The 141,613-nt window shown below is 34.8% G+C and overlaps 12 protein-coding genes, 6 long non-coding RNA genes and 3 pseudogenes across 29 annotated transcripts; 14 read left to right on the top strand and 7 right to left on the bottom strand.

Annotated features, from left to right (window-relative positions):
* Positions 1-3,315: 3,315 nt before the first annotated feature.
* On the top strand, positions 3,316-5,317 carry LOC18602147 (protein trichome birefringence-like 19). The gene is made up of 2 exons (XM_018120068.2): positions 3,316-4,014; positions 4,318-5,317. Exons 1-2 carry the CDS (start codon positions 3,547-3,549, stop codon positions 5,125-5,127), a joined length of 1,278 nt encoding a protein of 425 aa, XP_017975557.1. The 5' UTR covers positions 3,316-3,546; the 3' UTR covers positions 5,128-5,317.
* A 540-nt stretch (positions 5,318-5,857) lies between these two features.
* LOC18602146 (golgin family A protein) lies at positions 5,858-9,571 on the bottom strand. 2 transcript variants are annotated; one of them, XM_007033340.3, is made up of 7 exons: positions 9,205-9,571; positions 8,210-8,332; positions 7,714-7,902; positions 7,510-7,591; positions 6,614-6,678; positions 6,423-6,525; positions 6,137-6,277 (listed from the first exon to the last, which is right to left on the bottom strand). In XM_007033340.3, the coding sequence occupies exons 1-6, from the start codon at positions 9,493-9,495 to the stop codon at positions 6,433-6,435; spliced, it is 843 nt and encodes a 280-aa protein (XP_007033402.3). In that variant the 5' UTR covers positions 9,496-9,571; the 3' UTR covers positions 6,137-6,277; positions 6,423-6,432. The 2 variants fall into 2 exon arrangements, with proteins under 2 accessions (XP_017975558.2, XP_007033402.3); XM_018120069.2 differs by lacking the exon at positions 6,423-6,525 and having other exon boundaries at positions 5,858-6,277.
* A 1,528-nt stretch (positions 9,572-11,099) lies between these two features.
* Positions 11,100-13,699, top strand: LOC18602145 (glycosyl hydrolase family 81 protein). Its single transcript, XM_018120273.2, has one exon. The coding sequence runs from the start codon at positions 11,361-11,363 to the stop codon at positions 13,542-13,544; it is 2,184 nt and encodes a 727-aa protein (XP_017975762.1). The 5' UTR covers positions 11,100-11,360; the 3' UTR covers positions 13,545-13,699.
* Positions 13,700-15,298: 1,599 nt separating this feature from the next.
* Positions 15,299-17,989, bottom strand: LOC18602144 (uncharacterized). Of its 2 annotated transcripts, XR_001927338.2 has the most exons (3): positions 17,635-17,989; positions 17,263-17,299; positions 15,299-15,770 (listed from the first exon to the last, which is right to left on the bottom strand). It is a non-coding gene; the product is annotated as an uncharacterized LOC18602144 (long non-coding RNA). The 2 variants fall into 2 exon arrangements; XR_016025712.1 differs by lacking the exon at positions 17,635-17,989 and having other exon boundaries at positions 17,263-17,628.
* Positions 17,990-19,512: 1,523 nt separating this feature from the next.
* On the top strand, positions 19,513-26,221 carry PERK8 (Protein kinase superfamily protein). 2 transcript variants are annotated; one of them, XM_007033335.3, is made up of 9 exons: positions 19,513-19,683; positions 19,801-21,249; positions 23,005-23,412; positions 23,793-23,879; positions 24,119-24,189; positions 24,437-24,513; positions 24,846-24,993; positions 25,305-25,466; positions 25,549-26,221. In XM_007033335.3, exons 2-9 carry the CDS (start codon positions 20,232-20,234, stop codon positions 25,831-25,833), a joined length of 2,256 nt encoding a protein of 751 aa, XP_007033397.3. In that variant the 5' UTR covers positions 19,513-19,683; positions 19,801-20,231; the 3' UTR covers positions 25,834-26,221. The 2 variants fall into 2 exon arrangements, with proteins under 2 accessions (XP_007033397.3, XP_007033398.3); XM_007033336.3 differs by having other exon boundaries at positions 19,774-21,249.
* A 2,285-nt stretch (positions 26,222-28,506) lies between these two features.
* LOC18602142 (cinnamoyl-CoA reductase-like SNL6) lies at positions 28,507-31,578 on the top strand. Its single transcript, XM_018119724.2, has 5 exons — positions 28,507-28,837; positions 29,486-29,658; positions 30,185-30,370; positions 30,675-30,828; positions 30,968-31,578. Exons 1-5 carry the CDS (start codon positions 28,630-28,632, stop codon positions 31,279-31,281), a joined length of 1,035 nt encoding a protein of 344 aa, XP_017975213.2. The 5' UTR covers positions 28,507-28,629; the 3' UTR covers positions 31,282-31,578.
* Positions 31,579-32,816: 1,238 nt separating this feature from the next.
* Positions 32,817-33,566, bottom strand: LOC148763298 (secreted RxLR effector protein 161 pseudogene; annotated as a pseudogene).
* A 1,750-nt stretch (positions 33,567-35,316) lies between these two features.
* Positions 35,317-36,777, bottom strand: LOC108661606 (uncharacterized). Its single transcript, XM_018119065.2, has 2 exons — positions 36,285-36,777; positions 35,317-36,095 (listed from the first exon to the last, which is right to left on the bottom strand). Exons 1-2 carry the CDS (start codon positions 36,775-36,777, stop codon positions 35,317-35,319), a joined length of 1,272 nt encoding a protein of 423 aa, XP_017974554.2.
* A 1,639-nt stretch (positions 36,778-38,416) lies between these two features.
* LOC18602140 (dihydroflavonol 4-reductase/flavanone protein) lies at positions 38,417-45,021 on the top strand. Its single transcript, XM_007033330.3, has 9 exons — positions 38,417-38,713; positions 41,286-41,406; positions 41,555-41,655; positions 42,141-42,266; positions 42,351-42,471; positions 42,594-42,678; positions 43,463-43,576; positions 43,685-43,724; positions 44,578-45,021. The coding sequence occupies exons 1-9, from the start codon at positions 38,537-38,539 to the stop codon at positions 44,728-44,730; spliced, it is 1,038 nt and encodes a 345-aa protein (XP_007033392.3). The 5' UTR covers positions 38,417-38,536; the 3' UTR covers positions 44,731-45,021.
* Positions 45,022-48,953: 3,932 nt separating this feature from the next.
* LOC18602137 (isoprenylcysteine alpha-carbonyl methylesterase ICME) lies at positions 48,954-57,655 on the top strand. 6 transcript variants are annotated; one of them, XR_016025890.1, is made up of 12 exons: positions 48,954-49,382; positions 50,695-50,771; positions 52,508-52,577; positions 52,689-52,769; positions 53,528-53,602; positions 53,874-53,975; positions 54,061-54,198; positions 55,323-55,388; positions 55,504-55,647; positions 56,113-56,203; positions 56,880-57,060; positions 57,131-57,270. XR_016025890.1 is itself a non-coding variant. In XM_088805644.1 (12 exons), the coding sequence occupies exons 3-12, from the start codon at positions 50,753-50,755 to the stop codon at positions 57,290-57,292; spliced, it is 948 nt and encodes a 315-aa protein (XP_088661770.1). In that variant the 5' UTR covers positions 49,242-49,382; positions 49,909-50,013; positions 50,700-50,752; the 3' UTR covers positions 57,293-57,655. The 6 variants fall into 6 exon arrangements, 5 of the variants coding, with proteins under 5 accessions (XP_088661768.1, XP_088661767.1, XP_088661770.1 ...); XM_088805644.1 differs by lacking the exon at positions 56,880-57,060 and adding an exon at positions 49,909-50,013 and having other exon boundaries at positions 49,242-49,382; positions 50,700-50,771; positions 57,131-57,655; XM_088805643.1 differs by lacking the exon at positions 56,880-57,060 and adding an exon at positions 49,909-50,013 and having other exon boundaries at positions 49,242-49,382; positions 57,131-57,655.
* A 1,123-nt stretch (positions 57,656-58,778) lies between these two features.
* LOC148763297 (uncharacterized) lies at positions 58,779-59,483 on the top strand. The gene is made up of 2 exons (XR_016026024.1): positions 58,779-58,941; positions 59,146-59,483. It is a non-coding gene; the product is annotated as an uncharacterized LOC148763297 (long non-coding RNA).
* A 2,758-nt stretch (positions 59,484-62,241) lies between these two features.
* On the bottom strand, positions 62,242-64,906 carry LOC148763296 (uncharacterized). Its single transcript, XM_088805773.1, has 4 exons — positions 64,108-64,906; positions 63,947-64,008; positions 63,634-63,744; positions 62,242-62,910 (listed from the first exon to the last, which is right to left on the bottom strand). The coding sequence occupies exons 1-4, from the start codon at positions 64,904-64,906 to the stop codon at positions 62,242-62,244; spliced, it is 1,641 nt and encodes a 546-aa protein (XP_088661899.1).
* A 23-nt stretch (positions 64,907-64,929) lies between these two features.
* LOC148763295 (isoprenylcysteine alpha-carbonyl methylesterase ICME-like) lies at positions 64,930-71,815 on the top strand (annotated as a pseudogene). The gene is made up of 10 exons (XR_016025938.1): positions 64,930-64,934; positions 65,425-65,552; positions 67,286-67,355; positions 67,467-67,547; positions 68,307-68,381; positions 68,653-68,754; positions 68,840-69,110; positions 69,760-69,806; positions 70,272-70,362; positions 71,291-71,815. The product of XR_016025938.1 is annotated as an isoprenylcysteine alpha-carbonyl methylesterase ICME-like (transcript).
* Positions 71,816-72,938: 1,123 nt separating this feature from the next.
* On the top strand, positions 72,939-73,747 carry LOC148763294 (uncharacterized). The gene is made up of 2 exons (XR_016026011.1): positions 72,939-73,101; positions 73,306-73,747. It is a non-coding gene; the product is annotated as an uncharacterized LOC148763294 (long non-coding RNA).
* Positions 73,748-76,522: 2,775 nt separating this feature from the next.
* LOC148763293 (uncharacterized) lies at positions 76,523-79,078 on the bottom strand. Its single transcript, XM_088805772.1, has 4 exons — positions 78,280-79,078; positions 78,059-78,180; positions 77,773-77,917; positions 76,523-76,689 (listed from the first exon to the last, which is right to left on the bottom strand). The coding sequence occupies exons 1-4, from the start codon at positions 79,076-79,078 to the stop codon at positions 76,523-76,525; spliced, it is 1,233 nt and encodes a 410-aa protein (XP_088661898.1).
* A 6,322-nt stretch (positions 79,079-85,400) lies between these two features.
* Positions 85,401-86,132, top strand: LOC148763292 (uncharacterized). The gene is made up of 2 exons (XR_016025701.1): positions 85,401-85,563; positions 85,798-86,132. It is a non-coding gene; the product is annotated as an uncharacterized LOC148763292 (long non-coding RNA).
* Positions 86,133-88,965: 2,833 nt separating this feature from the next.
* Positions 88,966-92,039, bottom strand: LOC148763291 (uncharacterized). The gene is made up of 3 exons (XM_088805771.1): positions 91,298-92,039; positions 90,945-91,141; positions 88,966-89,526 (listed from the first exon to the last, which is right to left on the bottom strand). Exons 1-3 carry the CDS (start codon positions 92,037-92,039, stop codon positions 88,966-88,968), a joined length of 1,500 nt encoding a protein of 499 aa, XP_088661897.1.
* A 492-nt stretch (positions 92,040-92,531) lies between these two features.
* On the top strand, positions 92,532-94,687 carry LOC148763290 (uncharacterized). The gene is made up of 3 exons (XR_016026014.1): positions 92,532-92,685; positions 94,424-94,493; positions 94,605-94,687. It is a non-coding gene; the product is annotated as an uncharacterized LOC148763290 (long non-coding RNA).
* A 19,231-nt stretch (positions 94,688-113,918) lies between these two features.
* LOC148763289 (isoprenylcysteine alpha-carbonyl methylesterase ICME-like) lies at positions 113,919-118,108 on the top strand. Of its 3 annotated transcripts, XR_016026013.1 has the most exons (8): positions 113,919-114,052; positions 114,324-114,425; positions 114,511-114,648; positions 115,775-115,840; positions 115,956-116,099; positions 116,565-116,655; positions 117,333-117,513; positions 117,584-117,723. XR_016026013.1 is itself a non-coding variant. In XM_088805984.1 (7 exons), the coding sequence occupies exons 2-7, from the start codon at positions 114,352-114,354 to the stop codon at positions 117,743-117,745; spliced, it is 675 nt and encodes a 224-aa protein (XP_088662110.1). In that variant the 5' UTR covers positions 113,919-114,052; positions 114,324-114,351; the 3' UTR covers positions 117,746-118,108. The 3 variants fall into 3 exon arrangements, 2 of the variants coding, with proteins under 2 accessions (XP_088662110.1, XP_088662111.1); XM_088805984.1 differs by lacking the exon at positions 117,333-117,513 and having other exon boundaries at positions 117,584-118,108; XM_088805985.1 differs by having other exon boundaries at positions 117,333-117,728.
* Positions 118,109-119,231: 1,123 nt separating this feature from the next.
* LOC148763288 (uncharacterized) lies at positions 119,232-120,040 on the top strand. The gene is made up of 2 exons (XR_016026010.1): positions 119,232-119,394; positions 119,599-120,040. It is a non-coding gene; the product is annotated as an uncharacterized LOC148763288 (long non-coding RNA).
* A 5,354-nt stretch (positions 120,041-125,394) lies between these two features.
* LOC148763287 (putative isoprenylcysteine alpha-carbonyl methylesterase ICMEL2) overlaps positions 125,395-141,613 on the top strand; it is a 22,485-nt pseudogene continuing 6,266 nt past the window's right edge.

Below are 141,613 nucleotides of genomic sequence, written 5' to 3'. Positions count from 1 at the left end.
AATTTCAATTATAAATTCAATCATGTCTGACATTCCGTCACATATTCTTGCATACTAGTCATCAAAAAGTTATATGCTCGTTGCTAGGAAAACACTTAACTCTATATTTTCATCAACCTTAAGTTTATATTTCAATTTTTAATCATTTTAGATCCGTAAATTTAAACATATAAATAACGAATTAAGAGAAAACTGCTGTTATTAGATCTCCTTAATTACACTTGGAATGCCCAAATCTTGGAGATGGTGCCTGCCAATTTTTGGGGTTAGAGCTGCTCCTTAATTAACTTAATTGCATTCAAGAAGGTTCCTCAACCTGATTTCTTCTAAATACAACACCCAAACTATGTTCCATTAGAGCAGCACTGCCCTTATGAATTGTTATTTCATGCTTTTAAAATCAGTGTAGGCTTTACGAAAACTTGACTACCACTCAAGTCAGCTTTATAGGGCTAACTTGCAGTCCCCAACAAGTTTAAATAAAGGTATAAAAGTTTTGTAATTTATGTTAAATTTTTCTGTAAAATTAAAATGTAGATTTATATTTTTTTTATTTTATCAAAATTAATTAATTTTGATAAAAAATATAATATTTACGTTGAATTTAAAAAAAAACTACTGTGTTGAATTATTAAGTTATTTAGATACAGACAAAGATAGAAAGAAAAATGAATTAAAATTAAAAGTAGTTGACACAATTATTAATATCAATATATATATATATCATATTGATTGAAAAATGAAATTCTTTATTTAAAGAAATAAAAGATCATATGTATATAATAATGTTTAGATTTAAAAAGGTTAAAGAGAATCAAGTTAATATTGAGGTTTAAAACTAAAAACGTTGAACAATCTTATCATATTAATTTAAATATTTTATAAAAGGAGAAAATTAAAAAATTTGAGGGGCCAAAACAGAATTTTACCTTTTATTGTTGCTAAGAAAAGAGTGAACTCATGGGACCCGTCCCCCTTTTACACTTTACAATTTTTAGAGATTTGGGTAAAGAGATACAGAGAATAGAGAAATCAAATTATTCAACTCACTTTCTTGCCATCTGGCCTATTGCTTGTTGCTGCTTCTACTGGTACTTTCGTTAGAAATATGCTTTTAAAAATTAATTTTATTATTTATGTATTAAATAAATAAATAAATTAGTACTTTAACTATATATTTTTTTATATATTATATTTAAATAGGTATTTATTTATAACATATATTATAAGATTATAAATTAATTATTTGGTAATATTGTGAAAGAGTTATGCCAATAAGATTATAAATTAACTATTGACTAAAGAGTTATAGTTATTGACATATATAAGTTCACGATTTATTAGTGTCAATAATTAAAGAACAACTTTACTACAATTTATTTATTATTTTTAATTATTAATTGAAGAACCTGTTTCCGCACATAACCAGAGCAGGCTAAAGTAGGTCATATATAAAAGATTTTGCCTAATTTGCCTGCTGAAAATTGCACCCATAAAAAAATATATATTAATCAGGTTGTTCGAGTATCAATTTGGAATATAATTAAAATTCCAAGGCTTTGATAAGTTTGGTGGGCAGGGGGTCTAATCTTGGAAATTTGATGATGCAATGTCTAATCACTACAAGGCAAATTAATAGGATGATTCTCCAATATAGAAAGTAATCTGAGAATAAGACAATATGTTATTTTGCTTTTGGCATCCTTCATCTTAAAATGTTTAAAGAGATAATCGAATGCTAATTAATAATTAATTAAAAGATATCCAAAAAAATAAAAATCAAATCAATGGACTAATGAAGTACCGACCATCCATAAGTTCAGATTGACCTTTGATGGCAACAGGCAAACATCCTCCAGTAGAAATAATACCACGGAATTGGACGGCACTTATAAAATATATTTTTACAGTCAAAGAATCAGATGCATTTGGCCACCACCCCAATTTGGAATTGTTCCGTTTTCATGATATATATGTATATATAGATAGATTAATCTGTTCAAACTATTCTTTAAATAGCAAATCCACCGTAGTCGGTTGTTTGCTCTCTCAGTATCTCCAACAAAGATGATTAAATGATAGTGGTATAATTATTTATGGTTTGTTCCCTCAAACATTATCTAACAAGCATGAAGATCTTAAATAGATGCATCTCGAGTTCAATTGTTTATATACAAAAAAAATAATAACAATAATTAATTAACAAAGTAGAGAAGAGATTTGAATTTTAGAATTTAGCTTTTTAAATGAGATAATGGTCGTTAAATCAAATTTAAATCATTGTATATGAAAAGTTCAAATTAAGAACATGTTAAAAATTCAAATCTCTTGCAATAAGACGAGTAGTCTATACATAATTAAAGCAAGAGGGTGCTTTTTCCCATAAAAGGAAATCTTGTGAAAAATTGCTTGAGCAATCAAAAATTGCTTTGCTCCCAAGCCACGCCTGTCTAACTTAGCACTAGTAATACTTATTGTGATCAACGACCGATTTCACTTTGTGGTCAGGACACGTTTATAGTGTGGGCTAACACATGCCGTGGCTCCAAGGTTGTTATGAGCCTCATGATTGCTGCACATAGTATAGAATGAAATGATATTGACTGATGATTGAAGTTAAAACTCTGACAGGTTTTTCCCCTGGTGATCAGCTACCTGCAAAAGAAAAGAATCATGCACACTCTTGCGTATACCACAGAGCCAGAAGGAAATGCTTCCAATGGGTGAAAGGGCACAAAAAGAGATGCATCTCTTGGTAGGCTGTAATGTCAAAACCTGTCCTTTTCTGTTCACTCTTTATTAGATATGAGTTGGATGAAAAGAAATAATGGAATGTAATCCCAATAAATCAGAAATTTAGGCACATTATCGCATGCGCCGACAGCAAAGAAGCCCGGAGCAGGATGTAATTATCAACATAATTTAAGAGAACAGATGACTGATTTTGACTGTAAATCATGGAGCTGCTTTGATCTTTTCAACTCTCAACATATCAATATTGTATACTTCGATCATTTTTACTAGTTTTTATCTCCTTCAAAATCAGACTCTTTTTGGAACTTCTGAACGTTTGAAAGTTGAATTCAAAGCAAAGCTAATATCATTCCTTTCAAAGACAGTGGACATAAACAGATAAAGAGACTTGGTTTTGCTATACCAGAAGAGAATTATTCCCCTGTTCAGAATAGAAGTTTAACAATGTGCATAAATTGTAAAAGATAAGAATCCCATGTTTTCCTACTTTAAAGATAAATTAATTTTATTATTTCCTTTCTGATATATTAATTTTGTGTACAGAATTATACCAAACTTAATCTACTAAGCATTCTTTTGGCAAGAACAAAAAGAAAAAGCATTGAGTCTGTCTTTGTGATAAGTATTTAATTATTCATCATGATGTCTTGCCAAATTCATGTTTATATCATGATGGTCAATTAGTTGGTTTACACCAAGCCTTACCTCAAGGAGCTGTTTTAAAACTGTCAATTGTCCAATTCATGTAACTTGAACAGAGCACAGAAGTCTCTTGCTTCAGGCTTCTCCACTATGAAGTTCCATGTGATTGAGCTTCCCGATGGAAAGAACTCTCAACAAAACAGTTCCACTAAAGTTTTCCTGTTAACCCTCTTCCTGATTCTCATCAGTTCCATCCCTTTATGTCTCCTGAAAAGTTCACATTCGCCGTTGCCATCTCCCAAGATCAATATCAGTAGCCTGAGAAGTATAGAGTTGGAGAAGAAATGTGATGTATTTAATGGAAAATGGGTGCCTCATCCGCAGGGTCCCTACTACACTAACGAAACTTGCCGCCTGATTATTGATCAGCAAAACTGCATGAAGTTTGGGAGGCCTGACTCAGAGTTCATGAAATGGAGGTGGAAGCCAGATGACTGTGAGCTACCTCTCTTTGATGCAGTTCACTTCTTAGAGATTGTCAGAGGGAAGTCGATGGCCTTTGTTGGGGATTCAGTAGGAAGGAACCAAATGCAATCATTACTGTGCCTGTTAGCTGATGTAAGTGCTTAACCATTAATTGCAGCCATCTATTGCATAAAATTCTTCACATAATTATCTCCATAATCTATTGGTTGATATGTTTCAAGCCATGCGTAAAACAACTGTAACCACAGTTGGTTTACTAGGAATAAAAGGTGTATGTATTCATGACAAGAAGAGTAAAAGATTCAGAAAGCGCCCAAAACTGCAAGGAATAAGATCTAAACAATGTTAGCTGCTTCACATTTATGCATGTATTTACTTTCTGAAGTATGCTTTCGCATCTGATAAATTAATTAGCTCTAATCTGTGTTTTTTCAGGTAGCATATCCAGAAGATATTTCTCATAAATATTCATCAGACATAGATTATTTCAAGCGTTGGTTCTATGCTGATTACCAGTTCACCCTAGCAGCATTTTGGTCACCGTTCTTGGTTAAATCCAGAGATGCAGACCCTGATGGTCATACCTACAATAGCCTCATGAACGTTTACTTGGATGAAGTGGATGAAGCATGGGCAAACGAGATTGAAAATTTTGACTATGTGATCATATCAGCAGGGCAATGGTTCTTCCGTCCGCTGTTTTTCTATGAGAAGGGCGAACTTGTTGGATGTCACAAGTGCAATGAAAACAACATCACAAGCCTTACCAGGTACTATGGATACAAAATGGCCTTCAGAACAGCTTTCAGAACTCTTCTTGGCCTTAAAAATTACAAGGGTACTACATTTTTAAGGACATTCTCGGCGTCCCACTTTGAGAATGGAGATTGGGATAAGGGTGGAAATTGTGTTAGAACAAGACCCTTTACAAGCCAGGAAATGAAGTTAGAAGAGTATAACTTGGAGTTCTACCTGACACAAGCAGAGGAACTAAGAAAAGCAGAGGAAGAAGGGAAGAAAATCGGTTTAACATTTGGACTGCTAAACACTACTGAGATTATGTGGCTGAGACCAGATGGACATCCAAACAGTTATGGACACTCGATGAATAGGAATGCAACAGTAAATGACTGTGTTCACTGGTGCTTGCCAGGCCCCATTGACACATGGAATGAGTTTTTGCTCTATTTGATGAAGAGGGAATTTCTCATGCGGTTAAAAGGGAAGTTGATGAAGAATGCCTGATCAAACTTGCATTCAAATTGCTGCGAAGTATGCCCTCAGCTCTATTTATTGATTCTTTTTCTGTTGTAAAAAATACGTGGTTTCATCACCTCCTATACCTATACATTTCTGGATTTGAGACTATATTTGGAATCATATCTGTAAAAGTTTATTGTTTCATAGAACATATAAAAATGTATCTGGTTGAAAATTGGCTGTGTCAAAATGCATTATTAGTGCTCGTAACACTCAGAAAATCATTACAACTCCTCTTCCACCTCCGGAATTGTCAGTCCTCGGAAGGAAACAGAGTCAGAGATAGCAGGACATGGAGATGAGCCAATAAAAGATCAATCCTTTTTTGTCCTAACTGTCCCGTGAGATTTGGAAGTTTCTCAGGAACCTTTAATAATCCCCTGGGCCAAGGTGGTCTCATGAGTGCAACCAGGAAACCTGATGGGAGCAACGGATCCAATGCCACAGAAGAATCCCATTATTGTTGTATGTCTATGGTTTTAACTTTACCTTTTGTTATTTGTCTTTAACTTTTATTTAGTCTTGTTTATTCATTTTTTATCCAAAAAATAAAAAAATAAAAGTATCGTCCAAACAAATCCTCAGTGAATTTCAAGACGCTTTAACATCACAGTTTTTGTTGGAACTTTATAAAACATCATTCTTTACAGCTGTTAACGAGCAGATATACAGGTTAACAGAGCAAATGTGGGAGTAACTATAAACTTGGAAAAGATGCAATGCAAAACAATGTGTTATATACACAAATTGTAGGCTACAATTCAGTAATATTTATATTACAGTGGAAAGAATACACATTTTCCGGTATGCAAACGGCATCCTCAGATGTTCTTCAAAATGAAATCTTGACAAAGACCAGGATGTGCAAAGCTAAAATGTAGAGCACAAAAGCCGACCTGAGTAGCATGAGTCTCTGCTGATTCTCACTCCGGCCACCACTGTAATAAGGAAGCTTGTGATGAGCATCAACAGAAAAATCTGAGGAAGATCCCTTATCAGAACCACCTCTTCCAAATCGATTCCTAGCAGTATTGACCTCTGCATTATTAAGTTCCAGCTTTGTCCACAAGCCATTCAACCTCTCTAGTTCCTTCTCTTTCAAATGAATTTCACTGACAAGACCTTCTGCTTGTGCCTAAAAGAAAACATTCAAAATGTTCCTTCAGAAGATGACATCATAAAAGAAGCCTATACCAACACCAGGATGACATTTAAAACATTTTCTTTTTTTTGACAATGACTATGAAAAGGATAAATGGTTGATGTAGAACAGATATTACAGGGATACAGCTATGCAAACCCAAAAATCCAATGTCCAAGTGCCTCAGCTATGATCATGAATTGTGAGCAGCCCACTTGGGGTATATGATCAATGGCTGAAAGCTTGAGAGTGAATCTCAGGTCAGGAGTAAACGTTTTAAAGCATATAGTTGGATCCATTTTAAATAATAGGATAAGTTAAATAACTGACCTGTTTTGCAGCTAGTTGCTCAATAAGGCTGTGTAGTTGTTTGTCCAACGCCTTCTCTCTTTGTGCTGCAAAACAGAAATTGATTAGCGTAAGCAAAGTTTAACTCTGGGTTCATTTCTCCCCCAACCATCTTTTTTGTCTCTTCTTGGCATGAGCCGGAAAAAAGTAAAGTTTTAATAAAGAAAGAAACAAACAATAAAATGTATCTCTGCAGGCAGGAAGAATGCTTTAAAAGCAGGGAAGTCCTATGCTTCCATAATGCATACCATCAGAAGAAAGCTATTCAACAGATTTTTCTTCTTTTGCTGCTTCTTCTCTATTTACACATTAGAAGAATCACATTGACCAAAGTGACAATAAAAAATTGGGAGCATTTCAAATTCTGATAATGATTTAAAGTTTATACATTTTTTCTCTCAAAACCTTACTAACATCCCACTAAAACTTTAAATAAAGAATCAAAACGAACTTTCAACTACAGCACAGAAAACCAAACTCTGGTATCTCTTAGAAACAGTGGATTCTTACTTCCAATCTAGAAACAAATGAACAACAGGATACCAGAAATACAAGTTTTTGCAACTCCATTTATTACATCTTTCACCTAGTTGTTACTCTCTTTTTTTTTTTTTTGCTTAAATCCAACATCCAATAAAGGATCTAGTTTTAATTTTCAAAAGGAAATCCTTTAAAAACCAGAAATGAAAAGAAAGAAACAATAACAATAATGCAAGACTATATTTAACAAGAAATTTAATCACATACTGAAGAAGAGATAACTGAAAGAATATCATGATATAACCAAGGTAGAAGATTGTCTCATTGCCATTCATATAAAATGACTGTTTGGGAGCTAATAAAGCAAACACTAAAAGTAGGTCTATAATGTAAGGTACCTGGAGAAGGCTGCTTCAATGCTTTGTTCTGAATATTTTCCCATTTATTCTCTAAATCTTGAACTGTCTCTTCAATTGAGCTCTGAGAATATTATGGATCCTTTAATCAGCAAAAGCAGCAGTAACAACTCAACTAATGTAATAAGGGGGAAAATAGAAAAACAGAAAGCACAGTTTAAAATCAAAAGAGGAGATAAAATGCACCGATTCTTTTTTCTTCTTCTCTAACTTGTCTAGCATAGCAGATTTTGAAGCTTCTATGCTGGCCTCATTTTCAGCACCGACTGTGGATTCAACCACAGAGTCAGCAGATTTTCCAGAATGACTGACATCCAATGCAGCCTGTGCATTTTCCAGTTCAGCTTTTAGACTTTTCTCAATGTCGTCCATCTCCTATTAAAAATAGAAAAATGGAGTGAGTCTTCAAGCAATGCCAAGAAGATCCAAGAAAACATAAGTGATTACTCTCGCTTCCATTTTCAACTAGCATCACTTTAAAAAGTACTTGAATTAAAGTTTTAGAAACAGCATATCCACCCAGGTGAACTGTGAACATCCTTCCCAAAATACAGGTTCTTTAACATGAGCATGTATCATAAGAAATCCTATATGCATATATAAGCCTTAAGTGTAATTTGATGAATACTATAGAAGTCATGAAACCAGCATGTAGAACAAATTCTGGGACCTTCACCCTGACCTTTAACTTTGAACGAAGTGTATCTGCTTCCTGCACTTTCTCTTGCATCTTATTCTCACAATTTGATATAGCCTTTTCATATGCAGCGTTTTCTTGTTGCAGTGTCTCCTCTCTCGATTGGGCCTGGCCATAAGAAGTGGTGGCAACTATTAGTAGGGAAAAAATAAATATTTTCCATGGATATAGTGTTTTGTGAAGACAAAAACTCTTCCACATAGCAAAACATGCTCGGAAGCAAATAATTAATCTCAAAATCAGCACTAAAAAAATGCTATTGGATTAATAACTTTTTTCTTCACCGAATATGCATCATCCTCTGTCTGAGATAAGATCACAAACTAAGAAATGAAAATTTCAAAAACAGCCTGTCTTTTTAATTTTAAAGTGTCACAGCTCACAAGCTACAGCAATTGCCAGAAAACCTAAAGATTTAAGCCACAATTAGCATTTAGCTATAGACAAACTTCAAATTTAATGTTTCAAATGAAGATAGTTGTTTTACAAAAATAAAAGACTTGCGCCTGATAACATCCAAACTGATATTAATCACTTATTTCACCATACACTACACGAAAAATATCGTTATCTGCCTTAACAGCGTATCGCTTAGCCCACAGTATAGTATTTAACCACAAATCTTCACCTTACAAACTAAATTCTTCAAGAAAGAACAATTTCATGGACCAAAAGAAATGCTAGAAAACAGCATAAATTTTGCACAAAGAAATTCAAGCAAAATGGAAAGAGAGAATGCATTGCACATAATACGTAGAACCAAATTCCAAGAGCCACACCGAGAAAAGAAAGGAAAGTGCATTATACAGACGATGAAATGTAATATTTAAAAGACAACTTCAGAAATAGGATAAACTTTAAAAGGGAAAAAGCTGCATTACACCCACCAAATGAAAACCATGAAAAAATATTCACCATACATGTTATAAAGAACAGAGTACCCAGATGAGAAACAATGAAATAAGTATAGAAAGGAAAACCTGCTCACGAGTCGCGGAGTGAGAGTTGAGTTGGAGAGCGAGGGCGGCATTAGAAGCGAGGGAGTGGGCGTGGAGATGAGGGAGGCGTTGGGAGATGTCAGGAGGAGGTAGCCTGAGGCGTAGATCTTGGATCAGACGGGTAAGAGAGGAAGCCTTCCGCTCCAATTCTTGCACGTACTTCTGCTGGTCTGGAGAGAAAATTAGTGGGATGTTGTCTACGTCATCTTCTTGGCTGTTGTTTCCTCCATGGCCTCCTACTACGTCAGCTGCCCATGCTAACAACCCCGCCATATCTCTTTCTCTGTATCAATGTCTCAAAGCTTTGAATCTGCAAGCTTTGCGTTCTAGGATTGGGGATCTCATCAATTCTTCGGGCACTTTTTTTTTTAAAAAAAAAAAAAATGTTATTTGGTCAATATTTAGGCCCACGAACTAGCCCATTCAGCTAAATGAGCCTTCTTCATGAAAACAATTTGGGCCTGCCAACACAACTTGATGGGCTCCGTTCTTTGTCCAATTTGTGCTTTTAAGGCCTGTAAGCCTCTTTGGGTTGTCTCAATTGGGGGCTATCTTTACCCAAAAATGTTTTTTAGTGTATTTATTTGATTTCATTGATCTTTATTCTATTTAGCCGTAATATTTAAAAAATTTTTAAAAAAGTACTTATTTAATGAAATTTTTATATTTTTATTTTAAATCAAATAAATTTTTATAATTAATAATTATTAATCAAAATATTATTTGTTATTTTATATTACATAATGCTAATGTAATACGCTTATATGTCATAGTGGATAGTTACATATCATGTGGCATTTTTCAAATTCCATGTTAGCACCATTTGGTGATAAAAAAACAAATATCATTTTGATTAATGCTAGTTAATCAATCGTTAATTATAAAAGTCTATTTGATTCAAAAATAAAAATATAAAAACTTAATTGAATGTAATAGAAGAATAACTACTTATTTGAAATTTTTTGAATAATTTGAAAATTTTTTAAAATATTATACCTTCTGTCTATGAAATATTATTATTTGAGAAAAAAATTGGAATAATGTTTTATGAAAAATGCATGTATTTATTATTAAGTCAAATATTGAGATAACTCTTTGTACCATAAATAATGCCTACTATCAATACTAAATGACATGAATCAATTTACTTAAAAGACTCAAACTATAATATCTATGCCTTTTCATTGTTCAACAACTCTATTTATGCATATTACGAAGCGACATTTCATTAGAACGTATTACATTTTTCTTGTGGTCTAACTTGAAAGTGGAATGCTTTATCAAACCTGACCCAAAATTCCTGCATGTGAAAGCTAAGGAAAGCACCTGATTCCGCAGCTGGTGAAAGGTGAATTTCTATGAGTTCAAAAGATCAGGCACGTTTAATCAAATCGGATGTCTTCCCTGTATGATTCTCAATAATTGATAGGAAAATGAATAAATAAATGAGGTGTAAATCTTAAACAGAAACCATAGCATAACTTTTCATATTAAAAGAAAGAACTTAAATGCCTAAAGTCTGCTGATAAGAAAACTTAAAGCAAGCACTTCCCCCCCAACACCTTGCTTTCGAGTTCCACGTTTTAATGCAGTGTTAAATCCGCGTTGATTGAATATGTGATGGTGCAAATGGCAGAAAACTTCAACAGGATTATGTCTCCAATTTCTACCCATTTGCTTACCTCTTAAGCATTGAGGAATTATCCCTTCCTTTGATTGTTTACAGATTCTAAGATTCATAAAATCAAATATGTTTGCATAGCTTGCAATCTTCAACATGTACCCCCATATTCCCCAACTTCCCACATTCATCATCCTCCTCCCCCCACTGCTTAACTTCCAAGCTAACCCTTCCTCCTTCCTTATCTTCCTCTTCTCCCCCCATTTTGATTTTGCTATTCTTTCGACACAGCGTCCAGCCCAAGTTCCTCAGGAATCAGATCAGAAGGGGTTGTCTAGGGGCCCTCAATTTGGGTCAAATCTTTCACACCGGAAAAACAGTCAAAGAACCTCTATTTCCTTCTAGTTGCCATATACCAAATCCCAACAAAATCATTAATTTCTCTCTCCCCTATTTCTGTACTCGGTGATTCATCGGCCTATCAACCAAACAGTCCAACTGCATACAAACCAAAAAAATGTTAAAAAAGTTGGGGAGAAAAGTCAAGACCCTAATCACAAAGCCCTTTAAAAGGCCTAAAAAACCTTGTAAACCCCCAAAATCACCATCTCCCTCACCATCGCCATCTCCACCAATGTCGCCCCCAAAGCCCACAAAATACTGCCCTTTTCTCTTTCCCGGAGTACAATCCTCAGTTCTACCTGACCCTTCCGTGTTCTTCTCCCCAAAGCTCCTCTCAACTCCTCTTCCAACGAACTCTTTCTTCCAAAATTTTACTCTAAAAAATGGTGACCAACCTGAATACATCCATCCATATCTCATCAAATCAGCTGACTCTTCCCTTTCTATCTCCTACCCATCTCACTTCCACAACTCTTCTTTCTTATACCAAATTTTTATTTCTGATCTAACCATCTTTGCAACGGATAGAACCAACCCAACTTCACAAAAAAACCATATAATCTCGTCTTACAGTGATCTAAGTCTCACTTTAGATTTTCCCTGTTCAAACCTCCGTTTCTATCTTGTCCGAGGGAGTCCCTTTTTAACCTGTTTTGTAACAGGCAATACTCCAATATCAATCTCAACGATTCATGCAATTCTCTCATTTTCTTCCAATACTTCACTCACCAAGCATACCATTAAGCTTAACAACAATCAAACTTGGCTTATATATACATCTTCAGCCATCAGTTTGAATCATAGTCTTTCCTTGATCACTTCTGGCGGGTTTTCGGGTATTATTCGGATAGCTGTATTGCCAGATTCTGATCCAACGTATGAGTCAATTCTTGATCAGTACAGTTCATGCTATCCAATCTCAGGTGATGCGGTTTTAACTAAACCATTTTGTTTAGAATATAAATGGGAAAAGAAAGGTTGGGGGGATTTGCTTATGCTAGCACATCCACTTCATCTTAATATTTTATCTAGAGATGATAGTGAGGTTACGGTTTTAGAGAATTTTAAGTATAAAAGTATTGATGGGGAGCTTGTTGGTATTGTTGGTGATTCATGGGTGTTGAAACCACACCAGGTTTCAGTAACTTGGCATTCTATTAAAGGGGTGAAAGAGGAATCGTATCATGAGATTGTTACTGCACTTTCTAAGGATGTCGAGGCCTTGGATTCATCGGCTATAACAACAACATCATCTTACTTTTATGGGAAGTTGATAGCAAGAGCAGCAAGGTTGGCTTTGATTGCTGAAGAAGTGTGTTTTCTTGACGTGATTCCAGCGATAAGGAAGTTCTTGAAGGATACGATTGAACCATGGCTGGATGGGACTTTTAATGGGAATGGTTTTCTGTATGATTCAAAATGGGGTGGAATTGTAACAAAACAAGGGTCCACTGATTCAGGGGCAGATTTTGGATTTGGAATTTACAATGATCACCATTATCATATCGGTTACTTCCTTTATGCAATAGCTGTCTTGGCCAAAATTGACCCGGCATGGGGAAGGAGGTATAAGCCCCAAGCTTATACACTTGTGGCAGATTTTATGAACTTAGGCAGGCGATCAAATTCGAATTATCCGCGTTTGAGGTGTTTTGATTTGTATAAACTGCATTCTTGGGCTGGAGGGTTGACTGAATTTGCAGATGGACGGAATCAAGAAAGCACCAGTGAGGCAGTGAATGCATATTATTCTGCTGCATTGATGGGGTTAGCCTATGGAGACACTCATCTTGTTGCCACTGGATCAACACTGGCAGCAATGGAGATTCAAGCAGCACAAACATGGTGGCATGTAAAGGAGGGAGATAATCTGTACGAAGAAGAGTTCACCACAGAGAACAGAGTGGTGGGTGTTTTGTGGGCTAACAAGAGGGACAGTGGCCTTTGGTTTGCTCCTGCTGACTGGAGAGAGTGCAGGCTAGGAATTCAGTTGCTACCCATATTGCCTATCAGTGAGGTTCTGTTCTCAGATATTAGCTTTACTAGAGAGCTTGTGAACTGGACATTACCAGCACTGGGAAGGGAAGGAGTAGGAGAGGGATGGAAAGGGTTTGTCTATGCCTTGGAAGCAATCTATGACAAGGAGAGTGCTTTGGAAAAGATAAGAAACCTGAATGGTTATGATGATGGAAACTCACTTACTAATCTGTTGTGGTGGGTTCACAGTAGGGGTGATGAACATGAAGATAAATTTGGTACAGAAGGCAAATATTGCTGGTTTAGTCACTATTGTCATTGACTTTGTTTATCTTGTATTGGGTTGGGTTGAATAAACCATGAAATGTTGCTGGAACGAGGAACTTATGTAGTTCTGCCATTTTCATGGCTGTGTTGCTTGATGCTATGTCAGATACTTGCTAAAATTTATATAAATTTCCTAATTAAATGGATTTATATCTAATTCTTAATTTGATATATACTGCTGTATATCTAGCTGAACTTTCATTTCCTTCTGATCAATGACTTTCCTCAGTTCGAGAAAGAGAGAAAAAAAAATGGACATAATAAAGTTACTCCTTGATACATATAGCTGACAAGATACTAAAAAAGAGCCATTACATGAAAGAGACATTAGAAACCCCAGTAAGCCTGTAACTACGGGTAGGAGCAAGTTTTGCACATGGGTGGTTGCAAAAATTAGTGTTCAACTAAGCAGTTGCTGGTGGCATGGAGAAGAATTTGTTGTTCCAGATATTTTAAGAACACATTAAACAACTGTTATGCCTTCCAAACCAGAATATATGCTGGAACAAGAGTCATTACCAATATAATAGAAAGACAGAGGAACTTATCAAAATAGAAAAGTATAAAGGACCTAAGAAAACTCAACTTTGCAATTTGTTTGATCCCCTCGGAAACTCTAGCAATTCTTTGTTGATCCTCTGTTGTTTCTTTTTCATTGCAGTCATCTGTATTTAACTACCTTGAGGCGAAACAACAGACAAGAAGGAGCTTTTTTAGGCAGGCACTGGATTAGATTTTTTTAAGAAAAAGTATCAGAGGCTGAACCCAACAGAAAAAGAGGAGAAGGTAACCGTTAGGCTGAAATCACTTGCCGAAAAGAAATGTTTAAACAGTAGTTATATCTCATTTCATACCATAGCAGAGACGAGGGCTGCTATATTAGGCCAACTTTCAAGTAAATCTGCCATGAACTAAGTGGCAACCAATCATCAGAGAGATCATGTTGTAAAGCATGGGCACTGGCTTGTAAACAAAAATATGTATCAATGATAGCCATTTTGCAATTAACACGTTTAAACACAGTAGCAAATCCAAGATACAACACCCCTCAAGATCACAAAGCCAACTGCTAAGAATTTACATGCACCTTCTTGTTGATCTCTTTCACAAATATCAATTATAAAGAAAGTAATCTTATATTATTGGCATTGTATTTTAATTTTATAGATTTTGCTGTTGTACTTTATATTTTTTTATTTTCAGATAAAATAATGAAATTAATGAAAATTTACCATTTATGTTAACAGAATATTTCGTTTGTTATTATTATTATTATTATTTGTCTTTTTGTGATTAGTCAAGCATTGCTGGCAAAAGTGTTTGTCTTAGTCCTATGCCAAGTTGTAAGCTTCCAAGTTAAATGAACAATAAATCCCTTTCCAATTAGTAATATTTTTACTAATTATTAACCAAAACCAAGCACAAATGATAATAAGAGAGAGAGAGGGAGAGCATTCATATGTTTTTACTTATGATAGTGGAGAACGGCTTGAGCCACTGTGAGAGCACACAGCATTTGTTATTTAGGGGCAATTCCTGATAGGATAAACAATCTATGGTGTTTTCTCAGTAAGCAGGTTGCAATTTGTACATAAAGAGGTCTGCTTACAATTTCCAATCTCTTCTACCTTCCGAACCCATTTGCCGCTACTTGAATCCATAAGTTGAGAAAATAAAATGACAAGAAGCAGCACCTCATTTTTTTTTTTTTAAATGGAAACAAAGTGAAGATATGGAAGCCACAAAAGAAGCAAAAAAAGAAAAACACTATACATTATTCATACCCTCATAGGTAAAACAAAACCAGAAATGGTCAGTCAGCTATATTTACAAACATAGGCAAAAGAAGACCACAAATGGTCAGTAAGCTATACCTGTAAACATAAGAACAAACTAGGTGACATTCATAAGCAGACCACAAACCCTATAGTTGGGTATGCTCAGAGTAACTCCACAGATTTAAGCAATTTAAACAGACATAAAACTACCAGAATTGCACCAAAGAAACAGTTAATCTTGTTAATTAGTGCAATAACTTCTTCAAGGCCAGCAAGCGCTTCTTCCAGCTCATGCATGCACTCTTCAATCTCAACTAGAAGAGCAACTATCCTCCTTGTGAAGGCTTCAGAGTTTTGGTCCAAAGCCTTGCTTCCCAACAGGTCATCCTGAGCCTGATTACCACTACACATTCTTCTCAGTGGTTTATACAGCACAAATTAATCTATGAGAGAGTGCAAGAGAGAATTAGGATTTAACCATTGCAAGATAAAATAGCAGTATCTATATTTCATAAGTAGACTAGAATATAACTGTGCTATGAAAGTAGGAGCATTCATATAGAACAATTCAGATACCAGTAATTGACAACTAGCACATGTTTCAAATCTTTCAATTGATATAGAGCAACACTGGACAAGTTACTACTAGCATATAACCATTGACAAGCATTGCCCCTACCCATACTTCTTAGAAAAGCAAAACAGGTTTAAATTTTAAAGAAATATACTTGTACAATTGCAACCCTTAACTCATTGAGAGTAGTTTTACCGTCATCATGCTAAACACTTAACTTTACAGTGCTGAAACCATTTCTGGAGACTTTTACTGCTATTATAAGTACTTATGAGAGCCTTTTTGACCTGTAGGTCAATCATGCAAAACTTATGGAAGCCAGACTTATTTTTAAATAGGATCTAATCTAATAGATGAACCATTGTGCTCTACAACACGAAGTTCACAGCATGCATTTTTAACCTTTAAGTGTTTAATGTAATGTGCACCTATGCATTTAAGTATTTTGATCGACAAAGAAAAACCATCTAATGTATGCTAAATCCAATAAAACTTTCCTGACCTATACGAAAGTTCTACAAAATAAAAAATATTTGACAATAAGCATACATCCATCATCAAAATCGGAATCATCACAACAAAAAATTTTACTTTGTCTAGCCCAAACAAATATACTTCAAAATCATGAGCCAGCAGCAAACCACCAATCACCCAGGTTTCCAAATATAAAATATAAACTAGTTACACAGTTATTATCATCTGAACTGAAGGCAGTTCAGCACAAAATAATAATCAATATGCACAAAAGTCACAGCAAGTTCTATGTTTTCAAAAAGTACTAATGGCCATCACAACTGCCAAGCTAAAAACAAGGGCGAATAAAGGAAAATGACCTTACAGAAAAAAGAACAAAAACAATAACGACAAACATTCAAGCTAGAAGATGAAATATAACTGCATGTCTGTATCAAGAAAAAAAATTGCAATTGCTCAGAGCTTTCTGTTTTATGAATGGAATATTTAAGAAATTCCCATGAATAGGAACAAGCCTTATTCCAGGATATTTATATGAGCTTCCTCTTTCTTATTCTTAAGCAAGTCCCACTATATGAGGTCAGCTACATGAATCATGTTGCTATTGTACTCCATTTATGACATACCTAAAACAACAACAAAACTGAACACAGTTGCAACAAGACCTAGCGCTTGGATCCTAAAAATAGAGGGGAAATAGGAAAAAAGAAAACAGTTTTTTTTTTTGTATAATTGATGTTTAATGAAAAAAATTAAACACCCGACTCTGCTTTTGTTAAACCCATCATTCTATGTCATTTTCTTGGAAAACAAACTGCCCTATAACCAATACATATGAAATGAAAAGAAAATAAGCCTAAAAGTCGACCAAGTTAAAAGAAACTTACCTGATTCTTAATATTTGCTTACTCATTGCCACTGCAGCTACCAATCAAAGAATCATAACTTGAACTTAGTTTCAAATGCTTTAGAAAATGGTGAAAAGGCGAGGGGGGAGAAAAGAGAAAAAAGAAACTTTTTTTTCTTTTGCTGTTGGTCGTGTTTCATGAACAAAATTAAGAGCCCAATTCCATTACTCCAACTTTAGTTGAACTATCTAAGTCATTTTCTCAGGAAACAAACACGGTATATCACAAAAATTTGTAACAAAATTTATAATGGAAAAGAGCAGAAGAAGAATAGAAGATGGAAAAAGAGTGTAAAATCGAACAAAAGTAAGACAGAGGTAAGGGTAAGCAAGGGAAGGGAAGAGCGCGTACCAACACGCGAGTGAAGAGTTGAGGCTCGTGGCTCTGAGACACAAATGGGAAGGAAGAGTGAAAGGGAGGGAAAGGGGAGGGTCCCGACTCTTGAATAGATGGACCCATTGGGTTGAAAAGGTTCGGGTATAACCCGATTAGGAATAGTAGCCCATTGTTTTAGGTTCCTTGGGAGAACCCATTTTCAGTGGATAGGACCTATAGAGCTACCCCCAACAAACTGAAATCAACTGAAAGCTTCTTGTCAGAGGGAAAATATTATTTATATATTTTTTAAGAAAAGGAAAAGGAGAGGAAGGTTTCCTTGGCTTGAAGTCGAAGTTACAAGAAAGCCTTGTTCCATCATTAGCTCAACAAATCTCAAATCAAAAGGCTTTACGCACTGAAGGTCCACCTCACGCTCCATAAAGAAAATCATAAAAAAAATAAAACGACGTAGCCATGATCAAAGGATCGGCCCTAAATTTTTTTATAATTATTATTATGATTTTCCATTTTTTATTATCGTTTACTTAACCAAAAGCACAGCACACACCCAAACAACATGGCCGTTGAAGAAGTGAGAATGCGATCTCAAATATTATTTTATTTTTCTCAGCGCTGACTTATTATTTTGGGGATATAAATCCCCAACACGGCTTTGAAGTTTGTTCTTGGCTTCTCCTTTCTTTTCCTTTTTAAAAAAAAATATTTTCCAGCTAAATCATATCCTATCTTCTCTCCATTATTACCAGAGGATAATAAAGATTCACTTTTCCAAGGATAATCTTGTTATTTACACTTTATATTTTCCTTTTAGTTTTAGAATTCTTTCTTTATTTTCTCAATATTTCTTAGTTATTTATAACTAGCATGATTGTAAGAAGTTATAAATTTATAAATACAGTATCGATTTTGAAAAAAAATTAATTAACAAAAAAAGATAACTTTGTTTATTTAAATTATTTTGTTATATATTTTTATTTTAATCTCATTTATAAATATATGAGAATTCAAACTGCATCAAATAATTTTCATTAAAATGAATTTTTATTATAAAGTATTAATAAAATTTATTTAATTTATAAATAAAAATTCTAATAGTATTGAATGATTTTATACATGAATGTTTCAAAACTTTTAATGATGATTCAATAATTTGACTGTTCAACAGACAATTGATACTATGTTTAATTATTTTGGTTGCATTCAATGCACAAAACAAGGAAAATTGCAATCTAAAGGTTATAATAGAACTTTAAAAATGTATGAACTTAATTGGTGCATATGGTAAGATGTTTATCATAATTTCTTTCAAACTCAGCACCATCTTGTTATGTTGGTTGAACCCTTTTGTTATAGCCAATAGAACCTTAATTTATCTCATCTTTTTGTTTTTTTTTTAATATTTGAATTTCAAACTAACTTTTCATGGGAAAGAATCTCATACTAACCACTTTGATGGGATATATGCTTACCATTATACTACTTAGCTCGAATAGAATTTTTTAACAATATCTCGATAATTTTTGGTGTCTTTCTTATTTAATTAACACTTGAAAAAAATTTGAGTTTGACTTAATAATCGTTAAGTTTTATTAAGAATATCGAGGATTAAGACTTCAAAAGTGCTCACTTTTCTTAAACTTGTTCATTGAACTTAGTTTTCCAGGCAATTAAACAAGGTTTAAACCTCAAAATTTGCTTAGAATGCAAAAGAGAAAGTAGTTTAACTTGCTATCTTTGTTTAATGTTGTCTATTGCTACTACAATTTAAACCAAGAAAGGGGAAAAATAAAAAAACTTTTTTTTATTTTTTAGAAAACAGCTAAGAAAGTGACAATGCATGTTGGTTCCTACATGTGATGAGATGACTGATTGACTATATGCCCCAAGTTGCCCCCACGTTCCTTTGCACCATTTGTGGGCACGCTCTCTCTCTCTACCAATTTCCTCAAAAGAAAAGAAAGAAAGCTTTCCCCTTTTTCATTTTTACTTGCAAAATATCAACACCACCCTCTCTCAGTGGCTTTTCAGGATTCCGATTTTCTTCTGTTTCTGGAGGGATAGGTAAGCATTTCTTTCAGTTTTCAGCTTATTGGTTTGTTCTGTTTCCAAGTTTTGATCATCTAGATAATGCTGCATTTTGCTTATCAACAGTTGTTTTGTCATTCTGGATGTTGCTAGGAAGTTGGAACTCAGTCTTGTGATCTGAAATTGTTCAGTTTAGTGATCTGGGTTTTGCTTTTTGGAGAATTTCAAGAACTGGGTTTACCTCATTTCATGTAAAGGTTGGATTTTTAGAGGTTGTTGGACTGTAGAATCTTGGTGATACCAGGAAGGAAATTTAGTTGATTGGTTTTCATGCCTGAATTTTTGGAACATTTTCAATTGGTTTCTGGGGCTTGCTGTTGTCAATACTTTGGAATTCTCTTTGTACTTTAGTGAAGGAGCTGTGATACACGTTTGAAGGTTTGAATTTCGGCATTTTGTGCTGTGGAAACGATGTATAGATAGTTTTATGTTGCGTGGGAACAACTGGACATTTGTTTACTTAGAATTTTCCAAATTGGACATGAGACTGTAGGAATATAGTAGTGTTGATCATTTGGAGAAATATGACTTCAGTTTTACCTTCTGTCATTCCACCAACTTCTGGTGATGTCTCACCACCACCAGCACCTCCTACCTCTTCCTCCTCTAATTCCTCAACCACTTCGCCATCTCCCACATCGTCTCGTCCAAATCAAACTATTGATCCACCATCATCATCAGCACCATCAAATTCTTCAGCTCCACCTCCTCAATCCCCTCCTCCAGCTGTCCCTGCTGCCCCTCCTCCATCACCTTCTTTGTCACCACCACCGGCATTGACAACACCACCAGCGTCACCTCCACCATTAACCCCAGCTTCTCCTCCGCCATCCCCTCCAGCTTCTCCACCTCCGTCAGTGCCAACATCACCTCCACCTTCATCTCCTGCTGCCCCTCCACCCTCTCCAGTTTTATCTCCACCACCACCATCAGGTGGTTCTCCTCCTCCACAAGCTGCAACAGCACCTCCGGTCGCAACTTCACCTCCACCTCAGGTCAATTCACATTCTGCACCTCCTCCAGCTAATGTAGCAACACCGCCTTCCTCGAAGTCTCCACCTTCACCCCGAGCAACACCACCACCTGAAAGCTCTTCCTCACCTCCTACGCTTACACCTCCACCATCTAGGTCTAAGTCTGCTCCTCCTCCTTCCACAACTTCTCCCTCAACGCCTAAATTGGCATCACCACCTCCTTCAGTTCCCTCAACTTCCTCACCACCTACAATTTCACCCCCGGCAACTCCAAGTACTCCGTCAACAACTGGAAGTCCTAGTTCATTATCACCTTTGCCCTCAATTCCAACTGAAAAACCAACTGCCGAGTCAACTAATGGTAAAAGTGCATCTGCAAATGCAACATCCTCTGGTAAAAATGTTTTAGGAACTGGAGGTGCTGTGGCAATCGGTGCTGTTGTTGGGTTTATCGTGCTCAGTCTTCTTGTGATGGCTGTGTGGTTTGCACTGAAACGAAAAAGGAAGAGGGCTGGACCAAAAATTGGGTACACTATGCCTTCTCCATTTGCCTCCTCTCAAAATTCAGGTAAACGATTGTAACATTTCTTACCCTAAGCAGATTTTTATGTTTTTCTGTTGGTTGTGGATGCTCTGAATTTGATGTGACGACTATCTTTATTTCAGTCTTTTCAGGATTAGTTATGAAATCTTCAAAAATACTTATTCTTTTTGTTTGATTCCATTTTCTGGTTACAAACTCCAAAAGTTTTCATCTGTATTGAAATTTCCCCTGATAGTAAGCTAAAAGATTTTGGTTGAATAGAAACCTTTTTGAGTAATATATATAACAGTATGAACTTATAAGAAGAATAATATGAGAAAAGTTTATAATTGTCATCCAATGGGATCCACATTTGGTTGCAATGTGCATATTACATTTAAACATTCTATTTTATTGACAAGGGAAATTTAAAGACCTTTGACGCTTGTTAAGTGGCATTTTTTATCCTAGATTATCACTTAAAGGGAAATTTTAAGATCTTTCATTCTTATTAAATGATATTATATCCAATATTATCATTGTTTTATTTTTTATCCTTTTTTCTCCAACTCCAGATGGCTATTTGTTCCACAAAATCCAATTGAGAAAACTATTCTAGATTTTTGCATCAGCTTGATGCTCTGATTCTCAAACCCCTAGGACCTATCCTTTCTTTACTGTTTTTCTACAATTTCTCAATGTTATAGCTTCAATGCTTTCTACCTTTTATTGCAGCTGTCATATCTTTAGTGACAGCATAGACTGTGGTTCATTGATAGAATTCCAAATGGTTTGAGAATTAAGTTAAAGGAGTTTGGTAGAGGGGATCTTATTCACAGGCGTGTCTAATGATTGTTAATAATATTATTTGAAAATATATAGAATGACATAAATAATTATTTTTATCATAAATAGTCATCATGTCTAGCCAATATAGTATCTGTAAAGCTAAGAAACAATTAATTTAATTAGAATTTTATAAAACTGCAATAATTAAGGTGACTTTTGTACCATTTTCAAGAAAAACAGATATTGGTTTATTAAGTTTTTGCAGAAGCACTATAACATTTAATTTTTTCAAAGAGAAGCACTATAATGTTTTCGAATCTTAAAATCATGTGAGATTCAATCTCACGTCATGCGCAAAAACAATCTAAACCTTCCTTACTAAACATCTTAGAATGAGTGACATTGAGAATCTAATATCAAAACAGAGATTATTAGTAGGGTTTCAACTACGTTTTCTACATATCTCAGCAACTAAAAGGAAAAATTTGAAACCCACCCTAAGCCCCCATCATTATTTTTCTAGTTGTTTCTAATGTAAAAGGCAGAAGGATTGGTTCTGTTTTCTTATATGGGAAAACTGAGAAACCTAAAGAGTCAATAGAGCTATAGAAAGATATAAATGTGGATGTGTGCACAAGTCCTTTCGCAGGTATCATTTTTAATCCACAAAGTTCTTTGTAGATCTTGTAAATGACCTGAATAAGTGTTGTAGATCTTGTTTATATTAATCCACAAAGTTCTTCGTTATAGATCTTGTTAATGACCCGAATAAGTGTTGTAGATCTTGTTTATACTGTAGATTTAATTAGTATTTTTTCATATTCAATTGGGCTCGCCAAGGATTTGGAGTTAATAAAGGCTAAAATTATATTTCAGGTTAATTTGCTAGGGGATTCTGAAGTCATATAATACTTGAGCATTTCGATTCCTTCTTTTAATTTTTGTGGCTATAACTGAATATTACTTCAATAAATGCTGTATAGTAATATCTGAACTTGCATTGCTCTGCAGATTCAGTATTTTTAAGGCCTCAATCTCCACATCAACTAATGGGAAGTGGTTCTAACAGTGGTTTTTATTCACCGTCAGAGCCTGGTGGGGTCAATAATTCCAGGTCATGGTTCACATATGAAGAACTAGTCCGGGCAACAGATGGGTTTTCAGAACATAATCTATTGGGTGAAGGTGGATTTGGTTGTGTATACAAAGGTATCCTCACAGATGGTAGAGAAGTAGCTGTAAAGCAGCTAAAGATTGGTGGTGGGCAGGGGGAGCGGGAGTTCAGAGCAGAAGTTGAGATTATTAGCCGAGTACATCATCGCCATTTGGTTTCACTGGTGGGGTACTGTATATCAGACCATCAAAGACTGCTTGTCTATGATTATGTCCCAAACAACACCCTTCATTACCATCTCCATGGTAAGACATGTTCTGACTTCAAAGGAGGAATGATCTTAAACTCTTTAAGTACTTCTGTCCTCTAGAAGCATTCTCTGTTTATGATGAAGTCAGATATAATTTTAGTAGGTTGCACATGAGGTATATGTATGGTACAAAATCAACTGACATGATGGATATTTTTACCTACTTTCTAAGAGGATTCCTGTCCATTAACTTGTTTGGACCCACACGGCTTGACCATCTGTACTTCAGTTGGGAAGTTCCCTTGTCCTCTCCCAAGTCACATCACATACGCATGAGTATCCACCTATACCTTGAATAGAAGATGAGGGATAACAGAAACATGAAGGCTGTAATCGATTTGTTTTAATTTTATGCACTTTTATGGAATTTTGCAGGTAGAGGCAGGCCAGTAATGGATTGGGCTGTCCGAGTCAAGGTTGCTGCAGGTGCAGCTCGTGGGATAGCTTACCTCCATGAAGACTGTAATCTATTTGTTCTCTTTTCATTATTTTTTTTTCACTTTGAGAATTCGGCATATGCTGCATGGTGCAAACCCTTAAATTATCTGAATAAGGACAACAAAATAGAGTTTAAACAACACCTAAGTTTGCTATGCTATATAAAGTAACATATACTTGAAATCATACCTCTCCTAATCCTCACTTAGTTTCCATTCTAACTTCTAATGCAACATTTTTTATAAATATTTTGCTTCGATCAGGCCATCCTCGCATCATTCACAGGGATATCAAGTCATCAAACATTCTTCTTGACAGCAATTTTGAGGCTCGGGTATGCCATTTCTACAGTCTAAACATTAGTGTACACTGTTATATTGATCTTGAATTGCTTTGGGGTACTTTGACAATGCTTATGAATGTCTTATCATCTTTTGTGAACTATTAGAATTTCTGCTGTAATTTGTAGAATTATTAACATTTCTTACCATTATAATTTTACTAACTATATATATTTTTTATTTTAATTTCCCTTTCGCCGCTCTAACTTTCTGTCTAACAATTCATGTTGCTGCTTACAGGTTTCGGATTTTGGGCTTGCAAAGTTAGCTTTGGATTCAAATACCCATGTAACCACACGTGTGATGGGAACTTTTGGGTAAGATAACTTGATATGCTGGTTTGTGATATATCTAGTAGAATTAAGCTTTCATGTGCTTATGCATAATTCTGTTTCTTCTTTGGTGCATAAGCATAATAAAAGATTTTGTACTCTTTGTTGTAAGCTAGCAGTTGAGGTCTATATTATATATGCCTATTATTGCTTTGATCTATTAAAAGCACATAGTTGAGGTTTAAAGGCTTTTTATATCCTATAATTTTTAGATGTGTACTGCATTTTTTTCCCTTTTATTTGGTCTGCAAACATGTATGTGTGATAATCAAATATCATATTCAGGTATTCTGATAAATGAAATTGTTCTTTTATAGATATATGGCTCCAGAGTATGCAACAAGTGGCAAGTTAACTGAAAAATCTGATGTTTATTCCTTTGGTGTTGTGCTCTTGGAGTTAATTACTGGGCGCAAGCCTGTTGATGATTCTCAGCCCCTAGGTGATGAGAGCCTGGTTGAATGGGTAAGGTTATGCAGCTATGTCTTGTGTTGTCAACAATTTGTGCTTGCTTTAACATGCCTTTTGGTCTGACTTCTTCATAAGATTTGGCGTTGCCTTAAGTTTAAAATCTTATACTGGTCAAATCTTTAAGAATTTTGATTTTCTTCTGAATAAAACTCAAAAAACCCAAATCCATTGCAGTGTTGCACAAAGAATTCCAAAATATACTAAACCAAATTGTTACAATGTCAACCATTCATATCTTATGTAATGGAACCTGTGGCAAGGTTCCAATACCCAACAGTTTAATATGATTCAAACTTGTTACTCAGGCTCGGCCATTGCTTGCTGAAGCAATTGAACATCAAGAATTTGAAGAATTGGTGGATCCAAGGCTGGAAAAAAACTATGTGGCTCATGAAATGTTTCGAATGATTGAGGCAGCTGCGGCTTGTGTGCGACATTCAGCAGCTAAAAGGCCAAGAATGAGTCAGGTAAATATGTTTTGAGTAATTTGTAAATTTCTATACTAACATGTTTGGCTTACACATGGATTTTTTGACATTCAAATCTTAGGTGGTGAGAGCTCTAGACTCATTGGATGAGTCATCAGATCTCACAAATGGAATGAAACCTGGCCAAAGTGAAGTTTTTGATTCAGCACAACAATCTGCACAAATTAGAATGTTTCAGAGGTTAGCATTTGGCAGTCAAGAATATAGCTCTAGTTTCTTTAATCACAGCCAGAGCAGTTGGAGAAGTCAAGAAGATGGTAGTCAGGGTAGCTGGAGGAGTCGAGATCATGGGAATCAGAGTAGCTGGAGTCGAGAGCACAGGGAGCGTAGCACGCTAATGCCTTAAACGTATCTTGGATGTAAAGCAAAACGGATGAGTTCAATGCTTACAATTATAAGCAAATTGAACCCTATGACTCAAGAGTGTAACTGCATCAAAGTGTAAAGGGGATGCCTGTTCCTCTCAATTTTGGATGAGATTTAAGACCGAGATCATGGAATGGTCTTGCTGCTCACTTGATGTGTAAGATTGTGCATTTTGTTCCTTTTAACCCTTTTTTTACTACTAGCTCACGTGATTTTTGAAAAAAAAAAAGAAAAGAAAAGAAAAGAAGGTTACCTGATTTTCTTGTAAGAATGCCTGTGCTTGTATTTTCTATGATTTAGATTCATTCATACATCCTTTCTTTGTATTGATATTTATTAATTCAATGTAAGTTTCTTTTTCTCATTTATTACTCATGATTCATGAATTTTGTTCTGCACATGGAGAAATGAAAAGAAAAACTGTAAAAGGCTTTGTTTAATATGTAAGTTATTACTACCTTTTAATCCTAATTCCCAGCAAATCTTACTGCCCCACTATATATAGGATTGTAATAGGTGATGAGAACTGAACATTTAGATTCCCACTCATCAAATTATTGTAGACAAGAACCGTGATAAGAAACTGATTGTCCATGAATTTAGATGCGTTCATCCCATCTTTTGAAAAGCCATGCCTTTTAGGTCATGGGAAAACAACTTCTGTCTAGCCATGCCTATCTGGGATTGGACTTGTTGGGCTGCAACAGTAGCAACAGTCGCCAAGCTTGTAGCCGGAGGTCTTTATTCTCGCTCATAGGAGTTGGTTTAAGAAGCAAAAAGGAGAAAACAGCCCAGATGGTGACCTGTTCCTAAATTGGTTCTTAGATTAAAACCCAGATGGCGACCTGCCCCTGATTTTAGATGTGCGCTTGATTGTTATCTGATTTATGTAGCCCTGCCAGCCTACGGTTGACAGTGTTGATCTATTGGTTGCGAGCCTACGACTTGACTAAGTGCATGGCAGCCACAAGTTAACCTGTTAAAACCTTATCTTGATATTTAAATCAACCTCATTATTCTCTAATCTCATCAATTATCTCTTATCTGTCAACAACTCGGTGGAATAAAAACCTTGTCGCTGGAGTCCTGCACAAGGTCTATCATTACATTCTAGATATCTTGTCCTACGACAGCATGTGAATTAGCTTGGGAATTAATTCGTAGGCCGACTTGCATGGGGCCAAGTGTCACATCAATGAACTATACAATTTGCGAAAGATGAAAATGATGTATGTGTCTTTACTGTGTAGAGTAAGGGTGAGTAAATAGGTAAATTGAGTGATTTGGTTTATTATAGTTAAGGATCAAATAGATCAATTATTTATAAAAAATTTATTAAAATTGATCAAATTTAATGAAAGATCAAATTGATCAAGTATAGAATTAATTTGGTTAGTCCGATTTTGAATCAATGGGTTAAAATTTTATCATTTTTTTTATAAATTATAATATTAAAATTAATAAACTTCATCCATAATTATATATATAATTAATTATATAACTTATATGTTATAATGTTTTATATCAAAGTTTGTATAAATAATAACTAATTATAAATAATATGTTATAAAATCTAAGGTGAGAGCTAATAAACTTATTGAGCGTAATCATATAAATAAAGTTTATTATAAGTTATAGTAATGCTTATGTATAAATTAAATATATATATATATATAATATTATATTATTATATATATATATATAATTAATGATACAAATTATAAGTTAAAATGTTTTATATAATCATATAAATAAAGTCTATTATAAGTTATAATAATACTTATGTATAAATTAAATATATGTATATATAGTATATGACTTTATTATAATTTATAAACATATATATATATATATAATTAATGACATAACTTATACATTATAATGTTTTATATCAATGTTTGTATAAATAATAACTAATTATAAACAATATATTATAAAATTAAAGGTGATAACTAATAAAGTTATTAAATATAATCACATAAATAAAGTTTATTATAAATTATAATAATGTTTATATATATGTTTATATATAATATATTTATACAATTATATATATTCATACCATTTTATATTACAAAATATTATTAAGATGAAATAATTATAATATATTAATATGTAGGATATTTACTATCATATATTATAATATTAACATATAACTTATATCATTCAAAATATATAACTTGTAATTTTATATTAATATAGATTTATAAATAAATAAATATATATATATATAACTAATATTAAATTACTATGATTATGATTTATATATGTACGTATAATACTTTAATATATTTTAAATATATTATTAATTAAGTTTACTATCAGCACTCCGAGTATTTGATTCATTAGTTAGTATACGATCCTTCTATTTAAAGAGTAAGGTTCGAATTTCCTCTCCCCTAATTATAAAAAAAAAAGTTTATTATCAATTATTTTTAATAAATAAGAAAATATTATATATATAAATATATAAAAAATTAGTTTGATTTTTGGATAGATTGGTCTAAAATTTTAAAATCAAGAACTAATCAACAAATTAATTAGATCAAATATTTTAGACCAATTGATCTAATGGATCAATTAAATCAAATTATTTTATTTAAATTGTATTTGATTTAAGTAGATAATTGGTCTTGAATTAGTTTTGGTCATCCTAGAGTGGAGCCTCCACTTACCACCCTCGTGTCTTTCCATCTAATATTCTCCATCTACCCTGCAACAGGCCCCTCAGATATAAAGTTCAGACCTTGTTAGAGAGAGACAGAGAGACAGAGAGATGAAAGAAGTGGCGGTTCCAAAACCATTCTTGGTGCCTGTTTTAGGAAAGGAGCAAAAGTGTGTCGGGAATATTTTTAGTTCTAGTTTGAGTGCAAGAGAGAAGAAACTGATATGTGTGACTAGTGGGAACTCATACTTAGGTTCTTGCATTGTGAAGGAGCTATTGGCTCGTAGTTACCTTGTTCGAGTCACCATTCAACATGAAGGTAATTAGTCAAAGTATGTTAATTTTTTTTTCTGCAAGCAATAAAACACAGTTGCAGGAGGAAATGGATTTTATATAAGTTCTTTATACCAATTCTTCTTTTCCCTGTTTCCGAAATTGCAATTATGTTTAGGTTTTATTAGTCAATAGAGTGGCTCGCCAGTCCTGACTCCTGAAGCAGTCAGTAAACATCCATGGTTGCAGAAACTGTTGAATTTGTAACATTGGAAACCAGCCCTTGTTGAGCGGATTGATATGCGCTCAGAACAAAATAAATGGTTCAAGTTAATGCAATATTCAGTTTGTATCCCTGCAAAAGAATTTTCCCTTGTACCTTCCTAATATTGGTCTTTGAAAATAGATACCATGGTAGGGGTTTTCTGAATGCTTCTCTTCATTATGTTCCTTTCATATGTTCTGGTCGCCATTTAAGAGGACAAAAGAGAAGAAAAAAAGGAAAAGAAAACTCTGACATCCTTTACTCCAATGACCAGTTCAGCTTGAAACCGTCTCTTTACTCCAATGACCAACATCATGTCAATATTTTGGAGGACCCCTAGCTAATTTATGGCATCTTTATTTTCTTAGTTAAATATTGTTACAACTACGATGTTCTTCTGCAAACCAGCTTTGTTTTTCCATTGAACAGCGGAATTTGAAGATGTGAAAGATCTGATGGGGGTGGAAGAGTTAAATCTATTGGAAAGTGTGGTGGTAGCAAAGATAGAAGATTCAGAAAGTCTCTGTGATGCTTTTAGAGGCTGCCATGCTGTTTTTCATACGTCCTCCTTCATTGATCCACATGGGATCTCTGGTTATTCGGTACGTTTATTTTGTGTTTTCACTACTTAAAAACTGGACCACTATATTTCAGTTCATCTAGTCTTCTTACCACTAACTTGCCAAGAAGAATTTCTTGATTTATGCAGAACTAATGTCCAATTATGTTTAATCTGAAAATGAAGAACAAGTGGTTGACTTCTGATATTGATTCCTGAGAGTGGCCTTGAAATTCTTCTTAGCAAGTTAAGGCTGATATAGTGACATCAGCTTTCCATGCTTGGTGTTCCAAATTAATAGGCATAGCAATCTTCAGGAGAGGTTATGCTAGTAGGAAGATGGCAGCATTGTATTAGTATTATCGACAAGAACATATCGACTCCTCAATGCTAACTGAAAATGCACAACGAGAAAGGACTTTACCACATGCATAGATTAATTCTGGTTTTCCTTCACAATGGGATTGGAGCAGCAACATCTGCTGCATGTGATTTTCTAGCAAGTAGCTTTGTGACTTTCTCTGCTTTTGGTAATTGGTGCAACTGACAACTTTGCTTGATGATTTCAGGAACAAATGGCATTTCTTGAGACTGAAGGGGCAAGGAATGTCATGAAAGCTTGTGCTAAGGCAGCCTATATAAAGAGGTGTATCTTCACATCTTCTCTTCTAGCATCTATTTGGAGAAACGACAATATAGATAGGACCATTGATGAGAGCTGTTGGAGCAGTGAGGAATTTTGCAGAGAAAATAAGGTACTTCATGTCTCTGTCATTGGGACTACCACAAGAACTACGCTTAGCTGGTTACATCCTGAACCCTCTTATCTAAACATGTATTGGAACAGTATCTTTTTTTTCCTGGTTATATCTTATCTCACATTTATATCTGGTATTGCCTTTCTTCTTCCTAACATCTCTTTTTGGAGAATTCCCCCCCTTGAATTACAATTAAAGGAACCTTCACCCTCTTTATATTACCATTTTGCTTCTTGTCCTACAGTTCTAAATTTAGCCCTGAGCTCCAAATACTTACGGTATTCTTTGTTTTGGCTAACAGCTCTGGCTTGCTTTGGGTAACACCAAGGCTGAGAAAGTTGCTTGGATGAAGGCAGGAGAACTAAAAGTAAAACTTGTTACTTTATGCCCTGGTCTTCTCATGGCTCCCACATTTCCAACTGCTCACAAAGAAACTTCTATACCATACCTTAAAGGTACATACATTAATCGAACATTTACAACTACATAAAGCTCAAGATTGTGCAAAATATCGCATTTAATCATCTGCCTTGCTTTGAGTTTATATTTTTATTGTGTATTAATTAAGTTACCATGGCTATATTTGGTACACAGGAGGCCAGATCATGCTACAACAAGGCTACTTAGCAATTTCAGATGTGAAGAAAGTGGCTGAAGCACATGTCCATGTTTATGAAGCCATGGATTATGGGGCTTCTGGACGATATTTTTGCTTTGAAAGAGTAGTAAAAAGATTAAATGAGGCCATAGAGCTGGAAAATGGGCTGAAGATGCAGGGTTTGTTGTCAGGAGAAAGACATGGACTCTTATCGGAAGATGAAGGTGAAGAAATTCCAAGCAAAATTAGCAATTCAAAGCTCGCCACCCTCTTATTTCAGGCCTCTCAACGGTTGTCTTGTAAAAGTTGAAACCTCATTGTTGCAACATTTTGTTGGAATTTCTCTTTTACCACTAATTCAATTGGAGAGAGAGAGAGAGAGAGAGAGAGAGAGAGAGAGAGAACTTAAAGAGCCCGTGACCACTCTCCCAGCTCTCATTCAAAAGAACTTGGACGAGTCACTAGAATGCTTTGAGGCAAAAGCTATGATCATCAATGCAATATTGAAGAATATTTATTAAATAAACAGTGAAGAACGTCGTGTCATGACATTGTAAGCATGCTGCCAAGCATCGCTGTAATCGATCTGAATTATCTGTTCCTGGTATCACCGCCTTCCTATGTCAGGTCAATACTGTTTAGAAAAATATTAGAAACAAAAAAATATAAAATTATAAAATTAGTAAAAACAGTAATTGATATGAGGCGTAATATCATTGTCCTTAAAGATAATTTTCGCTCCTTCAGAGTATAAAACTCAGTGCAAAAGGACTGTAGCGGTTATCCTTCAGGATTCAACAGATCCTTCTTTATAATTTGCATAAACTATTAAGGGATGACAGGAACAAGAGAAAGGAAAAAAAGAAGAAAACCCAGCAGAGAAAGCTTAAGAGAAGAAAAGAGGCAGAGGGAAGTAACGGAGAAAGCTTTAGAAAAGAAAAGCTTTGGTGTGTCTTGTGAGTGAGGGTGTGACCAGATCAAGAAGTTGAGGAAAACCTGGTCAGTTATACCAAGTCAAACACACGTTGGAGCAAAACCAGGATAAACATTGAGGTAAGCACAGTAGAGTTGGACTTTAGGCACAGCCCACATGTATACTGGCGCGCACGGGGGAGGGGGAATCTGAAGTTTCTAAAGGTTTGGCCTAATTTTGTGTGCACGTGAGCCCACTCCATTTTCCTTGCTTGCAACAAACCCATAGTTGGTTTCCCAATATAAGGCATTCACCTTTTATATATTTTGGTAATGTGAGATGTTTGAACCTTATGAAATACATTATTTTCTAACAATCCCCCACATATTTCATAAGGTTTTATAAGAAGTTTTACTGGGTCAAATTTCATTTGAATGTAATGCATCGTGACTGGTGCCTTTTAAGCTATGAACCATCCCTAGAAAGAATGAAATATAAGTCACAGAATTTTGGTTAAGTTTGTAACTTATATGAACCAAAATTCTTTATATGAAATATAGTTTTCATCAATCACATTACACCCCCATAATTTCTGCTATTCAACGCGATTTTGCCCAAATAGGCCATGCGCGTGCCTGGTTATTCATAAGTGCTTTAGAGAATTTGTCATAATTCTCATAGGAGCGGCCCCACTCCACACTTATATAGGTTGATTCCATCAAGTGTATACTGCAGTATAATACACTACCCATAAAGAACATGGAATGTATTAAGAGTTTAACTCAACCTCTCTTACATTGTAGTTTTGCACTAGTTACACACCATAAGAGGGACAATAATTTCAACAGTGCATTAATTTATCAACAAATAACTTGTTATTACCCATATAAACCTAATTCATGGGATTTCCAATCACATAGGTTGGGTTACTATTATTTGTTGATTTCCTCATTTGGCTTAAGTCCCATTCTCCTCGATGTAGCATTAACTAATTTTCTTCCCAGGGGCTTAGTCAGAGGATCGACCAAATTCAACTCTGATTTCACATAATTAATGGATATAATTTCATCTCTAAGCAGCTGCTTTACTACATCATGTCTCAAACGAATGTGTCTATATTTACCGTTGAAAGTTTTATTTTTTCCAATGGCTATTGTCGCTTGGCAATCACAATGCATGGACACAAAAGGTGTTGGTTTCATTCCCAATAGAATATCTGCTAAGAGGTTTCTCAACCACTTAGCCTCATTACCAGCCAACTCTAAAGCTACAAATTCTGACTCAATTGTAGATTTAGCAATTATTATTTGTTTGGCTGATTTCCAAGTTATAGCACCCCCACCAAGGGTGAATACATAACCACTTGTAGATTTCGTCTCATCTGAATCTGAGATCCAGTTAGCATCACTGTATTCTTCTAATACAGCAAAAAATCCATTATATAAAATACCATAGTTTATGATACCTTTCAAATATTTCATCACCCTACTCAAGGCAATCCAATGATCTCTATTAGGACTTTGTGTATATCTGTTCAATCTACATACATCATAAGCTATATCTGGTCGAGTATAATTCATCAAATGCATCAAACTCCCAATAATCTGTGCATACTCAAACTGAGCTACACTATCACCTCTATTTTTCTTTAATTGGATATTACTATCATAAGGAGTACTCATAAGTGTGACATCAAAATGTTCAAACCTTTTAAGTAGTCTCTCAACATAATGCTCTTGTGTTAGCATTAAGCCACTATCACATCTTATGATTTTAATACCCAAAACAACTTTGGCTTCTCCCAAATCTTTTATGTTAAATTTAGAAGCCAAAAAACATTTTGTATTATTAACCACATCAATGCATGTACCAAAAATAAGCATATCGTCAACATATAAGCTAATAATCACACATCCACTATCAACAGTTTTGTGTACACACATTTATCAACTCCAACATTAGAAAATCCATTACTAACAAGAACTTAATCAAATTTCTCATGCCATTGTTTCGGTGCTTGTTTCAAACCATATATTGATTTAATTAATTTACAAACTTTGTTTTCTTGACCAGGAAGAATACATCCCTCGGGTTGTGCCATATAAATTTCTTCTTCTAAATCACCATTTAAAAATGCAGTTTTTACATTTATTTGATGAACAACAAGTTTATAAATTGAAGCTAAGGCAAATAAGACACGAATTGATGCAATTCTTGTTACTGGAGCAAAAGTATCAAAATAGTCAATGTTTGGTTTTTGAGTAAAACCCTTTGCAACTAATCTAGCTTTATATTTATTAATAGAACCATCAGGATTAAATTTCCTTTTAAAAATCCATTTGCAACCAATTGGTTTGGCTCCAAGTGGTAAATCAACTAATTCTCAAGTTTGATTTTGTAAAATCGAATCAATCTCATTTTGTATGGTTTCTTTCTAAAATAAACTTTCTTTAGAAGAAATTGCATCAACATAAGTCAAGGGAACATTATCTACAAGATAAGTATAAAAATCATTACCAAAAGAAATTTCCTTCCTTGGTCTTTTATTCCTTCTTAAATCATCATTTTGTATTTTAAAATCATTTTTTCTAAAGGGTGTATGAGAAATTGTATCAATTCTTAATGGAAAAATATGTTCAAAAAATTCGGCATTCTTTGTTTCAACAATTGTATTACAATCAAGAACATCACTTTTTAATACAAGAAACCTATATGCAGCACTATGTTTAGCATAACCAATAAACATGCAATCAGATGTCTTAGAACCAATTTTTCTCTTCTTAAATTCAGGAAGCATTACCTTAGCTAGACACCCTCATACTTTTAAATATTTTAAATTAGGAGAATAACATTTTCATAATTCATAAGGTGTCTTATCAGTTTTCTTATAAGGTATTCTATTTTGAATATAACATGCAGATAATAAAGCTTCACCCCACAAATTTTCATGTGTATTGGAACTAACAAGCATAGAGTTCATCATTTCTTTTAATGTTCTATTTTTTTTTCAGCTACACCATTTGATTCAGGAGAATATGGAGGAGTAATTTCATGAATTATTCCTTCTTTTTCACAAATATCATTAATCAGTATATATTCACCCCCTCTATCTGATCTAACTCTTTTTATCTTTTTATTCAGTTGATTTTCTACCTCAGTTTTATATTTAATAAACATGTCAAAAGCTTCATCTTTATGCTTAAGTAAATAAACTTTAGTAAATCTAGAATAATCGTCAATAAATGTAACATAGTATTGCTTACCTCCTCTAGTCACAGTTTGTTTTAGATCTTATAAGTCTGTATGAATTAAACTTAATAATTCAGATTCTCTATTTACTGAAATATAAGTTTTCTTAGTTGATTTCGTTTCAACACATATTTCGCATTTATTAAAGCATCCATTTTTAATATTAGAAATTAATTCTAGTGATTACATTTTCTTAATATAGGGAATGCTAACATGTCTTAGTCTACCATGCCATAAATCAACAGAGTCAATCATGTAAGTGAAAGAATTGCCATTTTCATTCAAAACATTGGAAATGTTAAGTACAAAGAGTCCTTGATTGCAATAACCCTTACCCACAAACACATTATTTTTTGCCATCACGATCTTGTCAGATTTGAATGATGCTTTCACCCCAACCTTGCCTAATAAGGCCACAAATACCAAGTTTGCCCTTATATTGGGTACATGAAGAACATAATTTAGAGTTAGGGTCTTGCTAGATGTGAGATTGAGAAGAACTTTCCCTTTACCAAAAACTTGAGCAGTTTGAGAATCACCGAGGTAAATTGTCTCTTCTCCTTCCCCTATAGGAGTATAGAAGGTAAAGGCATTTCTGTTTGCACAAATATGCCTAGTAGCACTTAAGTCTACCACCAATTCCTTCACACTGGCCACCATATTTTCTTGTGAAATGACCACAGCAATTACATCGTCAGATTCATCTACTTTGACCAAGTTGACTCTTGGATTAGCAGGTTTGTCATTTCCCTTTGCTCTTTTCCTACATTGTGCTGCATGATGCCCTGGCTTTCCATAGACAAAACAACTACCTTTCTTTTTGAAGGTGGGATGAGGAGCTTTGGGTTTATGATCAAGTTTGTAAGGGTACCTTTGTTGGCGTTGGGTTTTGCCTTGCACCAGATTGACTTTAGTTGCAATTTCTTTAGCTTTAGAGGCCTTAATCTCCCTGCGAATTGTGTCTTCAATGATGATGTGCACAATCAAATCTGCAAGTGACAACTGCTTTTCCTTGTGCTTCAATTGTTGCTTGTATCCATTTCAAGATTCTGGTAGCTTTTCAATCAGCAACCCAGCAACGAACTCTTTTTGCAAGTTGATTTTTTCAACCTTTAAATCATCCACCAACTTGTGGTGTTCATTAATCTAACTCTTGATGTCCTTGTCATCTGTCATCTTCCAGCGATAAAAGTTGCCAATCACGAACTTCTGTTTCCCAACATCTTCAGCAGTGTATTTGGCTATCATTGACTCCCATATTTGCTTTACTTTTTTGTAAGAGCTGTATACATCAAACAACTTATTAAAAAGTGTGCTAATGATTGTATGCCTACATGCCTTATTTGCATACATCCATGGTTCCAGCATCTTGATGTCATCTGGCTTGGAATCAATTAGTGCAAAAACAACCCCATGAACATCAAGGATTGAAAAAATCCTTTCTTGCCACCTTTTGAAGTTTCTGCCATCAAAGACTTCTATTTTGGAAATATCTGGAAATGGTTTGGCATGTGAAGCCGAGGGCAGAGGAGGAATGGTCATCGGAGTGGGAGCTATGGGGGAACCGTTGACAGTGATGGTGGCAGTAGGGACAGAGGCAGCATTAGGAACAGTGGCAGCAGCATTATCAACATGAGAATCCATTATCCTTAAGAATGTTAGAAAAATATTAGAAACAAAGGAATATAAAACTAGTAAAAATAGTAATTAGTCTGAGACGTGGTATCACTGTCCTTAAGGATAAGTTCTGCCCTTTCGGAGTATAAAACTCGGTGCAAAATGACTGTAGTTGTTATCCTTCAGGATTCAACAGACCATTCTTTATAGTTTGCACAAACTATTAAGGGATGATAGGAACAACAGAAAGGAAAAAAGAAGAAAACCCATCAGAGAAAGCTTAAGAGAAGAAAAGAGGCAAAGGGAAGTAGCGGAGAAAGCTTTAGAGAAGAAAAGCTTTGGTGTAGCTTGTGAGTGAGGGTGTGAGGCTGTATTTATAGGCATGGAGTGAAGTGAACGTTGCACCAGATCAGGGAGTTGAGGAAAACTTGGTTAGCATTTATACCAAGTCAGATACACGTTGAAGCAAAACCAAGAGAATTAGGTAAGTATGGTAGAGTTGGACTTTGATATGATCGAAAACTAAAAAAGCTTAAAAAAAGAAAGTCAATGTACAAAAAGTCACTTGGGCACAACCTACATGTATATTCGCGCGTTAGGGCGAAAATTTGAAATTTCTAAAGGTTTGGCCCAATCTTGTGTGCGTACAAGCCCACTCCGTTTTCCTTGCTAACAACAAACCCATAATTGGTTTCTCAATATAAAGCATTCACCTTTTATATATTTTGGTAATGTGGGATATTTGAACCTTATGAAATATATTATTTTTCAACAAATACAACCGAGGCAATGTAAGGGGCCATTAGAGGAGCTGCTTCCCACTACAAACTTAACATCCTTGGTTAAAAATGAACATACAACTTTGACAACTAATTACATCAATTCACCATTTGGTCAATGTACTAGCTGCTTCATTTGCAGCCTTAGGAAGGTTAATCAAACAAAATAGGCTTATGAATTGTCGCCAATAACATAAATATTACTAATTGTCATAACTTTGGTAATAATATGAAAATAGTGTTTTGAAAGATTGCATTGAATGACCAAAGTAGAAGGGCTGCTTTGAATATGACACAACCATCTTTTACTCTCAGCTAACAGTCAGATTTCCCTTATGGACCCCAAGAGATGATATTGTCTGAAAAGGGTATCACAAGGCCTCCGGCGGAAAAGCTAGAAGAAATACCTTCCCTAGGTAGTAAGACTACTGATGGAGAGCATGTTAGAATGAGATGCCCTCACTAGCGTGCTTCAAGATAATAAGACTTAACCTGTTGAGTTTGCAAAGGTAAACTTATACATACACATTTCAATAAGCTCAGCTAATTAAGCCAAGCAAACCCATAATTGCAAAGAGCGTGACATATGCATGGCTCTTTGTTTTCTTCATTTCATTACCTTTTTAATATATTTATCATCACAATTTATAAAACCCATAAATAATGAATCTGAAGCATGTAAATGATGATTAAAAGGTTGTACTATCAGGACAGCTGAATTCACCTATGGCACTCTTCAGTCACTTTTATTGATTAACGTTGTAATAAAGGGGCCGTATCATTTAGGGTTTTTAATGTAATTTAACAAAAGAATTTTAGACCACGCTTAAAACTAAGTCGTTTCGGCTTGCTCAAGGGGAAGGAAGACTCCGAGTGCAACCAAGGGAGCCAAGTTATAATTGCTTGTAAAGAGTGTATCTCTCTCTCTCTCTCTCTTCATCTGCTTTCTCAAGCGAGCCAGGGATAGAAACCTCTTTGTCTTTGGGAACAAAAGAAAAGAACAGAAAATGGGAGAAGAGAGAGAAGATCCGCAGAAACTGAAGAGAATAGGTGCGGCGGCATACGATTACGAGAACGATCCGAGATGGGCAGATTATTGGTCCAATATCTTGATTCCTCCTCACATGGCCTCTCGCTCTGATGTTATTGATCACTTCAAGCGCAAGTTCTACCAACGCTATATCGTGCGTTTCTTTTTTTTCTTTTAAAATAATTTTAACAAATCTGTGCTTTGGTAGCTTGACTATCCATCTGGGTTTTGCATCTCTAGGAATTTGATTCTGGGTTTTGTCTTTTATGTGTTTTTACGCTGATTAAGAGAGGAATATGTAATCTCATGTAGGGCTTTTTTTTCCTTATATGTTGGTTTGTTCGAGAATGTTGGGATTGGCAATTGGAATTCCCCGTCTGGGTTTTTTCATATCTTATTTGTTAACTTTTAATTTTGGGATTTTACGTATATTTGCCCATGTCTTCAAAAGCCCGCATGATTGTATGATAACCTTCTACTGACATAATGGGATTGCTTCAATAGCATTTTTTGCCTCCAAGGGAATCCAACCATCAATATCAGACACATCCCAATTTCCTTGCTCTTTCTTAATTAGTTTTACTACCTTTAGCAGTTGAGAGCTAGCTTGATCAGGTAAGACTAACTAACCTTTTTTCTTCATAATTTGGTATCGATTTATCTCACCATAATTTTATGTCCTTCCATCCATCACTTGCCTAATTAGCTTCTCCTTGGAAACATCTCTCCCTTCCGAAATGTTACTTGAAGCTGAAGATGCCCCTTTTGTTGCATCCTTTAGAGATTTTTGAGGAAAATAATTTCCTTTTAACATTTGAACCCAAAGAGCATTTGGATCGTTCAACATCCTCCAGCAATGATTAGCCAATATGGTGTTGTTAAAAAGAGCCAACTCTTTAAAGCCCATACCTGATACCCCCTTTACTATTTTCCATTTTTGCTTCTGCCAGCTTTGCCAGTGATTCTTCACTCTCTTTCTGACTCCATCAGGATTTGGCCATTGTTGAATTAATCTCATCAAAGAGTTTCTTTAGTAACTTGAACAAGCCATCTATAGGTAGGGATGGCAAGGCCACTGCTTTGATTACTACCTTCCTTTCTTGAGATAGTTTCTGCTGTTTAGAGCTTTGAAGCTTGCCTATCACTTTGTCCCTCAGAAAAGGCCTATGCTTCACACTTTGTTTTGCCCCCGAATGATGATTTGCTCAACTACTAGGATTTGGAACTACTTAACCTTAAGACATCCTCTGATCACTTTTTGAACTTGATCTGGATTGTTGGAGCTTAAGACAATGTCTGACTACTCCAAGTTCAAAATCTGCCCTGATACCTGACAATAATCTTGAATAACCTGACAATTTAAAGAGTTAGCATTAAGGAAAGAGAAAGAGTTATCAGCAAATAAAAGATGAGAAAGAGTAGGACAGTGTTCACTAATCTTTATATCACTAAGGTAATTTGATTTGTGTTTTAATTCTATTGTTTAAATTTTGTTTGTTTAATCTTATGTCTTATGTGTTCTATTTTCTAACATATGGCAGTCTATTTTTTTTTTATCTCATCCACTTTTATTATTGTTGTTTTGCTGACTTTGACTTTTTGTTACTGGAATCAGGATATATAGGCTTTCATCTGGGTTAGTGTAGTTTGCATTCTGTTTTCATCCCTTTTTAGGCACTGTAGCATTCTGGAATGTTTTTAATTTCGCATTTGATGGCTGTTATTAAATGCATTTGAATTGGTGCAAACTTCATTTAAGATGCATTTGCTTGTTTCTTCTGTTCAAGAAGCTCTAATAAGTTTAAAGAACGTTTGGCGTTACATTTTGTTTGTTTCCTTTGCTAGTTGCTTTTTGTTGTTTACCTTTTTTTTTTTCCTTAAAAGGTTGCTAAAAACAAACAATTGAGAAAAGTAGAACACCAATTCTAACATAATTATTCTGTATAGAAGTAAACTGTGCATTTTGTTTTTCAAAATTACAGTTTTAATTCTTTGTTATATTATTCGTTTTTGCTTCCTAGAGCACATTTGCCTTATTGTTCCAAAAGTAAAAAAGCAAGTAGTAGTAGCAACAAATGAACAATACCTAAAATTTGTTATAAATTAAAAGCAAATAGATAGAGGTGAAATCTTTTTTTTAAGAAAGAAAATGACTAAAAAAGTCAACCAATTCAAGCATAACGATTACATGTAACTGTAAAACTTATGTTTTCAATTATTGCTATTATTATTATTATTATTATTTTGGTATAGGAAGGAGCATGACGTACTTATCCAAAAAGAAAAAAAAAATAGAAAAAGAGGGAGCACAACTTCCTAAATCTAGGATCCCTATGCAACCACCACCCATTGTTACCACTTGAGCTAAGCCCAAGTGGCTCTATTTTTAATTCTTTATATTTATATACATTTGGTTTTTACATGAACACTCATTTTCTGCTTTTGGCTTTTCAAAACAGAAAGCAAGTCCTAAAAGCAATAAATGAATATAGTCTTGATTATTATATGTTAAAATGGTCTAGGTACTTTACAAAAAATCATATGGAAGGCAGGTGCTGTTTCTCTTGGATGGAACTTTTCTTATCTGTTAATGTTGCTTACATGCAATTTCTTGCAATTACGCAGACCTTTATAGCTACATGAATGCCTATCAAATTTTAGTACTTTGCTTTTTCAATAATTTTCTGGTATTGTTTGATGGTCAACTCAATATGTTTTGTGAACAGGATCCTGATCTTGTGGTAGAGGCTATGTCTTCAAGCTCACCATCTCAATCAGCAAAACCATCTGCTTCGTCCTCAGCCTCTTCAGCGGCAGCAAATGATCAAGCTCGACCACGCAATGCAGGTAAAAAGTTTTGCTTCTGCAACTGAGGTTAGACAAAGAAACTAAAACTTGCAATAAATAACATAAAGCTTATAAAATTTTGTGTATCTTTCCTTCCTTATTAAGGATTTCATTTCATTCATTGCACTCAATCCTAAATGTGGCGTAGGCTCAACTGCTAGAAGTTCAGGGACATCAGCTGCTGCAGGTTCAATTCCAACTTCTGTGCGCTGGGATCGGCAAACAATACAATTTTCTGTCAATGCTTGGGTATAGTCCCCTGCTCCCCTCTCCCACCCTCGCTTTTCTTTTGTATGTTAAAGTTCACGCATGTATTTGCACAGTAGAAACTGATGCTTATCTTATCTTGTTTTAAAAATGAGTAAGATGTGCATTTTGTTTCCTTCTATATTCTTGCACACTGCAAGAGACAGACCACAGAGTTGAAGAGCTGATTGACTGTTAATGTAATTATGATATGTAATCACGCATGTACTTGCATAGTAGAAACTGATGCTTATCTTATCTTGTTTTAAAAATGAGTAAGATGTGCATTTTGTTTCCTTCTATATTCTTGCACTCTGCAAGAGACAGACCACAGAGTTGAAGAGCTGATTGACTGTTAATGTAATTATGATATGTAATATTAAACCAGTGTGACATCTAGTAACTTCAGCTATCTTTCTTTTGCTGCCCATATTTCACTATTCAGTCCACAGTTTGTTTGGATATTTTGCTTACATTATTTCTTGCAGGTGTTTATTGTGGCTGTGCTTGCCATCTTTCCACTTGTGCCTAGAAGTCTCTCAAACAGGGCATATCGGCTGTCGTTCATGGGCACTGCTTGTTCCTCTCTATACTCTTTGTATGCACTATATGGGGTAAACCTTACTTCCACCAACTTCCATTCATTTGATTTAGTGTATTGTGGTTCTTCTGCTGAATCTTTTCTATATTTTGTGCAGAGACCAAGGGCATGGAATTTGCAGGCTGTTCAAGTGTATTTTCAGTCAATAATTGCAACCAAAGATTTTATCTACTTTATCTACTGTCTTACATTTGTCACTTCACATCTTTGCCTTAAATGTTAGCACTCCACTGCCCCTAAATTTTTTTTTACCTTTTCTGCTCCTCTCGTTATTCTTGATCTATGTTGCTGAATTCTCTTTGTTAAGTAGTATGAAAATTGACATGGATTTTCACTGCAGTTGCTTTGATTCCCATTTTATGCCGAGCACTTGAACATGTTGCAAAATTCTTGAGGCGTAATTTCAATCGTTCTACCTTGTACAGGTAGATCTTTACTCATATATATAGAGCATCAGCATTACTACAGTGTGCTGATATTTAGTTTTAAGTTTACTTGATTAGCATGATTGTTCCTAGTTTTTCACTTTTTTTAATTAATTATGTAATTTGACTATTAATGTTGACTAAAAGAAATTCAGTTACTTTAGCTGATGATGTTCTTCATATGGAAAGGCTTAACTTACAGATGGACGAAAATTTTGTTATTGCTGCTATTGCTATCGTTCTTGTTCTGTTTATGAGTATATTATATGTTATGATCGTTATTTTTATCATTTTCATTTTCCATTTTAATGTTAAACATACTCTTGCATTGAGAGGGTGGAGAGATTTGAATCTAGAACCTCTTAGGGCCTCAACTTGTCTTTCCACCCCTGGGTGTATAGACCTCGGTGGCTTATTATCCTTATTACTTAGTAATACACATTTATACTAGTTTTATAGTGCCACCTTAGTGTGAGGTGAGCAGTGAATCCCAACATCACATGCCTCAAGTAAGATGATGGTAAGAGGGTAGCATAAAGAGAGCTTACTTTCTCAGTGAATGTTAATGCTAAAAAGGAGGTAATAAACAGAGAAGTACTTATCCTGTTTTTCACCTTAACTAATTCCTCAGAAGTACAGTAGTTCAATTTGATCTATGACACTCTTTGATATCACCTTAAACATGGGTGAAATGAAAATCATGTCCGTGTATGCATGTGCATGTCTATACTCACAGGTCTCTTTATCTTTTCCTTTATTAATACTATCTTCTTTGTTTAAACAGGAAGTATTTGGAAGATCCTTGTGTGTGGGTAGAATCAAACACCACTACCCTGAGCATACTCTCTTCACATGCTGAGATTGGACTTGGCTTGCTTCTAATGATGTCCTTGTTCTCGTCAGTCACTAATATCTTTTCTTTTTTGGTTATATTCCCCTTCAAGCCAATACATTCCACCTTCTCCAGCTTTTCTAATTTGCTGAAATTGTATATTAAATTTTGTAGGTGGCAACGCAATATTATACAAACTTTCATGTACTGGCAGGTCTGTAATGCTTCTTTCATCTGTAACTTTATTTTTTGTTTTTAATGTATTGGCTTTCTGTTTATTGATAGTCTGAATGGTATGATAGTATGGTATAGGACCAAGTTCACATAGTATAAAAAAAAAAAAAACAAATGTTGGAATGGATGTCTTTAAACTAAGATATGTATTGATCCTATAGTCTTCTTTTATTTTTTAGTTAATGTTTTTTCCATCTATTATGGTTTTTATGCATTTTATTTGCTTTATTTTGGAAACTATAGTTTTATTATCTCATATGATTTTTTATTTTTAAAAAATTATTTGGAATCAAAAATACATGTTACTAATTTTTCTCTTGATTTTTCCATTTTCATTTAATACAATTTTGTATATAAATATTTTGGATTTATTTATTTATTTTGTTTTTATGTTTTTCTTTTAACTGCATGTCATGATATAAGGAATGGATATTTGATGTTTCTTCTTTGATTGATATTCAGAAATGTCCTATCCCTTCCTAGTCCCCTTGGTCCCTGTTGTTGTCCCTTGCCATTTTACTTTTCTTTCTTTTCCTTTTTCTTATTGTGACAAATGGACAATTTATATGTGTAATTTCGTGTCATGGAACTGTCACTTTATTGATAAGGACCATGTTCTTGACATTATTAGGAAGAAAATATTAAATATGAAATACTTGTGCATCCTTAAATCTCTATGAACCCTCGAAATGCATCTCTAACAGTGTATTTTGTGCAGCAAACACCCCATTTTCCACCTCTAAAAAAGAGTATGGGTCATTGGGTTAGATTGATTATTTGTTGACAAATGAATTAGTCTAAATGCTTTGTCCTTTTTTTTCCCTCAATCACAGCTATTGAAGCTTATGTACCATGCTCCGGTTACTGCTGGTTACCATCAGAGCGTGTGGGCAAAGATTGGGAGGATAGTCAATCCTCTTGTCCATCGTTATGCACCATTTTTGAACACGCCGGTGTCAGCTATTCAACGATGGTGGTTAAGATAGAAGTGAAAAGTGGAGGATTTATATAGGTGAAGATGAATAGTTCTACATGGGGTGTAGTTTGCATCTCCTTTTAGAAGAAAAACTGATATGAGATAAATGAAGCAGCCATCTTGGCTGTAGATGGTTAAATTGTTCAACTAATTACAGCCCTTTTTGTTTTTCTCTCATTCGTCTCCACCTTACTAGACTCGTGTTAATCGTTAATCTTTTTCTGTTGGATTATATGCTCTTAATAACGCTTTAAAGCTCTGAAGTAGTATACAATGGAATTTTACTTTCTTTTTTTGGCTAGATTGCGCGTTATGTAATCATGGATGTCTTAAATGTGATGAAACCTTATTCAGGAAATAACCTCATATTCTTAGTCTTTGCCTTTTGGAGGTTGTTGATAGTTGATATGGTTGGAAGTGAGACCCTTGAACATATGGGTGTTTGAGTTGCGTGGTGGCAGCAATAACTGGTGTAGACAAAGTGAACGGGAGCAACGTACAACAACTTAGAATCTTGGGAAGACAACGAGGTGAGCGACTTATTTCCCGTTTTATAAAATACAAGGAACTTTTTCGATTCCTATCATTACCAAATATAAAATCCTGATGAAACGTAAGCCAAATCTTATCATCATAGATCCATTTGGAGGGTATCTACCCATGTAACTTTAACAAAACAAAAAAAGTAAAGGTGCTCGTGAATCCAACCGGGTGAGCCTAGCTGCTCAGCAAAGTTACGCGTAAATCTTAACCTCAACTGATTCATTAGGTTAATATTTGAAGTATATTAAAAATTAATTAAAAATATATATTATTTTATTAAATATAATATAATATAATATATTTTGAATCGAGTCACTTAAGACCAAGCGCATTCAAATTCAAATGGAGTGGAGCCTAAAAATATAATTTTATTATACAGGGCAACCGGCCACTGGCAGATTCCCTAGAAAATTTGAATAATAGTTTCCTTACGAGAGTCCACGTGTCTGCGATCGGTGGAAAGCCGCTGCAATCCAATCCTCTTTGTTACAAAATGACGAGTGCTTCCTTGCAATTTGCATCCCATTCCACGTCACACCACCAGCTGTGACGCTTCTTTCTGACTCCTGACCTCTGCCCCACGCCCTTTTTCTGCTTGACAATCACAAAGTTGATTTCCAATTTAAAACTTGTGTATCAAAATTAATTTAGTAAATAAAGATTTTTACTTTTCATTTACAATTAAACAAAGTTTATGCAATGCAATATAATAGAATAAAGATAAATAAATCTTTTTTATCTTTCATTTTTCTTAACATTCAAATGTTCTTTTTGAATAAACATGCTTAGATTTTTTTTATATTTAAATAAATTTGTTTATTAAATACAATTAAAAAAATATATTAATTTTTCTTAATTATTAAATCTAATAATTAAGCTCAAACAACTTACTAATGGAAATTATATTAAAATACCAAAATAATGAACATTTATTTATTGCAAGTAATAGGATACACGATCAAATTACTTTAATATTTAATTTAAATCACGAAACAATTATTTGCACCAACGGATTAGAAATCACATTCAATTGGGGAATAATTTATTTTTTTTCCGTCCTTAAGGGGGGGTTTGACCCACTTTATATAAAAAAATTCGTTCACTGCAGAAGGGACAAAAAAGGTGTTTGGCTTTCAAAATTTTTAAAATTTTAACGTATACGAGATATCAATTTTAGTAAACGAAACTATAAATCAAAAAGGCTTAATGTGTAATAATAAATATTTAATTTTTTTATAGTTTCATTTTATCCTTTAATAATTCTTAAAATCATAAAAGAAATTTATATTTTCCACATTCATCTATTTTATTTGAGTCAATTTGTTTCTCTTCATTTAATTTATTTAAATGTTTTTAATTAATATAAATTATATAACTTTTTTTATTTCTTGCCTTATAAAACTTATGATTTTATTTAAGAAAGTTGTTTTTTTTTATTTATAAAAAAATAAATATTATCAAATAATGTTTTATATCTTACAACACTTTAACTTTGTCAAATATTATTTTAACTTCTCTTTACAGTCCTTTTAGAACAATTATCCTTACAAAAACTTGAATCGGATAAAACACACTCTAAAAATAAAAGAATTTATTCTCTTAAAAATATAATGTATGTATATTTTATTTGTATATGAAATAATTTAGCTTAGATATAAATAGTAGTTAGGGGTGAGCAAAATCAAATTAAACCAATTATCCACCAAAACCAAATGTAATTTGGACAAAATAATTTGGTCTAATTAGTCTATTGAGTTGATTGGTCTAAAATTTTTTGATTCAATTGGTTTTTCTTTTTTTTGGGTTCTCGATTGTAAAATTTTTTGAACCAATCTACTCAAAAATTAAATTAAATTTTTTATATATTAATATATATAAATTTTTTATATATTAAGAAAATTTAATAGTAAACTTAATTAATAATATTCTTAAAACATATTAGTTTATTATGTATACGTATACAAATCACAATTGTTGCAATTTTATATTAACTATATATATTTTTATTTATAAATTTGTATTAATATGAAATTACAAGTTATATATTTTAAATAATATAATTTATATGTTAACATTATAATAGTAAATATTATACATATTAATAATTTATGATTATTACACTTTAGTAATATTTCGTAATATAAAATGTTATGAATATATATATAATTATATAAATATATTATATCTATATACATATATTTAATTTATACATAAATATTACTATAACCTATATTATGTTTTATTTATATGATTACACTTAATAATTTTATTAGTTATTACCTTAGTTTCTATAACATATTGTTTATAATTAGTTATTATTTACACAAACTTTGATATAAAAAATTATAATATGTAAGTTATCTCAATAATTATATATATATATATATATATAATAAAGTAATATATTATACATATACATATACATATATTTAATTTATACATAAGTATTATTATAACTTATATCATACTTTATTTATATGATTACACTTAATAACTTAATTTTTATAACATATTGTTTATAATTAGTTATTATTTATACAAACTTTTTTATAAAAATTAAAACATTATAACATATAAGTTGTGTAATTAATTTCATATATATAATAAAGTAATATATTATATATACATATTATTAATTTGTGCATAAACATTATTATAACTTATAATAAACTTTATTTATATGATTATAGTTAATAAGTTTATTAGTTATTTTTTTGGTTTTTATAACATATTGTTTAGTTATTATTTATAGAAACTTTACTATAAAACATTATAACATATAAGTTAAGTTATTAATTTCAGATATACATAATAAAGTAATACATATGGATATATACTATATAAAATTAACATATTACTTATTCTTTTATAAATAAGTAATTAATATTTTACAAAATAATAAATTTAATTAATAATTAATAAATAATATATTATAAATAAAGAACAAAATAATATTGGTTTTGTTTACAATTTAATAATATTAAATATATTATATTATACATTAATGTCTAATATATTATGGATGTTTAAAGATATTATTATTAATAAAATTCATTATACAATAAAGTTTAATATAAATATATTAAAGTTTATAATTGTTAGTAATTATTCAATTATTAATAAAATATAAAATGTTTTAACTTTTATTGATATAAAGACTCAGAACTTGTGTGTGGATGCAAAGTAAACCAAGGTTTTACCAAATATAATATTTTAATATTATAAAATTTTTAAATAAATGATGAAATTTTAATATATTAATATAAAATTAAATTGATTAAACTAGTTTTATATTTAATTGATTTAATTTTTATTATATTTAATTAATTTTTTAAAAATATTTAATCTATTTAATTTTTAAATAAATCAAACCATCCAGCATTCCCATTTACTCACCCATATCGTGAAAGTAGTAGAACGGAAGGGTGGGGCAGCTGCCCCAGTACCCTTTGCTTATTTGTGCGAAAAACAACCTTATCCCAGTAGTTCATTTTTGTTGGTTTCCAAAACAAGCAAGAAACGTCGACTAAGAACAAACTTTACGCGCCAAAATATAGCAAACCCAGAGTGTTCGTGAAACATGGGTTCCCATCCTCCTAGGGTCTTCTAAGGTGGACCCCACTAATAAGTTTAGCCACGTGGCGAAACATGAACGGTTAGCCAAGTTCGCCGGTAGGAAATACGTATTCGTTACACACACTCCCAAGCGCAAAAGAATATAAACCAAACGAATAACAAGAGCAAATGCTAATTCAACGAGGCAGGCAATAAACAAAGACAAAGATTCCCGCTTTGAAAAAAAGAGAAATCCCACCCCCTCGCAGTCTCAGATCCGCTTTCAGGTTTTGGAGGGCCGGCGATGACGTCATTGTCACCGCCGGTGCATCACCAGCGTCCACGTGGCGGAAATGAAAGTCCGCTTGATTTGGATGTTAGGTGCTTGATTTGCAGGTTCCTGGGGTCCCCCTTTGGGACCTCCAGCAACCACGACCAGCTGCAGCTCCGCCGGAAGCCTGCTCGGATGGAGCGGCAGCCGTCGTTTAGCCGAGAAATCGGTCACGCGGCCGCCGAAACTTATCTGGTTACACGGCTTAGCTTCACTCTCCTCCGATATCTCGGGTATTATACATGCATACGTATACGTTTTTATCTGCGTATTTCAATTTTTTTAATTGTCTGATGTTTACATTTGAATTATGGAGGAAGTGGCGCTTTTTATGGGAATCGAGTGCTTTTTTTCTTTTCTTTTCTTTTATTTAGTTTACTATTAGTCGATAGGCCGTGTTTGGTTGCCGGGACAGTTAAAGGAAAGAAGAGAAGCAAAGAGAATTATGGCTTTTCTGAATGGTTGCTTAGGAAATACTTGAATATGTTTTTATTTTCTAAAAAATTCATTAAAAAATTACTTTGTTCTATCAAAAAGGTCCCATTTTTATGTTTTGATTCTTAAAACTTATTATTTGCTTTTAATGTGAAAGAATTTCTTGCTTTTTACTTTTGGAAGCAAAATGCATGTAGCAAAATCAAAAAACAAAGGGAGCCTTAGTAATATTTTGCGATTATGTTTTTATGGAATAAGTTTCTCTATGATTTCTTGATCATGAAAGGGAGAACTGGCATGATTAATTGTTTTCTGAATTGTCAGAAATTTAGTTGAAATCAAACTTTGATCCCATTGTCTCCTGAATATTAATTCCACGTCAAGAGGATTGAAGCAGGTGGTTCTCGGTAGTTGATTACTATCCATAAGGTAAAAAGATATTGGCAATTTATAAATGGATAGAGTTAATGGGCTCCATATTGACTATTAATTATTTCAAAAGCTAACCACTTAAGTTTTCAGATATTGTTTGATTCGTATTAAGAGGTGACAATTGAGTGACTCCAGTTTGGGTTCGAAAATTTCGGACTCATTTGGGGTTTAGGTAATCTTGATTTAGTGTTTGTGTGTGGTGGGGGGAGGGGGGGGTGGGTGTTCAATCTGGGTTTGTATCATTTTGGTTCCAAGTTGTTTTGCATTTAGGTCGTTTTGGGTTTCAAACTCATATTCGAGTTCATCATACATGTGTGTGTAATTCAAAAGTCGAGTCAAATTTAGGTTGTTTTGCTTAATTTGTATTATATTTATTATTTTTAATTAAATTGAATTTCAAAATAAGAAAAGAGTAAAATTTACGCTGAATATAATTTATTTTTATTGTGAACCTTTCTGCCATATTTTGAGCTTGGTTCTTGTGAAATTTATTTGGTGCACGTTCATACTTTATTTTGTTGACAATTTGTTGCTATTCAGAGATAGAATTAATGAACAACAGAAATAATTAAATTATTTACCTCTTTTATGTTATATTTTTTATTGTCCTTGAACTTATTTGCATAGCTTTTCACTTGATTATTTTGTATATTGTTTTAATCATAAATTTTCATTCAGGGTAGGCTACCGATGGATCTCAAGATTAGTTGGCCTTGCTTGTTATGCTTTGCTTCTTATGCCTGGTTTTCTTCAAGGTATTCTTCTATTATTGATTGGTTATATCTTCTGCATGAACTTGTATACCTGTTGTTAGTCATTTTCCTCTCTTTTTCTTTTTATGTGAAAATACAGGAGGTTCTGGTTAAAGTGAAAGTTGAGCAACAGATTGACTCTTCTAAATCATCTAAGAAGCCAAAAAAAAAAAAAAAAGAAGAAAAGAAAAGAAAAGAAAAAGAATAATAAGAAGTAAAAAAAAGGAGAAGGAAAAGAAGGTGTTGGAAACTTGGAAACGAATTCTCATATATGTAGCATATTACACAATGGTTTTCTGTTTTTAACATTATTGAATGTATAAATAGTCCTTTAGCATTTGAAAGAACAAACGTAGGGTTCAATTGTTATGATATTAGAGAAAATGATCACAAACACTCAACTTGTCTTTATTGGCGTAGCTAGGAATTTTCTTGAGTAGGTTCAATAAACTAATATCATAATATCATTCGCAATGCAAAAATATAATAATATGAAATTTTCTATGCATAACTTTTATATATAGTGATAATATAATTTTCAAAGGTAAGATACAAGCAGCAAAAAGAGAATGTTCAATATAAATTGCCTTATAACATTTGCTATACTTCTTTATGGAAAAATTTATGTGGTTAACTAGGTTCCTTTCACAAATAAGCCCTTTCGTACTTTATATGGTCATAAGGATGATATATCAAAATTCCAGTATGCATCTCTGATCTGCCGAAAGATTTTCTAACTCGATAGGGCCTTTCTTTGAACATTGTTGAGTATTATTTTAATGACTGGTTCTTTGCCTAAATTTGGTTTTTTTAATGTTGATTTCCTTTGAAATGTCCATCTATTAGCTAAATAAAAGAAAGACAATTTAAATAAAATTTAGAAGCAATCTAATTGTTGTATGAAATTGTGAACTTTGAATAATTAAATGAGATAATGTCCATATTTATCACTCTAAATTAAATGGAAGGAATATTTTGTTAACTTTTGATCATTTTTGAACCAAATTAAAAGTATAATGTTGAAATTGCATTTATTAAAATGGGTGGTGAATTTGGTCCATATCTTTAAGAAGAGTGGTAAAGTTGAAACTTATTCCTAATTGAATTACAAATTAGCAATAATTAGTAGTGGAGCTACAGCCAAGTCAATGAATCTTGAAAGAACTTGGAAAAAGTGTATCATAGTTTAGGAAAAGTTTTAGATTGATCCTATTGAAAAGGAAATACAAATAATTTTTATTAAGGATTATATGGTTTTTATGTTCTTTGAAACTATATATTGATCCCTCAATATTTCTTTTCCAGTGGGACATTCTAGAATTGTTCCTAAACTGTCGTATATGTTTTTAAAAGCATTTTCAATTTTCAATGGGGTCAAGTGACCCCACTGACTTGGCTGTAGCTCTACTGCCACTTGTCTTGGTTCTCCCACTAATTGAATTCATGGGGATGCATACTCGTGTGTGATAAAAGCTGCAGTCCAGTTTGTGAAGATTGTGATGGTGCAGCTCTTTGCCCAGGAATGAATGACATCTGCACTAGGTTCCCTTCATACTTAGGAAGTTTAGAGATTAATTATGTGGTGGAATGAAAGAGAAAAATAAGTATTATGTGGTGGGAAACAGAAATATAAGTTTAGCTATGTCAGTTCATGTTTGCCAGGAAAACTGTCCCCGTAGGCCGCTTTCAAATATCTTCAGAGTATGATTTGTTAAACATAAATTTTTAATCTTCTGCAGTTGCATATTGTTATTTTTTCTCAAGTCAAGTGCACCGGAGTATTGTTTATGGAGATCAACCGAGGAATAGGTATGTGAATATGTGGCACAGGTAGTTATATTCTCCCCAATATTGTATGAACTTGCTTGTCATGTATCATAAATTAATGCTTCTTTTTCTCATTTGATGATGATTTGACAGATTGGATCTGTACTTACCAACAAATCGTAATGGCCCAAAGCCAGTTGTGGTGTTTGTGACTGGTGGAGCCTGGATAATTGGGTGAGTGACATGAGATTGCTGCATATGTATCATCCTTATTTTAATGCACCGCTGTTTTATTTATCATTTTTATTTAATTTGGTAATGTGCAATTGTACCCTGATCCGGAAGTGACAATACAAATTTAGCCATGGCAAAGCTTTGCTAAGTAGTATTGCCATAGCCATGGCAAGCATTGGTTGGAGAAGAGGGCGGAGCTCTGGTGTTAAAAGTGTCTGATACTGGTTTGAGGAAAGTGAATAATAGGTTTCTTTGAGTATGAGGGAGGTTTTGTTATTTCTAAGTTGTATATTATTTGTTAATAAAGAAGGAAGGACTTGAGAACCATTGGAGAAAGGGGAACAAAGATAGAGATTATAGTGTGGAAGGATGAGTGTGAACTCAATCTAGCTTTTGTAGCTTATGACCCGTAAATCCTAACATAAAGAAGAAATACAAAATACAGCCGTAGGGTTTCCCTAATATTTCAAAAGGTGGTTCTGCATCAGTTTGTCAATTCTTTTAGTTGTCAGTGCATGTGGTCTGTGCTGAGGAATTAGATAATCATAGATTGAGATATGCTGTTATATGAGGTATCTATAAAACTAAAGAAAATTTCGGGCTGAAATTGCTCACTCACAGGACTTGAATGATCAAACAGTGTCTAACACTAACGACAACTTTCGTCTCTGGCTGACCATAAAAATGTATGTTTGAAGTGTATAACATCTTTCATTTTTTTTCTTATGTTAAGTCTCTGTACTTTTCTGCTGATTTAGGTACAAGGCTTGGGGTTCCCTTCTGGGACTACAATTGGCAGAAAGAGATATCATAGTAGCATGCGTTGATTACAGGTATTAATTCGGTTAATGCTGTGACATGGTGCTGTGTTCATGTTCGTCTATGATGCTACTTGCTAGTGAATATTTTAAGGGTCAAAATAAGTACTTATAATTTCATTCTATGGAATGCCCTACCCAAAGAAAGGTTTTGTCCCTATGCTACATGCAATTTCCCTCACCTGTTATTAACTGACGCACGTATTTTCATAAAATATTATTATATTCAAGATGCCTGTCTGTTTTCTTCTATCACTGATTGTCTTTACTTGATATTTCTATGTAGAAACTTTCCCCAGGGAACCATTAGTGATATGGTGAAAGATGTATCTCAGGGGATCTCATTCGTCTGCAATATCATTGGGGAATATGGAGGTGATCCTAACAGGTGACTGATTGATTCCTTTATTTGTGCTCGCCTCTCCCATTTCCATATTATGTCAATTGACTCCTTTATGATTATTTTTGAGTAGAATCTATTTAATGGGGCAGTCAGCCGGTGCACATGTTTCTGCTTGTGTTCTCTTGGAGCAAGCAATCAGAGAATCTAGAGGAGAGAATACCAGCTGGAGTGTCTCTCAGATAAAAGCTTATTTCGGTTTATCTGGAGGGTAAACTTTTATGTGCTCTTTATCATGAGTCTTTCACTTATCTATTTTTTGGTCATAATTAGTATGCATCAGCAACAGGATTAATGATCTGCAAGGATCTTTATTATGAGCAGGGATGGAGCCAGGTTTAGAAGTGAGAGAGGAGGGGGGGGGGGGGGGGGGGGTGCAATAAACATTAGGTTAAGTTTTGTTTTCTGGAAGAATTCTAGTTAAGAAAAATAATTAAATAGTAATAATTTATTATTATTTAATTAATTTTATATTGAAAAATAATAAATTAGTTTAAAGTTTATTGGCATAAAAGTTCTTGTATTATTGTATTTAAAGCTATTCAAATCATATCTATAATAAAATTTTATGAAATGGGATGATCGATTTAGTAATTGGTACATATTGTCCCCCCCACAAAGAAATTTAATTTTAATTTCATCATTTCTAAAATTTTAACTGATAGAACTATAGTTATATACCACCCCCCTCAAAAAAAAAAAAAAAAAAAGAACTATAGTTTTATGGAAAAAACCAAATAAACCTTGTAAAAAACAAAACAAAAATATTTTGTTTTCTCAGCAACAAAACTAAAAATGTATATTGAAAAAGTCAAAACCAATTATATAAAAATGCGTACAGTTTGCTTGCTACTTGTCAATATGGTTGTCAGAAAGAAGTGTAACTTAGTTATCACGCACTAACTTTTGCCTCGTGAAAGAAAGACAGCATCATTTGAAATTAGGTAAAATTGAATTTTCCTCTGATCCTTCATTTTGATAATTATCAACTTACCAGCACCTGGTGAAAATCTTTTAATTTGATACTGTGCTCTGAGCATTTGCTACTGAAGAACTAAACCTGAAAACCATCAATCCTCTCTTGCATGGCTTGCAGGAGCATTTTCTTTCACTAGTTCTAGAATGTTAGGACTTCCTTGAAATGCTAAAAAATATGCATGTGAGGCTGCTAAAAGCGATAAGGACTTTCTTTATATTTTTAAGGGCATAAGTTAATCTTTTTCTTTTGATTTATAGTTGTACATAGTATGGTCTTATTTTCCCTTTAAGTTGTAAAGACAGATTGATAGTTGTTCATAAATATGTGCTTATTTTCCTTTTAAATTTTGTGTATAGGTACAATTTATTTAATTTGGTTGATCATTTCCACAATCGAGGCCTTTATCGTTCCATCTTTTTAAGGTATTCAGCCTATAATATTTTTCTGGTAAACATCTATATATGCTTGAGATTTTCCTTTTATTTCCCATGTACAATTTTACTATTATCCAACAAAAGTTCTGTTATGATGTTACAGCATTATGGAAGGGGAAGAGTCCTTTGAACAATTTTCTCCTGAAGTTAGAATAAAAGATCCAAGCAGTAGAGATGCTGCTTCTCTTCTGCCTCCTATTAAACTTTTCCATGGAACTTCAGATTATTCAATACCATCAGATGCCAGGTTTGAATGCCCATTGACATAATGCTAACAACTAAGTTCTTATTGGATTTGACTCCTTGAAGTTTATTGGTAAATATCTTTGTTTACTTTCAAACTGCATGTACTTCTTAAAAGAAGGGCAAGTTACACATCCAGGTGATGAGTAGGTACCTGCTCTTGTTTAGTCCCAGTACTATATTTTTATTTTGGAATCATAAGAGGTATTATGTAATAATGATTTGTAATTGGAATAATTCTGTTAGATAGTGCGCTCTCTACTGAAGGTATGATGATGAAGAACAGATATCATACTGCTTGTAATGTATATGTTTCCCAATTTGCCGTCCCTTTCAAACGCAGTTTATAACTTAAATTTCTAGATTGTAGAGGTAAATAGTCTTGAAAGTTGTGAAATGGAGTCATGAACTACTGCAAATTTTCTCAAAAATTGAGGCATTCTTTCCTGATATTGACATTTCTGTGCAGTATAAACTTTGTAGATGCTCTGAAAGGGGTAGGGGCTGACGCAGAGCTAATCCTATATGAAGGAAAATCTCATACAGATTTGTTTTTACAGGTTAGTGATCAGTACTATCTTTTTGTTGTCATTAAAGGTTTAATTTACTTGTCCTACTGCAGTCTGCCATCCAGTGTCTACTTTTATGATATGCAACTAATGAAAATCACTTTCACATATCACCTTCATTAGTGTGCCTGATGTGGGGTCCTTTTAATCTACATATATGCTGGGCTGACTATGTTGAACTTGGGTTAAGTTGAACATAAGATTTTAATTATTTTCCTGAAGATCTTTGAGAGTTGAGCTCAAACTGCATGAAGCTTTACTTGGAAATAGTAAAGTAAATTATTCTTTGTGATAGTATTAACAACTCATTTCATTTGAATTTATGAAAATGTTTTGGTTCTGCTCTGGAAAGAAAAAGGAGAAAGAAGAATGAATTTTGTGCGTTATAAGTTTCAAGGTCTTGACTTCTCTTCATGAACTATAGAAACTTATTCTGACATTTTAGATTCCTTTTACAACAACTGCAGTCCTCACTATTGATATCGGGTCATCTTTCTACCAAATGACCAGGCTTCAACATTTTTCTTAGTGTAGCTTTTTGGTTTTTGTTGGATGTTGCAAATTGAACCAAACTACTCTTTTTCATGGAATTCTTTTTTTTTTTTTTGTGATTTTCTAATTTAACTATGTTTAAGGATTAATCCCCGAAGGTTGGCTTGTGAACTAGGTAAGTATGTTACACAATTTTTATTGTGTTGTAATGTGTGAATCGAGCATACACTGTTTCAATGCTTCATGAAATTGTCTGAGAAAATGTTACAATTCACCAAACAATGTTCTTCGCCACTGCATTGGTATGGCATTGAAGAAGGCTTCCCTGCAATCCAGTTCCTTGAGCAATTAAATTGGTAATAAATTTATTTATATGGCATTGAGAAACCCTTGTATCCTCCACTAAAGTTGAGTACTGCTATGCAGGATCCTTTAAGAGGTGGAAAGGACGATCTATTTGACCATCTGGTTGCTGTGATACATGCTGGTGATGAGGAAGCTCTTGCCAAGGATGCTTTGGCACCTCCAAGAAAACGCCTTGTGCCTGAGATTTTGTTAAGTTTGGCTCGTCAGATCAGCCCCTTCTAGTCCTTTTTCTGTTTCTCAACATGGAGGTCCATTTCTTGATGATGTCTATGGCATCTTCAGTTCTTCCTCTACATACCTATAGTTGTCTAGTGTGACCATCTTCTTTCTAGCATTCATTGGTTGCTTTAGTCCTTTTAGATATTATAGGAGGATGAACAATTTTCTAGAATCATAGGTGTTACCCCAGCGAGTAAATGCATGAGCTCCTGCAGTAGAGGCATCAGCCATATAATAGTGCGTTGCTCCTTTAAATTAGGCTAAGTTGGTAGTTCTAAGGATGTCCAATGCCAAACTAGTGCATGGGTCATATATTCTGTACTATATACATATGATAAGCAATCAGATCATCAAATTTTGTGGATACGGCATGTAAGATTCAAGATTGCGACGTGGGTGAGATGTATGTTTCAAAGTTTTGATGAAACATTTTGTTTTATCCTTTTTAGTTTTTAAATGAAATAATAAAAATCTAAATCTTTGAACCTAACAGGTAGTAATAAATCTCCATTTAATAAAACTTTTTTTATATTCTTACTTTACCTTTCAATAATTCATGAAATTAGAGGTACAAATTATATATATATATATTCTGTTTGATTTAATTTTTCTCTTGGTTATTTATTTTATTTACTTATTTTCATTCTAATTTGGTTTAATGAAATAAATGTTTTTGTTGATTAGAAATAATTTAAAATATTGTCAAATAATTCCTCCTACAGCACTTATGCAATAAGTTTGTGAAAAAAATAAATTTAATTTTTCTGTTTTAACACTTTAAAAATAGTTATACTCGGACAGTACTTCCAGCTGGATCAAACAAAGTCATGAGTGGGCAATTTTGGACGCGTGCATGGACAAGGGTAGTCAACCAAGTCAGGCATTATATTATTGCCTCGTGGAAGTAATGCCTTTCTCCGTTCAAATTTGGGCGGCTCAAATGCCTTTGATCAAAATTGTAAGCATTCCAGAAAACAAATAGGCTAGAAGGATAAAGAAATGAAAATCTCTGTGCCCGCAATCAGTGGGTTTCTTTACTTTGACTTTGGAAAAATCGACGTCAATTTTCCATCGGCACTACTTTGGTCATTGACTTAGTCAACCTGGCTGGTTGAAAAGATCATTGTTGGTGTAAGTAAGTAATTTTATTAACAACACAATATGTCTCAATCATTTGTTTTTACAGGACTATCGAATAACCCAAAATAATCAGTTAAAATAATACAAACATGGGTAGTATCTCTTTCTTTCTTTCTTTCTTTAAATTTGGGAGCATTTAGTAGGAATATCATAAATGTATAAGAAAAAAAATGCCAGGCACTTGCTCTCCAACGAGCCAAGTGTGAATCCATCCGTGTTTCCTAGTCAATATTGATGGTTGGGTCCGGGGGGCTTCTCTGCGCTTTCTCTTTGATACCATTCAGAAAGGACAACCCTTCTCCTAATAATAGAAACTATATTATAAAGTCTAGAGAAAATCTTCCACTCCCTCCCTCTCCGATGAATGCACTATAAATATCGGTAAACAGGTGGTGAATATCACGCCAAGACAACATTAATTCAACTTCCAAACATGAGGGCCTTGCTTACACTCTTCCTTCTTTTGTCCGCCCTTCTCTTCTCCGCCTCTTCTATTGCTGCTCAAAGTATTGGTAAGATGCTAAGTGCACTAGTTTTATTTTCTCGCCTGTATTACTTAATTGTTTTAGATTTAAGTTAATCTTGAAACAAACAAACATTAGATTAATTTTTTTTATAAAAATTCTTGTATTTATTACGAAATTCAACAGAAATGAACTTTTAGGATAACATGAAAATCATCTTCATCTTCTTTAATATTCTCATAACATTTGTAGGTTCTAAAGGTGGTGGGGGAAGTGGAAGTGGAACCCCTGTAACAGGGAACAGACCTCCAGCAGCAGTACCATGCCGTGGCAGACCATTTACTTCTTGCATCCCAAAGCCCCCAAAGAAGTGTAATACTCCTTTCCAGGGTGATTGCCCCTAACCTAAATAAAGTATAAAAGCATCCACGCTGAAAGAATGAAGAATAATAACTGAGCTCCATAATAATGTCTTGTCTGTTTTCTTTCTACTTGTTATTTTGGGAGTAAATATCCAAGAATAGTGTAATTGATTTGGCCCCGGTTTTAAATTTGGGAAATAAAGGTCAGGCATAAAATGTCTCCAATTATCTCCTCTTATGTATTATCAGTTAAACCCTGTACCTCTCAATAGCTTCTCTAAAAATAATGGCGACAGAGTCGCATTTCCTGTGGGCCTAACTATATCGTATTTGGTTATTAAAATAACTTTATTAAATTTATATCTATACCTTACTATTAAAATCATATAAAAATAAACATTTTTGCCAAACAGTCGATCTCAAGCACTGGTCTAAAGTGGGTCGGGCCTACATGTCTAGGTGGATAATCCGGTCCATGGACATATCTAAACCATCCCTACACCTGAATTACGAAAATTTCCATTCGGCGCTTTTAAAATATTTAAATATTTAAAATGTTTAAAAATTTCCATTCGGCGCTCAGTAAAATTTATCCCTACACCGACTTTTCCATTCCGAGAGGCAAACCTCAACTGAAGGCAATAAAAATGAATACTAGATTTTTAGTTTTAAAATATTTAAGTATTGAATTTATACATTCAAAATCAGGTGGTATACTATTAAAAATTAAACATTCAGTAAATTTTTATTGAATTTACTTTCAAAATCATGTGGTTATGCTATTACTCAAAGTTTTTATCCAATTTTTAGCTTTGTAGCCATTTCAATAGTTTTGAAAATTTACAATGGTTTTATCTAATAAAACTTAAATGACAAATAAACTTCCACTTCCTCTTTTTTATTTTTTTTGAAAATTATCCTATAAATTGTTGTCAGAGTTTTCAAATTTTATAATCAATATTAAAAGATTGACACGTATCTCATTAAAACATATTTATGAAAATATTTAATAACAATATGTCAATTAATTGACAAATGGATATGAAAACTATGTAACTCGATTGGTAGAGTTTAAAAACTCTGATCTCAAGTGTATACTTGGCATTTTTGACAAATTTATTTTCCTAAAATAATTTTGTGATCTATGTTAAAGTATTTGGAGAAGTTGAAGGAGTTGAAGCGCCCAGCTGCAGAAATAAGAATCTGGAAAAATTTTATTCACTCACATGCTCTGTACAAATGACCAACAACACCTATTTATAGTTGGTTACAAGTATTACATAGAAAACTAATTCCTTAACGAACAGAGTAAAAATTAGCAACTCCTAATAACTGCAGTAACAACTAATAAATTACTGTACAAAGTTAAAACTAAAGCACGTGTCTTTAACTTGAAAACTTATTCTGCTCACGTGCCTATCTTTTCCTTTAACACTCCCCCTCAAGAGGTGTGTGAATGTTATGAACACACATCTTGTTAAATAGACTGTGGAACTGCTTTGGTTGCAAAGCTTTTGTAAACAAATCTGCTACTTGTTCATTACTTGATACATACATAGGCTTTATCATTCCTGCTACTACCTTTTCTCGGATAAAATGACAGTCAAGTTCAATGTGCTTCGTTCGTTCATGAAATATGGGATTTTTACAAATGTGAATGGCAGATTGGTTATCACAATATAACTTGACTGCACCTTTATGTTCAAAACCAAAATTTGCTAACAAGGAATGTATCCATATCACCTCACAGCAAACAGATGCCATTGAACGATATTCTGCTTCTGTTGAACTTCGTGCTACCACAGATTGCTTTTTAGACTTCCAACTCACCAATGAGTTGCCAATGAATACACTAAAACCTATTACAGATCTTCTAGTGTTAGGGCATCCAACCCAATCACTGTCAGAATAAGCTGTGATGCATAATTCTGAATCTGCTCTCATCAAGATCCCTTGTCTAGGTGCTAACTTCAAGTATTTCAACACTCTGTATGTTGCCATCATATGCACATGTCCAAGTTTATCCATAAATTGGGATAAAACTTGAATTGCATAAGTTATATCTGGCCTGGTAAAAGTCAGATATAACAATTTCCCAATCAGCTGTCGATATAGAGTAGGATCAACTAGTTTCTCCTCAGCTTCTACTTTTCTTAACTTATGATTGTAATATATAGGAGTTGAAGTTGGTTTAGTCCCCAACATACCATGTTCTTCAAGCAAATCCAATGTATATTTTCTTTGACATAAAGAAATACCTTCTGATGATCTTGCAATTTCCAGACCAAGGAAATATTTCAACTTACCAAGATCCTTCAATTTAAATTTCGAACTCAAATACTTCTTCACTTCATCAGCAACTTGTAAAGATGAGCTACCAATGATAATGTCAGCCACATAAACCAGTAGTGCCATAAAATCTCCATTAGTAGTTGTCATGGTAAACAAAGAATAATCAGACTTCGATTGACTGAAACCATATTGAATCAATGAAGCTGCAAATTTAGAATTCCACTGCCTAGAAGCTTGTTTAAGTCCATATAGTGACTTATGCAAATGACACACCATCTTAGTTCTTGGTGCACACTCCCCTTGAAAATGATAACCCTGAGGAAGATCCATATAAACTGTTTCTTCCAGATCTCCATTTAGAAAAGCATTGTTGATGTCCAACTGAGACAAAAACCAGTTCTTGGCTACTGCAAGTGCCAAAAATACCCTCACAGTGGTATGTTTTGCAACTGGACTGAAGGTTTCTTGATAGTCAAACCCTTCCACTTGACTATAACCTTTGGCTACCAAGCGTGCCTTATATCTCTCCATAATACCATCTGCATTCATTTTGATTTTATAAACCCATTTACACCCTAGCATGACAATTTTTAGGCAAAGGTACCACACTCCATGTACCATTATCTTCCAAGGCTTTAAATTCACTTTGCATTGCATCTCTCCATTGAGAATAATGTACAGCTTGGTGATAGAATTAAGGTTCAGGTATTTGAGATAATGAAGCAATAAAAATTTTGTGTTCATTGGAAAGCCTACTGCTGGACAAATATCTAGAAATAGTGTGTGCTGTAACAATATTACTCTGTGAAGAAAGATTATGATCATAAACCTCTAGATACTTTGGTGGATGTCTAATTCTACTGCTTCTCCTAAGTAATGATTCAGGAGGAATATTTGAATCAGTTTGTACAAGAATAACAGAATCAACATTAGGAGAAACAATAGGTACATTACCAGAAGACACATTGTCTGAAGATAATAAAGGAAAATGGGAATTAGTTTCAACATTATGAACTGGAAAAGATGATGAAGAAGGTTCAAATGATCTTGATTCAAATGATGAAGGACTATGAGAGGCAAAATTTTCATCAATAAAATCGAAGAATTGGAAATTAGATTCATGCAGATCAGGTGTTTGGGGAAATTCAAATGATTGAACAGAATCAGATTTGGACTTAAAGGGAAAAACATTCTCATGAAAAATCACATTTCTTGATATGAGGATCTTATGTGCATCAAGATCATAAACTTTATAACCCTTAATACCTACTGGATAACCAAGAAATACACACTTAGATGCTTTTTTATCAAACTTTTTCCTTGCACGTGTCAATGTGGAAGCAAAACATAAACACCCGAACACCTTAAAATAATCATATGAAGAAGTTTTATGGAAAAGAACTTCATAAGGTGTTCTGTTATGAATGACACTAGAAGGAATTCTGTTAATGATATGAGCTGCAGTAAGAATTGCATCTCCCTAGAACTTTGTAGGTAAACCTGACTGAAACAGCAATGATCGGGCTACTACAAGTAAAGTTTGATGTTTCCTTTCCACAACACCATTCTGTTGTGGTGTTTCAACACAGGATAACTGGTGCACAATACCTTTTGAAGCATAAAATTCAAGTGAATTGAATTCAAGGCCATTGTCAGATCTTATTTGCTTGATTGAAGTGTTGAATTGATTTTGAATCAAATTACAAAAAGAAGGAATGATTGACAAAGTATCTGATTTGGCTCTCATTAAAAAAATCCATGTAAATTTGTTGAAATCATCAACCACAATTAAGAAATAATGATGTCCTCCTGTTGTACATGTAGTATAAGGCCCCTATATATCTACATGTACTATTTCAAAAGAAAATTTAGTATTTGGAACATGTTTCGGGAAAGTTAGCCTTTTTTGTTTAGCCAAATGACAAACTTCACACAAAAAATCCCGCTCACAAGAAATTATAGGAAATTGTTTATGAAGCAATTTTATTTTGTCAACAGGCAAATGACCAAGTCTGTAATGCCACAGATCAAAAATCTTAGAATCTATTTTACAAGTATTAATGGAAGAAGTAAATGGAATCTTTACAATCTTATCAAAACTAAACTGCTTAAGGTATTGTGCATCTTGATTATTTTGCATGAAGTAAAGCCCTGATGAAACTTCAGCAACCCCAGTCACAGTCCATGTGTTGAGGTCCTGAATCACACAACATAAATCAGTAAAAAATATGAAATGATATTTAGACTTTGTGAGTTGACTAACCGAAATAAGGTTGAACTTGAAATCAGGAACATGAAGAACATTATGAAGAGTTAACAAAAGGATTTAGCTTAACTGCTCCTATATGTGTGACAACAACTTTAGCATTATTTGGGAAATGAACAAACACATTACTCACTGACTTATATGACACAAAATTATCAAGGGAACATGAAATATGATCTGATGCACCTGTGTCCACTATCCAAGAATTGTGTTTAATCATGACATTGTCTACAAAGCATTGACTATTTGAATGTTGATACAAGGTATTGGAACAATGATGATCAGAAATAATACCTGCAAGAGCTGAATTAACCAAAGAATGCCTAGTCTGCTGAGTGTTTGAGAAATTACCACCAACACTGTCAGAATCGTTCTCTTTGATGAGTGCAAGTAGTTTTTGAAACTGATTCCTTGTAAAAGACATCTGGGACATAGTGTTGGATCCTAAGCTTTCTTCTTGATCATTTTGAGTATCATTAGTAGCTGAGACACTGTTGACTGATGAACTCCCAGAATTTTTTTTCTTAAAACTATCTTTATTCTTATTAAACTTAAAATCCTCTGGAAATCCGATCAACCTAAAACATTTTTCCTTAAGATGACCTTTTTTCCCACAATGACTACACAACATATCAGATTTTCCTTTCTTCTTTCCATCAGCAGTTGCCACCATAGCAGATGACTCTGACAAAGGCTGTGATTGAATTAGTAGCTTCCTTTGTGCTTCTTCCCTTAAAATCAAGTTATATGCCTTATTCAGAGTTGGAAAAGGCTCCATAATGATTATCTGAGATCTCAAGGCTGCATAAGACTCATTGAGTCCATTGAGAAATCGAAAAACCATGTCTTTTTGGTATTGATCAACATATTTCTTGCAACAATTCTGAGTACAGCCTCCACAAGCACAATGTGGCATAGGACGATAGTTTCTAAGTTCCTCCCAAAGACTATTCAACTCAGAAAAATACATGTCAACTGATTTAGTCCCTTGTGTAAGATTACAAAGAGAAAACTGCAGATTACAAATGCGAGTATCATCTGGTTGTTCAAACCTTTGCGGCAAAGTACTCCAAATCTCAACAGCAGAGTCCATGTAAAAAATCGTTGAGGCAATAGATGGTGTAATTGACTCTAGGAGCCAAGCCACTATCAAATTATTACAACGTTTCCAAGGTACATACATCTTATCTGTAATTCTTGGTTTTTCATTTTGGTGTAATGTATCATTTTGGTTCCAAGTTGTTTGGCGTTTAGATCGTTTTGGGTTTCAAACTCATATTCGAGTTCATCATACATGTGTGTGTAATTCAAAAGTCGAGTCAAATTTAGGTTATTTTGCTTAATTTGTATTATATTTATTATTTTTAATTAAATTGAATTTCAAAATAAGAAAAGAATAAAATTTACGTTGAATATAATTTATTTTTATTGTGAACCTTTCTGCCATATTTTGAGCTTGGTTCTTGTGAAATATATTTGGTGCACGTTCATACTTTATTTTGTTGACAATTTGTTGCTATTCAGAGATAGAATTAATGAACAACAGATATAATTAAACTATTTACCTCTTTTTTGTTATATTTTTTATTGTCCTTGAACTTATTTGCATAGCTTTTCACTTGATTATTTTGTATATTGTTTTAATCATAAATTTTCATTCAGGGTAGGCTACCGATGGATCTCAAGATTAGTTGGCCTTGCTTGTTATGCTTTGCTTCTTATGCCTGGTTTTCTTCAAGGTATCCTTCTATTATTGATTGGTTATATCTTCTGCATGAACTTGTATACCTGTTGTTAGTCATTTTCCTCTCTTTTTCTTTTTATGTGAAAATACAGGAGGTTCTGGTTAAAGTGAAAGTTGAGCAACAGATTGACTCTTCTAAATCATCTAAGAAGCCAAAAAAAAAAAAAGAAGAAAAGAAAAGAAAAGAAAAAGAATAATAAGAAGTAACAAAAAAGGAGAAGGAAAAGAAGGTGTTGGAAACTTGGAAACGAATTCTCATATATGTAGCATATTACACAATGGTTTTCTGTTTTTAACATTATTGAATGTATAAATCGTCCTTTAGCATTTAAAAGAACAAACGTAGGGTTCAATTGTTATGATATTAGAGAAAATGATCACAAACACTCAACTTGTCTTTATTGGCGTAGCTAGGAATTTTCTTGAGTAGGTTCAATAAACTAATATCATAATATCATTCGCAATGTAAAAATATAATAATATGAAATTTTCTATGCATAACTTTTATATATAGTGATAATATAATTTTCAAAGGTAAGATACAAGCAGCAAAAAGAGAATGTTCAATATAAACTGCCTTATAACATTTGCTATACTTCTTTATGGAAAAATTTATGTGGTTAACTAGGTTCCTTGCACAAATAAGCCTTTCGCACTTTATATGGTCATAAGGATGATATATCAAAATTTCAGTATGCGTCTCTGATCTGCCGAAAGATTTTCTAACTCGATAGGGCCTTTCTTTGAACATTGTTGAGTATTATTTTAATGACTAGTTCTTTGCCTAAATTTGGTTTTTTAAAATGTTGATTTCCTTTGAAATGTCCATCTATTAGCTAAACAAAAGAAAGACAATTTAAATAAAATTTAGAAGCAATCTAATTGTAGCATGAAATTGTGAACTTTGAATAATTAAATGAGATAATGTCCATATTTATCACTCTAAATTAAATGGAAGGAATATTTTGTTAACTTTTGATCATTTTTGAACCAAATTAAAAGTATAATGTTGAAATTGCATTTATTAAAATGGGTGGTCAATTTGGTCCATATCTTTAAGAAGTGTGGTAAAGTTGAAACTTATTCCTAATTAAATTATAAATTAGCAATAATCAGTAGTGGAGCTGCAGCCAAGTCAATGAATCTTGAAAGAACTTGGAAAAAGTACATCATAGTTTAGGAAAAGTTTTAGATTGATCCTATTGAAAAGGAAATACAAATAATTTTTATTAAGGATTATATGGTTGTTATGTTCTTTGAAACTATATATTGATCCCTCAATATTTCTTTTCCAGTGGGACATTCTAGAATTGTTCCTAAACTGTCGTATATGTTTTTAAAAGCATTTTCAATTTTCAATGGGGTCAAGTGACCCCACTGACTTGGCTGTAGCTCTACTGCCACTTGTCTTGGTTCTCCCACTAATTGAATTCTTGGGGATGCATACTCGTGTGTGATAAAAGTTGCAGTCCAGTTTGTGAAGATTGTGATGGTGCAGCTCTTTGCCCAGGAATGAATGACATCTGCACTAGGTTCCCTTCATACTTAGGAAGTTTAGAGATTAATTATGTGGTGGAATGAAAGAGAAAAATAAGTATTATGTGGTGGGAAACAGAAATATAAGTTTAGCTATGTCAGTTCATGTTTGCCAGGAAAACTGTCCCGTAGGCCGCTTTCAAATATCTTCAGAATATGATTTGTTAAGCATAAATTTTTAATCTTCTGCAGTTGCATATTGTTATTTTTTCTCAAGTCAAGTGCACCGGAGTATTGTTTATTGAGATCAACCGAGGAATAGGTATGTGAATATGTGGCACAGGTAGTTATATTCTCCCCAATATTGTATGAACTTGCTTGTCATGTATCGTAAATTAATGCTTCTTTTTCTCATTTGATGATGATTTGACAGATTGGATCTGTACTTACCAACAAATCGTAATGGCCCAAAGCCAGTTGTGGTGTTTGTGACTGGTGGAGCCTGGATAATTGGGTGAGTGACATGAGATTGCTGCATATGTATCATCCTTATTTTAATGCACCGCTGTTTTATTTATCATTTTTATTTAGTTTGGTAATGTGCAATTGTACCCTGATCCGGAAGTGACAATACAAATTTAGCCATGGCAAAGCTTTGCTAAGTAGTATTGCCATAGCCATGGCAAGCATTGGTTGGAGAAGAGGGCGGAGCTCTGGTGCTAAAATTGTCTGATACTGGTTTGAGGAAAGTGAATAATAGGTTTCTTTGAGTATGAGGGAGGTTTTGTTATTACTAAGTTGTATATTATTTGTTAATAAAGAAGGAAGGACTTGAGAACCATTGGAGAAAGGGGAACAAAGATAGAGATTATAGTGTGGAAGGATGAGTGTGAACTCAATCTAGCTTTTGTAGCTTATGACCCGTAAATCCTAACATAAAGAAGAAATACAAAATACAGCCGTAGGGTTTCCCTAATATTTCATAAGGTGGTTCTGCATCAGTTTGTCAATTCTTTTAGTTGTCAGTGCATGTGGTCTGTGCTGAGGAATTAGATAATTATAGATTGAGATATGCTGTGATATGAGGTATCTATAAAACTAAAGAAAATTTCGGGCTGAAATTGCTCACTCACAGGGCTTGAATGATCAAACAGTGTCTAACACTAACGACAACTTTCGTCTCTGGCTGACCATAAAAATGTATGTTTGAAGTGTATAACATCTTTCATATTTTTTTCTTATGTTAAGTCTCTGTACTTTTCTGCTGATTTAGGTACAAGGCTTGGGGTTCCCTTCTGGGACTACAATTGGCAGAAAGAGATATCATAGTAGCATGCGTTGATTACAGGTATTAATTCGGTTAATGCTGTGACATGGTGCTGTGTTCATGTTCGTCTATGATGCTACATGCTAGTGAACATTTTAAGGGTCAAAATAAGTACTTATAATTTCATTCTATGGAATGCCCTACCCAAAGAAAGGTTTTGTCCCTATGCTCCATGCAATTTCCCTCACCTGTTATTAACTGACCCACGTATTTTCATAAAATATTATTATATTCAAGATGCCTGTCTGTTTTCTTCTATCACTGATTGTCTTTACTTGATATTTCTATGTAGAAACTTTCCCCAGGGAACCATTAGTGATATGGTGAAAGATGTATCTCAGGGGATCTCATTCGTTTGCAATATCATTGGGGAATATGGAGGTGATCCTAACAGGTGACTGATTGATTCCTTTATTTGTGCTCGCCTCTCCCATTTCCATATTATGTCAATTGACTCCTTTATGATTATTTTTGAGTAGAATCTATTTAATGGGGCAGTCAGCCGGTGCACATGTTTCTGCTTGTGTTCTCTTGGAGCAAGCAATCAGAGAATCTAGAGGAGAGAACACCAGCTGGAGTGTCTCTCAGATAAAAGCTTATTTCGGTTTATCTGGAGGGTAAACTTTTATGTGCTCTTTATCACGAGTCTTTCACTTATCTATTTTTTGGTCATAATTAGTATGCAGCAGCAACAGGATTAATGATCTGCAAGGATCTTCATTATGAGCAGGGATGGAGCCAGGTTTAGAAGTGAGAGAGGAGGGGGGGGCGCAAAAAACATTAAGTTAAGTTTTGTTTTCTGGAAGAATTCTAGTTAAGAAAAATAATTAAATAGAAATAATTTATTATTATTTAATTAATTTTATTTTGAAAAATAATAAATTAGTTTAGAGTTTATTGGCAAAAAAGTTCTTGTCTTATTGTATTTAAAGCTATTCAAATCATATCTATAATAAAATTTTATGAAATGGGATGATCGATTTAGTAATTGGTACATATTGTCCCCCCCACAAAGAAATTTAATTGTAATTTCATCATTTCTAAAATTTTAACCGATAGAACTATAGTTATATACCCCTCCCCCTCAAAAAAAAAAAAAAAAAGAACTATAGTTTTATGGAAAAAACCAAATAAACCTTGTAAAAAACAAAACAAAAATATTTTGTTTTCTCAGCAACAAAACTAAAAATGTATATTGAAAAAGTCAAAACCAATTATATAAAAATGCGTACAGTTTGCTTGCTACTTGTCAATATGGTTGTCAGAAAGAAGTGTAACTTAGTTATCACGCACTAACTTTTTGCCTCGTGAAAGAAAGACAGCATCATTTGAAATTAGGTAAAATTGAATTTGACATAATGCTAACAACTAAGTTCTTATTGGATTTGACTCCTTGAAGTTTATTGGTAAATATCTTTGTTTACTTTCAATACCATCAGATGCCAGGTTTGAATGCCCATTGACATAATGCTAACAACTAAGTTCTTATTGGATTTGACTCCTTGAAGTTTATTGGTAAATATCTTTGTTTACTTTCACACTGCATGTACTTGTTAAAAGAAGGGCAAGTTAGACATCCAGGTGATGAGTAGGTACCTGCTCTTGTTTAGTCCCAGTACTATATTTTTATTTTGGAATCATAAGGGGTATTATGTAATAATGATTTGTAATTGGAATAATTCTGTTAGATAGTGCGCTCTCTACTGAAGGTATGGTGATGAAGAACAGATATCATACTGCTTGAAATGTATCTGTTTCCCAATTTACCGTCCCTTTCAAACGCAGTTTATAACTTTAATTTCTAGATTGTAGAGGTAAATAGTATTGAAAGTTGTGAAATGGAGTCATGAACTACTGCAAATTTTCTCAAAAATTGAGGCATTCTTTCCTGATATTGACATTTCTGTGCAGTATAAACTTTGTAGATGCTCTGAAAGGGGTAGGGGCTGACGCAGAGCTAATCCTATATGAAGGAAAATCTCATACAGATTTGTTTTTACAGGTTAGTGATCAGTACTATCTTTTTGTTGTCATTAAAGGTTTAATTTACTTGTCCTACTGCAGTCTGTCATCCAGTGTGTACTTTTATGATATGCAACTAAATGAAAATCACTTTCACATATCACCTTCATTAGTGTGCCTGATGTGGGGTCCTTTTAATCTACATATATGCTGGGCTGACTATGTTGAACTTGGGTTAAGTTGAACATAAGATTTTAATTATTTTCCTGAAGATCTTTGAGAGTTGAGCTCAAACTGCATGAAGCTTTACTTGGAAATAGTAAAGTAAATTATTCTTTGTGATAGTATTAACAACTCATTTCATTTGAATTTATGAAAATGTTTTGGTTCTGCTCTGGAAAGAAAAAGGAGAAAGAAGAATGAATTTTGTGCGTTATAAGTTTCAAGGTCTTGACTTCTCTTCATGAACTATAGAAACTTATTCTGACATTTTAGATTCCTTTTACAACAACTGCAGTCCTCACTATTGATATCGGGTCATCTTTCTACCAAATGACCAGGCTTCAACATTTTTCTTAGTGTAGCTTTTTGGTTTTTGTTGGATGTTGCAAATTGAACCAAACTACTCTTTTTCATGGAATTCTTTTTTTTTTTTTTGTGATTTTCTAATTTAACTATGTTTAAGGATTAATCCCCGAAGGTTGGCTTGTGAACTAGGTAAGTATGTTACACAATTTTTATTGTGTTGTAATGTGTGAATCGAGCATACACTGTTTCAATGCTTCATGAAATTGTCTGAGAAAATGTTACAATTCACCAAACAATGTTCTTCGCCACTGCATTGGTATGGCATTGAAGAAGGCTTCCCTGCAATCCAGTTCCTTGAGCAATTAAATTGGTAATAAATTTATTTATATGGCATTGAGAAACCCTTGTATCCTCCACTAAAGTTGAGTACTGCTATGCAGGATCCTTTAAGAGGTGGAAAGGACGATCTATTTGACCATCTGGTTGCTGTGATACATGCTGGTGATGAGGAAGCTCTTGCCAAGGATGCTTTGGCACCTCCAAGAAAACGCCTTGTGCCTGAGATTTTGTTAAGTTTGGCTCGTCAGATCAGCCCCTTCTAGTCCTTTTTCTGTTTCTCAACATGGAGGTCCATTTCTTGATGATGTCTATGGCATCTTCAGTTCTTCCTCTACATACCTATAGTTGTCTAGTGTGACCATCTTCTTTCTAGCATTCATTGGTTGCTTTAGTCCTTTTAGATATTATAGGAGGATGAACAATTTTCTAGAATCATAGGTGTTACCCCAGCGAGTAAATGCATGAGCTCCTGCAGTAGAGGCATCAGCCATATAATAGTGCGTTGCTCCTTTAAATTAGGCTAAGTTGGTAGTTCTAAGGATGTCCAATGCCAAACTAGTGCATGGGTCATATATTCTGTACTATATACATATGATAAGCAATCAGATCATCAAATTTTGTGGATACGGCATGTAAGATTCAAGATTGCGACGTGGGTGAGATGTATGTTTCAAAGTTTTGATGAAACATTTTGTTTTATCCTTTTTAGTTTTTAAATGAAATAATAAAAATCTAAATCTTTGAACCTAACAGGTAGTAATAAATCTCCATTTAATAAAACTTTTTTTATATTCTTACTTTACCCTTCAATAATTCATGAAATTAGAGGTACAAATTATATATATATATATTCTGTTTGATTTAATTTTTCTCTTGGTTATTTATTTTATTTACTTATTTTCATTCTAATTTGGTTTAATGAAATAAATGTTTTTGTTGATTAGAAATAATTTAAAATATTGTCAAATAATTCCTCCTACAGCACTTATGCAATAAGTTTGTGAAAAAAATAAATTTAATTTTTTTTTTTTAACACTTTAAAAATAGTTATACTCGGACAGTACTTCCAGCTGGATCAAACAAAGTCATGAGTGGGCAATTTTGGACGCGTGCATGGACAAGGGTAGTCAACCAAGTCAGGCATTATATTATTGCCTCGTGGAAGTAATGCCTTTCTCCGTTCAAATTTGGGCGGCTCAAATGCCTTTGATCAAAATTGTAAGCATTCCAGAAAACAAATAGGCTAGAAGGATAAAGAAATGAAAATCTCTGTGCCCGCAATCAGTGGGTTTCTTTACTTTGACTTTGGAAAAATCGACGTCAATTTTCCATCGGCACTACTTTGGTCATTGACTTAGTCAACCTGGCTGGTTGAAAAGATCATTGTTGGTGTAAGTAAGTAATTTTATTAACAACACAATATGTCTCAATCATTTGTTTTTACAGGACTATCGAATAACCCAAAATAATCAGTTAAAATAATACAAACATGGGTAGTATCTCTTTCTTTCTTTCTTTCTTTAAATTTGGGAGCATTTAGTAGGAATATCATAAATGTATAAGAAAAAAAATGCCAGGCACTTGCTCTCCAACGAGCCAAGTGTGAATCCATCCGTGTTTCCTAGTCAATATTGATGGTTGGGTCCGGGGGGCTTCTCTGCGCTTTCTCTTTGATACCATTCAGAAAGGACAACCCTTCTCCTAATAATAGAAACTATATTATAAAGTCTAGAGAAAATCTTCCACTCCCTCCCTCTCCGATGAATGCACTATAAATATCGGTAAACAGGTGGTGAATATCACGCCAAGACAACATTAATTCAACTTCCAAACATGAGGGCCTTGCTTACACTCTTCCTTCTTTTGTCCGCCCTTCTCTTCTCCGCCTCTTCTATTGCTGCTCAAAGTATTGGTAAGATGCTAAGTGCACTAGTTTTATTTTCTCGCCTGTATTACTTAATTGTTTTAGATTTAAGTTAATCTTGAAACAAACAAACATTAGATTAATTTTTTTTATAAAAATTCTTGTATTTATTACGAAATTCAACAGAAATGAACTTTTAGGATAACATGAAAATCATCTTCATCTTCTTTAATATTCTCATAACATTTGTAGGTTCTAAAGGTGGTGGGGGAAGTGGAAGTGGAACCCCTGTAACAGGGAACAGACCTCCAGCAGCAGTACCATGCCGTGGCAGACCATTTACTTCTTGCATCCCAAAGCCCCCAAAGAAGTGTAATTCTCCTTTCCAGGGTGATTGCCCATAACCTAAATAAAGTATAAAAGCATCCACGCTGAAAGAATGAAGAACAATAACTGAGCTCCATAATAATGTCTTGTCTGTTTTCTTTCTACTTGTTATTTTGGGAGTAAATATCCAAGAATAGTGTAATTGATTTGCCCCCGGTTTTAAATTTGGAAAATAAAGGTCAGGCATAAAATGTCTCCAATTATCTCCTCTTATGTATTATCAGTTAAACCCTGTACCTCTCAATAGCTTCTCTAAAAATAATGGCGAACCCTGTTTACTCCAGAGTCGCATTTCCTGTGGGCCTAACTACATCGTATTTGGTTATTAAAATAACTTTATTAAATTTATATCTATACCTTACTATTAAAATCAAATAAAAATAAACAATTTTGCCAAACAGTCGATCTCAAGCACTGGTCTAAAGCGGGTCGGGCCTACATGTCTAGGTGGATAATCCGGTCCATGGACATATCTAAACCATCCCTACACCTGAATTACAAAAATTTCCATTCGGAGCTTTTAAAATATTTAAATATTTAAAATGTTTAAAAATTTCCTTTCGGCGCTCAGTAAAATTTATCCCTACACCGACTTTTCCATTCCGAGAGGCAAACCTCAACTGAAGGCAATAAAAATGAATGCTAAATTTTTAGTTTTAAAACATTTAAGTATTGAATTTATACATTCAAAATCAGGTGGTATACTATTAAAAATTAAACATTCAGTAAATTTTTATTGAATTTACTTTCAAAATCATGTGGTTACGCTATTACTTAAAGTTTTTATCCAATTTTTAGCTTTGTAGCCATTTCAATAGTTTTGAAATTTTACAATGGTTTTATCTAATAAAACTTAAATGACAAATAAACTTCCACTTCCTCTTTTTTTTTTTTTTTGAAAATTATCCTATAAATTGTTGTCAGAGTTTTCAAATTTTATAATCAATATTAAAAGATTGACACGTATCTCATTAAAACATATTTATGAAAATATTTAATAACAATATATCAATTAATTGACAAATGGATATGAAAACTATGTAACTCGATTGGTAGAGTTTAAAAACTCTGATCTCAAGTGTATACTTGGCATTTTTGACAAATTTATTTTCCTAAAATAATTTTGTGATCTATGTTAAAGAATCTGGAGAAGTTGAAGGAGTTGAAGTGCCCAGCTGCAAAAATAAGAATCTGGAAAAATTTTATTCACTCACATGCTCTGTACAAATGACCAACAACCCCTATTTATAGTTGGTTACAAGTATTACACAGAAAACTAATTCCTTAACGAACAGAGTAAAAGTTAGCAACTCCTAATAACTGTAGTAACAACTAATAAATTACTGTACAAAGTTAAAACTAAAGCACGTGTCTTTAACTTGAAAACTTATTCTGCTCACGTGCCTATCTTCTCCTTTAACACTCCCCTTCAAGAGGTGTGTGAATGTTATGAACACACATCTTGTTAAGTCGACTGTGGAACTGCTTTGGTTGCAACGCTTTTGTAAACAAATCTGCTACTTGTTCATTACTTGATACATACATAGGCTTTATCATTCCTGCTACTACCTTTTCTCGGATAAAATGGCAGTCAAGTTCAATGTGCTTCGTTCGTTCATGAAATATGGGATTTCTACAAATGTGAATGGCAGATTGGTTATCACAATATAACTTGACTGCACCTTTATGTTCAAAACCAAAATCTACTAACAAGGAATGTATCCATATCACCTCACAGCAAACAAATGCCATTGAACGATATTCTGCTTCTGTTGAACTTCGTGCTACCACGGATTGCTTTTTAGACTTCCAACTCACCAATGAGTTGCCAATGAATACACTAAAACCTGTTACAGATCGTCTAGTGTCAGGGCATCCAGCCCAATCACTGTCAGAATAAGCTGTGATGCATAATTTTGAATCTGCCCTCATCAAGATCCCTTGTCCAGGTGTTAACTTGAAGTACTTCAATACTCTGTATGTTGCCATCATATGCACATGTCCAGGTTTATCCATAAATTGGGATAAAACTTGAACTGCATAAGTTATATCTGGCCTGGTAAATGTCAGATATAACAATTTCCCAATCAGCTGTCGATATATAGTAGGATCAACTAGTTTCTCCTCAGCTTCTACTTTTCTTAACTTATGATTGTAATCTATAGGAGTTGAAGTTGGTTTAGTCCCCAACATACCATGTTCTTCAAGCAAATCCAATGTATATTTCCTTTGACATAAAGAAATACCTTCTGATGATCTTGCAATTTCCAGACCAAGAAAATATTTCAACTTACCAAGATCCTTCAATTTAAATTTCGAACTCAAATACTTCTTCACTTCATCAGCAGCTTGTAAAGATGAGCTACCAATGATAATGTCAGCCACATAAACCAGTAGTGCAACAAAATCTCCATTAGCAGTTGTCATGGTAAACAAGGAATAATCAGACTTCGATTGACTGAAACCATCTTGAATCAATGAAGCTGCAAATTTAGAATTCCACTACCTAGAAGCTTGTTTAAGTCCATATAGTGACTTATGCAAATGACACACCATCTTAGTTCTTGGTGCACACTCCCCTTGAAAATGATAACCTTGAGGAAGATCCATATAAACTGTTTATTCCAAGTTTCCATTTAGAAAAGCATTGTTGATGTCCAACTGAGACAAAAACCAGTTCTTGGCTACTGCAAGTGCCAAAAATACCCTCACAGTGGTATGTTTTGCAATTGGACTGAAGGTTTCTTGATAGTCAAACCCTTCCACTTGACTATAACCTTTGGCTACCAAGCATGCCTTATATCTCTCCATAATACCATCTGCATTCATTTTGATTTTATAAACCCATTTACACCCTAGCATGACAATTTTTAGGCAAAGGTACCACACTCCATGTACCATTATCTTCCAAGGCTTTAAATTCACTTTGCATTGCATCTCTCCATTGAGAATAATGTACAGCTTGGTGATAGAATTAAGGTTCAGGTATTTAAGATAATGAAGCAGTAAAAATTCTGTGTTCATTGGAAAGCCTACTGCTGGACAAATATATAGAAATAGTGTGTGCTGTAACAATATTACTCTATGAAGAAAGATTATGATCATAAACCTCTAGATACTTTGGTGGATGTCTAATTCTACTGCTTCTTCTAAGTAATGATTCAGGAGGAATATTTGAATCAGTTTGTACAAGAATAACAGAATCAACATTAGGAGAAACAATAGGTACATTACCAGAAGACACATTGTCTGAAGATAATAAAGGAAAATGGGAATTAGTTTCAACATTATGAACTGGAAAAGATAATGAAGAAGGTTCAAATGATCCTCATTCAAATGATGAAGGACTATGAGAGGCAAAATTTTCATCAATAAAATCAAAGAATTAGAAATTAGATTCATGCAGATCAGGTGTTTAGGGAAATTCAAATGATTGAACAGAATCAGATTTGGACTTAAAGGGAAAAACATTCTCATGAAAAATCACATTTCTTGTTATGAGGATCTTATGTGCATCAAGATCATAAACTTTAAAACCCTTAATACCTACTGGATAACCAAGAAATACACACTTAGATGCTCTTTTATCAAACTTTTTCCTTGCATGTGTCAATGTGGAAGCAAAACATAAACACCCGAACACCTTAAAATAATCATATGAAGAAGGTTTATGGAAAAGAACTTCATAAGGTGTTCTGTTATGAATGACACTAGAAGGAATTCTGTTAATGATATGAGCTGCAGTAAGAATTGCATCTCCCCAGAACTTTGTAGGTAAACTTGACTGAAATAGCAATGACCGGGCTACTACAAGTAAAGTTTGATGTTTCCTTTCCACAACACCATTTTGTTGTGGTGTTTCAACACAGGATAACTGGTGCACAATACCTTTTGAAGCATAAATTTCAAGTGAATTGAATTCAGGGCCATTGTCAGATCTTATTTGCTTGATTGAAGTGTTGAATTGATTTTGAATCAAATTATAAAAAGAAGGAATGATTGACAAAGTATCTGATTTGGCTCTCATTAAAAAAATCCATGTAAATTTGTTGAAATCATCAACCACAATTAAGAAATAATGATGTCCTCCTGTTGTACATGTAGTATAAGGCCCCCATATATCTACATGTACTATTTCAAAAGGAAATTTAGTATTTGGAACATGTTTCGGGAAAGGTAGCCTTTTTTGTTTAGCCAAATGACAAACTTCACACAAAAAATCCTGCTCACAAGAAATTACAGGAAATTGTTTATGAAGCAATTTTATTTTGTCAACAAGCACATGACCAAGTCTGTAATGCCACAGATCAAAAATCTTAGAATCTGTTTTACAAGTATTAATGGAAGAAGTAAATGGAATATTTACAATCTTATCAAAACTAAACTGCTTAAGGTATTGTGCATCTTGATTATTCTGCATGAAGTAAAGCCCTGATGAAACTTCAGCAACCCCAGTCAGAGTCCTTGTGTTGAGGTCCTGAATCACACAACATAAATTAGTAAAAAATATGAAATGATATTTAGACTTTGTGAGTTGACTGATCGAAATAAGGTTGAACTTGAAATCAGGAACATGAAGAACATTATGAAAAGTTAACAAAAGATTTAGCTTAACTACTCCTATATGTGTGACAACAGCTTTAGCATTATTTGGGAAATGAACAAACACATTACTCACTAACTTATATGACACAAAATTATCAAGGGAACATGAAATATGATCTGATGCACCTGTGTCCACTATCCAAGAATTGCGTTTAATCATGACATTGTCTACAAAGCATTGACTATTTGAATGTTGATACAAGGTATTAGAACGATGATGATCAGAAATAATACCTGCAAGAGCTGAATTAACCAAAGAATGCCTAGTCTGCTGAGTGTTTGAAAAATTACCACCAACATTGTCAGAATCGTTCTCTTTGATGAGTGCAAGTAGTTTTTGAAACTGATTCCTTGTAAAAGACATCTGGGACATAGTGTTGGATCCTAAGCTTTCTTCTTGATCATTTTGAGTATCATTAGCAGCTGAGACACTGTTGACTGATGAACTCCCAGAATTTTCTTTCTTAAAACCAGCTTTATTCTTATTAAACTTAAAATCCTCTGAAAATCCGATCAACCTATAACACTTTTCCTTAAGATGACCTTTTTTCCCACAATGACTACACAGCATATCAGATTTTCCTTTCTTCTTTCCATCAGCAGTTGCCACCATAGCAGATGACTCTGACAAAGGCTGTGATTGAATTAGTAGCTTCCTTTGTGCATCCTCCCTTAAAATCAAGTTATATGCCTTATTCAGAGTTGGAAAAGGCTCCATAATGATTATCTGAGATCTCATAGCTGCATAAGACTCATTGAGTCCATTGAGAAATCGGAAAACCATGTCTTTTTGGTATTGATCAACATATTTCTTGCAACAATTCTGAGTACAGCCTCCACAAGCACAATGTGGCATAGGACGATAGTTTCTAAGTTCCTCCCAAAGACTATTCAACTCAAAAAAATACATGTCAACTGATTTAGTCCCTTGTGTAAGATTACAAAGAGAAAACTGCATATTACAAATGCGAGTATCATCTGGTTGTTCAAACCTTTGCTGCAAAGTACTCCAAATCTCAATAGCAGAGTCCATGTAAAAAACCGTTGAGGCAATAGATGGTGTAATGACTCTAGGAGCCAAGCTACTATCAAATTATTACAACGTTTCCAAGGTACATACATCTTATTTGTAATTCCTGGTTTTTCATTTTGGTGTAATGTATCATTTTGGTTCCAAGTTGTTTTGCATTTAGGTCGTTTTCGGTTTCAAACTCATATTCGAGTTCATCATACATGTGTGTGTTATTCAAAAGTCGAGTCAAATTTAGGTTATTTTGCTTAATTTGTATTATATTTATTATTTTTAATTAAATTGAATTTCAAAATAAGAAAAGAATAAAATTTACGCTGAATATAATTTATTTTTATTGTGAACCTTTCTGCCATATTTTGAGCTTGGTTCTTGTGAAATATATTTGGTGCACGTTCATACTTTATTTTGTTGACAATTTGTTGCTATTCAAAGATAGAATTAATGAAGAACAGAAATAATTAAACTATTTACCTCTTTTTTTTATATTTTTTATTGTCTTTGAACTTATTTGCATAGCTTTTCACTTGATTATTTTGTATATTGTTTTAATCATAAATTTTCATTCAGGGTAGGCTACCGATGGATCTCAAGATTAGTTGGCCTTTCTTGTTATGCTTTGCTTCTTATGCCTGGTTTTCTTCAAGTTATTCTTCTATTATTGATTGGTTATATGTTCTGCATGAACTTGTATACCTGTTGTTAGTCATTTTCCTCTCTTTTTCTTTTTATGTGAAAATACAGGAGGTTTTGGTTAAAGTGAAAGTTGAGCAAGAGATTGACTCTTCCAAATCATCTAAGAAGCCAAAAAAAAAAAAGAAGAAAAGAAAAAGAATAATAAGAAGTAAAAAAAAGGAGAAAGAAAAGAAGGTGTTGGAAACTTGGAAACGAATTCTCATATATGTAGCATATTACACAATGGTTTTCTGTTTTTAACATTATTGAATGTATAAATCGTCCTTTAGCATTTAAAAGAACAAACGTAGGGTTCAATTGTTATGATATTAGAGAAAATAATCACAAACACTCAACTTGTCTTTATTGGCGTAGCTAGGAATTTTCTTGAGTAGGTTCAATAAACTAATATCATAATATCATTCGCAATGCAAAAATATAATAATATGAAATTTTCTATGCATAACTTTTATATATAGTGATAATATAATTTTCAAAGGTAAGATACAAGCAGCAAAAAGAGAATGTTCAATATAAATTGCCTTATAACATTTGCTATACTTCTTTATGGAAAAATTTATGTGGTTAACTAGGTTCCTTTCACAAATAAGCCCTTCGCACTTTATATGGTCATAAGGATTATATATCAAAATTCCAGTATGCGTCTCTGATCTGCCGAAAGATTTTCTAACTCGATAGGGCCTTTCTTTGAACATTGTTGAGTATTATTTTAATGACTAGTTCTTTGCCTAAATTTGGTTTTTTTAAATGTTGATTTCCTTTGAAATGTCCATCTATTAGCTAAATAAAAGAAAGACAATTTAAATAAAATTTAGAAGCAATCTAATTGTAAAGCCCGACCTTATAAAATACTTGTCATGACATGCATGTGATGATAGCATGATTGCATGCTAGGAGAGTCCTGAAAAATTTACAAAAGTAGGTATTGTACCTAGAGGTACAACAAAGTTGATTTAAGCCTTGAACTAGATCAAATAGAGAATTTGAGATGAAATTAAGGATATTAAAGTACCAGAATGGTTTAATATGGTGATTTGGAGTTCGAGGATCAATTTGGAGTCAAACGAAATTTTCACTATCTAGAGGCAAAATGATCATTTGCCACCTGAGGACAAAATAGAAATTTTTAGAAAAGATTTTTTGACCCCATTTGACTTATTAGAGTATGATTTGAGTATTGGAGTATGATTTGAGGTTAGGAAGTAAAAAAAAAATTTAATTCCAGTATTTTTCAGAGCATAAGTGTAAAATGGTAATTTTACCACCCTAGTGGCAAAATTGTATTTTTACACCACCATGACATTTGTCAAGCTCCAGAATTCTACCTCTTATTATTTTATGGTATGGATAAATATTAGAGCATTTGTGGTGGTGAGAAAAGGCTTAAAAATTAAGTTAAAATAAGTGGACCAATAAAAAGGTGACATGTGTCAAAATTTTAATATTTTTATATTGCAATTCAAAAACCAGCCCACACTCTTCCACTCAGCATTTCAAGGCCGACCAGCACCTGCAGAAAAGAGAAAAAAAGAAAAGAAAAACCCTAGGGAGGAAAAACGAAGGAAAATTTGTTGAATTTTCAAGAAATTGATGACTAAAGGTAAGATTTTTAATATGAAGCTTGAAATTCATCTTGCCCATGCATTTTTTTCCATTTTCCATGAATTAAATTCAAGTTTTCATGAGGGGCAATATGCTGGCCAGATTTGGAGAGAGAAAGTTGGTGATGAATTTAGTTGAATTTCAAGGTAACTTAGTGTTTTTAGGTGTTTAGTAACATTTAGTATGAAAATTAAGCAAGAAATCCACATGCCCATTATAGAACCTATCTTGGCAGAATTTTATGGGTGAGGATTGATGATGAATTTGGTTGTTTTTCACGCCATTTAGATGTATTTAGTGCTTAGGAATATCGAAAATCGAAAACGGGTACCGAAAAATTTTACTCCCGTTGTTGGCAATTTGCACCATAATGAGAGATATTTTGGTAATTGCACTTAGAATAGACTTGTAGTGAAGTTTGTGAAATTTTGGGGAGTACTGGAAGTGCAATAAATTAATTGGAATCGAATTGGACGTTTAGACCGATTAAATAGTGCATAGTGCGCGATAGGCCGAACACCTCCCATTTCATTGCATGCATTCATATAGAACATAGAATAGTTTTGTAACGATTTAGCATAAGTATATTAAATTTTCCATTGCACATTATGTATAAGTGGTGAGCCCTCGGATAAGGGCAAAGGTATTGCACTCGAGGATCAAGAATAGGAGTGTTGTAAATTCCCGTCAAAGTGAGTAACCACTGTTCATCTTATCTATCTAGAGTATTTTTACAATCGTTTTTATGATTTTAAGAATATTGAACCTAAATGAATTTTATGTTTTATGACTAATAATTGATTTAAGGAATAAGGTTTATGACTTATTTTACAATTCAATAATGTTTCTGAAAATGTGAGTATGTGGAGACCAACCTTTGACGTTGCTTATATATTTAAATTTACGTACCTATGTTTGGAATTGATGATTTATGAACTGATACGTGATGACATATGTGGTTGGGATTTTGGGTTGTGAAATATATAAACTGTTTGTTTTCCTTTGACAGGCTGGGTAGCATTATGTTAGCCACGTTATGCTGTTAAAATTTTATTGATTTGTGGGTTATTTGATTAGCCACTGCAATAGGAGGGTTTCCGTGGACCAGCCTATTAGAGGGGCACGGTAAACCCCGTTATATTTACCTTAGTAAGAGAGGTGCGAAGGATATCTCCTAAGGTACGATAGAGTTCACTTCACGCCGAACCACCACTTGAGGATGAACTCTGCCAACGCCAAGGGATGGCTAAACTATGTTTTTATGAGTAGTTGTTAACTTAATAACCTTGGCGGACTCGGTTGAATACCTCGGCCAAGGTATCACCGAGTATGATTTTTGGCATGAGCCAAGTTTTTAAGAAAATCATAAGTCGTGATGTGTATTATAATGAAATGTGTTGTTTTATATGATTTGAAACAAGTACAAAATGTTGTAGACTATGGTATGATGAAAAGTTAACTGTCTCCATTTACTCAGCTTTTTATGTTAATGACAGACTTTGTTTACTCACTGAGTTTATGAAAACTCACCTTTTCCTTTTTAACCATTTCAGGTTCAAGATAATCTGTAGGCAGTCGATTTCATCAAGGATTTATGTTGGACTTACTTCTTGGAAATTGTAGGTCTACATTCTTGCACACTTTTGGTTATCTCGGGGTCCATATGCCACTGTAGGATAATTTTGAATACCTGGTTTATTGTATTACTATGTGTATGAATTTGTTTTGTTCTCACGCTACAAAAATTATTTATGTATAGTTCTATAAAAATTGTTTTATAAGAAAATAGAATATATTATCGAATATTTTTATTTAGTCTAATTAATCAACTTTTCACTCCAAATGGATGATTTAGATTGTAAAAATTTATTTTTAATCGAAAATGGATATCTTTCTACCATACGTTATATTTTTATCAGGTTTCGAAATTTTCAGGTAAAAATGACCAAAATACCCTTGTGTGGTCAAAAATTTATTTTGATTGTTTTCGATCTAAACTAATTTATATTCTCTTAAAACTCGATATTTAGTGACTATTGCTCACAGGGGAAGTGGAAAACTGATGCAAGAGCCTTGCGAGGTTTCGGTTGACATACAGAGTAATGAATGATTACTGAGACTTCACGGCGGTTGTCACGGGCTCGAAGGGAGTGCCAGGTCGTGACACTAATTGTAGAATGAAATTGTGAACTTTGAATAATTAAATGAGATAATGTCCATATTTATCACTCTAAATTAAATGGAAGGAATATTTTGTTAACTTTTGATCATTTTTGAACCAAATTAAAAGTATAATGTTGAAATTGCATTTATTAAAATGGGTGGTAAATTTGGTCCATATCTTTAAGAAGTGTGGTAAAGTTGAAACTTATTCCTAATTGAATTATAAATTAGCAATAAAAAGTAGTGGAGCTACAGCCAAGTCAATGAATCTTGAAAGAACTTGGAAAAAGTATATCATAGTTTAGGAAAAGTTTTAGATTGATCCTATTGAAAAGGAAATACAAATAATTTTTATTAAGGGTTATATGGTTGTTATGTTCTTTGAAACAATATATTGATCCCTCAATATTTCGTTTCCAGTGGGACATTCTAGAATTGTTCCTAAACTGTCGTATATGTTTTTAAAAGCATTTTCAATTTTCAATGGGGTCAAGTGACCCCACTGACTTGGCTGTAGCTCTACTGCCACTTGTCTTGGTTCTCCCACTAATTGAATTCATGGGGATGCATACTCGTGTGTGATAAAAGTTGCAGTCCAGTTTGTGAAGATTGTGATGGTGCAGCTCTTTGCCCAGGAATGAATGACATCTGCACTAGGTTCCCTTCATACTTAGGAAGTTTAGAGATTAATTATGTGGTGGAATGAAAGAGAAAAATAAGTATTATGTGGTGGGAAACAGAAATATAAGTTTAGCTATGTCAGTTCATGTTTGCCAGGAAAACTGTCCCGTAGGCCGCTTTCAAATATCTTCAGAATATGATTTGTTAAGCATAAATTTTTAATCTCCTGCAGTTGCATATTGTTATTTTTTCTCAAGTCAAGTGCACCGGAGTATTGTTTATTGAGATCAACCGAGGAATAGGTATGTGAATATGTGGCACAGGTAGTTATATTCTCCCCAATATTGTATGAACTTGCTTGTCATGTATCATAAATTAATGCTTCTTTTTCTCTTTTGATGATGATTTGCCAGATTGGATCTGTACTTACCAACAAATCGTAATGGCCCAAAGCCAGTTGTGGTGTTTGTGACTGGTGGAGCCTGGATAATTGGGTGAGTGACATGAGATTGCTGCACATGTATCATCCTTATTTTAATGCACCGCTGTTTTATTTATCATTTTTATTTAGTTTGGTAATGTGCAATTGTACCCTGATCCGGAAGTGACAATACAAATTTAGCCATGGCAAAGCTTTGCTAAATAGTATTGCCATAGCCATGGCAAGCATTGGTTGGAGAAGAGGGCGGAGCTCTGGTGTTAAAATTGTCTGATACTGGTTTGAGGAAAGTGAATAATAGGTTTCTTTGAGTATGAGGGAGGTTTTGTTATTACTAAGTTGTATATTATTTGTTAATAAAGAAGGAAGGACTTGAGAACCATTGGAGAAAGGGGAACAAAGATAGAGATTATAGTGTGGAAGGATGAGTGTGAATCCTTCCACACTCAATATTGTATATTATTTGTTAAAAAAAAAATGCCACTTTATAATCAAAACAATAAATTATTTATTATTTATTTGTTATTATTTTTTATCCGGACAATAAGTTGTATATTTATCCGGACAGTTGTATATTATATTTTTTTTTATTTGTTAAAAAAAATGCCAGGCACTTGCTCTCCAACGAGCCAAGTGTGAATCCATCCGTGTTCCCTAGTCAATATTGATGGTTGGGTACGAATGTGTTTTTTCCACTGTCCGGGGGGCTTCTCTGCGCTTTCTCTTTGATACCATTCAGAAAGGACAACCCTTCTCCTAATAATAGAAACTATATTATAAAGTCTAGAGAAAATCTTCCACTCCCTCCCTCTCCGATGAATGCACTATAAATATCGGTAAACAGGTGGTGAATATCACGCCAAGACAACATTAATTCAACTTCCAAACATGAGGGCCTTGCTTACACTCTTCCTTCTTTTGTCCGCCCTTCTCTTCTCCGCCTCTTCTATTGCTGCTCAAAGTATTGGTAAGATGCTAAGTGCACTAGTTTTATTTTCTCGCCTGTATTATTTTCTCGCCTGTATTACATGTATTACTTAATAGTTTTAGATTTAAGTTAATCTTGAAACAAACAAACATTAGATTTATTTATTTTTTTTATAAAAATTCTTGTTTTTATTACGAAATTCAACAGAAATGAACTTTTAGGATAACATGAAAATCATCTTCATCTTCTTTAATATTCTCATAACATTTGTAGGTTCTAAAGGTGGTGGGGGAAGTGGAAGTGGAACCCCTGTAACAGGGAACAGACCTCCAGCAGCAGTACCATGCCGTGGCAGACCATTTACTTCTTGCATCCCAAAGCCCCCAAAGAAGTGTAATTCTCCTTTCCAGGGTGATTGCCCCTAACCTAAATAAAGTATAAAAGCATCCACGCTGAAAGAATGAAGAACAATAACTGAGCTCCATAATAATGTCTTGTCTGTTTTCTTTATACTTGTTATTTTGGGAGTAAATATCCAAGAATAGTGTAATTGATTTGCCCCTGGTTTTAAATTTGGGAAATAAAGGTCAGGCATAAAATGTCCCCAATTATCTCCTCTTACGTATTATCAGTTAAACCCTGTACCTCTCAATATCTTCTCTAAAAATAATGGCGAACCCTGTTTACTCCAGAGTCGCATTTCCTGTGGGCCTAACTACATCGTATTTGGTTATTAAAATAACTTTATTAAATTTATATCTATACCTTACTATTAAAATCAAATAAAAATAAACAATTTTACCAAACAGTCGATCTCAAGCACTGGTCTAAAGCGGGTCGGGCCTACATGTCTAGGTGGATAATCCGATCCATGGACATATCTAAACCATCCCTACACCTGAATTACAAAAATTTCCATTCGGCGCTCAGTAAAATTTATCCCTACACCGATTTTTCCATTACAAGAGGCAAACCTCAACTGAAGGCAATAAAAATGAATGCTAAATTTTTAGTTTTAAAACATTTAAGTATTGAATTTATACATTCAAAATCAGGTGGTATACTATTAAAAATTAAACATTAAGTAAATTTTTATTGAATTTACTTTCAAAATCATGTGGTTATGCTATTACTTAAAGTTTTTATCCAATTTTTAGCTTTGTAGCCATTTCAATAGTTTTGAAATTTTACAATGGTTTTATCTAATAAAACTTAAATGACAAATAGACTTCCACTTCCTTTTTTTTTTTTTTTTTGAAAATTATCCTATAAATTGTTGTCAGAGTTTTCAAATTTTATAATCAATATTAAAAGATTGACACGTATCTCATTAAAACATATTTATGAAAATATTTAATAACAATATGTCAATTAATTGACAAATGGATATGAAAACTATGTAACTCGATTGGTAGAGTTTAAAAACTCTGATCTCAAGTGTATACTTGGCATTGTTGACAAATTTATTTTCCTAAAATAATTTTGTGATCTATGTTAAAGAATCTGGAGAAGTTGAAGGAGTTGAAGTGCCCAGCTGCAGAAATAAGAATCTGGAAAAATTTTATTCACTCACATGCTCTGTACAAATGACCAACAACCCCTATTTATAGTTGGTTACAAGTATTACACAAAAAACTAATTCCTTAACGAACAGAGTAAAAGTTAGCAACTCCTAATAACTGCAGTAACAACTAATAAATTACTGTACAAAGTTAAAACTAAAGCACGTGTCTTTAACTTGAAAACTTATTCTGCTCACGTGCCTATCTTCTCCTTTAACACTCCCCTTCAAGAGGTGTGTGAATGTTATGAACACACATCTTGTTAAGTCGACTGTGGAACTGCTTTGGTTGCAACGCTTTTGTAAACAAATCTGCTACTTGTTCATTACTTGATACATACATAGGCTTTATCATTCCTGCTACTACCTTTTCTCGGATAAAATGGCAGTCAAGTTCAATGTGCTTCGTTCGTTCATGAAATATGGGATTTCTACAAATGTGAATGGCAGATTGGTTATCACAATATAACTTGACTGCACCTTTATGTTCAAAACCAAAATCTACTAACAAGGAATGTATCCATATCACCTCACAGCAAACAAATGCCATTGAACGATATTCTGCTTCTGTTGAACTTCGTGCTACCACGGATTGCTTTTTAGACTTCCAACTCACCAATGAGTTGCCAATGAATACACTAAAACCTGTTACAGATCGTCTAGTGTCAGGGCATCCAGCCCAATCACTGTCAGAATAAGCTGTGATGCATAATTTTGAATCTGCTCTCATCAAGATCCCTTGTCCAGGTGTTAACTTCAAGTACTTCAATACTCTGTATGTTGCCATCATATGCACATGTCCAGGTTTATCCATAAATTGGGATAAAACTTGAACTGCATAAGTTATATCTGGCCTGGTAAAAGTCAGATATAACAATTTCCCAATCAGCTGTCGATATATAGTAGGATCAACTAGTTTCTCCTCAGCTTCTACTTTTCTTAACTTATGATTGTAATCTATAGGAGTTGAAGTTGGTTTAGTCCCCAACATACCATGTTCTTCAAGCAAATCCAATGTATATTTTCTTTGACATAAAGAAATACCTTCTGATGATCTTGCAATTTCCAGACCAAGAAAATATTTCAACTTACCAAGATCCTTCAATTTAAATTTCGAACTCAAATACTTCTTCACTTCATCAGCAGCTTGTAAAGATGAGCTACCAATGATAATGTCAGCCACATAAACCAGTAGTGCAACAAAATCTCCATTAGCAGTTGTCATGGTAAACAAGGAATAATCAGACTTCGATTGACTGAAACCATCTTGAATCAATGAAGCTGCAAATTTAGAATTCCACTACCTAGAAGCTTGTTTAAGTCCATATAGTGACTTATGCAAATGACACACCATCTTAGTTCTTGGTGCACACTCCCCTTGAAAATGATAACCTTGAGGAAGATCCATATAAACTGTTTATTCCAAGTTTCCATTTAGAAAAGCATTGTTGATGTCCAACTGAGACAAAAACCAGTTCTTGGCTACTGCAAGTGCCAAAAATACCCTCACAGTGGTATGTTTTGCAATTGGACTGAAGGTTTCTTGATAGTCAAACCCTTCCACTTGACTATAACCTTTGGCTACCAAGCATGCCTTATATCTCTCCATAATACCATATGCATTCATTTTGATTTTATAAGCCCATTTACACCCTAGCATGACAATTTTTAGGCAAAGGTACCACACTCCATGTACCATTATCTTCCAAGGCTTTCAATTCACTTTGCATTGCATCTCTCCATTGAGAATAATGTACAGCTTGGTGATAGAATTAAGGTTCAGGTATTTGAGATAATGAAGCAGTAAAAATTCTGTGTTCATTGGAAAGCCTACTGCTGGACAAATATCTAGAAATAGTGTGTGCTGTAACAATATTACTCTATGAAGAAAGATTATGATCATAAACTTCTAGATACTTTGGTGGATGTCTAATTCTACTGCTTCTGCTAAGTAATGATTCAGGAGGAATATTTGAATCAGTTTGTACAAGAATAACAGAATCAACATTAGGAGAAACAATAGGTACATTACCAGAAGACACATTGTCTGAAGATAATAAAGGAAAATGGGAATTAGTTTCAACATTATGAACTGGAAAAGATAATGAAGAAGGTTCAAATGATCCTGATTCAAATGATGAAGGACTATGAGAGGCAAAATTTTCATCAATAAAATCGAAGAATTGGAAATTAGATTCATGCAGATCAGGTGTTTGGGGAAATTCAAATGATTGAACTGAATTAGATTTGGACTTAAAGGGAAAAACATTCTCATGAAAAATCACATTTCTTGATATGAGGATCTTATGTGCATCAAGATCATAAACTTTATAACCCTTAATACCTACTGGATAACCAAGAAATACACACTTAGATGCTCTTTTATCAAACTTTTTCCTTGCATGTGTCAATGTGGAAGCAAAACATAAACACCCGAACACCTTAAAATAATCATATGAAGAAGGTTTATGGAAAAGAACTTCATAAGGTATTCTGACGCCGGGGCGTTGTAAAGACACCTAGGCGTTATAAAAAAACACCAATCGTGGCGAGGTTGAAAACCCCACTAAGGTGAATCAGTAATCTTGGTAAGGTTGAAAACCCCACTAAGGTGAAAAATAGCCAAAATCCCACTTTGGTTAGCTAGGCCAAAGATATTAAAACCTCTTACTCTTTAAAAGAGCCTAGAGAAATAAGCACTCCTGCTTAAGAAAATATTATTTATTAACTCTCAATTCTGAATGTTTCATAACTAAGCCTAAGGGTCCTATTTATAGTATTATAGGCCCAAATCCTAATAAAACTCTACTCCTAGTTATCTAATATAATTAGAATAATTAATAAGAAATTTAAATAAAATAGGTGTTCTATTCCTAAATAGAACATGACTATCCTAATCAAATACTAATTCTTAAAAGTATTAAAATAAAAATAAGAAAATAATCCTAATTTAAATAAAATAAAGAAAATAAATCCTAAATCAACTAAATTAGCAAAAACTAAATTTAATAAAATACAATCCTTGACGCTCCTGCGTCATGTTCTGTTATGAATGACACTAGAAGGAATTCTGTTAATGATATGAGCTGCAGTAAGAATTGCATCTCCCCAGAACTTTGTAGGTAAACCTGACTGAAACAGCAATGACTGGGCTACTACAAGTAAAGTTTGATGTTTCCTTTCCACAACACCATTCTGTTGTGGTGTTTCAACACAGGATAACTGGTGCACAAAATACCTTTTGAAGCATAAATTTCAAGTGAATTGAATTCAGGGCCATTGTCAGATCTTATTTGCTTGATTGAAGTGTTGAATTGATTTTGAATCAAATTATAAAAAGAAGGAATGATTGACAAAGTATCTGATTTGGCTCTCATTAAAAAAATCCATGTAAATTTGTTGAAATCATCAACCACAATTAAGAAATAATGATGTCCTCCTGTTGTACATGTAGTATAAGGCCCCCATACATCTACATGTACTATTTCAAAAGGAAATTTAGTATTTGGCACATGTTTTGAGAAAGGTAGCCTTTTTTGTTTAGCCAAATGACAAGCTTCACACAAAAAATCCTGCTCACAAGAAATTAGAGGAAATTGTTTATGAAGCAATTTTATTTTGTCAACAGGCAAATGACCAAGTCTGTAATGCCACAGATCAAAAATCTTAGAATTTGTTTTACAAGTATTAATGGAAGAAGTAAATGGAATCTTTACAATCTTATCAAAACTAAACTGCTTAAGGTATTGTGCATCTTGATTATTCTGCATGAAGTAAAGCCCTGATGAAACTTCAGCAACCCCAGTCACAGTCCATGTGTTGAGGTCCTGAATCACACAGACTTTACGAGTTGACTGACCGAAATAAGGTTGAACTTGAAATCAGGAACATGAAGAACATTATGAAGAGTTAACAAAGGATTTAGCTTAACTGCTCCTATATGTGTGACAACAGCTTTAGCATTATTTGGGAAATGAACAAACACATTACTCACTGACTTATATGACACAAAATTATCAAGGGAACATGAAATATGATCTGATGCACCTGTGTCCACTATCCAAGAATTGTGTTTAATCATGACATTGTCTACAAAGCATTGACTATTTGAATGTTGATACAAAGTATTGGAACAATGATGATCAGAAATAATACTTGCAAGAGCTGAATTAACCAAAGAATGCCTAGTCTACTGAGTGTTTGAGAAATTACCACCAACACTGTCAGAATCGTTCTCTTTGATGAGTGCAAGTAGTTTTTGAAACTGATTCCTTGTAAAAGACATCTGGGACATAGTGTTGGATCCTAAGCTTTCTTCTTGATCATTTTGAGTATCATTAGCAGCTGAGACACTGTTGACTGATGAACTCCCAGAATTTTCTTTCTTAAAACTAGCTTTATTCTTATTAAACTTAAAATCCTCTGAAAATTCGATCAACCTAAAACACTTTTCATTAAGATGACCTTTTTTCCCACAATGACTACACAGCATATCAAATTTTCCTTTCTTCTTTCCATCAGCAGTTGCCACCATAGCAGATGAGTCTGACAAAGGCTGTGATTGAATTAGTAGCTTCCTTTGTGCTTCCTCCCTTAAAATCAAGTTATATGCCTTATTCAGAGTTGGAAAAGGCTCCATAATGATTATCTGAGATCTCAAGGCTGCATAAGACTCATTGAGTCCATTGAGAAATTTGAAAACCATGTCTTTTTGGTATTGATCAACATATTTCTTGCAACAATTCTGAGTACAGCCTCCACAAGCACAATGTGGCATAGGACGATAGTTTCTAAGTTCCTCCCAAAGACTATTCAACTCAAAAAAATACATGTCAACTGATTTAGTCCCTTGTGTAAGATTACAAAGAGAAAACTGCAGATTACAAATGCGAGTATCATCTGGTTGTTCAAACCTTTGCTGCAAAGTACTCCAAATCTCAACAGCAGAGTCCATGTAAAAAACCGTTGAGGCAATAGATGGTGTAATTGACTCTAGGAGCCAAGCCACTATCAAATTATTACAATGTTTCCAAGGTACATACATCTTATCTGTAATTCCTGGTTTTTCATTTTGGTGTAATGTATCATTTTGGTTCCAAGTTGTTTTGCATTTAGGTCGTTTTGGGTTTCAAACTCATATTCGAGTTCATCATACATGTGTGTGTAATTCAAAAGTCGAGTCAAATTTAGGTTATTTTGCTTAATTTGTATTATATTTATTATTTTTAATTAAATTGAATTTCAAAATAAGAAAAGAATAAAATTTACGCTGAATATAATTTATTTCTATTGTGAACCTTTCTGCCATATTTTGAGCTTGGTTCTTGTGAAATTTATTTGGTGCACGTTCATACTTTATTTTGTTGACAATTTGTTGCTATTCAGAGATAGAATTAATGAACAACAGATATAATTAAACTATTTACCTCTTTTTTGTTATATTTTTTATTGTCCTTGAACTTATTTGCATAGCTTTTCACTTGATTATTTTGTATATTGTTTTAATCATAAATTTTCATTCAGGGTAGGCTACCGATGGATCTCAAGATTAGTTGGCCTTGCTTGTTATGCTTTGCTTCTTATGCCTGGTTTTCTTCAAGGTATTCTTCTATTATTGATTGGTTATATCTTCTGCATGAACTTGTATACCTATTGTTAGTCATTTTCCTCTCTTTTTCTTTTTATGTGAAAATACAGGAGGTTCTGGTTAAAGTGAAAGTTGAGCAACAGATTGACTCTTCTAAATCATCTAAGAAGCCAAAAAAAGAAAAGAAGAAGAAAAGAAAAGAAAAGAAAAGAAAAAGAATAATAAGAAGTAAAAAAGAGGAGAAGGAAAAGAAGGTGTTGGAAACTTGGAAACGAATTCTCATATATGTAGCATATTACACAATGGTTTTCTGTTTTTAACATTATTGGATGTATAAATCGTCGTTTAGCATTTAAAAGAACAAACGTAGGGTTCAATTGTTATGATATTAGAGAAAATGATCACAAACACTCAACTTGTCTTTATTGGCGTAGCTAGGAATTTTCTTGAGTAGGTTCAATAAACTAATATCATAATATCATTCGCAATGCAAAAATATAATAATATGAAATTTTCTATGCATAACTTTTATATATAGTGATAATATAATTTTCATAGGTAAGATACAAGCAGCAAAAAGAGAATGTTCAATATAAATTGCCTTATAACATTTGCTATACTTCTTTATGGAAAAATTTATGTGGTTAACTAGGTTCCTTTCACAAATAAGCCCTTCGCACTTTATATGGTCATAAGGATGATATATCAAAATTCCAGTATGCGTCTCTGATCTGCCGAAAGATTTTCTAACTCGATAGGGCCTTTCTTTGAACATTGTTGAGTATTATTTTAATGACTAGTTCTTTGCCTAAATTTGGTTTTTTTAAATGTTGATTTCCTTTGAAATGTCCATCTATTAGCTAAATAAAAGAAAGACAATTTAAATAAAATTTAAAAGCAATCTAATTGTAGCATGAAATTGTGAACTTTGAATAATTAAATGAGATAATGTCCATATTTATCACTCTAAATTAAATGGAAGGAATATTTTGTTAACTTTTGATCATTTTTGAACCAAATTAAAAGTATAATGTTGAAATTGCATTTATTAAAATGGGTGGTAAATTTGGTCCATATCTTTAAGAAGTGTGGTAAAGTTGAAACTTATTCCTAATTGTATTATCAATTAGCAATAATCAGTAGTGGAGCTACAGCCAAGTCAATGAATCTTGAAAGAACTTGGAAAAAGTATATGATAGTTTAGGAAAAGTTTTAGATTGATCCTATTGAAAAGGAAATACAAATAATTTTTATTGAGGATTATATGGTTGTTATGTTCTTTGAAACTATATATTGATCCCTCAATATTCTTTTCTAGTGGGACATTCTAGAATTGTTCCTAAACTGTCGTATATGTTTTTAAAAGCATTTTCAATTTTCAATGGGGTCAAGTGACCCCACTGACTTGGCTGTAGCTCTACTGCCACTTGTCTTGGTTCTCCCACTAATTGAATTCATGGGGATGCATACTCGTGTGTGATAAAAGTTGCAGTCCAGTTTGTGAAGATTGTGATGGTGCAGCTCTTTGCCCAGGAATGAATGACATCTGCACTAGGTTCCCTTCATACTTAGGAAGTTTAGAGATTAATTATGTGGTGGAATGAAAGAGAAAAATAAGTATTATGTGGTGGGAAACAGAAATATAAGTTTAGCTATGTCAGTTCATGTTTGCCAGGAAAACTGTCCCGTAGGCCACTTTCAAATATCTTCAGAATATGATTTGTTAAGCATAAATTTTTAATCTTCTGCAGTTGCATATTGTTATTTTTTCTCAAGTCAAGTGCACCGGAGTATTGTTTATTAAGATCAACCGAGGAATAGGTATGTGAATATGTGGCACAGGTAGTTATATTCTCCCCAATATTGTATGAACTTGCTTGTCATGTATCATAAATTAATGCTTCTTTTTCTCATTTGATGATGATTTGACAGATTGGATCTGTACTTACCAACAAATCGTAATGGCCCAAAGCCAGTTGTGGTGTTTGTGACTGGTGGAGCCTGGATAATTGGGTGAGTGACTTGAGATTGCTGCATATGTATCATCCTTATTTTAATGCACCGCTGTTTTATTTATCTTTTTTATTTTGTTTGGTAATGTGCAATTGTACCCTGATCCAGAAGTGACAATACAAATTTAGCCATGGCAAAGCTTTGCTAAATAGTATTGCCATAGCCATGGCAAGCATTGGTTGGAGAAGAAGGCGGAGCTCTGGTGTTAAAATTGTCTGATACTGGTTTGAGGAAAGTGAATAATAGGTTTCTTTGAGTATGAGGGAGGTTTTGTTATTACTAAGTTGTATATTATTTGTTAGTAAGGAAGGAAGGACTTGAGAACCATTGGAGAAAGGGGAACAAAGATAGAGATTATAGTGTGGAAGGATGAGTGTGAACTTTGTAGACACCTATAATAATAATAAATAAATAAAAAATTTAAATTATAATAAAATAAGCTAAAATATAAAATAATATAAATATATATAAAAAAAGACGCATGATAGGGTTCTGGCCACGAACTCCCTGGCGCCAAAACCCCGTCGTCGGGTTGTCCAAATTTTTGGACAACCCGGCCTTTTAAGGACTACCTGCAAAATCTAAAAGGGGATCACAACAAAAAATCAAAGATAAAAAAAATTCATCAGCAGAAGCTACCTAGCCACCCAAAAAATAATAATAGAAAATCAAAAAAGGGGGGAACTAAAAAGTCCAATCGGGGTTTCAACGGGGGATTCGATCCGGTTTGAGTGAGAGAGATCGATGAGCTGTGAAGGAAGGTTGCATCTGTGGAGCGCCGGCCACCGGCAGGGGAAAGCCTAAACCAGTTTGGGTCACCACCGACCGAGGCAGGGGGTGCCAGATCCGTCGATCGGAAGGGAAGAGGGCTTTGAGAGAAAGACATAGGAGCATCTGGGCCGCCGGTCTGAGGGAAGCAAAAGGGGTAGTTCATCGGTGCCGACGGGAAGAGGAAAGGGTTTCTAGAGAGAAGGCAGAGAGTGGCCGATTAGAGAGAGAAAATGAAGTTTGAAAATGAATAAAAAAAGCTAAAAAGGGGTTTTTATACCCAGAGGAAGGAGAGCAAAACAGTGTCGTTTCAGTGGGGTAGCAGAAGTTGGAAGGTCCAGGCCAAACGACGTCGTTTTGAGCGATTCCACAAGCACCAAACTATGCGTTTTGAGTTCTGCCTTGTGGGCTTCAAAAGGCAGACCGGGTGTAGTGGACTTGGGCTCTTGCGGGCCACCGAGTTGGGCTAATCCAAGCCTAGAAAGGTAATCCATCTTCCTTGATTTGGGCTTGTCATTTTGGGCTTATTCAATTTATTTAATTATTAGGTAAAAATTAAAAAGAAAACTATAGATTGTTTTGAAAATATATAATAGATTTAGTTTATCTCCATTTTTTTAAAAAATAAAAAATAAAAATAAAAAAAACATACATAAATAACAACAATAACAATAATAAGTGAATAAAAAATATTTATGTTATAAATATATGTAAAGGCTTGCAAACAATAAAATAATAATAATAATAATAATAATTCATGATACAAATATATATTAAAAAAATAAAAAATATAAATAAAATAATAATAATAATAAATAATATAAATGGAACAATTATTTGAGTATTACCATCTAAAAGGGACAAAGAGTTGTATCTTTCGGGTGGGTCACTTAAGTGCGGAGTTCGAAACAGATTTTCACCGAAGCATCTGGATGAATCCGAATTCTATACTCGTATACCCATTAGTCCGAATAATTGTTATTTAAAATAGTGTATGAAAAAAAATGATAAATATATGAATAACTCAATAAATTACCTGAAATTATTAAGCATGTTAGTATTACCAACCAACTAATTAATAAACACGGTCATGTAGATTTCATCATTTTATATTGTCATTGCACGCCACATTTATTTTGCAAATGGTACAGAAATCCCGATGATGGGATTTCCCTGAAGAGCTCGTAGAGACGAGTTCTTCCGGGGATATCTCTAGGTGAGGAGAATTTCGAGACTTCACCAAAGCGTTGGGATGGTCTTCGAATAATTTTTCAATAAAATATTTTTCATTTAAAATAAACAAGTCATGACATCATTTTACGCTTGCATCATGTGCATACGTAAAACTAAATAAAAAAACTCAGTCTGTCAATTTAATAAAAATTTAATTAATAAAGTAGGGATTAAACTAAGAGAATGCTATATTAAGATAACTTAAGATTAAATGGTACCGTTCGTGAAACAGGCGCCACGGAGGTGCTAACCCTTCTCCATGCGTAACCGTACTCCCGAACCCATCTCTAAAAACGTGGATCAGTTCTCGTTCTTTCGACGGACCTAAAATTAATTTAGGACTTCGTCGATCAAGAATCGGGTTAATAGGTGACCAATCACACCTAGATAAAAAAAGATTGGTGGCGACTCCTAAACCGATTTTAATTTTTATCCTCGTCTGGCGGTCGGGTTCTCGGACCCACACGTTACGACAAATGGCGACTCCACTGGGGATATCGAGAGTCAAGCCATTGATTAATCATAAGTTATCTTAAGCCTTAAATAATTTACTGTTTTCCCTAGCATCAATTTTGCTTATTTTTGTTTAATGCATTCATTTATTTTGCTATTATTACTTCACTATTTTTAATAATTGCGGGAAATTTGGGATAAGGGGAGCGTGAAATTATGGGTCCGAGATCAGTATATTCCTTCTCACACACTACATATCTTGCATTCATGCATAAGCCTTCCACCCAGGCTTTGTCCTTAATTAGGAGGGGGTTAAGTAGCTACGCTCTCGTGAGGTGATAACCTCCGCACGGGCTAGTGAAAACTCCCACTCAGATCGAACCTAATCCGTTTGAAACCTGTAATGGGTGAGGACCAGGGTGCCTTACTAGTCCGTGTGGACGACAGTGAGGAGCGATTTGGGAACCTTTAGCTCTATTTTCAACCCAAACTCAGCATGTAGAATACCGAGTGTCGCCTTTGCTTAGGTAAAGCTTCACCCGTGAGAATATACCTTTTGATTAAGTACACATGAAGGAATTTTCATAATCCCCTTGTTCTAAATCCTTCTCTGTGAGTAATAAAGGTATCAGGTTATTAATTACTTTCATTCATCTTTTGGAATTCTTGTTTATGGTGCTAACTTGAATTTTTTGTCATATGCATATTTGCATCATAATAGGAAAAGTATTTTGTCACTTAACAACCATTAACAGAGTAGATCTAGTTGCATACATGGAGTCATCATGGCCATCCTCAGGTTACGATGGAATTTATGAAGTGACTCAGCATATGGCGAGTGTCCAACAAAGTGAAGGAGATTGCTTGTCAAAGGATCACTTCTCGTCACTACCTGATAGGGTCCACCTTGATCTCAAACAGAACGACTTCATCGATTTGCTCAACATATGGGATAAGTGGGGGGCTACCACTCGGGCAAATTTCGATAGGAAATATGGCCACATAGCTTGACTCCTTAAGGTCCAGATAGATGAACAGTTGTTGAAGGCCATTGTGCAATTTTGGGATTCGGCATATAGATGCTTCGTGTTTAATAAGGTGGATATGGTTCCCACAATCGAAAAGTACTTGGCTCTCTTACAAATCGATCTTGATAATCCGGACAAGATATATTGGAGAGGACAAAAGACCGAACACAGGCAAAAGCTAGCCAAGATTATGGGTATTACCCCGACGGAAGTTGATCAGAACCTAAGGAAAAAAGGGGACAATGAATGTATCTCATGGAGTTTTCTACGTAGCTATATCATGAAGCATCGGGACATTGAGCAAGGACAGCTTGTGATGGCCTTGGGGATCTACGGGCTAGTGATCTTTCCCAAAGTCTTGGGACATATAGAAGTCGGAATTATAGACTTCTTCCAGCAAGTCATCAACAAGGCCAATCCTTCACCCTCTATTCTTGCGGAAACTCTCAGATCACTGAATTACTGTCGAAGAAAAGGGGAAGGACGATTTGTGGGATGTTCACAGCTTCTTTCCATCTGGATAGCAAGTCACTTTGAATGCAAGGTCGATAAGTTCAGAAAACCGTTTCATCCGTAAACCGCCCCTGTTAGAGAATTTTGTGAGAGTGAATGGCCAGAAAATAGGACTAAGGAGTAATGGATCTCTAGACTTCGGGAACTCATGAGTGTGGAAGTAACATGGAGAGCCCCGTGGATGCCGCATCACTCGGTCTTGTACAAATGCGAAAATGAACCTTGGGTACCGTTAATGGGGCCATGGGGAGCAATCAGTTACGCCCTAATTATGGTGAGAAGACAATTTAGGTCAGAGCAGTTTGTGTCGATGACACACCGACTTAATACTCTGGAGTTTGCTTATGGAGAGCCGGGTTTTCTGAAAAAGATTGAGGAGATTGCGCAAGCTTGAAAGAAAACTAACCGAGTTGATCAAGGGAGGTACACCGATGAAGTGACTACCGGATATTAGATATGGCATGACCAACGAGTTAAGGATGTGGTATATCCGAAAGAAGATGCACTGTGTGGCCCAGTTGATCCAAAACCACGAGACGCTTTGCTTGAAAGTGAGTTGGCTCGAAAGAAGTCCGAAGCTGAAAATGCCAGTTGGAAGCAACGGTATGAAGACCTCCAAAAAGAGTGTGAGAAAATGAAAAGAGAAGTAAGTGAACAAAGAAAGAAGGTCCGAAGAATAGAAGGGAAGTATGAGAGCCTGAATGATAAGTTTTCTGCCACGACCAGTGAACTTCAAAGGGAAATACAAGTGAAAGAAAATCGAGGCAACGAACTTCAAACGCACAATGATGAACTAAGAAGACAAGTGCGATTCCAACAAGAGTCCATCCAACTACTAAGACAAGAGTATGAAGAGCTCGAAGGGGTCATGACGACTTATCAACAGGAATATGAATGCCTCAAGCAACAGAGCACCAGAATTCAAGAGTGGGGTGAATCTTACAGACAAGCTTATATAGAGAAACACAACCAGATGGATTACTTGGTTTGGCAAATGAGAGAGGTGGCTTATAAGGCGAGAAGCATGGCTTGGAAGACGGACATATTAAAGAGCCAGATCTTTCCAGTTGGAAAACAAGAGCAACAGTTGATTAAGTATTTAGATGAGGTGTATAGCCATTATAATAAGATTGGCGAATATTTCTAGATGACTCCTGAGTTGTAATCAAAGACAAATATCTTATGCAATGGATGACTTTGTTGTTGGGTGTCATGTGACGAATACTTTTAGTACATAATCATTCATACATGCATAAATCATCATTTCATGACAATAAGTATTTTCATCTAAAAATAAAGATAATGGGTTCACTCATGCATCGAATACGCATCTAATTCATGTTTATGATTACAATAAGGTTCCAAAATAGCTCGACCACCTAAGCCAAGTGACCAACGTGTTCATAATACGCGTCAGCGAGCGAGGATCATGGAAGAAGAACAAAGAGAGCGAATGGACAGAATGGAAAGAGCTCAGGAAGAAATGAGAGAACAGTTAACAAAGATGATGGAATTAATGATGAGTTTCAGTAAAGGAAAAAGAGCGATCGAAGAGCCAGCTCCGTCAGAAAACCCACCAGCACAAGACAGTGGAAACCAAAGGGATGATCCATCCTATCCCCCGGGGTTCACTCCACCACATGCCCAAACCTCTCAAAGGGTCCACCCTCAAGTGATGCCATCCGTTTATTACAATGCACCACCCCCGCTGGGCCATCAGCCGACTCATAGGCAATTTAGGCCATATTCTGGGGCATGATCTCTCTTATTCTTGCAAATTTTATATGGTGGCAACTGGGCATTCCATTCAAAATTGTGATAGCTTTCGTGGTAAGTTGCAAGAATTGATGGATTCATCGGTAATTGAGTTTTATGAAGAAGTCGAAGAGAAGTTGGTCAGAACCATAAATGAAGACACCCTAGCTGAAGTGGCATCGAGTTCATCCGGGGTGAACAAACCTAAACCTCTCACCATCTTGTATGAAGAAAACAGGAGCCCGATGAATGATACATCCCCTACTATGATCAGATGTGGTATTACCATCGAAGTCCCCAGCCCGTTCCCTTACAAGAGCGATAAGGCTGTCCCATGGAATTATGAGGGTAATATTTTGGGCACAGCTTCATCCACCTCTCAAGCATCTTTTGAAGATCTAACTGAAGTAGGGGGTATAACACGAAGTGGGCGATGTTATTCCTCTGAGATAGCAGAAAGAGTTGAAAAAGGGAAACCTGTACAGGGAGAGGGAGGCCTGAAGAAAGCAGATACCTTTTTCAAGGACCAAGTTGTCGAATCTGTAGTTGCTCCGAACAATGAGGTCAAAAATCCTGTTATCGAGAAAGAAGTGGGCGAATTTCTCAAGTTTATCAAACACAGTGAATACAGCGTGGTAGAACAATTAACCAGAATGCCTGCTCGCATCTCACTGTTGTCCTTGCTGTTGAATTTGGAAGCACACAGGAACGCGCTGCTCAAAGTCTTGAACCAAGCTTATGTGGCACAAGATATATCAGTGGAAAAGTTAGACCACATCGTGGGGAACATTACAGTGGGGAGCTTCATTGCCTTTAATGATGAAAAAATACCATCGGGTGGTCGAAGGAGTTACAAAGCTCTGCACATTACTATCAAATGCAAGGACCATGCTGTACCTAGGGTCTTGGTTGACAATGGTTCAGCGTTAAATTTCATGCCTCGCTCTACTTTAACCAAGTTGCCAGTAGATGTGTCGTACATGAGAACCAGTCACATGGTTGTAAGGGCCTTCGACGGGACTACAAGGGAGGTGGTAGGGGACATTGAACTACCGATAAAAATTGGCTTTTGCATTTTTGAGGTCCAATTTCAAGTCATGGACATTGCCCCGTCATACAATTGCTTGTTAGGGCGTCCATGGATTCATATGGCGGGAGCCATACCATCTTCCCTTCATCAAAAAGTTAAATTCATAGCTGAGGGCCAACTGATAAGTGTATGTGCGGATGAAGACATATTGACTATTCAACCATCATCTGCTCCCTATGTAGAGGCAACAGAAGAAGTCCCCGAATGCTCTTTCAGATCTTTTGAATTTGTTAATGCTACTTATGTGGGGGAAAGAAAAGTGATACCGACTCCTCGTTTGTCAGTAGCAACTAAAATGAGGGTTAAGCAGACAGTGGGTAAAGGATGTCATGCCGGTTTGGGGTTAGGAAAGAATTTACAAGGAATTAACCGTCCTCTGACTCCAATAAAGAATGAAGAAAAATTTAGTTTGGGGTGCAAGCTTACAAAAGAGGAAAGAAGGAAACTAGCAGCTCGAAAGAAGATTAAAAGGATGGCTCAACTTGAGGGAAAGGAAGAAGAATTTGGGGAATGGACAATCCCACACTTATATGAGACTTTTCACTCTGCAGGTTTCATTCATCTCGAAGCACCAACAAAGGTCAATTAGGTTCTACGGATATTTGATGAGCTATCAATCCATATGATCAGAGATGAAGAACCTAATGAGAAGATCCTTGTGGTGTATCCAGTACTGCCAGGAGAGGAGCTAAGCAATTGGACAGCCACAGAATTGCTCATCATCTTTAAGTCTTCCAAAATATAATGAACAATTTTATCTAAATGCCTATGCCCAAGGGTGTTAAGAGTAATTTCTTGTTTAAGTAGGGAATTCTGTTACCTTCATCATTTAAATAAATGACAATGCATAATGTGTTTCATAATTCATCAACCTTTTTGCATGTTTTCTTTTGTCTATTCTTTTAGCCAATAAATACCCGCCCATACACGCGTCCAACTTTACCTGTTTGCAGGTCTTTAAATAATGAACGCGAAGACAATCTAGACAACAATTTGAATATCGATTTTGAGATGATTCCGAACGTTGATGAATTGAAAAATGAAGAGGAGATGGATGACTATGGCTTACCCCCTGATTTGTCAAGAATGCTGGAACAGGAGGAAAATGAGATTTTACCTCACCAGGAACTCACGAAAATGATTAACCTCGGAAATGAGGAAGAGAAGAAAGAGGTTAAGATTGACACCTCGCTGTCATCTGATGAACGACAGAAGTTAGAAGAACTGCTCTGTGAATATGTGGACGTGTTTGCTTGGTCATATCAGGACATGCCAGGTCTTAATACTGATATTGTTGTCCACAAGTTACATTTGGGACCAGATTGCAAGCCTATTAAATAGAAGTTGAGAAGAATGAAGCCAGAAATGTTGCTAAAGATTAAAGAGGAAGTTAAAAAGTAATTCGATGCTGAATTTTTAGAGGTGGCTAAGTACCCTGAATGGGTGGCTAATATAGTTCCAGTTCCTAAGAAGGATGGAAAAGTTTGAATGTGCGTCGATTATAGGGATTTGAACAGAGCGAGTCCGAAGGATAGCTTCCCTTTGCCACATATTGATACTCTTGTGGACAATACAACAAAACATGCTTTGTTCTCATTTATGGATGGCTTTTCTAGTTATAATCAGATTAAGATAGCACCCGAAGATATGGAAAAAATAACGTTCGTAACCATGTGGGGAACGTTTTGTTACAAAGTAATGCCATTTGGATTGAAGAATGCAGGCGCCACCTACCAAAGGGCAATGGTAGCTTTGTTCCACGATATGATGCATAAAGAGATAAAGGTATATGTGGATGACATGATTGCAAAATCTCATACAAAAAGGGATCATACTATCAATCTCAAGAAACTGTTCGAGAGATTGCGAAAGTTCCAGCTCAAGTTGAATCTTGCAAAATGCACTTTCAATGTAACTTCTGGGAAATTGTTGGGGTTAACAGTAATTGAAAAAGGAATAGAAGTAGACCCGGATAAAATACGAGCTATTCAAGAGCTACCACCTCCCAAAACGCAAACAGAAGTGAGAGGATTTTTAGGGAGGTTGAATTACATTGCTCGATTTATATCCTAGCTCACCTGCAAATGCGATCCAATCTTCAAGCTGCTTCGAAAACGAGACCCAGGAGAGTGGAATGAAGAATGTCAAATAGCCTTTGATAAAATCAAAGAATATCTCACAAATCCACCGGTGCTGGTGCCACCGACAGTCGAAAAACCTCTTATTTTGTATTTGACTGTGAACAAGAATTCTATGGGATGTGTATTGGGACAACATGATGAAACTGGGAAGAGAGAACGGACTGTATATTATTTGAGCAAGAAATTCATGGAGTATGAGTCCAAATATTCTGCGCTCGAAAAGATGTGTTGTGCGCTAGCATGGACCGCCCAAAGGCTCCGACAGTATATGTTGTATCACACAACATGGTTTGTGGCTAAATTAGATCCCATCAAGTATATTTTTGAAAAACCCTACCTGTTTGGAAGAATAGCTCGATGGCAAGTGCTATTGTCTGAGTATGATATTATGTATATGTCCCAAAAATCAATCAAAGGGAGCGTCATCGCTGATTTCCTTGCAGATCGAGCAAATGAGGATTATGAATCTGTAAGTTTCGATTTTTCAAATGAAGATTTGATGGCCGTCTTGCACATAAAAAATGATGGTCCCAATGAACTTAATCCATGGAAGATGTATTTTGATGGAGCATCCAATGCTTTAGGGCACGGAATCGGGGCAGTGTTGATTTTTCCAAATGGAAAGTACTATCCAGCTACAGCGAGATTGAATTTCAATTGTACTAACAATATGGCGGAGTATGAGGTGTTGGTAATGGGATTATAAGCAATAATTGAGATGAAGGCTGAAGCGATAGATGTTTACGGAGATTCGGCTTTAGTGATATGTCAAATGAGAGGCGAATGGGAAACTAGAGATTCTAAACTAGTTCCATATAAAAAGCTGGTTATAGAATTAAGCAAACAGTTCAAAGAAATCAGCTTCAACCATTTGCCTCGAGAAGAGAATCAGATTGCTGATGCTTTGGCCACCCTCGCAGCGATGTTCAAAATAAAAGAGGTAGCTGATGTACGCCCTTTTGATTTAGAAGTCCGTGTAGTCTCCGCACACTGCTTGAATGTTGAAGAAAAGGTTGATGGTAAGCCATGGTATCATGATATCATGCAATACATCAAGCACCAGGCATATCCTGAGAATGTCACAGACAATGACAAGCGAACTCTTAGAAGATTAGCAATGGGTTTCTTCCTTAGCAGAGAAGTGCTCTACAAAAGGAGTCGAGATCAAGTACTTTTGAGATGCGTAGATGTTGCGGAAGCCAACAAAATATTGAAAGAAGTCCACGAAGGAACTTGTGGAGCTCATGCTAATGGACATATGTTGGCTAGACAAATTATGAGAGTTAGTTATTATTGGTTGACATTGGAATCAGACTGCATAAATTTTGCTCGAAAATGCCACAAGTGTCAAGTATACGCTGATAGAATCCATGCTCCGCCAGTCCCATTGCATGTTTTCACAACACCTTGGCCATTTTCAATGTGGGGAATGGATGTGATTGGACTTATTACGTCAAAAGCCTCTAATGGACATCGATTCATATTGGTGGCCATTGATTATTTCACGAAATGGGTAGAAGCAGCTTCCTATGCTAATGTGACACAAAAGGTGGTGTGCAAAGTTCATCCAAAAGGAGATCATATGTCGGTATGGGCTGCTGAAAAGGATCATTATTGATAATGCAAGCAATTTGAATGGTGCGATGGTGAAGGAGGTTTGCACTAAATTCAAGATCAAACATCATAACTCGACAACTTATCGTCCGAAGATGAACGGAGCGGTAGAGGTAGCCAACAAAAATATCAAAAAGATTATCGAAAAGACGACTGAAGTTTATAAAGACTGGCATGATAAACTTCCTTTTGCCTTGCATGCATATCGAACTTCTGTGCGTACCTCCACCGGGGTAACTCCGTACTCATTAGTATACGGTATAGAAGTAGTTCTACCTGTTGAAGTAGAAATCCCATCATTGAGGGTATTGATGGAAACAGAATTGGAAGATGCTGAGTGGGTCCACTTTCGCTACGAGCAATTGAATCTGATTGAGGAGAAAAGGCTTACGGCTCTTTGTCATGGCCAGATGTACCAACGAAGGATGATGCGAGCATACGAGAAAAAAGTTCGTCCCAGGTAATTCAGAGAATGAGAGTTGGTTCTTAAGAGAATACTCCCTAATCAAACTGATTTTTGGGGAAAGTGGATGCCGAATTGGGAAGGGCCATATGTGGTAAAGAAGGCTTTTTTAGGAGGAGCTTTGATTTTGGCTGACATGGATGGGAGAGATATGCCTAATCCGATAAATGCGGATGCGGTGAAGAAGTACTATGCTTAAAAAAAAAAACGAAAGGGGTTCGTGATGAAAACCTGAAAAGGGCAGCTCATACCTAAAGGAGGAGGCTCATGTTGAAAACCCGAAAAGGGCGGCTTGAGGCCAAAAAGCAGGAAGTTAGAATGGAATTTGAGGATGTCAGCCTAAAAGGAGCACAAGATTGAGTTAGAAATACACCATGAATGGAGTTCCACAATTTCGCAAAGTAAGGGAAGTTAAGGAGTCTGCAACCTACAGATTTGCTCAAAGCATCAATCAAGGACAATTCTTGAGGTCGAATATCAGATTGTTTTCTCTTAGTGGTCTGAGTGTTCATTACTTAAAGATCTAATGTTTTCCTGTAAATTCTGTTTGCCTTTAACTATTTGATTCCTCATATATGAAATTCTTCTTCGCCTCTTTATTTTAAGTCTTTCGTTATTTACCATCCCATGATTCACATAGTGATTGTCATAGAAATGAATGATAATTGGTAAAAGAAATAAACTAATTAAGCAAGAAATTACTCTCATTGTTCAGCAAAAGACTTAAGGATGAAAAAAAAGGAATGGCAGAGCCCTGAACCTAAGACAAAGTCAGATGTCAAAAGAGAGGGTACTTAGGAAAAATCTGAAGTTACCTAAATTCTACAGGAGGAAAGAAAACAGGCAAAGAAGATCGAAAGCTACAGTGAAAAATCGGATGAAGCAAGAGAAGGGTCTTGGAACCTTAATGAATCATAAACATGAAAACGTTTCATCATGTCAATCATGCATACATGCCTAGCCATGCACTCGACAAGAATCAAAATTAATTCATGTCCCAAGCGTCGAAGGTAGAAAGTCACTCGACCTAAAGGGTTGAGATTGTAAAACTTTGATGGAAAGATTTGAGTTTTTTCATTTTATGTTAATCCAATTAAGTTAGCATTAAAGAATTTAAATCGAACCTATTGTGAGATAGGTCGAGCCTAGATTAAGTCTATGAATTTCAATTTTGTTTAAATTAAACCTATTGTGAGATAGGTCGTGCCTAGATTAAGTCTAGGAATGTTAATTTTGTTTAAATCGAACCTGTTGTGAGATAGGTCGAGCCTAGATTAAGTCTAGGAATTTTAATTTTATTTAAATCGAACCTGTTGTGAGATAGGTCGAGCCTAGATTAAGTCTAGGAATTTCAATTTCGTTTAAATCAAACTTGTTATGAGATAGGTCGAGCCTAAATTTAGTTTAAAAATTTCAATTTTGTTTAAATCGAACCTGTCGTGAGATAGGTCGAGCCTAGATAAAGTCTAGGAATTTTAATTTTGTTTAAATCGAACCTGTTGTGAGATAGGTCGAGCCTAGATTAAGTCTAGGAATTTCAATTTTGTTTAAATCGAACCTGTTGTGAGATAGGTCGAGTCTAGATTAAGTCTAGGAATTTCAATTTTGTTTAAATCGAACCTGTTGTGAGATAGGTCGAGTCAAGATTAAGTCTAGGAATTTTATTCGAATTTGTTCTAACATGGGTCAAGCCCAGATCAAGTCTAGAAATTTCATTTTTGTTTAAATCGAACTTATTTTGAGATAAGTCGAGTCTAGATCGATTTGATTAAACCAACTGGCTTCGAGATAAGCCAAATGTGGTGTCTACGTCTTTGCACTATCCTTGATTCTCAAGAATGTACAAAGAGGGACAACTGTAGACACCTATAATAATAATAAATAAATAAATAATTTAAATTATAATAAAATAAGTTAAAATATAAAATAATATAAATATATAAAAAAAAGGTACACCCAGCCATCCTTTCCCCAACCACCATGCATGATGGGGTTCTGGCCACCAACTCCCTAGTGCCAGAACCCCATCGCCGGGTTGTCCAAATTTTTGGATAACCCGGCTTTTTAAAGACTACCTGCAAGATCTAAAAGGGGATCACAACAAAAAATCGAAGATCAAAAAAATTCACCAGCAGAAGCTACCTAGCCACATAAAAAATAATAATAAAAAATTAAAAAAGGGGGAGAGCCAAAAAATCCAATCGGGGTTTCAAAGGGGGATTCGGTCCGGTTTGAGTGAGAGAGATCGGTGAGCTGTGAAGGAAGGTTGGATCTGTGGAGCGTCGGCCAACGGCAGGGGAAAGCCTAAACCCGTTTGGGTCACCACCGACGGAGGCAGGGGGTGCTAGATCCGTCGATCGGAAGGGAAGAGGGCTTCGAGAGAAAGAGATAGGAGCATCTGGGCCGTCGGTCAGAGGGAAGCAAAAGGGGTAGTATGCCGACGCCGGCAGGAAGAGGAAAGGGTTTCTAAAGAGAAGGCAGAGAGTGGTCGGTTAGAGAGAGAAAATGAAGTGTGAAAATGAATAAAAAAAAGCTAAAAAGGGGTTTTTATACCTAGAGGAAGGAGAGCAAAACGGTGTTGTTTCAGTGGGGTAGCAGAAGTTGGAAGGTTCAGGCCAAACGATGTCGTTTTGAGCGATTCCACAAGCACCAAACGGTGCGTTTTGAGTTCTGCCTTGTGGGCTTGAAAAGGCAGACCGGGTGTAGTGGACTTGGGTTCCTACGGGCCACCGAGTTGGGCTAATCCAAGCCCAGAAAGGTAATCCATCTTCCTTGATTTGGGCTTGTCATTTTGGGCTTATTCAATTTATTTAATTATTAGGTAAAAATAAAAAAGAAAACTATAAAATGTTTTTAAAATATATAATAGATTTAGTTTATCTCCCTTTTTTAAAAAAAATAAAAAATAAAAATAAAAAAAATAAAAATAAAAATAAATAAAAAATAAAAAATACATACATAAATAACAACAATAACAATAATAAGTGAATAAAAAATATTTATGTTATAAATATATTTAGAGGCTTGCAAACAATAAAATAATAATAATAATAATAATTCATGATACAAATATATATTAAAAAATAAAAAAATATAAATAAAATAATAATAATAATAAATAATATAAATGAAACAATTATTTGAGTATTACCATTTAAAAGGGACAAAGAGCTATCTTTTTCGGGTGGGTCACTTAAGTGCGGAGTTCGAAACGGATTTTCACCGAAGCGTCGGGATGAATCCGAATTCTATACTCTTATACCCAGTAGTCCGAATAATTATTGTTTAAAATAGTATATGAAAAAAAATGATAAATATATGAATAACTCAATAAATTACCTGAAATTATTAAGTATGTTAGTATTACCAACCAACTAATTAATAAATATGGTCATGTAGATTTCATCATTTTATATTGTCATTGCACGTCACATTTATTTTGCAAATGGTACGAAAATCCCGATGATGGGATTTTCCCGAGGAGCTCGTAGAGACGAGTTCTTCCGGGGATATCTTTAGGTGAGGAGAATTTCGAGACTTCACCAAAGCGTTGGGATGATCTTCGAATAATTTTCCAATAAAAGATTACCGACTCCATCATTTAAAATAAACAAGTCATGACATCATTTTACGCTTGCATCATGTGCATACGTAAAACCAATTAAAAAAACTCAGTCTGTCAATTTAATAAAAATTTAATTAATAAAGTAGGGATTAAACTAAGAGAAGGCTATATTAAGATAACTTAAGATTAAATGGTACCGTTCGTGAAATGGGAGCCACGGAGGTGCTAACCCTTCTTCGCGTGTAACCGCACTCCCGAACCCATCTCTAAAAACGTGGATCAGTTCTCGTTCTTTCGACGGACCTAAAATTAATTTAGGACTTCGTCGATCAAGAATCGTGTTAATAGGTGACCAATCACACCTAGATAAAAAAAAATTGGTGGCGACTCCTAAACCGATTTTAATTTTCGCCCGCGTTTGGCGGTCGGGTTCCCGGACCCGCACGTTACGACAAACTCATTCTAGCTTTTGTAGCTTATCACCCGTAAATCTTAACATAAAAAAGAAATACAAAATACAACCGTAGGGTTTCCCTAATATTTCATAAGGTGGTTCTGCATCAGTTTGTCAATTCCTTTAGTTGTTAGTGCATGTGGTCTGTGCTGAGGAATTAGATAATTATAGATTGAGATATTGTTGGGAAATTACGGAATTGTCTCTAAAGAATTGCCCAAGATCTAACCCAATCAATAGAATAAAGAAAGAAAGAAATCAAGCACACCCACAAGAACTCAAGAATTTACGTGGTTCGGTCTTTTGATGACCTACGTCCACGGCACAGCAATAGAGAAAAATTCATTAATAGAAAAATCAGAAGATTACAAGCACAGTCTCAAACTCACAACCCTTATCCCACGTACACCTAAATCACTCTCTCTAAATCTAGGTGATGATTATTCTTTAACCTATAGGGTCTTTTTATAGTGCCAAATACAATAACCTTATCCTAATATAATTAGGAATCTTATCCTAATAGAATTAGGAATTGTTATTCTAGTCTAACTAGATTTAAAGACTATTTTATAAGGTATACTAATTTAATTAGAATTAAACAATCCTAATTAAATCACAATTCAAGACTATCCTAACAAATCTCCACCTTAGGCTTGAATTCACCAAGCTCCACCTTACGAACCAATCTCTGTCGACACCGCCACTACCCCAATGGGCCTCAAGCACTACGAACACCAATCAAGTCCAAGCAATACTTGAACTTTATCCTAGAAACTGACTTAGTTAACATATCTACCAGATTTTCATATGTAACTATTTTCTTTACTACAATCTCACATCTAGATTCTTGTCGAAAACAAAGATCACTAACCAAGTCTCGAAGCCATAAGGCCTTATTAACAGTCTCGGTCACAGTCATATATTCAACTTCAGTTGTAAACAAAGCAGCTATTACTTTCCAACTGATTGCAGACCTTGAGAGAGTGAACACATACCCCATTCGAGATCTTTTACTATCTAGATCACCAGCAAAATCTGATTTGGAAAAGCCAACCACATTACGACTAATGTTTGCACCTCCTTCACACACTAAGCCAACTTCAATAGTAACTTTAGGTGTTTTCACAAGCTCCCATGTTTGATCCCAATGTAGAGACTCAATCTTCTTAGAAGACTCGGCATATGTAATTTCTTCATGATAAAAGTAAGGCTCATCAATCTTTACTTCCACAAATAAAACATAAGAATAAGAATCACCATCAATACAAATAATCCTTCGTTGAGATACCAATTCTTGTACCTCTTGCAATTCTTTCTGGATTTCATTATCATCTCGCACTGTCACAAGAGCATTGATTTCAAGCTCCACCTGCTTGCCAACTTCTTGGTCTGATGTGTTTGCAATTCTAGACTTTATCCCACAAAGTAATGCAGACTTGTCAAAGGTAACATCCCGACTCACCATAAACTTGGGAAACTTACAATCAGTACACCACAACTGATAACCCTTCACCCCATATGCATAGCCTAGGAATATGCACTCTGTCACCCTTAACTCAAGTTTACCATCACTCATATGAACATGAACAGGACAACCAAATACTCTCAATATAGAGTAATCAACGGGCTTACCAGACCAAACTTCCTTGGGAGTCTTAAATTTAATTGCAGTTGGTGGAGACCGATTTACCAAGTAACAAGCCATGTTGATAATTTATGTCAAGAATACTTTGGTTAGGCCAACATTTGAGAACACGTATTTTGCTATTTCTAAAAGTGTTTGCTTCATCCATTCTACAATACCGTTTTGATGTGGTGTTTTGACGACAGTGCAATGTTTAATGATTTTCTCATTCTTGTAGAATAGACCAAACTCACATTTGCAAAATTCCAAACCTTTGTTTGTTCGAAAGCTCTCGATCATTTTCTTAGTCTGCTTCTCGATCAATACCTTCCAATGCAAAAAGGTGGTTAACACTTCACTCATAGCCTTCAGAAGATACGTCCACACCTTTCTTGAAAAATCATCAATAAAGATCCACATGTATAATGATCCACCTTTTGATGCCACCGAAGAAGGACCCCACAAATCTGAATGGATGTAGTTTACTGCACTCTTGGTTCGATGAGTTGTAGTGTTAAATTTCACTATATGTTGCTCACAGAAATCTAGCTTTTCACTCTTTTGACCACATAGCAAACTACGCTTACTCAGTTTTCTAATCCCTCTCTCGCTCATATGACCCAATCTCATATGCCATAAATGTGTTACATCATCTTCAGGATCATTAGATGAGACCACAAAAACAGTTTCAATGATCGTGTTTCCCACTAGACAATAAAGGTCACCGGATAACTTGCCCTTCATGATAGTTAAGGCTCCTTTAGATACATTCAAGACACCATCTTGGCCACTATATTTGTAGCCCTTCTTATCTAACAAACTCAAGGATATTAAATTCTTTTTCATGTTAGGGACATATTTTACCTCAAGTGTTCTTACCATATCATCAAACATCCTAATTCGAATTGTGCCAATCCCAATAACTGAGAGAGAAAGATCATCTCCTAATTTTACAGTGCCCATATCAACAGATTGATAAGTTGTAAACCAATCACGCCTATGACATATATGAAAGCAACAAGCCGAATCCAAGATCCATGTATCCATCAAGTTACCATTAGTAATTGCAAGAACATTATCAGTTTCCTCAAAAGTATCAAAGTCATCTCCAACCACGTTTGCAGTATTCTCAGACTTATTGAACTTTTCATCATCCTTAAATTTGGTATAGTCTTGACTAAAATGCCCTTTTTGACCACAATTCCAGCAAGTTTTCCCTTTTGCTCTAGATTTACCTTTTTTGTCTATAGCCTTCTCTCTATCTTTTCCTCTATTCACAACCAAACCTTCTGCTTGATTTTCATTCTGGATACCACTAACTTTCTTCTTCAATTCCTTGGAATTTAAAGATGCTCTTACATCCTCGAAAGTGAAAGTGTCTCGGCCATATAATATAGTATCCACGAAGTTTTCATACGATGGAGGCAAAGAACATAAAAGAATTAGGGCTAGGTCTTCATCCTCAATTTTAACATCGATATTCTTTAAATCAAGAATAACTCTATTAAATTCATTAATGTAGGTATTAACGGACGTACCTTCACTCATCTTGAGAGTATACAATCGTTGCTTCATATAAAGCCGATTCGTCAGGAATTTAGTCATATAAATACTTTCGAGTTTAAACCACACTGCAGTAGCAGATTCTTCATCCGTGACTTCTTTTAGCACCTCATCAGACAAAGCTAGGAGAATAGCACTATGTGCTTTCTCCATAAGGTCATCTTTCTCACCATCAGATAAATTCGAAGGAAGATACTCTTTTCCCTTCAGTGCCTTCAACAGTCCTTGTTGCACTAGCAATGCGCGCATCTTAACACGCCACAGGCTGAAATCGTTTCTTCCATTAAACTTTTCAATCTCATACTTGGTCGACGAAGTTGCCATAGCAAGATTCAGATTGACCCAAGACCTTGAAGCTCTGATACCAGTTTGTTGGGAAATTGTGGAATTATCTCTAAAGAATTGCCCAAGATCTAACCTAATCAATAGAATAAAGAAAAAAAAATCAAGTACACCCACAAGAACACAAGAATTTACGTGGTTCGATTTTTGATGACTTACGTCTACGGGCACAGCAACAGAAAAAAATTCACTAAGAGAAAAATCAGAAGATTATAAGAACAGTCTCAAACTCACAACCCGTATCCCACGTACACCTAAATCACTCTCTCTAAATCTAGGTGATGATTATTCTTTAACCCATAGGGTCATTTTATAATGCCAAATACAATAACCTTATCCTAATATAATTAGGAATCTTATCCTAATAGAATTAGGAATTGTTATTCTAGTCTAACTAGATTTAAAAACTATTTTATAAGGTATACTAATTTAATTAGAATTAAACAATCCTAATTAAATCACAATTCAAGACTATCCTAACAGATATGCTGTTATATGAGGTATCTATAAAACTAAAGAAAATTTCGGGCTAAAATTGCTCACTCACAAGACTTAAATGATCAAACAGTGTCTAACACTAACGACAACTTTCGTCTCTGGCTGACCATAAAAATGTATGTTTGAAGTGTATAACATCTTTCATTTTTTTTCTTATGTTAAGTCTCTGTACTTTTCTGCTGATTTAGGTACAAGGCTTGGGGTTCCCTTCTGGGACTACAATTGGCAGAAAGAGATATCATAGTAGCATGCGTTGATTACAGGTATTAATTCGGTTAATGCTGTGACATGGTGCTGTGTTCATGTTCGTCTATGATGCTACATGCTAGTGAATATTTTAAGGGTCAAAATAAGTACTTATAATTTCATTCTATGTAATGCCCTACCCAAAGAAAGGTTTTGTCCCTATGCTTCATGCAATTTCCCTCACCTGTTATTAACTGACCCACATATTTTCATAAAATATTATTATATTCAAGATGCCTGTCTGTTTTCTTCTATCACTGATTGTCTTTACTTGATATTTCTATGTAGAAACTTTCCCCAGGGAACCATTAGTGATATGGTGAAAGATGTATCTCAGGGGATCTCATTCGTCTGCAATATCATTGGGGAATATGGAGGTGATCCTAACAGGTGACTGATTGATTCCTTTATTTGTGCTCGCCTCTCCCATTTCCATATTATGTCAATTGACTCCTTTATGATTATTTTTGAGTAGAATCTATTTAATGGGGCAGTCAGCCGGTGCACAGGTTTCTGCTTGTGTTCTCTTGGAGCAAGCAATCAGAGAATCTAGAGGAGAGAACACCAGCTGGAGTGTCTCTCAGATAAAAGCTTATTTCGGTTTATCTGGAGGGTAAACTTTTATGTGCTCTTTATCATGAGTCTTTCACTTATCTATTTTTTGGTCATAATTAGTATGTAGCAGCAACAGGATTAATGATCTGCAAAGATCTTTATTATGAGCAGGGATGGAGCCAGGTTTAGAAGTGAGAGAGAAGGGGGTGTGGGGGGTGCAAAAAACATTAAGTTATGTTTTTGTTTTCTGGAAGAATTCTAGTTAAGAAAAATAATTAAATAGTAATAATTTATTATTATTTAATTAATTTTATATTGAAAAATAATAAATTAGTTTAAAGTTTATTGGCATAAAAGTTCTTGTCTTATTGTATTTAAAGCTATTCAAATCATATCTATAATAAAATTTTATGAAATGGGATGATCGATTTAGTAATTGGTACATATTGTCCCCCCCACAAAGAAATTTAATTGTAATTTCATCATTTCTAAAATTTTAATCGATAGAACTATAGTTATATACCCCTCCCCCCCTCAAAAAAAAAAAAAAAAAAGAACTATAGTTTTGTGGAAAAAACCAAATAAACCTTGTAAAAAACAAAACAAAAATATTTTGTTTTCTCAGCAACAAAACTAAAAATGTATATTGCAAAAGTCAAAACCAATTATATAAAAATGCGTGCAGTTTGCTTGCTACTTGTCAATATGGTTGTCAGAAAGAAGTGTAACTTAGTTATCACGCACTAACTTTTGCCTCGTGAAAGAAAGACAGCATCATTTGAAATTAAGTAAAATTGAATTTTCCTCTGATCCTTCATTTTGATAATTATCAACTTACCAACACCTGGTGAAAATCTTTTAATTTGATACTGTGCTCTGAGCATTTGCTTTGCTACTGAAGAACTAAACCTGAAAACCATCAATCCTCTCTTGCAAGGCTTGCAGGAGCATTTTCTTTCACTAGTTCTAGAATGTTAGGACTTCCTTGAAATGCTAAAAAATATGCATGTGAGGCTGCTAAAAGCGATAAGGACTTTCTTTATATTTTTAAGGGCATAAGTTAATCTTTTTCTTTTGATTTATAGTTGTACATAGTATGGTCTTATTTTCCCTCTAAGTTGTAAAGACAGATTGATAGTTGTTCATAAATCTGTGCTTATTTTCCTTTTAAATTTTGTGTATAGGTACAATTTATTTAATTTGGTTGATCATTTCCACAATCGAGGCCTTTATCGTTCCATCTTTTTAAGGTATTCAGCCTATAATATTTTTCTGGTAAACATCTATATATGCTTGAGATTTTCCTTTTATTTCCCATGTACAATTTTACTATTATCCAACAAAAGTTCTGTTATGATGTTACAGCATTATGGAAGGGGAAGAGTCCTTTGAACAATTTTCTCCTGAAGTTAGAATAAAAGATCCAAGCAGTAGAGATGCTGCTTCTCTTCTGCCTCCTATTAAACTTTTCCATGGAACTTCAGATTATTCAATACCATCAGATGCCAGGTTTGAATGCCCATTGACATAATGCTAACAACTAAGTTCTTATTGGATTTGACTCCTTGAAGTTTATTGGTAAATATCTTTGTTTGCTTTCAAACTGCATGTACTTCTTAAAAAAAAGGCAAGTTAGACATCCAGGTGATGAGTAGGTACCTGCTCTTGTTTAGTCCCAGTACTATATTTTTATTTTGGAATCATAAGGGGTATTATGTGATAATGATTTGTAATTGGAATAATTCTGTTAGATAGTGCGCTCTCTACTGAAGGTATGGTGATGAAGAACAGATATCATACTGCTTGTAATGTATCTGTTTCCCAATTTGCCGTCCCTTTCAAACGCAGTTTATAACTTTAATTTCTAGATTGTAGAGGTAAATAGTATTGAAAGTTGTGAAATGGAGTCATGAACTACTGCAAATTTACTCAAAAATTGAGGCATTCTTTCCTGATATTGACATTTCTGTGCAGTATAAACTTTGTAGATGCTCTGAAAGGGGTAGGGGCTGACGCAGAGCTAATCCTATATGAAGGAAAATCTCATACAGATTTGTTTTTACAGGTTAGTGATCAGTACTATCTTTTTGTTGTCATTAAAGGTTTAATTTACTTGTCCTACTGCAGTCTGTCATCCAGTGTGTACTTTTATGATATGCAACTAAATGAAAATCACTTTCACATATCACCTTCATTAGTGTGCCTGATGTGGGGTCCTTTTAATCTACATATATGCTGGGCTGACTATGTTGAACTTGGGTTAAGTTGAACATAAGATTTTAATTATTTTCCTGAAGATCTTTGAGAGTTGAGCTCAAACTGCATGAAGCTTTACTTGGAAATAGTAAAGTAAATTATTCTTTGTGATAGTATTAACAACTCATTTCATTTGAATTTATGAAAATGTTTTGGTTCTGCTCTGGAAAGAAAAAGGAGAAAGAAGAATGAATTTTGTGCGTTATAAGTTTCAAGGTCTTGACTTCTCTTCATGAACTATAGAAACTTATTCTGACATTTTAGATTCCTTTTACAACAACTGCAGTCCTCACTATTGATATCGGGTCATCTTTCTACCAAATGACCAGGCTTCAACATTTTTCTTAGTGTAGCTTTTTGGTTTTTGTTGGATGTTGCAAATTGAACCAAACTACTCTTTTTCATGGAATTCTTTTTTTTTTTTTTGTGATTTTCTAATTTAACTATGTTTAAGGATTAATCCCCGAAGGTTGGCTTGTGAACTAGGTAAGTATGTTACACAATTTTTATTGTGTTGTAATGTGTGAATCGAGCATACACTGTTTCAATGCTTCATGAAATTGTCTGAGAAAATGTTACAATTCACCAAACAATGTTCTTCGCCACTGCATTGGTATGGCATTGAAGAAGGCTTCCCTGCAATCCAGTTCCTTGAGCAATTAAATTGGTAATAAATTTATTTATATGGCATTGAGAAACCCTTGTATCCTCCACTAAAGTTGAGTACTGCTATGCAGGATCCTTTAAGAGGTGGAAAGGACGATCTATTTGACCATCTGGTTGCTGTGATACATGCTGGTGATGAGGAAGCTCTTGCCAAGGATGCTTTGGCACCTCCAAGAAAACGCCTTGTGCCTGAGATTTTGTTAAGTTTGGCTCGTCAGATCAGCCCCTTCTAGTCCTTTTTCTGTTTCTCAACATGGAGGTCCATTTCTTGATGATGTCTATGGCATCTTCAGTTCTTCCTCTACATACCTATAGTTGTCTAGTGTGACCATCTTCTTTCTAGCATTCATTGGTTGCTTTAGTCCTTTTAGATATTATAGGAGGATGAACAATTTTCTAGAATCATAGGTGTTACCCCAGCGAGTAAATGCATGAGCTCCTGCAGTAGAGGCATCAGCCATATAATAGTGCGTTGCTCCTTTAAATTAGGCTAAGTTGGTAGTTCTAAGGATGTCCAATGCCAAACTAGTGCATGGGTCATATATTCTGTACTATATACATATGATAAGCAATCAGATCATCAAATTTTGTGGATACGGCATGTAAGATTCAAGATTGCGACGTGGGTGAGATGTATGTTTCAAAGTTTTGATGAAACATTTTGTTTTATCCTTTTTAGTTTTTAAATGAAATAATAAAAATCTAAATCTTTGAACCTAACAGGTAGTAATAAATCTCCATTTAATAAAACTTTTTTTATATTCTTACTTTACCCTTCAATAATTCATGAAATTAGAGGTACAAATTATATATATATATATTCTGTTTGATTTAATTTTTCTCTTGGTTATTTATTTTATTTACTTATTTTCATTCTAATTTGGTTTAATGAAATAAATGTTTTTGTTGATTAGAAATAATTTAAAATATTGTCAAATAATTCCTCCTACAGCACTTATGCAATAAGTTTGTGAAAAAAATAAATTTAATTTTTCTGTTTTAACACTTTAAAAATAGTTATACTCGGACAGTACTTCCAGCTGGATCAAACAAAGTCATGAGTGGGCAATTTTGGACGCGTGCATGGACAAGGGTAGTCAACCAAGTCAGGCATTATATTATTGCCTCGTGGAAGTAATGCCTTTCTCCGTTCAAATTTGGGCGGCTCAAATGCCTTTGATCAAAATTGTAAGCATTCCAGAAAACAAATAGGCTAGAAGGATAAAGAAATGAAAATCTCTGTGCCCGCAATCAGTGGGTTTCTTTACTTTGACTTTGGAAAAATCGACGTCAATTTTCCATCGGCACTACTTTGGTCATTGACTTAGTCAACCTGGCTGGTTGAAAAGATCATTGTTGGTGTAAGTAAGTAATTTTATTAACAACACAATATGTCTCAATCATTTGTTTTTACAGGACTATCGAATAACCCAAAATAATCAGTTAAAATAATACAAACATGGGTAGTATCTCTTTCTTTCTTTCTTTCTTTAAATTTGGGAGCATTTAGTAGGAATATCATAAATGTATAAGAAAAAAAATGCCAGGCACTTGCTCTCCAACGAGCCAAGTGTGAATCCATCCGTGTTTCCTAGTCAATATTGATGGTTGGGTCCGGGGGGCTTCTCTGCGCTTTCTCTTTGATACCATTCAGAAAGGACAACCCTTCTCCTAATAATAGAAACTATATTATAAAGTCTAGAGAAAATCTTCCACTCCCTCCCTCTCCGATGAATGCACTATAAATATCGGTAAACAGGTGGTGAATATCACGCCAAGACAACATTAATTCAACTTCCAAACATGAGGGCCTTGCTTACACTCTTCCTTCTTTTGTCCGCCCTTCTCTTCTCCGCCTCTTCTATTGCTGCTCAAAGTATTGGTAAGATGCTAAGTGCACTAGTTTTATTTTCTCGCCTGTATTACTTAATTGTTTTAGATTTAAGTTAATCTTGAAACAAACAAACATTAGATTAATTTTTTTTATAAAAATTCTTGTATTTATTACGAAATTCAACAGAAATGAACTTTTAGGATAACATGAAAATCATCTTCATCTTCTTTAATATTCTCATAACATTTGTAGGTTCTAAAGGTGGTGGGGGAAGTGGAAGTGGAACCCCTGTAACAGGGAACAGACCTCCAGCAGCAGTACCATGCCGTGGCAGACCATTTACTTCTTGCATCCCAAAGCCCCCAAAGAAGTGTAATTCTCCTTTCCAGGGTGATTGCCCATAACCTAAATAAAGTATAAAAGCATCCACGCTGAAAGAATGAAGAACAATAACTGAGCTCCATAATAATGTCTTGTCTGTTTTCTTTCTACTTGTTATTTTGGGAGTAAATATCCAAGAATAGTGTAATTGATTTGCCCCCGGTTTTAAATTTGGAAAATAAAGGTCAGGCATAAAATGTCTCCAATTATCTCCTCTTATGTATTATCAGTTAAACCCTGTACCTCTCAATAGCTTCTCTAAAAATAATGGCGAACCCTGTTTACTCCAGAGTCGCATTTCCTGTGGGCCTAACTACATCGTATTTGGTTATTAAAATAACTTTATTAAATTTATATCTATACCTTACTATTAAAATCAAATAAAAATAAACAATTTTGCCAAACAGTCGATCTCAAGCACTGGTCTAAAGCGGGTCGGGCCTACATGTCTAGGTGGATAATCCGGTCCATGGACATATCTAAACCATCCCTACACCTGAATTACAAAAATTTCCATTCGGAGCTTTTAAAATATTTAAATATTTAAAATGTTTAAAAATTTCCATTCGGCGCTCAGTAAAATTTATCCCTACACCGATTTTTCCATTCCGAGAGGCAAACCTCAACTGAAGGCAATAAAAATGAATGCTAAATTTTTAGTTTTAAAACATTTAAGTATTGAATTTATACATTCAAAATCAGGTGGTATACTATTAAAAATTAAACATTCAGTAAATTTTTATTGAATTTACTTTCAAAATCATGTGGTTACGCTATTACTTAAAGTTTTTATCCAATTTTTAGCTTTGTAGCCATTTCAATAGTTTTGAAATTTTACAATGGTTTTATCTAATAAAACTTAAATGACAAATAAACTTCCACTTCCTCTTTTTTTTTTTTTGAAAATTATCCTATAAATTGTTGTCAGAGTTTTCAAATTTTATAATCAATATTAAAAGATTGACACGTATCTCATTAAAACATATTTATGAAAATATTTAATAACAATATATCAATTAATTGACAAATGGATATGAAAACTATGTAACTCGATTGGTAGAGTTTAAAAACTCTGATCTCAAGTGTATACTTGGCATTTTTGACAAATTTATTTTCCTAAAATAATTTTGTGATCTATGTTAAAGAATCTGGAGAAGTTGAAGGAGTTGAAGTGCCCAGCTGCAGAAATAAGAATCTGGAAAAATTTTATTCACTCACATGCTCTGTACAAATGACCAACAACCCCTATTTATAGTTGGTTACAAGTATTAGACAGAAAACTAATTCCTTAACGAACAGAGTAAAAGTTAGCAACTCCTAATAACTGTAGTAACAACTAATAAATTACTGTACAAAGTTAAAACTAAAGCACGTGTCTTTAACTTGAAAACTTATTCTGCTCACGTGCCTATCTTCTCCTTTAACACTCCCCCTCAAGAGGTGTGTGAATGTTATGAGCACACATCTTGTTAAATAGACTGTGGAACTGCTTTGGTTGCAACGCTTTTGTAAACAAATCTGCTACTTGTTCATTACTTGATACATACATAGGCTTTATAATTCCTGCTACTACCTTTTCTCGGATAAAATGGCAGTCAAGTTCAATGTGCTTCGTCCGTTCATGAAATATGGGATTTCTACAAATGTGAATGGCAGATTGGTTATCACAATATAACTTGATTGCACCTTTATGTTCAAAACCAAAATTTGCTAACAAGGAATGTATCCATATCACCTCACAGCAAATAGATGCCATTGAACGATATTCTGCTTCTGTTGAACTTCGTGCTACCACAGATTGCTTTTTAGACTTCCAACTCACCAATGAGTTGCCAATGAATACACTAAAACCTGTTACAGATCATCTAGTGTCAGGGCATCCAGCCCAATCACTGTCAGAATAAGCTGTGATGCATAATTCTGAATCTGCTCTCATCAAGATCCCTTGTCTAGGTGCTAACTTCAAGTATTTCAATACTCTGTATGTTGCCATCATATGCACATGTCCAAGTTTATCCATAAATTGGGATAAAACTTGAACTGCATAAGTTATATCTGGCCTGGTAAAAGTCAGATATAACAATTTCCCAATTAGCTGTCGATATAGAGTATGATCAACTAGTTTCTCTTCAGCTTCTACTTTTCTTAACTTATGATTGTAATCTATAGGAGTTGAAGTTGGTTTAGTCCCCAACATACCATGTTCTTCAAGCAAATCCAATGTATATTTTCTTTGACATAAAGAAATACCTTCTGATGATCTTGCAATTTCCAGACCAAGGAAATATTTCAACTTACCAAGATCTTTCAATTTAAATTTCGAACTCAAATACTTCTTCACTTCATCAGCAGCTTGTAAAGATGAGCTACCAATGATAATGTCAGCCACATAAACCAGCAGTGCCACAAAATCTCCATTAGTAGTTGTCATGGTAAACAAGGAATAATCAGACTTCGATTGACTGAAACCATATTGAATCAATGAAGTTGCAAATTTAGAATTCCACTGCCTAGAAGCTTGTTTAAGTCCATATAGTGACTTATGCAAATGACACACCATCTTAGTTCTTGGTGCACACTCCCCTTGAAAATGATAACCCTGAGGAAGATCCATATAAACTGTTTCTTCCAGATCTCCATTTAGAAAAGCATTGTTGATGTCCAACTGAGACAAAAATCAGTTCTTGGCTACTGCAAGTGCCAAAATACCCTAACAGTGGTATGTTTTGCAACTGGACTGAAGGTTTCTTGATAGTCAAACCCTTCCACTTGACTATAACCTTTGGTTGCCAAGCGTGCCTTATATCTCTCCATAATACCATCTGCATTCATTTTGATTTTATAAACCCATTTACACCCTAGCATGACAATTTTTAGGCAAAGGTACCACACTCCATGTACCATTATCTTCCAAGGCTTTAAATTCACTTTGCATTGCATCTCTCCATTGAGAATAATGTATAGCTTGGTGATAGAATTAAGGTTCAGGTATTTGAGATAATGAAGCAGTAAAAATTCTGTGTTCATTGGAAAGCTTACTGCTGGACAAATATCTAGAAATAGTGTGTGCTGTAACAATAATACTCTGTGAAGAAAGATTATGATCATAAACCTCTAGATACTTTGGTGGATGTCTAATTCTACTGTTTCTCCTAAGTAATGATTCAGGAGGAATATTTGAATCAGTTTGTACAAGAATAACAGAATCAACATTAAGAGAAATAATAGGTACATTACTAGAAGACACATTGTCTGAAGATAATAAAGGAAAATGGGAATTAGTTTCAACATTATGAACTGGAAAAGATGATGAAGAAGGTTCAAATGATCCTGATTCAAATGATGAAGGACTATGAGAGGCAAAATTTTCATCAATAAAATCGAAGAATTGGAAATTAGATTCATGCAGATCAGGTGTTTGGGGAAATTCAAATGATTGAACTGAATTAGATTTGGACTTAAAGGGAAAAACATTCTCATGAAAAATCACATTTCTTGATATGAGGATCTTATGTGCATCAAGATCATAAACTTTATAACCCTTAATACCTACTGGATAACCAAGAAATACACACTTAGATGCTCTTTTATCAAACTTTTTCCTTGCATGTGTCAATGTGGAAGCAAAACATAAACACCCGAACACCTTAAAATAATCATATGAAGAAGGTTTATGGAAAAGAACTTCATAAGGTGTTCTGTTATGAATGACACTAGAAGGAATTCTGTTAATGATATGAGCTGCAGTAAGAATTGCATCTCCCCAGAACTTTGTAGGTAAACCTGACTGAAACAGCAATGACTGGGCTACTACAAGTAAAGTTTGATGTTTCCTTTCCACAACACCATTCTGTTGTGGTGTTTCAACACAGGATAACTGGTGCACAAAATACCTTTTGAAGCATAAATTTCAAGTGAATTGAATTCAGGGCCATTGTCAGATCTTATTTGCTTGATTGAAGTGTTGAATTGATTTTGAATCAAATTATAAAAAGAAGGAATGATTGACAAAGTATCTGATTTGGCTCTCATTAAAAAAATCCATGTAAATTTGTTGAAATCATCAACCACAATTAAGAAATAATGATGTCCTCCTGTTGTACATGTAGTATAAGGCCCCCATACATCTACATGTACTATTTCAAAAGGAAATTTAGTATTTGGCACATGTTTCGAGAAAGGTAGCCTTTTTTGTTTAGCCAAATGACAAGCTTCACACAAAAAATCCTGCTCACAAGAAATTAGAGGAAATTGTTTATGAAGCAATTTTATTTTGTCAACAGGCAAATGACCAAGTCTGTAATGCCACAGATCAAAAATCTTAGAATTTGTTTTACAAGTATTAATGGAAGAAGTAAATGGAATCTTTACAATCTTATCAAAACTAAACTGCTTAAGGTATTGTGCATCTTGATTATTCTGCATGAAGTAAAGCCCTAATGAAACTTCAGCAACCCCAGTCACAGTCCATGTGTTGAGGTCCTGAATCACACAACATAAATCAGTAAAAAAATATGAAATGATTTTTAGACTTTGTGAGTTGACTGACCGAAATAAGGTTGAATCTGAAATCAGGAACATGAAGAACATTATGAAGAGTTAACAAAGGATTTAGCTTAACTGCTCCTATATGTGTGACAACAGCTTTAGCATTATTTAGGAAATGAACAAACACATTACTCACTGACTTATATGACACAAAATTATCAAGGGAACATGAAATATGATCTGATGCACCTGTGTCCACTATCCAAGAATTGTGTTTAATCATGACATTGTCTACAAAGCATTGACTATTTGAATGTTGATACAAGGTATTGGAACAATGATGATCAGAAATAATACCTGCAAGAGCTGAATTAACCAAAGAATGCCTAGTCTGCTGAGTGTTTGAGAAATTACCACCAACACTGTCAGAATCGTTCTCTTTGATGAGTGCAAATAGTTTTTGAAACTGATTCATCGTAAAAGACATCTGGGACATAGTGTTGGATCCTAAGCTTTCTTCTTGATCATTTTGAGTATCATTAGCAGCTGAGACACTGTTGACTGATGAACTCCCAGAATTTTCTTTCTTAAAACTAGCTTTATTCTTATTAAACTTAAAATCCTCTGAAAATCCGATCAACCTAAAACACTTTTTCTTAAGATGACCTTTTTTCCCACAATGACTACACAGCATATCAGATTTTCCTTTCTTCTTTCCATCAGCAGTTGCCACCATAGCAGATGACTCTGACAAAGGCTGTGATTGAATTAATAGCTTCCTTTGTGCTTCCTCCCTTAAAATCAAGTTATATGCCTTATTCAGAGTTGGAAAAGGCTCCATAATGATTATCTGAGATCTCAAGGCTGCATAAGACTCATTGAGTCCATTGAGAAATCGAAAAACCATGTCATTTTGGTATTGATCAACATATTTCTTGCAACAATTCTGAGTACAGCCTCCACAAGCACAATGTGGCATAGGACGATAGTTTCTAAGTTCCTCCCAAAGACTATTCAACTCAGAAAAATACATGTCAACTGATTTAGTCCCTTGTGTAAGATTACAAAGAGAAAACTGTAGATTACAAATGCGAGTATCATCTGGTTGTTTAAACCTTTGCTGCAAAGTACTCCAAATCTCAACAGCAGAGTCCATGTAAAAAACCGTTGAGGCAATAGATGGTGTAATTAACTCTAGGAGCCAAGCCACTATCAAATTATTACAACGTTTCCAAGGTACATACATCTTATCTGTAATTCCTGGTTTTTCATTTTGGTGTAATGTATCATTTTGGTTCCAAGTTGTTTTGCATTTAGGTCGTTTTGGGTTTCAAACTCATATTCGAGTTCATCATACATGTGTGTGTAATTCAAAAGTCGAGTCAAATTTAGGTTATTTTGCTTAATTTGTATTATATTTATTATTTTTAATTAAATTGAATTTCAAAATAAGAAAAGAATAAAATTTACGCTGAATATAATTTATTTTTATTGTGAACCTTTCTGCCATATTTTGAGCTTGGTTCTTGTGAAATACATTTGGTGCACCTTCATACTTTATTTTGTTGACAATTTGTTGCTATTCAGAGATAGAATTAATGAACAACAGATATAATTAAACTATTTACCTATTTTTTGTTATATTTTTTATTGTCCTTGAACTTATTTGCATAGCTTTTCACTTGATTATTTTGTATATTGTTTTAATCATAAATTTTCATTCAGGGTAGGCTACCGATGGATCTCAAGATTAGTTGGCCTTGCTTGTTATGCTTTGCTTCTTATGCCTGGTTTTCTTCAAGGTATTCTTCTATTATTGATTAGTTATAGCTTCTGCATGAACTTGTATATCTGTTGTTAGTCATTTTCCTCTCTTTTTCTTTTTATGTGAAAATACAGGAGGTTCTGGTTAAAGTGAAAGTTGAGCAAGAGATTGACTCTTCTAAATCATCTAAGAAGCCAAAAAAAAAAAAGAAGAAAAGAAAAGAAAAGAAAAAGAATAATAAGAAGTAAAAAAAAGGAGAAGGAAAAGAAGGTGTTGGAAACTTGGAAACGAATTCTCATATATGTAGCATATTACACAATGGTTTTCTGTTTTTAACATTATTGAATGTATAAATCGTCCTTTAGCATATATAAGAACAAACGTAAGGTTCAATTGTTATGATATTAGAGAAAATGATCACAAACACTCAACTTGTCTTTATTGGCGTAGCTAGGAATTTTCTTGAGTAGGTTCAATAAACTAATATCATAATATCATTCGCAATGCAAAAATATAATAATATGAAATTTTCTATGCATAACTTTTATATATAGTGATAATATAATTTTCAAAGGTAAGATACAAGCAGCAAAAAGAGAATGTTCAATATAAATTGCCTTATAACATTTGCTATACTTCTTTATGGAAAAATTTATGTGGTTAACTAGGTTCCTTTCACAAATAAGCCTTTCGCAGTTTATATGGTCATAAGGATGATATATCAAAATTTCAGTATACGTCTCTAATCTGCCGAAAGATTTTCTAACTCGATAGGGCCTTTCTTTGAACATTGTTGAGTGTTATTTTAATGACTAGTTCTTTGCCTAATTTTGGTTTTTTTAAATGTTGATTTCCTTTGAAATGTCCATCTATTAGCTAAATAAAAGAAAGACAATTTAAATAAAATTTAGAAGCAATCTAATTGTAGCATGAAATTGTGAACTTTGAATAATTAAATGAGATAATGTCCATATTTATCACTCTAAATTAAATGGAAGGAATATTTTGTTTGTTAACTTTTGATCATTTTTGAACCAAATTAAAAGTATAATGTTGAAATTGCATTTATTAAAATGGGTGGTAAATTTGGTCCATATCTTTAAGAAGTGTGGTAAAGTTGAAACTTATTCCTAATTGAATTATAAATTAGCAATAATTAGTAGTGGAGCTACAGCCAAGTCAATAAATCTTGAAAGAACTTGGAAAAAGTATATCATAGTTTAGGAAAAGTTTTTGATTGATCCTATTGAAAAGGAAATACAAATAATTTTTATTAAGGATTATATGGTTGTTATGTTCTTTGAAACTATATATTGATCCCTCAATATTTCTTTTCCAGTGGGACATTCTAGAATTGTTCCTAAACTGTCGTATATGTTTTTAAAAGCATTTTCAATTTTCAATGGGGTCAAGTGACCCCACTGACTTGGCTGTAGCTCTACTGCCACTTGTCTTGGTTCTCCCACTAATTGAATTCTTGGGGATGCATACTCGTGTGTGATAAAAGTTGCAGTCCAGTTTGTGAAGATTGTGATGGTGCAGCTCTTTGCCCAGGAATGAATGACATCTGCACTAGGTTCCCTTCATACTTAGGAAGTTTAGAGATTAATTATGTGGTGGAATGAAAGAGAAAACTAAGTATTATGTGGTGGGAAACAGAAATATAATTTAGCTATGTCAGTTCATGTTTGCCAGGAAAACTGTCTCGTAGGCCGCTTTCAAATATCTTCAGAGTATGATTTGTTAAGCATAAATTTTTAATCTTCTGCAGTTGCATATTGTTATTTTTTCTCAAGTCAAGTGCACCGGAGTATTGTTTATTGAGATCAACCAAGGAATAGGTATGTGAATATGTGGCACAGGTAGTTATATTCTCCCCAATATTGTATGAACTTGCTTGTCATGTATCATAAATTAATGCTTCTTTTTCTCATTTGATGATGATTTGACAGATTGGATCTGTACTTACCAACAAATAGTAATGGCCCAAAGCTAGTTGTGGTGTTTGTGACTGGTGGAGCCTGGATAATTGGGTGAGTGACATGAGATTGCTGCATATGTATCATCCTTATTTTAATGCACCGCTGTTTTTTTTATCATTTTTATTTAGTTTGGTAATGTGCAATTGTACCCTGATCCGGAAGTGACAATACAAATTTAGCCATGGCAAAGCTTTGCTAAGTAGTATTGCCATAGCCATGGCAAGCATTGGTTGGAGAAGAGGGCAGAGCTCTGGTGTTAAAATTGTCTGATACTGGTTTGAGGAAAGTGAATAATAGGTTTCTTTGAGTATGAGGGAGGTTTTGTTATTACTAAGTTGTATATTATTTGTTAGTAAAGAAGGAAGGACTTGAGAACCATTGGAGAAAGGGGAACAAAGATAGAGATTATAGTGTGGAAGGATGAGTGTGAACTCTGTAGACATCTATAATAATAATAAATAAATAAAAAATTTAAATTATAATAAAATAAGCTAAAATATAAAATAATATAAATATAAAAAAAAGGGGGATGGCTGGGCGTACGCCCAGCCATCCTTTCCCCAACCACCACGCATGATGGGGTTCTGGCCACGAACTCCCTGGTTTCAGAACCCCATCGTCGGGTTATCCAAATTTTTGGACAACCCGGCTTTTTAAGGACTACCTGCAAGATCTAAAAGGGGATCACAACAAAAAATCGAAGATAAAAAAATTCATCAGCAGAAGATACCTAGCCACACAAAACATAATAATAAAAAATCAAAAAAGGGGGGGAGCCAAAAAATCCAATCGGGGTTTCAACGGGGGATTCGATCCGGTTTGAGTGAGAGAGATCGGTGAGCTGTGAAGGAAGGTTGGATCTGTGGAGCGCCGGCCACCGGCAGGGGAAAGCCTAAACCCGTTTGGGTCACCATCGATTGAGGCAGGGGGTGCCAGATCCGTCGATCATAAGGGAAGAGGACTTCGAGAGAAAGAGATAGGAGCATCTGGGCCGCCGATCGGAGGGAAGCAAAAGGGGTAGTACACCGGCGCCGACGGAAAGAGGAAAGGGTTTCTAGAGAGAAGGCAGAGAGTGGCCGGTTAGAGAGGGAAAATGAAGTTTGAAAATGAATAAAAAAAGCTAAAAAGGGGTTTTTATACCCAGAGGAAGGAGAGCAAAACAATGTCGTTTTAGTGGGGTAGCAGAAGTTGGAAGGTCCAGACCAAACGACGTCGTTTTGAGCGATTCCACAGGCACCAAACGGTGCGTTTTGAATTCTGCCTTGTGGGCTTCAAAAGGCAAACCGGGTGTAGTGGACTTGGGCTCCTGCGGGCCACCGAGTTGGGCTAATCCAAGCCTAGAAAGGTAATCCATCTTCCTTGATTTGGGCTTGTCATTTTGGGCTTATTCGATTTATTTAATTATTAGGTAAAAATTAAAAAGAAAACTATAGAATGTTTTTAAAATATATAATAGATGTAGTTTATCTCCCTTTTTTTTAAAATAAAAAATAAAAATAAAAAATACATACATAAATAACAACAATAACAATAATAAGTGAATAAAAAATATTTATGTTATAAATATATTTAAAGGCTTGCAAACAATAAAATAATAATAATAATAATAATAATAATAATAATAATTCATGATACAAATATATATTAAAAAAATAAAAAAATATAAATAAAATAATAATAATAATAAATAATATAAATGGAACAATTATTTAAGTATTACCATCTAAAGGGACAAAGAGTTGTCTCTTTCGGGTGGGTCACTTAAGTGCGGAGTTCGAAACGGATTTTCACCGAAGCGTCGGGATGAATCCGAATTCTATACTCCTATACCCATTAGTCCGAATAATTATTGTTTAAAATAGTGTATGAAAAAAAAATGATAAATATATGAATAACTCAATAAATTACCTGAAATTATTAAGCATGTTAGTATTACCAACCAACTAATTAATAAACACGGTCATGTAGATTTCATCATTTTATATTGTCATTGCACGCCACATTTATTTTGCAAATGGTACAGAAATCCCAATGATGAGATTTCCCCGAGGAGCTCGTAGAGACGAGTTCTTCCAGGGATATCTCTAGGTGAGGAGAATTTCAAGACTTCACCAAAGCGTTGGGATGGTTTTCGAATAATTTTTCAATAAAAGATTACCGACTCTATCATTTAAAATAAACAAGTCATGACATCATTTTACGCTTGCATCATGTGCATACGTAAAACCAAATAAAAAAACTCAGTCTGTCAATTTAATAAAAATTTAATTAATAAAGTAGGGATTAAACTAAGAGAAGGCTATATTAAGATAACTTAAGATTAAATGGTACCATTCGTGGAACGGGCGCCACGGAGGTGCTAACCCTTCTCCGTGCTTAACCGCACTCCCGAACCCATCTCTAAAAACGTGGATCAGTTCTCGTTCTTTCGACGGACCTAAAATTAATTTAGGACTTCGTCGATCAAGAATCAGGTTAATAGGTGACCAATCACACCTAGATAAAAAAAGATTGGTGGCAACTCCTAAACCGATTTTAATTTTCACCTGCGTCTAGCGGTCGGGTTCCCGGACCCGCACGTTGCCACAAATGGCGACTCCACTGGGGATATCGATAGTCAAGCCATTAATTAATCATAAGTTATCTTAAGCCTTAAATAATTTACTGTTTTCCCTAGCATCAATTTTGCATATTTTTGTTTAATGCATTCATTTATTTTGCTATTATTACTTCACTATTTTTAATAATTACGGGAAATTTAGGATAAGGGGAGCCTGAAATTATGGGTCCGAGATCAGTATATTCCTTCTCACACACTACATATCTTGCATTCATGCATAAGCCTTCCACCCGGGCTTTGTCCTTAATTAGGAGGGGGTTAAGTAGCTATGCTCTCGTGAGGTGATAACCTCCGCACAGGCTAGTGAAGACTCCCACTCAGATCGAACCTAGTCCGTTTGAAGCCTGTAATGGGTGAGGACCGGGGTGCCTTACTAGTCCGTGTGGACGACAGTGAGGAGCGATTTGGGAACCTTTAGCTCTATTTTCAACCCAAACTCAGCATGTAGAATACCAAAAGTCGCCTTTACTTAGGTAAAGCTTCACCCGTGAGAATATACCTTTTGATTAAGTACACATGAAGGAATTTTCATAATCCCCTTGTTCTAAATCCTTCTCCGCGAGTAATAAAGGTATCAGGTTATTAATTACTTTCATTCATCTTTTGGAATTCTTGTTTATGGTGCTAACTTGAATTTTTTGTCATATGCATATTTGCATCATAATAGGAAAAGTATTTTGTCACCTGACAACCATTAACAGAGTAGATCCAGTTGCATACATGGAGTCATCATGGCCATCCTCAGGTTACGATGGAATTTATGAAGTGACTCAGCATATGGCGAGTGTCCAACAAAGTGAAGGAGATTGCTTGTCAAAGGATCACTTCTCGTCACTACCTGATAGGGTCTATCTTGATCTCAAACAGAACGACTTCATCGATTTGCTCAACATATGGGATAAGTGGGGGACTACCACTCGGGCAAATTTCGATAGGAAATATGGCCACATAGCTCGACTCCTTAAGGTCCAGATAGATGAATAGTTGTTGAAGGCCATTGTGCAATTTTGGGATCCGGCATATAGATGATTGATGTTCAATAAGGTGGATATGGTCCCCACAATCGAAGAGTACTCGGCTATCCTACAAATCGATCTTGATAATCCGGACAAGATATATTAGAGAGGACAAAAGACCGGACACAGGCGAAAGCTAGCCAAGATGATGGGTATTACCCCGGCGGAAGTTGATCAGAACCTAAGGAAAAAAAGGGACAATGAATGTATCCCATGGAGTTTTCTACGTAGCTATATCATGAAGCATCGGGACACTAAGCAAGGACAGCTTGTGATGGCCTTGGGAATCTACGGGCTAGTGATCTTTCCCAAAGTCTTGGGACATATAGAAGTCGGAATTATAGACTTCTTCGAGCAAGTCATCAACAAGGCCAATCCTTCACCCTCTATTCTAGCGAAAACTCTCAGATCACTGAATTACTGTCGAAGAAAAGGGGAAGGACGATTTGTGGGATGTTCACAGCTTCTTTCCATCTGGATAGCAAGTCATTTTGAATGCAAGGTCGATAAGTTCAGAAAATCGTTTCATTTGTAAACCGCCCCTGTCAGAGAATTTTGTGAGAGTGAATGGCCAGAAAATAGGACTAAGGAGTAATGGATCTCTAGACTTCGGGAACTCATGAGTGTGGAGGTAACATGGAGAGCCCCGTGGATGCCGCATCACCCGGTCTTGTACAAATGCAGAAATGAACCTTGGGTACCGTTAATGGGGCCATAGGGAGCAATCAGTTACGCCCCAATTATGGTGAGAAGACAATATGGGTCAGAGCAGTTTGTGCCGATGACACACCGACTTAATACTCTGAAGTTTGCTTATGGAGAGCCGGGTTTTCTGAAAAAGATTGAGGAGATTGCGCAAGCCTGAAAGAAAACTAGCCGAGTTGATCAAGGGAGGTACACCGATGAAGTGACTACCGTATATTAGATATGGCATGACCAACGAGTTAAGGATGTGGTATATCCGAAAGAAGATGCACTACGTGGCCCAATTGATCCAGAACCACGAGGCGCTTTGCTCGAAAGTGAGTTGGCTCGAAAGAAGTCCGAAGCTAAAAATGCCAGTTGGAAGCAACAGTATGAAGACCTCCAAAAAGAGTGTGAGAAAATGAAAAGAGAAGTAAGTGAACAAAGAAAGAAAGTCCGAAGAATAGAAGGGAAGTATGAGAGCCTGAATGATAAGTTTTCTGCCACGACCAGTGAACTTCAAAGGGAAATACAAGTGAAAGAAAATTGAGGCAACGAACTTCAAGCGCACAATGATGGACTAAGAAGACAAGTGCGATTCCAACAAGAGTCCATCCAACTACTAAGACAAGAGTATGAAGAGCTCGAAGGGGTCATGACGACTTATCAACAGGAATATGAACGCCTTAAGCAACAGAGCACCAGAATTCAAGAGTGGGGTGAATCTTATAAACAAGCTTATATAGAGAAACACGACCGGATGGATTACTTGGTTTAGCAAATGAGAGAGGTGGCTTACAAGGCGAGAAGCATGGCTTGGAAGACGGACATATTAAGGAGCCGGATCTTTCCAGTTGGAAAACAAGAGCAACAGTTGATTAAGTATTTAGATGAGGTGTATAGCCATTATAATAAGATTGGGGAATATTTCTAGATGACTCCTGAGTTGTAATCAAAGACAAATATCTTATGCAATGGATGACTTTGTTGTTGGGTGTCATGTGACGAATACTTTTAGTACATAATCATTCATACATGAATAAATCATCATTTCATGACAATAAGTATTTTCATCTAAAAATAAAGATAATGGGTTCACTCATGCATCGAATACGCATCTAATTCATGTTTATGATTACAATAAGGTTCCAAAATAGCTCGACCACCTAAGCCAAGTGACCAACGTGTTCATAATACGCGTCAGCGAGCGAGGATCATGGAAGAAGAACAAAGAGAGCGAATGGACAGAATGGAAAGAGCTCAGGAAGAAATGAGAGAACAGTTAGCAAAGATGGTGGAATTAATGATGAGTTTCAGTAAAGGAAAAAGAGCGATCGAAGAGCCAGCTCCATCAGAAAACCCACCAGCACAAGACAGTGGAAACCAAAGGGATGATCCATCCTATCCCCCGGGGTTCACTCCACCACATGCCCAAACTTCTCAAAGGGTCCACCCTCAAGTGATGCCATCCGTTTATTACAATGCACCACCCCCGCTGGGCCATCAGCCGACTCATGGGCAATTTAGGCCATATTCTGGGATAAATCCTACTGAACCAATACACGTTCCAGATTTAGACGATCCAAAAGAGCAAGAGAAACTAAGAAAGGACTTGTCACAAACAGGAGAAAATGAAAAAGACCAGAAGAAGTACGACTTATTGGAAGAGCGTCTTCGTGCTATCGAAAGAGTTGATAGGTTTGGTACCATGGACGCAACCGAGCTATGCTTAGTGCCGGATGTATTGATCCCTGCCAAGTTCAAGGTTCCGAAATTTAAAAAATATGACGGAACAAAATGTCCCATGGCACATATTACCATGTATTGTTGGAAGATGGTTGCACAGTCTCACGATGATAAGTTACTGATCTATTTTTTTCAAGACAGCTTGACTGGGTCAACTGCTCGGTGGTACGTACAGCTAGATCAAAATCATATTAAGACTTGGAAAGACTTAGCAAGAGCCTTCATAGCCTAATACAATCATGTGGCTGAATTAGCCCCCGATCGATTGTCATTGCAGACTATGAAAAAGAAGCAAAGCGAGAACTTCAAGGAATATGCCCAAAGGTGGAGAGATACAGCAGCGCAAGTACAACCACCTCTCACTGATAAAGAGATGGCGGTGTTGTTCATAAACACACTCCGACTCCATTCTATGAGCGCTTGATCGGTAATGCCACAAAAAATTTTACAGATTTAGTCTTATCGGGAGAAATAATAGAATGAGCTATCAAAAGTAGAAAAATTGAAGGGCATTAAGTTGCCAGCTCAAAGAAAGGGAATACGCCCAAGAAAAAAGAAGGGGATGTACAAGCAGTCGCTCACGACAGCCAACAAGCCCACAACTTTAACCCATATTACCCTTACCCCCCATACCAACCCTTCTATCCAAACATAGACAACATCACACAAAATCCATATGTGTACCAACCTGCCCCGCAACTAACGTTTCAGACCAATGTTCTTCCACAAACTCCACCACCAAGACCGGTAGCTTCAACCAATAATCCTGGCCATGGTTAAAGAGGACCTAAAACTACCCTAGAAAGACCAAAGTTTGATCCTATTCCAGTCCCTTACACTACATTGCTGCCACAACTCATAGAAAATCGACTCCTTGCTCGAACCCCTTTAGAACCACTCCGACCACCTTTCTCGAAATGGTATGACTCGAATGCGCATTGTGATTACCATTTTGGAATTCAAGGGCACTCCACCGAGAATTGTACTATTTTAAAACATAAAGTTCAAGCACTCATTAAGGCAGGACTTTTAAATTTTGCCAAAAAAGACAGTTCAAGTGTTGATGGGAGTCCTTTACCTAATCATGGAAGACCGACTGTGAATGCCATACATGAAGGGATGATTCGAAAGGTGAAAAAGAGTATCGAAGAGATTCAAACGCCAATGGATAAAGTGTTTGAGGCGTTGTTCAAGATAAATGCCATCACTCCAGAACCCATCGACACAAAGGAATTGGGGCATGATCTCGCTTATTCTTGCAAATTTCATATGGGGGCAATTGGGCATTCCATTCAAAATTGTGATAGCTTTCGTGGTAAGTTGCAAGAATTGATGGATTCATCGGTAATTGAGTTTTATGAAGAAGTCGAAGAGAAGTTGGTCAGAACCATAAATGAAGACACCCCAGCTGAAGTGGCATCGAGTTCATCCGGGGTGAACAAAACTAAACCTCTCACCATATTCTATGAAGAAAACAGTAGCCCGATGAATGATACATCCCCTACTATGATCAGAGGTGGTATTACAATCGAAGTCCCCAGCCCGTTCCCTTACAAGAGCGATAAGTCTGTCCCATGGAATTATGAGGGTAATATTTTGGGCACACTTCATCCGCCTCCCAATCATCTTTTGAAGATCTAATTGGAGTAGGGGGTATAACGCGAAGTGGGTGATGTTATTCCCCTGAGATAGCAGAAAGAGTTGAAAAAAGGAAACCTGCACATGAAGAAGGAGGCCTGAAAAAAGTAAATACGTTTTCCAAGGACCAAGTTGTCGAATCTGTAGTTGCTCCGAACAATGAGGTCAAAAATCCTGTTACCGAGAAAGAAGAGGGCAAATTTCTCAAGTTTATCAAACACAGTGAATACAGCGTGGTAGAACAATTAACCAGAATGCCTGCTCGCATCTCACTGTTATCCTTGCTGTTGAATTCGAAAGCACACAGGAACGCGCTGCTCAAAGTCTTGAACCAAGCTTATGTGGCACAAGATATATCAATGGAAAAGTTAGACCACATCGTGGGGAACATTACAGTGGGGAACTTCATTACCTTTAATGATGAAGAAATACCATCGGGTGGTTGAAGGAGTAACAAAGCTCTGCACATTACTATCAAATGCATGGACCATGCAGTACCTAGGGTCTTGGTCGACAATGGTTCAGCGTTAAATTTCATGCCTCGCTCTACTTTAACCAAGTTGCCAGTAGATGTGTCGTACATGAGAACGAGTCACATGGTTGTAAGGACCTTCGACGGGACCACAAGGGAGGTGGTAGGGGACATTGAACTACCGATAAAAATTGGCTCTTGCATTTTTTAGGTCCAATTTCAAGTCATGGACATTGCCCCGTCATACAATTGCTTGTTAGGGCGTCCATGGATTCATATGGCGGGAGCCATACCATCTTCCGTTCATCAAAAAGTTAAATTCATAGCTGAGGGCCAACTGATAAGTGTATGTGCGGAGGAAGACATACTAGTTATTCAACCATCATCTGTTCCCTATGTAGAGGCAACAGAAGAAGTCCCCGACTGCTCTTTCAGATCTTTTGAATTTGTTAATGCTACTTATGTGGGGGAAAAAAAAGTGATACCGACTCCTCGTTTGTCAGTAGCAACTAAAATGATGGTTAAGCAGACAGTGGGTAAAGGATGTCGTGCCGGTTTAGGGTTAAAAAAGAATTTACAAGGAATTAACCGTCCTCTGACTCCAATAAAGAATGAAGAAAAATTTAGTTTGGGGTACAAGCCTACCAAAGAGGATAGAAGGAAACTAGCAGCTCGAAAGAAGATTAAAAGGATGGCTCAACTTGAGGGAAAGGAAGAAGAATTTGGGGAACGGACAATCCCACACTTATATGAGACTTTTCACTCTGCATGTTTCATTCATCTCGAAGCACCAACAAAGGCCAATCAGGTTCTACGGATATTTGATGAGCTATCAATCCATATGATCAGAGATGAAGAACCTAATGAGAAGATCCCTGTGGTGTATCCAATACTGCCAAGAGAGGAGCTAAGCAATTGGACAGCCACAGAATTGCCCATCATCTTTAAGTCTTCCGAAATGTAATGAACAATTTTATCTAAATGCCTATGCCCAAGGGTGTTAAGAGTAATTTCTTGTTTAAGTAGGGATTTCTGTTACCTTCATCATTTAAATAAATGACAATGCATAATGTGTTTCATAATTCATCAACCTTTTTGCATGTTTCCTTTCGTCTATTCTTGTAACCAATAAATACTCGCCCATACACGCGTCCAACTTTACCTGTTTGCAGGTCTTTAAATAATGAATACGAAGACAATCTAGACAACGATTTGAATATCGATTTTGAGATGATTCCGAACGTTGATGAATTGAAAAATGAAGAGGAGGTGGATGACTATGGCTTACCTCCTGATTTGTCGAGAATGCTGGAACAGGAGGAAAAGAAGATTTTACCTCACCAGGAATTCACGGAAATGATTAACCTCGGAAATGGTGAGATTGAATTTCAATTGTACTAACAATATGGCGGAGTATGAGGTGTTGGTAATGGGATTACAAGTAGCGATTAAGATGAAGGCTGACGCAATAGATGTTCACAGAGATTCGGCTTTAGTGATATGTCAAATGAGAGGCGAATGGGAAACTAGAGATTCTAAACTAGTTCCATATAAAAAGCTGGTTACAGAATTAAGCAAACAGTTCAAAGAAATCAGCTTTAACCATTTGCCTCAAGAAGAGAATCAGATTGCTGATGCTTTGGCCACCCTCGCAGCGATGTTCAAAATAAAAGAGGCTACTGATGTATGCCCTTTTGATTTAGAAGTCCGTGAAGTCTCCGCACACTGCTTGAATGTTGAAGAAGAGGTTGATGGTAAGCCATGGTATCATGATATCATGCAATACATCAAGCACCAGGCATATCCTGAGAATGTCACGGACAATGACAAGCGAACTCTTAGAAGATTAGCAATGGGTTTCTTCCTTAACGGATAAGTGCTCTACAAAAGGAGTCGAGATCAAGTACTCTTGAGATGCGTAGATGTTGCGGAAGCCAACAAAATAATGAAAGAAGTCCACGAAGGAACTTGTGGAGCTCATGCTAATAGACATATGTTGGCTAGACAAATTATGAGAGCTGGTTATTGGTTGACATTGGAATCAGACTGCATAAACTTTGCTCTAAAATGCCACAAGTGTCAAGTATACGCTGATAGAATCCATGCTCCGCCAGTCCCATTGCATGTTTTCACAGCACCTTGGCCATTTTCGATGTGGGGAATGGATGTGATTGGACTTATTACGCCAAAAGCCTCTAATGGACATCGATTCATATTGGTGGCCATTGATTATTTCACGAAATGGGTAGAAGCAGCTTCCTATGCTAATGTGACACAAAAGGTGGTGTGCAAAGTTCATCCAAAAGGAGATCATATGTCGGTATGGGCTGCTGAAAAGGATCATTGCTGATAATGCAAGCAATTTGAATGGTGCGATGGTGAAGGAGGTTTGCACTAAATTCAAGATCAAACATCATAACTCGACAACTTACCGTCCGAAGATGAACGGAGCGGTAGAGGTAGCCAACAAAAATATCAAAAAGATTATCGAAAAGACGACTGAAGTTTATAAAGACTGGCATGATAAACTTCCTTTTGCCTTGCATGCATATCGAACTTCTGTGCGTACCTCCACCGGGGTAACTCCGTACTCATTAGTATACGGTACAGAAGTAGTTCTACCTGTTGAAGTAGAAATCCCATCATTGAGGGTATTGATGGAAACAGAATTGGAAGATGCTGAGTGGGTCCACTTTCGCTACGAGCAATTGAATCTGATTGAGGAGAAAAGGCTTACGGCTCTTTGTCATGGCCAGATGTACCAACGAAGGATGATGCGAGCATACGAGAAAAAAGTTCGTCCCAGGCAATTCCGAGAAGGAGAGTTGGTTCTTAAGAGAATACTCCCTAATCAAACTGATTTTTGGGGAAAGTGGATGCCGAATTGGGAAGGGCCATATGTGGTAAAGAAGGCTTTTTTAGGAGGAGCTTTGATTTTGGCTGACATGGATGGGAGAGATATGCCTAATCCGATAAATACGGATGCGGTGAAGAAGTACTATGCTTAAAAAAAAAAAACGAAAGGGGTTCGTGTTGAAAACCTGAAAAGGGCAACTCGTACCTAAAGGAGGAGGCTCATGTTGAAAACCCGAAAAGGGCGGCTTGAGGCCAAAAAGCAGGAAGTTAGAATGGAATTTGAGGATGTCAGCCTAAAGGGAGCACAAGATTGAGGTAGAAATACACCATGAATGGAGTTCCACAATTTCGCAAAGTAAGGGAAGTTAAGGAGTCTGCAACCTACAGATTTGCTCAAAGCATCAATCAAGGACAATTCTTGAGGTCGAATATCAGATTGTTTTCTCTTAGTGGTCTGAGTGTTCATTACTTAAAGATCTAATGTTTGCTTGTAAATTCTGTTTGCCTTGAACTATTTGATTCCTCATATATGAAATTCTTCTTCGCCTCTTTATTTTAAGTCTTTCGTTATTTACCATCCCATGATTCACATAGTGATTGTCATAGAAATGAATGATAATTGGTAAAAGAAATAAACTAATTAAGCAAGAAATTACTCTCATTGTTCAGCAAAAGACTTAAGGATGAAAAAAAAGGAATGGCAGAGCCCTGAACCTAAGGCAAAGTCAGATGTCAAAAGAGAGGGTACTTAGGGAAAATCTGAAGTTACCTAAATTCTACAGGAGGAAAGAAAATAGGCAAAGAAGATCGAAAGCTACAGTGAAAAATCGGATGAAGCAAGAGAAGGGTCTTGGAACCTTAATGAATCATAAACATGAAAACGTTTCATCATGTCAATCATGCATACATGCCTAGCCATGAACTCGACAAGAATCAAAATTAATTCATGTCCCAAGCGTCGAAGGTAGAAAGTCACTCGACCTAAAGGGTTGAGATTGTAAAACTTTGATGGAAAGATTTGAGTTTTTTCATTTTACGTTAATCCAATTAAGTTAGCATTAAAGAATTTAAATCGAACCTATTGTGAGATAGGTCGAGCCTAGATTAAGTCTATGAATTTCAATTTTGTTTAAATTAAACCTATTGTGAGATAGGTCGTGCCTAGATTAAGTCTATGAATGTTAATTTTGTTTAAATCGAACCTGTTGTGAGATAGGTCGAGCCTAGATTAAGTCTAGGAATTTTAATTTTGTTTAAATCGAACCTGTTGTGAGATAGGTCGAGCCTAGATTAAGTCTAGGAATTTTAATTTTGTTTAAATCGAACCTGTTGTGAGATAGGTCGAGCCTAGATTAAGTCTAGGAATTTCAATTTCGTTTAAATCAAACTTGTTATGAGATAGGTCGAGCCTAAATTTAGTTTAAAAATTTCAATTTTGTTTAAATCGAACCTGTCGTGAGATAGGTCGAGCCTAGATAAAGTCTAAGAATTTTAATTTTGTTTAAATCGAACCTGTTGTGAGATAGGTCGAGCCTAGATTAAGTTTAGGAATTTCAATTTTGTTTAAATCGAACCTGTTGTGAGATAGGTCGAGCCTAGATTAAGTCTAGGAATTTCAATTTTGTTTAAATCGAACCTGTTGTGAGATAGGTCGAGTCAAGATTAAGTCCAGGAATTTTATTCGAATTTGTTCTAACATGGGTCAAGCCCAGATCAAGTCTAGAAATTTCATTTTTGTTTAAATCGAACTTATTTTGAGATAAGTCGAGTCTAGATCGATTTGATTAAACCAACTGGCTTCGAGATAAGCCAAATGTGGTGTCTACGTCTTTGCACTATCCTTGATTCTCAAGAATGTACAAAGAGGGACAACTGTAGACACCTATAATAATAATAAATAAATAATTAATTTAAATTATAATAAAATAAGTTAAAATATAAAATAATATAAATATATATAAAAAAAGGGGGATGGCTGAGCGTACGCCCAACCATCCTTTCCCCAACCACCATGCATGATGGGGTTTTGGCCACCAACTCCCTGGTGCCAGAACCCCACCGTCGGGTTGTCCAAATTTTTGGATAACCCGGCTTTTTAAGGACTACCTGCAAGATCTAAAAGGGGATCACAACAAAAAATCGAAGATCAAAAAAATTCACCAGTAGAAGCTACCTAGCCACACAAAAAATAATAATAAAAAATCAAAAAAGGGGGAGAGCCAAAAAATCCAATCAGGGTTTCAACGGGGGATTCGGTCCGGTTTGAGTGAAAGAGATCAGTGAGCTGTGAAGGAAGGTTGGATCTGTGGAGCGCCGGCCACCGGCAGGGGAAAGCCTAAACCCATTTGGGTCACCACCGACCAAGGCAGGGGGTGCCAGATCCGTCGATCGGAAGGGAAAAGGGCTTCGAGAGAAAGAGATAGGAGCATCTGGGCCGCCGGTCGGAGGGAAGCAAAAGGGGTAGTACGCCGGCGTTGGCGGAAAGAGGAAAGGGTTTCTAGAGAGAAGGTAGAGAGTGGCCGATTAGAGAGAGAAAATGAAGTTTGAAAATGAATAAAAAAAGCTAAAAAGGGGTTTTTATACCCAGAGGAAGGGGAGCAAAACGGTGTCGTTTCAGTA

Source organism: Theobroma cacao, chromosome 4 (assembly GCF_053813885.1).
Source record: "Theobroma cacao isolate CCN51 chromosome 4, ASM5381388v1, whole genome shotgun sequence".
Classification (NCBI taxonomy): Eukaryota; Viridiplantae; Streptophyta; class Magnoliopsida; order Malvales; family Malvaceae; genus Theobroma; species Theobroma cacao.
Note: the sequence above shows the minus strand (reverse complement) of the source record. Positions and strands in the feature narration are given on the sequence as shown.

Coding starts and splice junctions, on each gene's coding strand:
- LOC148763289 (XM_088805984.1), top strand. CDS start 114,352: ATGGTGAAAGATGTATCTCAGGGGATCTCATTCGTCTGCAATATCATT. Junction 114,649..115,774: donor TATTTCGGTTTATCTGGAGG/GTAAACTTTTAT, acceptor TTTTGTGTATAG/GTACAATTTATTTAATTTGG. Junction 116,656..117,583: donor ATACAGATTTGTTTTTACAG/GTTAGTGATCAG, acceptor ACTGCTATGCAG/GATCCTTTAAGAGGTGGAAA.
- LOC148763296 (XM_088805773.1), bottom strand. CDS start 64,906: ATGGACTCTGCTGTTGAGATTTGGAGTACTTTGCCGCAAAGGTTTGAA. Junction 64,009..64,107: donor GGTTAATTCAGCTCTTGCAG/GTATTATTTCTG, acceptor ATTCTTGGATAG/TGGACACAGGTGCATCAGAT. Junction 62,911..63,633: donor AGTTTAGTTTTGATAAGATT/GTAAAGATTCCA, acceptor GATTATTTTAAG/GTGTTCGGGTGTTTATGTTT.
- LOC148763291 (XM_088805771.1), bottom strand. CDS start 92,039: ATGGACTCTGCTGTTGAGATTTGGAGTACTTTGCAGCAAAGGTTTGAA. Junction 91,142..91,297: donor CGATTCTGACAGTGTTGGTG/GTAATTTCTCAA, acceptor ATTCTTGGATAG/TGGACACAGGTGCATCAGAT. Junction 89,527..90,944: donor TCAAGTTCAACCTTATTTCG/GTCAGTCAACTC, acceptor GATTATTTTAAG/GTGTTCGGGTGTTTATGTTT.
- LOC18602137 (XM_088805641.1), top strand. CDS start 49,123: ATGACGTCATTGTCACCGCCGGTGCATCACCAGCGTCCACGTGGCGGA. Junction 50,772..52,507: donor TATGCCTGGTTTTCTTCAAG/GTATTCTTCTAT, acceptor AATCTTCTGCAG/TTGCATATTGTTATTTTTTC. Junction 54,199..55,322: donor TATTTCGGTTTATCTGGAGG/GTAAACTTTTAT, acceptor TTTTGTGTATAG/GTACAATTTATTTAATTTGG.
- LOC148763293 (XM_088805772.1), bottom strand. CDS start 79,078: ATGGACTCTGCTATTGAGATTTGGAGTACTTTGCAGCAAAGGTTTGAA. Junction 78,181..78,279: donor GGTTAATTCAGCTCTTGCAG/GTATTATTTCTG, acceptor ATTCTTGGATAG/TGGACACAGGTGCATCAGAT. Junction 77,918..78,058: donor CTGTTGTCACACATATAGGA/GTAGTTAAGCTA, acceptor TGTGTGATTCAG/GACCTCAACACAAGGACTCT.
- LOC18602142 (XM_018119724.2), top strand. CDS start 28,630: ATGAAAGAAGTGGCGGTTCCAAAACCATTCTTGGTGCCTGTTTTAGGA. Junction 28,838..29,485: donor AGTCACCATTCAACATGAAG/GTAATTAGTCAA, acceptor TCCATTGAACAG/CGGAATTTGAAGATGTGAAA. Junction 30,829..30,967: donor TTCTATACCATACCTTAAAG/GTACATACATTA, acceptor TTTGGTACACAG/GAGGCCAGATCATGCTACAA.
- LOC108661606 (XM_018119065.2), bottom strand. CDS start 36,777: ATGGATTCTCATGTTGATAATGCTGCTGCCACTGTTCCTAATGCTGCC. Junction 36,096..36,284: donor AGATGACAAGGACATCAAGA/GTTAGATTAATG, acceptor TCATCATTGAAG/ACACAATTCGCAGGGAGATT.
- PERK8 (XM_007033335.3), top strand. CDS start 20,232: ATGACTTCAGTTTTACCTTCTGTCATTCCACCAACTTCTGGTGATGTC. Junction 21,250..23,004: donor TGCCTCCTCTCAAAATTCAG/GTAAACGATTGT, acceptor ATTGCTCTGCAG/ATTCAGTATTTTTAAGGCCT. Junction 24,190..24,436: donor ACAGCAATTTTGAGGCTCGG/GTATGCCATTTC, acceptor TGCTGCTTACAG/GTTTCGGATTTTGGGCTTGC.
- LOC18602140 (XM_007033330.3), top strand. CDS start 38,537: ATGGGAGAAGAGAGAGAAGATCCGCAGAAACTGAAGAGAATAGGTGCG. Junction 43,577..43,684: donor CTAATGATGTCCTTGTTCTC/GTCAGTCACTAA, acceptor TAAATTTTGTAG/GTGGCAACGCAATATTATAC. Junction 43,725..44,577: donor AAACTTTCATGTACTGGCAG/GTCTGTAATGCT, acceptor CCTCAATCACAG/CTATTGAAGCTTATGTACCA.
- LOC18602147 (XM_018120068.2), top strand. CDS start 3,547: ATGAAGTTCCATGTGATTGAGCTTCCCGATGGAAAGAACTCTCAACAA. Junction 4,015..4,317: donor TACTGTGCCTGTTAGCTGAT/GTAAGTGCTTAA, acceptor GTGTTTTTTCAG/GTAGCATATCCAGAAGATAT.
- LOC18602145 (XM_018120273.2), top strand. CDS start 11,361: ATGTTAAAAAAGTTGGGGAGAAAAGTCAAGACCCTAATCACAAAGCCC.
- LOC18602146 (XM_018120069.2), bottom strand. CDS start 9,495: ATGGCGGGGTTGTTAGCATGGGCAGCTGACGTAGTAGGAGGCCATGGA. Junction 7,903..8,209: donor CACTTCGTTCAAAGTTAAAG/GTCAGGGTGAAG, acceptor TATTTTTAATAG/GAGATGGACGACATTGAGAA. Junction 6,679..7,509: donor ATTGAAGCAGCCTTCTCCAG/GTACCTTACATT, acceptor TCTGTTTTGCAG/CACAAAGAGAGAAGGCGTTG.